Below are 113,006 nucleotides of genomic sequence, written 5' to 3'. Positions count from 1 at the left end.
AAGGATGCTTCCAGTCCTTCAACTTGAAAGTCCTTTTCTATACCTACTCTGTCCTCTTATTTTGAGCCTATGGACTGATATCTGGGAAGATATGCGTTTTCACTCCTTTCTCCTGCAAATCTCTTCTATGACTCGCTTCTTTCAGAAACCTCTCATAGCTCTTACAGTTATCAAGAGTTGTAATTATACATCTATTATTGACCTCCCTCTTTCCTGCTCGGAGGAGACTCCTGTATGTTTTCTTTTCATTTATTTTTCCCATCTAACAAAAGATCTTTTAACATATCAAATGGGAATATAAAAAACAAAATATTTTCACAAGAGCAACTGGATATTATACATCTTGGCCATCTGCCATGTACAATTCTACTGTCTTTAGCTGATTTTCCATTAATTCCATTACTTCTATCCAAATGTTAGATTTCATAGTATCTTTCACATGAGATGCATTCTCTTCTACTTTTGCTCCTGATAATACATATAAATGAGTCATTGATTTGGCAAATTTTAGTATCCACTGTTAGAATATTAGACGAAAATTCTTCTAATTTCCGCTCTAGCTAAGTATTGATATTTTGAAAAGAAGCAATTCTATTGAACAAATGTTTGAAAAATAGTTCATAGTAGTATCTGAAGCTTCTTATTTTCCTTCCCCTCCTCTTCTTGCTTTGAAAAACTACTGAGGTAGAGTTTAGAGGACAGTGGCCTATGAGGTAGATCTCAGAGACCGGGGAACCCTTCTGGGTCAGGAAACTATGTTCCAAGAAAAGGCCTCTGCCAGGAGCCCTTGAATCCACTTCTAGTTCTGCTGATGACCTGAAAAATATTAAGATAATTTATGAAGATATTGAAGATATTGAACAGAACTGGATCTAAGATGGATCCCTGCAGGACCCCACTTGATATGCCCTTCCGGCTTGACTGGGATACTACTCTCTGGGAACAGACTTCCAACCAGTCTTGCACCCATCTTATAATAACTCCATCTAGGTTGTATTTCCCTAGTTTGTTTATGAGAAAGTATCAAAAGCCTTACTAAAGTCAAGATATACCACATTTACTGCTTCCCCTCTATCCACAAGGTTTGTTACCTTGTCAAAGAAAGCTATTAGGTTGGTTTGACATGATTTGTTCTTGACAAATCTATGTTGACTGTTACTTATCACCTTATTATCTTCTAGAGTTCACAAATTGATTGCTTAATTATTTGCTCCATTATCTTTTCGGGTATTGAAGTTATATCGACTGGCCTATAATTCCCTGGGTTGTCCTTATTCCACCTTTTATAGATTGCCATTATATTTGCCCCTTTCTAGTTCTCTGGAATCATTCTCGTCTTCCATGCAATTTTAGAAGATAATTGCTAATGGCTCAGATATCTTCTCAATCAGCTTCTTGAGTATTCTAGGATTTATTCACCAGGCCCTGGAGACTTGAAGGCATCTAACTTATCTAAGTAATTTTTACCTTGTTCTTTTCTTATTTTAGCCTCAGACCCTACCTCATTTTCACTGCTGTTCACTATGTTGGACATACAGTCGCTACAAATTTTTTTTGTGAAAACTGAAACAAAAATGTTTGTCTTCCTCTTGCTTCTAATGTATTTGTAGGATGTTTTCTTGTTACCTTTTATGTCTCTAGCTAATTTGATCTCCTCTTGTGCCTTGGCCTTTCTAATTTTATCCCTACATGCTTGTTCTGTTTGTTTATATTTGTCCTTTGTAAATTGACCTAGTTTCCACTTTTAGTAGGATTCTTTTATGAGTTTCAGATCATTGAAGATCTCCTGGTTAAGCCACAGTAGTCTCTTGCCATACTTCCTATCTTTCCTATGCAGTGGGATAGTTTACTTTTGTGCCCTTAATAATGACTCCTTGAAAAACTGCCAAATCTCTCAAATTGTTTTTCCCCTTACACTTGCTTCCCATGAGATCTTACCTGCCAACTCCCTGAGTTTGCTAAAGTCTGGCTTCTTGAAATCCATTATCTTTATTTTGCTGTATTTCCTCCTTAGAATCATGAACTCTACCATTTCATGATCACTTTCACCCAAGCTGCCTTACACTTTCAAATCGTCAACCAGTACCTCCCTATTTATTAAAATCAAATGTAAAACAGCCTCTTCCCTAATTGCTTTCTCCACCTTCTGAAATAAAAAAAAAATCTCCAATACATTTAAAGAATGTGTTGGATACTCTGTACCCTGCTGTGTTATTTTCCCAACAGATGTCTGGGTAGCTGAAATCCCCTATCACCACCACATCCTGTGCTTTGGAAGATTTTGTTAGTTGTTTAAAAAATGCCTCATCCAGATGACTTCCTGGTTAGGTGATCTGTAGTAGAACTCTATCATGATCTTCCCCTTATTTTTTATCCCTTTTATCTTACCCATGGATTTTCAACAAAGCTGTCTCCTATTTCCATCTCAGCCTCACCCCTATCATATACATATTTGATCTTTTTTCCTTGCCTGCCCTTCCTGAGCAAGTTGTAGCCTTCTATAACAATATTCCAATCATATGTATTATCCCACCAAGCCTCTGTGATGTCAAATATATCATAGTTTATTAACTAGCATTTCTAGTTTCATCATTTAACATTTTCATTTATGATTATGATATGTTAGAAAAAAGGTAATTTTGCAATTTTCCTCATTTGTTCTATCTTCTAGGAGCAACAAAATGCATCAAATATTGGATGATAAGATGGGAGTAAGGGACGAAGTGAAACTAATTTTTGTTATCTAATAAGATTTGGGGACTGATAAAAGGAATAGGGGAACATAGATTAGGAAAACTATTCCCTTTCAAAATGAAGCAGAACAACCAGTAACTGCCAAAACCTGAGAAAAGTTTGCACAAGAGAGTTCATGACAAAAGTCCCAATCCAGCAAAACATCTAGGCACACACATGGATTTGTGTATGTGTAGTCCCACTAATTTCAGTGAGTACAGGTTCATACACATAGTCTGAAGTCTTGACTTCAATGGGGCCATAATGTATTCTTTCTTCAGTGTGGCCTATTTTCTCCATTTTTGTTTGGATCATTATGGAGTACAGTTGCATAACATTGAGGCTGATTAGTTCTTCCTAAATTCAAGTTCCTGAAGCGTAGTTTACCTTGATATTCAGAGGCTTCTAACTGACATTCCCAAATGGACAATAATTCTTTTGCAATAAGTTTTTCTACCTTTGTTCGAGCAGGCCTGAGGTACACAGATCCAAAACAGTGTACCATAGTTGAGCTAGATTTGCTCATGCTTAACTTCAGAACTGACAGTTATACAATGTTTCTTGCTGGAATACTGCTCACTTCAACCATTTTTATGTACCTGATCTTTGACCTGCTTACTATCATAATTATCTCTTGGGATTCGTCTACATTTTGACTGACCTTTTGTACAGAACCTTCTGCATTTCTCTTTAAACATATTCAGCTGAATGTATCTTGTATCAATGTTGGCTATCTTTCATGTGAATACAGGGACATAGTCAAGCTCTGATGTGATGCTTTCACCTAGTCAGGGCTCTATATGGTTGCAAACATCAGGATTAACCTCTGCAGTATTGACCGTGTAATATTCCACAAACACTCAATGGCAACTCCTGTTTTTAATAAATGTATTTCTATTGTTAGACTGTTGCTGAAAGCCTCACTATCCCCATCCTCTTCTAAGAATTTATTTTAAATTTCCACCATTTCTAATGACTAAAATATGTTTACCTATTTTAAAAATATATTAGAACAGAAGAAGCTGACAGCCCTCCCTTGGGCAAAATCTTCCACTGACTCTACACCTGCACAGCTAGTGCAAATTAGTATATGGGAAAATTATCTTTGTGAAAGTTCATGAGCAATGTGTCTCATGTGTACAGTTCTATTTCTTGTTGAACACGAAAACTTAAAGCACTCCAGTTTGGGATTATAATCATCTTTAGGTCTCATTGGAAAAGTCAGCTTTTGCACATAACCTAAAACTGCTCTTGAGCCAGATACTGGCCCTCCCCTGCCTAGGTGCATAAGGAGAGGTGCACAGTCCTAACATGGGGAGGAGTCTTTAAACCATGTTAGCATTAGATGCCACAAAAAGGGCAGGGGGCAGAAAGGAATACGTCTCTGAGTTGGCTAGGCACAGAAAGGGACGTAGACAGGATGCAAACCCAATTGAAGACAATAAATGACTCCTACTGACTTCAGTGGGCATTGAATCAGGTCCTGTGAGTGGCACCTTCTTCAAGGTGTTGCAGGAGATGTACAGGTCTGTGCTGCCTGAAGGAATTCTGCCTACATAGAATCATAGAATATTAGAGTTGGAAGGGACCTCAGGAGGTCATCTAGTCCAACCCCCTGCTCAAAGCAGGACTAACCTCAGCTATATCATCCCAGCCAGGGCTTTGTCAAGCCTCAGCTTAAAAACCTGTAAGGATGGAGATTCCACCACCTCCCTAGGTAACCCATTCCAATGCTTCACCACCCTCCTAGTAAAAAACTTTTTCCTAATGTCCAACCTAGACCTCCCCCTGCAACTTGAGACCGTTGCTCCTTGTTCTGTCATCTGCCACCACCGAGAACAGCCTAGCCCCATCCTCCCTGGAACCCCCTTTCAGGTAGTTAAAAGCCGCTATCAAATCCCCCCTCACTCTTCTCTTTTGCAGACTAAACAAGCCCAGTTCCCTCAGCCTCTCCTCATAAGTCCTGTGCTCCAGCCCCCTAATCATTTTGGTTGCCCTCCGCTGCACTCTCTCCAAATTGTCCACATCTTTTTTGTAGTGGGGGGCCCAAAACTGGACACAGTATTCTAAATGCGGCCTCACCAATGCCGAATAGAGGGGAATAATCACTTCCCGTGACCTGCTGGCAATGCCCCTCCTAATGCAGCCCAATATTCCATTAGCCTTCTTGACAACCAGGGCACACTGCTGACTCATATCCAGCTTTTTATCCACCGTTACCCCCAGGTCCTTTTCTGCAGAGCTGCTGCCCAGCTCGTCGGTCCCCAGTCTATAGCTGTGCATGGGATTCTTCCTTCCTAAGTGGAGGACTCTGCACTTGTCCTTGTTGAACCTCATTAGATTTCTTTTGGCCCAATCCTCCAGTTTACATCAACCAGAATGCCTCCTAGTAACTTCAGGTTCTGCCCAGTCAGTCTTTGCGACCTGCTATGATATTGAGGATGCATCAGTTAGAATCTAGGCACTAATGAGCAAAACTTAGAATCCTGCTCATTATATTTGTCATTATAATAGCCTCATAAATAGCAAAAATATTTATTTGGCGATGCCAGAAATCCTTCACTCTGTCAAGACTCCTATTACATTTCTTTGATATTTTTTCTGATGTGTTTTAGTTAATTTTATGTGGAAAAAAAAATCCATTCATACATTCATTCATTGATATCAAGAGAACTTTGCTGAGTTATACCAGCTGAGGCTCTGGCTCATTATATTGAAAAATAAAAACTATTTACCAACCCTCCCATTTCATGGAGATCTTCTCCTTCTAGTGCAGCTCTATTACTTTAATGAAACTTTTGACTAAGTAAGGGTTGTAGGATTAATGAAGTGGAAACTCTTTCAAAGCAAGTCATCGTAAGTTTAACATAGATATTTAAAGGAAATAATGTTTTTTTAACTTTCTCATTGGATGATAAAAAGACCATTCTTGATTCCTAAGATATATTTAATTTCAACAGACTTTTGTGATTAAACATACAAGTAGGTATTAGTGTGTGCTTTATAAAGAATTGCTTATGAATGACTACTTATAATTCAGGATAATACAAAATCTTACAGCAATCTATTTGAAAGCAGATGAGGATTTTGGTGCATTATAAGACAATATTTGAAGATGTATTTTATTTTTCAACCTGCAAAACTAAATCCCTTCATTACATGTAAAATTATTAAGTGCTGTGGACTTCATCCAAAGTCCATTGATGTCAGTGCAAAGACTCTCACTGACTTCAGCATTCATTGGATCAGGTTCCAAATTACTGTTTTAGATAGAAAACTAAACACTGGCCAAAAGTATAGCACTCTAAACAACCCAAATAGAAAAATATTTTATTTTCAACTTTTATACAAACTTCAGGTAAACTAAGAATAAACCTCAGATTCTTCTCTCAAAAGCCTGCAGATTTACAGCTGCTAATGCAGGACTTTATACTAGTCAGAGCAAACAGAGAAAACAGGATTGTCCTCCATGAAAATTTTGACTTTTCAGTGAGCAATAGGAGATGAAGTCCAGCTACAGGAGACTGGGGAGATGAGGCAACAAAAACTATAACTTGCATGAAACACAGCAGTGGCATCTACAAATTGAAATATTTGTTTTCTGTTGAAATAATTTAATTTTTGCTCTAAACCAGAAAACATTTCAGTTTTAGGGCCTTTGGTTTTTCAACAAAAAAATAAAATTTCCATGAAAAGAAGACACTCTTTTCATTTAAAAATAACACTTAGTCAAAAACCCAATTTTCTAACAAATTATTTCCAATGGGAATCTTTGAACAGGCCTAAGAGTAGTAGCAATGTTGGAAACTAGAATCAGGATTGAAGGGTTAGGATCTGTTATGGTTTACTGAAACCACATATAAAAACCCCAGAGTACAATTCATAGCTAGAACATCTCTTTAGCTTTGATCACAAAAAATAAGATGGCAACAATGGCATTAGAGTAAAAGTGTTGTTGACATTAGATAAGATTTGTATTTCCAAGAGGTGCTTTGTATCTGTGCTGACAAATTTAAAAACTGTTTTTTCTAGATTGTTTTTTCCATTTTACCTGGTAAAATCTTTTTCCATATGAGAATCTCCATTTCCCTTTTACTGTAACTGATCCAAAAAAAATTCTGTATAGTGAGAGGTGAGTGATAATCCTAAATATCAGTAATGCACCTCAACTGGAGCATTGTATCTGAAATACCTCTCCCCCATCCTCAAAGTTTGCAGCTCAGGATTATCTACATCTACATAGCAGGCTGAACCATAACTCAGCAACATGCTAAATGTTTAGAGAAGTTCAAACTGAGATCTTCTTCTCAGTCCAAATACAGCTCCATCTCCATTGTATATAAAATTATGGATTTAGTCTCTAGGGAATCAAATGAGTAGGCTAGTCTTTTGCATGTAGCTTAGAGATAAACCACACCAGTCAGGTGATGACCAGCTCTGCCCCTTCTGGGAAACTGTCAGAACCATTCTGTCAACAGACCCTCCAATCTGAGGAGGAAAATATCCTTTATATTTTGGAAATACTTGCTCCTTTAGGAATCACACTTCCCAACACAATAGCATTGTTAGGAATAGGTTTAATACATTAAGACAACTCTGAGGCACTGCAGAAATCATCCTTTCATCCCTCAGATTTATATGGTGAGTAGGCAGTGAAGCCACTTGGGCATCTTCCTATACCTCTCAAGACACTAAAAGATAGACTTTCATCCACAGAGGCAGGAGTCTTTGGAAAAGGATAATCTTGCTTCTGTATTCCTCCTTGGTTGTATTAAATTCAATAGTTATTTCAATAGTTATGAATAGCTATTGTTTATATTGTATCTTAAGACTGTCAGACATGCAAAGGCAGGAAAAAAAGAAATTTTATCTTAATTGCATTTCTTCTGTTTTGTATGTCTGACAATCCATCCAGTTCCACTCAACATGGCATATATTGAGATCACATTCATCGTTGAGATTTCTTTATCCTTAAATGTTTTGTAGAATGTACTATAAAATGCTTTCCTATAATGTAATATAGAGAGTAATTTTCTCAGTTATGACCAGCTACAGATAGCATATAATGTACAAGCTTCTAAGCTTTGAGTACCGTTACAGCATTGGGAGTGTGCTATTCTGATAGTTTCTTAGCAGGGAGTTAGCTGGTCATTGGCTGAATAGTGGAAGATCTCCAGACAGAAAACTGCACATTGTAGAACTGCCAGACACCCAAAACAAGGGGACAGAAATTAACAGGTAAGCAACACTGTATTTTCCTTTCCCATTTTTATAAAGCACACATAGAATAATATTGTTTAGAGTGGTGTGTTCCTTCTCTTGTCATGGTTAGGAAAATGCACACTTTTTCTAAATGTGATTGATGCTCCAAGTATCCTACAGATATATAATGAGGAATGTACACTTATGCTTGATAGTAGATTACGTCTAACACTAACACTGTTATTATAAAATGGCACCTATGAGTCATTATGGAGGAACACTGAGAATGAATTATATATGTATATATATATAGTGATTAACAGAATGAGTGAATCATAGTTTTATTTTCTCGTTAGTCTGATGAGAAAATCAGGGAAAGAAAAAAATCACTGGTCTACTTTTCAAGTCAGTGGCTACTACAGAGTGTCTAGTAGAAAAGATATCTACAATGAAAGTAGAATTAGAATTAGTAGAATGAAAGGGGATAATTTAGTAGAATTGTATTATCGAGGGGATACTTTCATTCTTGGAACATCATGCCTCTCTAAGATATAAATGTTACACAGACCTTTTGCTGTGTCTTAAGCACTTTGTTCAATTAATATTCAGAATTCAGCCTAAAAGCTGCCAAATTATATACCCTAAAACATCCATAAGTAACATGCATAATTGGTTCACTATTTTCATTCTTGCACAAAAGCTGGTCGAATACTCCCTAGTTGAATTAATAAAAATAATTAACTTTAGGGAGAAAAGGGTTTACAATTTTTAATGCAATTTCATTGTTTTATTTATGTATGTATATTTTTAAATGATTGAAAAATAGGGAAATTATTCATGAAGCTTTTCACAAGAAAACTCCGTTTTTGAAGAAAAAAAATAAAATTTTGATATTTATCTATTAGTCCAATGCCAGTTTGAAAAATGTGATGAATTTTTCATGAAATTCTACACAAAGATTTGTCCCTATTTTTCTTCAAAAATCTATTATTTTTTTAAATGAGCTTTATTTACTTTTCTTCAAACAAATGCAAAGATTTTCTGGCTTCAACCATTCCCCGCCTTTACTCAGGACAGTTAAGCAAAAATAATAATATTGTGGTATGATGATACAATAATGCAGATTTTATTGATTCTTTATTAGATGACCAAGACCAGTACTCAGAGAAAAGCATTGGATTTGCACTTTTATTGCTATTTATCCACTATAGTTCCACTAAGAATACAGAGATTACCATTTAAAGACACAGCATTTATCAGCAAATACCACATCTGGGTATCTGAGATAACATAGTAGTTTGCAATAATTACAGCCTAAATTGGATAATATTTTCCTGCAATTATAATAGGAAATAACTGGGGAATATCAAAACTGTGTGGAGGCAATTGTTGGGAAGTGCTAAACTCAGTAGCACTGTAACAGGTGAAAGATCAAAGACAGAGAACTGCAATTCCAGAGCTTCTCTCCGACCACTCCCTCCCCCCCCACCTTTTTTAAGATGACTTTCCAAAGTAAATAGGAAAACTTTTTACAGAGGAGAAACAGGACTGATTCCATTCTTAAAGGGTGAAAACATCTCTGCTTTGTCAAGCTGCAGAAATAAGGACTGAAATCAGCAGCAATGTGCAAAAGTTCTTTCTCCAGCCAATCAGATTCCAGATTGGGACTCTCACCAGCTGTGTACTAGAACACTGTTATCCCTAGCACAACACCAGAAAGAATATTTAGTCTAAACATAAAGAGGGGCCCTCTTTTGACACCTGCTGCCATTATTGCCAAATCAGGTGGAAAAGTTATTGTATCCCTTATGCGGAATAAAAGATGTAGAGTAGTTTACAAGTGGTAGGAAGATGAATAATCTTGATTGCTTGAACTTTTAATTATCCTAAACACTTTGTTACGTGAAACAATTTTTTACCTGATGTTTATTAATTACCTGAAAATTCAATTCAAATGATGTGAACATTTAACTTCCAATCTTCCAAACAATGCTCATCACTACACTCAGATATTTAAATTTGGGATGGAAATGTGTGCACATTTATATATATAAAGTCATAAAGAAAATCATAGAAAAGCATGTATATCAAGTGGATTAGGACTAGTCCCTGTAGAATTTTAGTGCCCTTAAATTATTTAGTTGTTTGGGAGGATATGTTCCTGTTTCTACATCTTTTGTACAATTTAAATAGAACATGCACTCAACACAAATATTGTTCACACCAATATGCTGAAATTTCAGAGGTTAAAAGCAGATATCGATATGGAAAAATCAGGCATTTATATATAATTAATTGGACATTATTTTTGATATATCAGACTCTTGGAATTATAAAAATGTGTGTGGATTTAGCAGTTTTGAACAGCACATATAAGCAAAACCCACTGCTTGCCCAATTTATGAGAGGGCACAAATTAAGGCATTCCATGCGTGACTTTAAATCCGTTGGATAACATATGCTAGATGCAAGCTACTAAAAGCATGGCATAGCATGAAAGAAAGATTACAGCACTCATTTCTGCTGCCAATTATCAAAATAATTTGAAATATTCTCTTAACCCAGTACTAAAGGAATTGAATGCAAAAGCTCTTTCTACAGTAGGCACATTTTCCAAAACTTTTCCTACCAGCTGCACCCACACTTTTAAGCATCATCATGAAGATTTTAAAAGTTAGGCACCTGGGGCCAGATTATAAAATCCAGTTCCATTCAATATGTGCTACTTGTAGTCTGTCTGCAGTTGGGCAGTTCAGAATTCCCCTGACAGAGTGAAATTTTCAACTGGCAAAAAGCCAGAAGAGCTGGTTCCTAAGACATCATCATTCCCATATGAAGGGCATGTGTGGGACTGGGAATGCATGAGAACTGGGAAGAGTGGAGATCCCTTTGGGACCCTAGCAAGCTTTCATAAATTAGAGCAGCCCACAAACTGTTCTAATTTCCAGCTGAAGTAGAGATCCATAACCAGCTCCCTCCTTTTCAATGAGCATGTCTTGGAACAGGAAATTCTCTGAACCATAGAGTTAGGCACCTAAATTCATAGTTAGATTCTGAAATAAATGACCTGATTTTTCAAAACTTCTGAGCACCTATCAACTCCCAATGGGAGTCTAACTTCAGCTGTTTTATGTAGATTATCTCTGCTATGAGTAGGTTTAGATGGTGGAGCTGAATCAAGGCCAAGTATACAGGATAAAAATGGAAAAATGTCCCTAGTATAAAGAGGACAATGCCAGTTATATTATGGGTTATGTCACTTTGTTTCCCAGTAACAATATCCTATCCATAGTTTATAATGGAAAATGTACCCCCCAAAAAGCACACTTTAAAATCTATTTACTATCCTTTGAAACCTAGTTTGATGATTTTCTCAAGGCATTTATCATTTCTAATTGCATCAAGCTGATTTCACACTGGTTACAATATTTTAATATACACTAGGAAAGTCACAGTCTTTATTAAATTGGTAGCATTGGAGCATTTGCAATTATGAGGAGGTCATTCATCTCATCTAAGTCCAAGTGAATGTTCTTTTCTCTAAATGCATGTCTAATTTCTTTTTGAACACATACACAGTTGGCATCTCTGTGGTGCATCTTGTACATTAATGAAATTCTTTATAAAGAAATATCCCTATAGCTCTAGTTCTAGTCACCATTTCTTAGCTGTATTTCCCACCTTGCTTGTGTTTTCGAGGAAGGGATACATTTTTATGGTTAAACTAGGTAAAATAGTAAAACTGACTTTAAACCTTGAATTCTAATACAAAAATTAGTGTTAAACCTCCTGGAAAAAAGGATTTTTCCCCCTAAAATCAGATCATTTTACTAGAGTTGTCGTTTCCTAACTCAATGAAAACTGAAGCCTAATTTCCCTAACCAATGACTAATAGTGCCCAGCAGACCCTCATTTTGTGTCACAAAACAAATGGCTACATCAAATATAATTCTGCTGAAATTTTGGGCAGAAACAGGGAAGCTTCCTGAAGTTTACAGTAGTCAATTGCCTGGCTGCATGAGTGAAAGCAATGGAAGGCTGAACCGAACAGGAAGCAGAGGTGATTAACAAATCAATTGAAGTGGAAAAGGTAAAATGATGCACTCAGTGGTGTTGTCTACTAATGTAATTAAAGGAAATAAGATTCTGGATAGCTGAGGTACAGACAGAGAATCAGAGATGAGAAAGGAAGAGAGAAACCAACTGTATTTCAAAATTCTGAAATAAGGACAAGATTTTTAACCATTTCTAGGGGAAAATAAGAGAATGATTCTTTGGGGGAAAAAGCTTTGGGTCTAAGTTTTCTTAGGCCCAATATCCTGTGTAAGGCATACCCATTTGTTGCTCAAATTAGCTTTTCAGGAAAAACACTTGAACGTTCAGTTTAGTAACATAGAAAATAAAGGAGAAAATATTAAGCTAATTATTCTCTGGATTTCAAAATCTTCTGAAAAATAACTTCCCTGGATGCTGGGACTTTGAGATTCAAAGGTTAACAAGATACTGATGATGATTTATACTAAATAATATTTAGTGATTGGGACTTACTGAGGTATTGTTTGTTTTTAATCAAATGACTTCACAAATGAACATACATAAATGAGGATAAAAGAATAATTCTAAGCAGAAATTCTAAGGTTTAGAGGAAAAATTGCCTTATGAAAGTAGCAAAGTAATCTCACCTGCCATGATTTCCTTTATGCAGTGTAGTTGTAGCCATGTCGATCCAAGGATATGGGAGAGAGGCAAGATGGATGAGGAAATATCTTTTATTGGACCAACTTCTGTGGGTGAGAGAGACAAACTTTCAAACCATACAGAACTCTCCTTCAGGTCTGGGAAAGGTATTCTGAGCATCACAGCTAAACTATCTGTTCCATCTTGTCACTGGTTCTGTCACAAAAGGTCTCAATACTGCAAAAATACATGTTTAACTTCAGTATGGTGAATAGTTAAGAACATAAGAATGGCCATACTGGGCCAGATCAATGATCCATCTAGCCCAGTATCCTGTCTTGCAACAGTGGCCAATGCCAAGCGTGTCAGGGGGAATGAACAGAACAAGCAATCATTGAGTGATCCATTCCCTGTCATCCACTCCCAGCTTCTGGCAGTCAGACTCTAGGGACACCTAGAGCATGATGTTGCATCCCTGATCATCTTGGTTCATATCCACTGATGGACCTATCCTCAATGAACTTACCTAATTCCTTTTTGAATCCTGATATAATTTTGGCTTTCACAACATTCCTTGGCAATGAGTTCTACGGGGTGACCATGTGTTGTGTGAAGAAGTACCTCCTTTTGTTTGTTTTAAACCTGCTGACCCATTAATTTCATTGGGTGACCCCTCGTTCTTGTGTTATTGGAAGGAGTAAATAACGCTTCCGTATTCACTTTCTCTACACCATTCATGATTTTATAGAGCTCTATTATATCCTCCCTTAGCCATCTATTTTTCAAGCTGAAAAGTCCCAGTCTTTTCAATCTTTCCTGATATGGAAGCTGTTCCATATCCAAAAAAATTATTTTTGTTACCCATCTCTGTACCTTTTCCAATACTAATATCTTTCTGAGACAGGGCGACCAGAACTGCATGCAGTATTTAGTGGGTGGCCATACCATGGATTTATATAGTGACATTATGGTATTTATTGTCATATTATTTATCCCTTTCCTGACATTCTGTTAGCTTTTTTGACTGCCACTTCACATTGGGCAGATGTGTTCAGAGATCTATCCACAAAGACACAAGATCTCTTGCTTGAATGATAATTTTAATTCCATCATTTTGTATGTGTAGCTGGAGTTATGTTTTCCAATGTGCCTTACTTTGCATTTATCAATATTGAATTTCATCTGCCATTTTGTTACCCAGTCACCGTACTTTTAAAAAAAACCTCAGCTGTTAGTTTTTGAGTCCTTGGCTAGCTGTTCTTCAAATTCTTTTTTTGCCTTTTGCCTTTTACACTTTACTTGCCATACTTTATTATCCTGTCTATTTTCCTCGGTAGGATTTACTTTCAATTTTTAAAGGATGATTTTTTGCCTCTAACTGCTTCATTTACTTTGTTGTTTACCACAGTGACATTTTTTTGGTCTCTTCTTGTGATTTTATTTTAAAATATACTTTTAATCCGAGCCTGTGTTCTGGTGTTTTTTAAAAGTTTCCATGCAGCTTGCAGGCATTTCACTTTTGTGACTGTTCCTTTTAATTCCCATTTAACTAGCTTCCTCGTTTTTGTGTAGTTTCCCTTTCTGAAGTTAAATGCTACTGTGGTGGGCTTTTTTGCTGTTTTCTCCTTCCCAAGGATGTTAAATTTAATTATGTTATGGTCACTATTACCAAGTTCTATGATTCCAGTGGAACTACTCATCTTAGTATAGTGAGGCATAAGTTTTTGCAGGATCAGGCCATGGTGCACTGCTTGTGTAACAAATTAAACCACAGAGTAACTAATCAGTCTAACTAACCATTTGAGATATGTAGTTAAGCAGCTTCTTATTCTATAATGATGTCCTGTGTAGCATCTGGCTATTCTGGTTTTGCTGCCAAATTTTCAATCAAAAAGGTTTGTTCTTTTAGAACTGTGGCTTGTGGCATTTCAGTGTAATTAAAAAGTGAGAGACGGGGAGAAATTTATAAAAAGATTAAAATGATTGAAATTTCAACTAAAGGTCATTTTCGTATTGAAAAAATGTGAAAACTCTTCTTATTTTTTGTATGCAAAAGCCATCTTGCTCAAAAAGCAAGCTCTCTTTTAATCAAGAAAAATTCTCTATTTTTGTTCTAAATTTACTGCATACCTTGATCAAATTTTCTGCAAAAACTGGGTCTCTTTTTTAATTCATAATGAAATGCAAAATTCCCTGAATTTTGAATCGTTTAGCATTTCATTTTGAATATTTCACATGTATTTATTTAAGGTTCTTGTGATAAAATGGTCACTATGTAATGTTCCAAGAAAGTTAGATGTTACAAGTTCAATATGTATGACTACAGACAAAAAAAGATAGGACCTGCTAAAGCAAAACTATATTGTAAATAGTAAAACTTTGCACTTACATGGTACTTTCCATCTGTAGCTCACACAAGGCACTTTAAAAAGGGGGATAAACATTATTATCCCAATTTTACAAACAGGGTAACAGGCACGTGTTAAGTGACTTTCCATTGACTCCACATTATTGAACAGTGTTGGGAATGGAAACCAGGTCAACTTCTTTCATGTTATGTTCTGTCCACAGATGCTTATTACAAGTGGCTGTACATAGGCCTTCACTAGCGGGCGGGGGAAAGGCACTATAAACTTGATCAGTTAATCTGCCTCTGAGATGTAGAGTATGAATTCTGAACAGACCAATGTCCCATAAAGCAATCAAGTGGCAAAATACTGTGAGCCAGTTTGGAATCAGGCACTTGGGCACACACCAGGATCCTTAGCTGCATGTGTCGCCAGGGTACAAGAGGCCGCACAGTGAGAGAAGCAGGCAGGACACACACAAATGGAGACGGTGCAGAAGGAAGATTTATAAATGTGGAGGTTTCCGCCTACTACAGCACCCCGGGGTGAACTTTAGAGCTTTTCCTGGCATGTATACACTCAGAGTTGTGGCAAAGAGCTAGAGCATGCTCAGGATAGCTCTCAGAGAAGGTTGATGCTTTGTTTCTTTGTAGATGATAGTGAACCTCACTGCCAATACAAGCACTTCATTGTAGTGTGTGACTGCACCCTGCTTCAATATAGACTAATAAATTCCATCATATGGGAAGTTGTTCCCTGCATTGCACTTGGGGATAATATTCCAGTATCCCTAGTGACTGATCTTTGGCATGCACTGAGGGCCTGAAGGCCAGCACGTGAATGTCCACTAAGCAAGTTTCTACCATTAACTACATTTTTGCAACCTTCACTTTACCCTTCCTTTGTTCACTTTTGATAATGGCATGATCCATTTGTCTCTTCCTCATCTTAATGTTCTGCTGTATAGTCATATGCAGATTTGCTTTCTATTTTCAGCTCAACTTTTTGGAGTATTTCAACTTCTTGTGCACTGGGGAAGAAACCAGTCTAGGCACAGTTGGAGCTTTCTGACTAGCTATTAGTGATACTACACCAGCATCATAGAGCCCAGTGCTAATTGTTTTCCAGTTTTATTTTGACCTGATACCTATAAAAGTATAAGAATCTCTTGGAAATCAGATAGTTTTTGTATTATTGTTTTTACATAATAACATTTAAAAATAAAGACTGAATATTTGTTATGGATATCAGACATACAGTGAGTATTATTAAAATAATGTAAGCTTGGTTGTTTAAAAATGTCTAAGGCAGTGAGATTCCAAATCTGTAACTTCAACTGCAATAGAAACAAGACTGTTCGGAAATGCTGGTAAATCCTACCACAATATGCATAACTTATGATTTCAAGACCAAGGGCATTTAATAGGCTCTCGATTCACCACTTAACTGTAGTAAAATAGAGAGATAGCATCATTGTTCTGTTAAAAACAACAAGTAAAAACCATTGAAAATTAAGTGATTCTTTTGGAAATGAAAAACAAATACTTGTTACACTTGGCACCATAAAAAATTAGCTTTTACAGAGTCAGAGTATGTATTTTTGCCATGGTATGTGCAGTATTCTCTATCTCATATACTGTAGTAAATTTAACCACTGCAGATGGCAGATACCCAGTTTGTAACGGTGCCCACTGCACTACAACTGGGTTTTTACTTCACAAAATGATTGTAAACATTTACAATGTGTCCTAAAATATTTCCTTTCCAATCTGACTGAAATATGTAAATGTCTTGTGTTTTTTTAATCATGCAGTCTTGTTTGCTAAGCAAAAAGCAATTTCCACTTATGGCCAAAATTTGCAAAGCCCCTTGAGAGGAGATGGGATGTAAAGGTTTTTCATGAAACTAATGCTTTTTTGCTTCCATCTATCTGTCTAGGTGGAAAAGTGTCTTTAGTTTTTTAAACTGTTCAGGCAATTTCAATTTGTCCATAAAATATCAGTGCAGGATTTTCAGTAGTAGAAGCTTATCCAGTATAAACAACTAAGGTCATTTTATAAAGAAAAACATAACTGCATGATCTTGAAAGTGAAATATTATTTTACAGAAACTAATTTCCTTATTTTGTAAATTCTTTTCTTACAGAGCACTGCATCATGATTGTTTCTTTCTGTGCTCAAAATATGTTAAAAATATTCAGCAGATCCCTTTAGATCTAAACCTATACCTGTTTAAAATTCTGAACCATCACATTAGGGAAGCTTGAATTCTTTCATTTGGCCATATGTAATTAACTGACTTTTTTTTTAAATGCATTAATTTACTGCAGGTGTTTTGACAATAAAATGGAAGATATAAAAATGTTTCAGGGCCCACTATTAGTTCAACAAAGAGGCACAATAATTAGGGTGATGCATTAACCACACAGTCATCTTACTTTGCTGTAGAGCAATCTATAGGTAATCATTAAACTCATCATTAACTTATCAAATAAAACTAGCAAGAGTTTTTAGGAGTCCGGCAGATTATTCATATGTCACCCCTAAAATGGAAATGGCAATACAATTTTGTTACTATTTTTTTAATGTATTTCTGTTGATGTAAGTGAAAAAGCATATCTGAAAGGCAAAGTGTGTTTTATGTTTATTGCTTTCCATTTTTGGAAATGCAACTTTTAAACATCTGCATGATCATAATATACATGTCAATAAAATAACTACATATGTTTTTCAGTTCAATTCAGATGATGAAAAGGGGATTTAATAAGCTGTACAGGTAAAACCAGTAAGTAATATTAAGGAAGAGTGTATATATTTTGCACTTTTAAACAACCTTTTCTAACAAAAAAACTATTAATGTGCAATATACTGTAGATCCACTTTCCAGTGATACCCTTGCTATTGTCACTATGTTGTCTTTACACATGAAGATGAACCATTTGTACATGTACACATTTTACTTCAAAGGTGATTTCTATAATGCAGTATGTGCTTCCTGTTACTATTGTTAAAATCCACTAGGAAAAATAGTACCCATCATGAATCAATAAGTATGTGCCAATGACTTTTTTTTTTAATTGCTAATTTACACTGTACATTCACAAACCAAATACCATTGCAATGTAAGAGAAGCCTTTGGGAAATGTAAAACTGTTTGTCTCCATGAACGTTACTTTTATATACAGGTTTTTAAATAAATAACTTTCTTTATTGTTTGTGTTTCTTTCTTTCCTTGTAAAATAAACACAAGGTTTCTATTACTACCTGTTTAAATGTCTATATTTTATCACTAGTGATTTAGAATTCTTGACCATCTTTTTATTAAAAAAATTTTTCAGTCGGAGCAGTAAAGCACTCAACTGACAATTAACAGTCTACTACATCCTGCTGAGCCTTTACTATATAAATTCTAAGGGCTTAATCTGATGCCCATTAAGTTCTATGGAAGGAGTCACATTGACTCCAATGGGCATTAGATGAATATTAAACCTTTAATTAATCTTAAGGGACCATGGATGAAATTCAGGACCCACTGAAGTCAATGACAAAACTCCCATTGACATCAGTAAGGATAAGATTTCAACGGTATCTGGTATATTTGCTTTTCTATTTTCCCTCTGATAGGGAGAACTTATATGGGCCACAGATCAAATGAAACCCCAGTATTTGAATCTACAAAGCTTTGAGTCAGATCACTCAGCTGATCATAGAAGGAGCACCCAATTACTTTTAAAACAGGCTCTCTAATCACATATTTTCAACAGATCTTCTAATGGATCTAGTCTCAAAGACAGAAATCTTTAGATTTGCCACAAAAATCATGATAGTTGTTATATGAAAAATACACATCATCAGACTCTGTCATTAATAAAATAATTATTGAGCTATAGGAAGAACTCACTGTGAATGAATGCTTTCTAAACCAGGATGAAGTTTTTGAAAAGAGAATACAGTCTAATTTTTTTTTTAATGTTTATTCATGAACCTTGGTTCTTGCAGTTAGAAAGAGCAGAGTTTTTGATGGTGGCTGATACCAATGTTATGTGATTAAAGATCATTTTCATTACGTTCCATAAATAGTAATAAAGTTTTCACATCACTAGTGCTTCAACTGGTAGAGGAGAGGCTAACTTCTCTATCCTTAAGCATAGAAGAAGCTAGCCACATTATGATAGTCCTACCAAAGAAATACTACCTATCAAATAGCATTTAGCGTGGAGGCTGTATTTTCTAACACAGATGCAGGCTTTTCTCCTGAGCAAAGGAAGTGTAAATGATGCCATTGAAATCAATTTAAACTTTAATCCTGCAATGAGCTGTGTGTGGATGGATCCCTTAGTCCGCCTGGAACTCACTGCAGAATCTCAGCTTTAAACAGCGTATTTGCCCACAGCATCCCTTAGTGACCTTTTCACCCTACATTTTCTTCTGGAGCTACAGCACCCACAGTAAGTATCTGAGCATTTTAGGCTCCACTGTCTTATCCTTATCAGGTCCCTCACATTCCGGTGTAGCATCCTGAGTTTGGCTTTATGACATTGCCAGAGCCCATTCCTTACCTAAGTGTGTAGCTCTAAACATGGCAATCTGGCCTCTGACAATGTTTACTGTGTCCACTAGGGTCCAGGCCCAAAGAGCAACTTTATATGAATCTTCACTGGTCTGTTGGTCACTCTGCGACTCACAGTTCGCCTGCTGAGTTGCAGACATTTAACACATCTGATCATTTCCTCTTGGTTTTTAAATCCATCCAGTAAAACATCTGAGGATTCGATAAGCATTGTTTCACTAATTCACCATCTGAGAATGGCTTTCCACTTTTTCCAAGTAACCAAGCAATACAAAAACTAGTCAAAGTCACTCCGTCGCGTCACTCTCATTTAATGCTCGTCTAAGTACCTGCTTCTGTGTTTTCCTGGCTTCCTTCAGATTTGAAAGTTGTCGAGCACATTGGGGAGAACCTACCAGAAAGTTCGCTCCATGAAAGAAATGGCATGTTTCATAATGTCTCTGAAAATTGTTTTTTTGGGAACTGATATCACCTCATTGCAAATTAAGCAAAATGGCTTCACTTTCTGTTCAATAACAAAATAAACCAGCTCTCCTTTATCTTTCTGCACTCATCACCTATTTTCCTCTTTTCGTCTACAGCCGCTATGGCTACATCTTCCTTTGTTCCTTTTGATCTTGCACTTGATTCGCCTCCATCTCTATGACGCCACTTAAACACAAAGCGATCCATGATAAAATTAAGGGCAGATTATTGGTAAAAGTAATATAGGTAAGCACAACCACACATGACCCCTGGAAGTAGCACACTGCTGTGCTTAGTAGACTGAAGCGGGAATTATTGCTCAGAGTTGCCATGTTAAAAAATAAATATTGTGTCTGTGAATTTCATTAAATTAAGGAATTTATTTAAATTAATTAAAATTATCAGTTGATTATGTAATTAATATTAATTACAAAATTACTTAATATTACAATAATATAACATACAAATTACAAAAAAACTTAATAATTGCCAAAAATAGTGCACTTCTTGTATGATTCTTTCATGCATGTGAGCAACTGGGCCACACTCAGAAGCTTGATGAGCCGCATGCGGCCTTTGGGCCACAGGTTGCCCACCACTGTTTTAGATTCTTTAAAGTTTTAAAAAGAAAGCTTACTCTCTAGCCAGACATTGCTGAGAACAATAAGAGTGATGCAGCATTAAAACAATGTGTCTGTGAAGATGAGCTGGTCTGAAGTGTTGTTAATTCCAATTTTGCATTTGTTAACATGAGCAAAATTTAAGGATTATGAATAGACGAAGGTGCGAGGCCGGGAGGTTATTGATGAGATGCTAGCCAAAAAAGATGAATTTGCAGGAGAAATTTGAAGGAGAGGAATGTGGTTGCTTTATGTAATGAAGGATGGGGGCTGTTCTGAACATAAAAAGGTCCAGAGATGAAAGGTTCTGAGAGGCAGTCTGAACATTCATTGCTCAGAGCACATTTTAATTAAATCAAGAACCACAAGTATAAAAAGGAAGAGGAAGGTGAGAACCAAAATGTAGGCAGGGGTGACACTTAGCATTGAAAGTGAGACTAATGAGTTCAAACTTGCTAAGGAATTAGAGACATGAAGTCCATAGAAGGATTTAAGAATGAGTGACACATTTAGAATCGTAGGGGAACTTTACCTGCACTGTAGTAAATGGACCAGAGCAGAAGAAAGGCAGTAGATGTGGAGTCTGAAAGCAATACATCATTATTTCACTGCAAACACCTCATAAATAACCAGGTCCATCACTGTGGGTGGGAGTAAGGGGAAGGATAGTTCATTTGCCCTGTGAACACTTATCCTTATCTGCCTCTGAGAGTAGCTTCAATATAGAAACCAGTATCTCAGCATCTGGAAAATAGAAAACTTCAGATAAATCATCCAACCCAGGGGCGTATTAACCAATTCTTCAGTCACTGAATTTCAGTTTCTTTAGTCTGAATGGGCCCATAGATACATGGTTTTATCAGTCTGCAATGTTTGCTGCTAAGTCCACTGACCTGCACAGCTCTAACCTTACCAGGTCTTAAGCAGAGGTTCTCTCATTGTACTTACATATAGGCCTGTTTAAACTTCACTGATGGATCGCCAGGGGGCTGTGCAACATGGCAAAGTGAGCTCTTGACTGCTTCGGGTCATTCCACCCTCCTCTGCCTCCAGACTCCCCTTTTTTTCTCCTCCACAAGCAAAAACACATGCCTTTAACTGTGCTGATTGACGACTGAGGTCTCAGCAGCAATGGAGTGCTCCTCTTTGACCTGCAAATCCAGAAGAGAAGAGACGCTCTGCCCCAGCCAAGATGTCTGCTGCTGAGGAAGGTGAGAGTATGCTGACTGGTCACACAGGTGGTTGCAGATACCTTCACAATAGAGCTATGGTCACCACTCTCCAAACTATAGTGTCTGCTACTGAATCCTCCTTGCAGCTTCTCTCAGGTAGGATGTCAGGGGCAGAAGGCTGTAATTTATTCAGTAAAGGATCAAATATAGGACATTGCTGCCTAAGCTGAGAAACACCTCAGGAATATAAAATTAATTACATCTAAATTGGCTGATCAGGAAGGCAAATCACACCAAAACAACCTTAGAATCATTGGATTCCATGAGGTGGCAGGTATGATTGGTGTAAGGAGCGGAAGAATATTGTGGATATAAAAGCATAGTGACAAGACTAGACCTGAGTTAGCATAAGTAATAATAGGTAGGCCCCATGAGCAAAGGTAGGCCTCCCAAGCAAAGCTAGGTGCCTCATGACCAGGGCATAAACTCAGGAAATATGTTAACCGCACTATGACCTAGATATGAGCTTGAAATAGAGCAGCTAGAGACGAACACTAGTAACCACAGCTTATAGTGGATTGGTCCCTAGCTGAGTGCCAATAGCAGAGAGAATAACAAATGTTAGGACTCAATCCCTAAGTGGATTGAGACATAACCAATTAGCTTATTGCTAGAAGTGGGGAGAAGAAGTATATTGGGACCCCCGGGTGCTGCCTGGCCTCGAAGCTCTCTGCAGACCCGTAGAGGATCCAGTGGATGCTGCGTGGCAGGTTTGCTCCCTGGTTGCAATCTGCTTACAGGGGGATGACGGGCTTCCCCTCCCTTATTGTGGTAAGCGCCTAATTTATATCCCCAGCAGCTGAGTGTTGTAATGATAGCCTAAGATCTGTAACTTTCACAGTTTGAGTGCTGCTTAAATAAACTAACAGTGTAAGGTACTTCCTCATCCGGCTGCTCTTTTCTTGCTACCAGGATATCAAACCACGAACCCTCCGCCTCGGTGGACCACAATTGGTTAAAGAATTATTTTGCAATATGTTAGGATTGGTCAAAGAATTAATTTAGTAAAATGACTGGTTAAGGTATAGCTAAGGAGGACTCAAGTTTCACTATAAAAACTGGGGTCCAAGAGGGAAACCAGCTGGAAGAAAAGGGAAACAAGAAAAATAAGAAGGAAAGACCTGAAGGAAGAAGAAGAAGAATCCACCTCCAAGACACAGACCAAGAAGACCAGCGCTGCTAGAATCCTCTGCACGACCATGACATGCAGCAATCAGAATCCAGATGGGACTGACCTTGCCTGGCCAACAGGGAAAGTCCGCTTGCCTGATCAGGATTGGTGAGCATAGCATATTATGATTAGCATGAGTACTATGTTTGGTAATTGTTAATAAATAGAGGATAAGGTTATTATTGTGTAAGACTTTCTCACTGGTAAAAGATCCTGCAAACCCACAGCAATATACACCCAGAGCCCTATGAATTGGGAAAGGGTGTGGGTTACTTATATTAACCAGGTTAGTTTCACCCCAAGACCTACGAATTGGGTATGGGTGACCCTGAGCCCTAGAGTGTGAATTGGGTAAGGATAGGTGCCTTTCCCCGGAGCCCTATGGACTGGGAAAGGGTGGAGGTACCTAAATTAACTATGTTACGCCTGGAGCCCTACAGACTGGAAAAAGCTGGGATGCCCTAGTGTGTGTGGGTAACAGAGGCAAGGAGAAAAGAGAGCTTTGCTTGGGCAGTCCCCCAGCTAAAATAATGCCTTTTCAAGACTTAGCAAGTTGTGGAGCAGGGGCTGATTTTTGGCAGGCCGAGGCTCTGCCAAAGCAAAAGGGACTAAAGTATTACAGGAGTTTTCCTCTACAATCTGGCGAAGTGGGCCATTCCTTCCAGAAGTCTCAGGATGTGCAGAACACTATAAACATCAGCTACTTTTGATATGTTTTATTTCTGATTACTCCATCCTCTGGCACCTTGTTTGCCTTAATAACTGTGTGGATACAGCTATCCCCCATTATGTTTGGCCTCCTTTCTCATGGCCTGACCTCTAGCTAGATATGGTGGAGATAGACCCCGTGCAAAAAATGGGTTCTCTGTATGTGGATTTTGAATGATGGCCACAATGATATAGCCTGGACTTCATGCTGTTCTGTGGAACACATAGGCTCCCTGTGGCTGTGATTGCTTTAGTGAGCTGACTGATGTGAGAGAGAAGCCCAAGGCTCCCCATCCGAACTCTGCACTGGTAGGCAACATCAAATCCAATCGGAAGTGCTTCCTAGCCACCACTAGGTGGCTTTTATGCACAGGAATCTGGTCTTTCTTAAGGCAGCCCTTCTGGAAATGCTTTCCCTGCTGCAGAAGAAAGGAGTTGAGCAATGTGAGGAGGCATATACACATTATGGTGAGCAGCAGTGAGTCAGAACCACCTACACATTACTAGGAACAGAAGAGTAGAGGATTCTCTCTGACTTAAACCATGCTATACCATCACTGGTGGGTACCTACAGTATGGACCTAGAGATGGTAATAACAGGTAGCTACCCATGACCACTTTTGCTTATCTCCTTATGTTGCTGCAGAGATAGCCATGAAACACATTTAACATATAAACTATTTACCTGGAGATAATGGTTTACCTACATGTATTTAAGGCTGGAGTAATAGTTTTTGGATTAGCTGTTTATTGCTTGGAAATGGTTAGAAATAGGGGGATGGAAACTCTGGATTACCCTCACACAGGAACTGTGACATTACAAGGAGCTTCTTATAATCATAAGGCACAGAGAGTCTCAACTCTTAATGAGCCCGTGCATCTAAAGTCACAGAGACTGATATAACCACCTGAAGGACATATGTCACGACATGGAATAGAAACCTTGCACACCCTCTTCGTTGGCGGTGCGTTGCATGAGGGTTGTTATTGATCATGTTTTTTGTACTCATTGTAGGGTTTGGATAACAAGAAACAGAAAGCAGGAAGGCAACACACACACAACAGTCATCACACAGGATTTGCCTAGGCCTGCCTCTCCGGAATTCAAGAGAGTTTTACTTATAGTTAGTTAGAAGTGTTCTTTTCAATGCCTGGTAATGGATGGCATTAGTCTCAGGTGGTCCCAAGCACATGAAGATAATACATTATTATAGGTATAATTTATTTTATTTTTGTTATGTTCTGTTTGGTTCCCTTTCATGTTACCCCACTATTCTTTCTCTCCCCTTCCTTTCGCCTGACCTTCATAACCTGATGACTGTGTTGGTCCTATTGCACTATGTAGTCCTGACAGATGAGGCAGGAATGCATCCCTGTCAGTTCCTCATCTCATCCTTTCTACACCGAGCTCCTTGGATGTCCGGCCGCTGGTGAAATCTCTGCAAGGTAATCAAACAATCTTCATTAGATGTCTAGGACTGCTTGTCCCTTTACTATCCCCTCCCATGGGTTTCTGCAAGGGGAGTGGTGCAAGACAGATAACTTAAACTCTCTTTCCTATCTACGTTAAAAACCCTAAGGTGCCATTGCCTAAGATGTGCTATTATGGCTTTAAACTTTAAACTAATAGCTTGGAAAATCAGGGGATTTAACACCCTCATTAAATGTAAGAAAGTCTCTGTCTTGTTGAAAGAGACCAAGGTCAACATAGCATTTTTACAGAAGACTCATTTAACTGTATCAGAATCTTGTAAATAGAAAGGGGATTGGGTTAATAGAGCTTATGTTCTGCTGCCACACTTCAAAATCCATAGGAGTTTTTGTGCTGTTCCATAGAAACCTAACAGTGAATGTTAGTGATATTGGCTCAGATACTTAGAGTACGTTTCTCATACCCAGAGTGAATGTAAATGGGTCTGAAATGATCCTGGCTAACCAACATGGAAACCTGAGGCTTTTCATAGACAGCTTGCTGAACTTCACAGAGATATGCACATCTCCATCAACTTTAATCAGGTTCTAGAGTCAATAATAGATAGATCCTCTCCTACTAAAGGTAAATCAGCCAGGACCATAAGAGCACTGATGTCCATGCTAAAAATATGGGACAGAGTGATGGGGAGGCAGATTCATACAACAGAAAGATAACATGTATCTGCCCCCAACTCCCTCGTCCATAAGACATAAGGGAGACAAAATAAATTTGACTTTTTTTCTAATCGCAGGGAAGCTAGTCCAAGTCTAGTCCAAGCTAGTCCAAGTCTTCAATTGGGAATCTCTGACCATGCACCCATTTCTTAGATTGTAAAGTCTTTGGGGGGCAAGGACTGTCTTTTGGTTGTATGCCAAGAAGGATAGCAGTCTATTGGGCTGCATTAGTAGGAGCATTGCCAGCAGATCAAGGGAAGTGATTATTCCTCTCTGTTCTGCACTGGTGAGGACATTTGGAATATTGTATCCAGTTTTGGGCCACCCACTACAAAAAGGATATGGACAAATCGGAGACAGTCCAGCGGAGGGCAACAAAAATTATTAAGGGGGCTGGAGCACATGACTTATGAGTTGAGGCTGAGAGAACTAAGCTTGTTTAGTCTGCAGAAGAGAAGAATGAGGGGGGATTTTATAGCAGCCTTTAACCACCTGAAAGGGGGTTTCAGGGAGGATGGAGCTAGGCTGTTCTCAGTAGTAGTAGATGACAGAACTAGGACCAATGGTCTCAAGTTGTAGTGGGAGAGGTCTAGGTTGGATATTAGGAAAAATATTTTCATTAGGAGGGTGGTTAAGCACTGGAAAGGGTTACCTAGAGAGGTGCTAGAATCTCCATCCTTAGAAGTTTTTAAGGCCAGGCTTGACAAAGCCCTGGCTTGGATGATTTAGTTGGGGTTGGTCTTGCTTTGAGCAGGGGATTGTACTAGATGATCTTCTGAGGTCCCTTCCAACCCTAATCTTCTATGATTGTACAGCACCTAGCACAATGGGGTCCTGGTCCGTGACATATATCCAAACCAAGAGGGATTTATTAAAGTCCAGCATGACTCAGATAACTTAACACAGTTAGTAGATAGAGTAGCAGTGCAGGGTGATGGCCTCAACCCCCAAGCTCTGCTAGCCTTGGACACAAGAAAGGTCTTTGATTGTGTGATCTGGGAAAATACTATATACCTTTCAGAGATTTGGGGCCTGTTTTCACAGTATGGGATAAACGTCCATATAAGGGCCCGCATCTCTTTCTGAATCAATGGTGTAATTTTAGACTCAGTTATAACTCCTCAGAGGCACCAGACAGGGTTGCCCACTGTCTTCTATCCTCTTTGATCTGGCCCTAGAACCTGTTACGATCACCATATGGTCTTACTCAAATATTCAGGGTATTAAGGTTAGCACACTGGAGTACTGTTGGTGCTATACACCGGGGGTTCTCAAACTGGGAGCTGGGAACCCTCAAGGGGTCATTAGGTTATTGGGGGGGGCATCATGAGCTGTCAGCCCCTGTGCATGCCATGGCTAGAGCCCTTCAGAGCTGAGTGGCCAGAAAACAGTGGCTGCTGACCAGGTGCTCTAAAAGTAGTGCCACAACCAGCAGTAGTGCAGAAGTAAGGGTGGCAAGACATGAGGGGTGGATGGCATGACATGGGTGGGGGGGGTAGTCACAGCCAGAAATATTTTCAAAGGCGGGTCCCAGAAAAAAAAGTTTGAGAACCCCTGTTATATACCAGTGATGACCTTTCCTTTATAACCAAATCCTCAAAACCACAATCCCAGCCTTCTAGGGTTAATTCAAGGTTTTGGCTCACTTTCAGGCTATAGAATTAACTGGGAATAGTCAGAATTACTTGGAATCATCCACCTTCCTTGTAGTGAGTATGCGGTCAAGAGCAATAAATATTTGGGTATAAAAATACCAAAGAATCTTATAAAACTTGCAAAATGAATTTAGAACCTCCCCTCTATAGCTAGCAGAAGGCACCAGGCAGTGCCTAGGTGTTCCTTTGAGCCTTTGGGGGGAAATTAGCATAGTTAGGATGAATGTCTTACCTAGATCACTGTACAATTTGAGTGGGATACCTGTCCTCATCTCATCCTGTTTTAAAAGATTTAATAAGGATTTTTATAGGGGGCCCATTACCATGCCCCATATTATCTTGCAGGAAGCATCAGCTCCAGATTGATAGAAGTGGTTTCAGATGCCTGGACCCTCAGAACTATTATGTTTCCTCTATCATTTCCCAGGCCTCTTTCTCTAGTTCCAACACATAAACAATAGCACCTCCTTATGGGTGGAGATCAAAAGAGAATTAATGAAACCCATCCCTGTATCAAGGCTCTAGGGATCCTCATCCTACCCCCTACAGCAATGGTTCTCAAACATTTTAAATGGAGCCCCGCCGTGGACTTTTGTCTAACAATTGTGCTCCCTTTTCCCCTGAATTGCACCTACCTTCCTCCCTTCTGAAATGGTGGGGCCTTTCAGAAAAAAACAGGGGGGCATTTCCAGAGCTGTAGGCACTGTTTTTTTCTTGTGACTGTTAGGGGGGTACTTCCCGCACTGTAGGCCCTAACAATCGCACCCTCCCTTCCCTCAAATTCCTCCCATTCAGAAAAAAACAGGGTCTACAGCACAGGATGTGGGGAGCATGGCAACAGCAATGCAGGGTGCAGCGGCGAGCAGCGAGCACTGGCAGCAGTGCAGGAAGCGGGGAGTGGGGGGCAGCAGCTGCAGCAGCAGCGCGGGCAGCGTGCCTGGCAGCTGCAAGGAGGCTGCTGCTGCTGCAGGAGGTGGGTGGCGGCAGCTGCTTCCGTCTCCGGGGAAAGTGGAGCTGGACCAGCTCTGTGCCCTGCTCCATGCCCCCTCCCCCGTCATGATCCATTTCGTGCCTCCCCACAGGGGGCCCTTCCCCCACTTTGAAAACCACTGCTCTAGAAAAAGAGAGGGCACGCTCTGTAGTGGCCACCAGGAGAGAATGGATGTTTTTGGACAATATATTCTATTTTTACCCCAACAGCATACAAAAACCACTATCCAAGGTAATTCTGCTTTTACAGATTGGCAACCAACCAATCATATGGAGAGAATGTATAGAGACCAATATTATATGCCGCTCTCAGTTGGTTCACAATAGTGAGGATACTTCCACTCTAGGTTCTACAACATTAGTATAACTGCCTGTGTATGGCAACATTCACAGGTGAAACATTTACTGACTTATCAGTTTGACACTGGCAAACTGGGACTGCCTGTCACCCTGAAGTACGAAGTATAGTAATGATACTCCAGAAACTCTCAAGACTCATGTCAATCATGACATGTATTCCTTTCTGATGACAAAAGATTCTTTAAGTCTTAGAGATATTGCTAAAACCTTCAATAAAAAGGCTACCCAATGGTCAATTGTATTATACAATGCAAAACATGCTTCTGTAGATTTGTTTACATTTAATTCAACACCAAAAAGTTTATTTAGACTGTATTTGGACACTGCAAAACCTACATAATTTAAAGCTCGTTGGATACAGGCTGACAGTTGGTATTGTGAAGTTTGCATTGAAAAGTAAAAGTTAATAAAAACCTTAATAATAGAATATCTGATTTTTTTTTTCTATCTTAAATAAGACAAGAATAACGAAACATACAAAACTGTGTGATCAATAACAAGAATAATCTTTCCCATCAGGTATTACTATTTAGTATTATACAAATGGCGGCTCAAGTGGAAAATTTAAGACCTTTTTTTTGTTGCAGCCACTTGTATACATTGAAAACATAGAAATCCCTCTGCTGTTTCTTCGATTATTTGATATCCCCAGTTTAAACTTTTACTAAGCGTTGATTCTCATTAATATTCCTTTAAATATGAGTTTGTTATTAATTACTGTTTTTAATATTACTTTATGCAATAGTCTTGTATTTATTTTAATCCTCATATTGGGCATAAAAAGCTATGAAAGCTTTTGTTTGTTGAGATTGAGTGCCTACTAGAAAGCACTTTATACTAGCTAAGGAATACTTCAATTCAGCAGAGCATTAAAAATAACAACTCTGTGTTTGCAGACCTTGATGTGACGTCAAGAGTCTAAGCTGTTTTTATTACACTGTCAAAAAGGCCTCCTGGAATGTTAGATGTTCCAGAGACTGGCTGCTATGTAACCTCTTAATACTCGTGCTTCTGAAGAATGTGGTATTTAACTTCAGCTGCTCATTTACTCTCCTGATTTGTGACAAACTAATGAAAATGTGGCTATTAATTCAAGAACACACACATTTGTGATTATGAACTTGTGTGTCTTTAGATCAACAGTATCTCATTAGTTGTCAAATGTGTTTTTTCAGTTAACAAAATGTGCTTATAATGTAGAACCTCTTAGTGTTTGTCTGAATAGTTTCTCTAATTAATCTCTCAATGTGGCTGCCAGTTTGCATTATTCCACTTACTGATATTCATCTGCTACACTGGCTCCTTATCCTCTATTTCTTTCTCTTGCACTGCTTGAAAACTGCAGCTATTTCTGACTATTACTCACTATACTAATTTCTACTACCATTGCTGTAATGTTTAAATTAACAATACACTTAATTGAACCTGGAAGAACAATTTGTAATACAAACACCACATTTACTAAAATGCTGTTTAGACAACACACAAGCTAATGACCAAGTAATTAAGTCAGAAGAATGGAATACATATAATAAATTATGTAAATATGTGTAAGAAGGCAGTCATTACCACCCAGTGACAAACTTTGAAAAATATACTTTTCATAATTGTATTACGCTGTCATATAGGGATTTTTTTTTTTTCTGTTTTGTTTCTTACCATTTCTAATCGCAAAAGGTCAAATCCTTTGACTTCCCTTATTACCCCTGATAGCTTTTTCTGGCTATGTGAAATATGTTGGTTGTCTATAGTCCTGGTCCCAGCAAAGAAGCAGCTACCATTACACACAGTTGGTACTAATTGGCACAGTTAAAGCCTGTGCAAAGATGCCAAGTACTGAATGGGCAAAGGAGCTGAACTGCCTTCTTATCCCTAAAGATGGCCTGGCTGGAAATGGTTGAGGTATGTTAGTAGAGCTGTGAGGAGAAACTTGCACTGCACTGCTCATGCATAACCTGATCTGGAGTCAGTGTATTAGCAAACTGAAAGAGGAGGGATTTTTTTTCTTCTCCTAATTTTGAGGGTATTTATTATATTTTGTGATTGCTGAAAATCCATAATTCTGTAAACAGAGCCTTTTCATGGATTGGTTTAATCGCTTTACCCCTAAATCTAAGCTGTCATTTAAAAATCTCTAACTTTCAAGAATACAAACAGATGAAATACTGTCCTTCTGAGTCTGCAGCTAGACAGAAAACAAAGAAGGGAACAGCTAGATGGGGTGCTCACTCAGAGGGTTCATTTAATTTACTATTTAAATACTAACATTGTTAACCATTTGGGTTCTTCATACTAGAAACACGTAGCATAATTGGATAGCATGTCTGAAATGTACCTTTGTGTTTGTACTGTTTCAAAGCACTGCGCTGTTAGAGTTGGGTAGATCAGTATATTATTATACCCATTTCACAAATAGGGTGGGAAGGTGACAACAAAGGCAGACCACTGACACACAAAACACTGGAAAAAAGGATACTTTCACCAGGACATCTTATCCAAATGTCAACCCACAGTTGTCTTCTTAAATCCATCTCTTTAGGAAGCTGTATTAACCCTGCCTGGATTTGAACCTGTTGACTCAGGAAGTCTCAGTATGTATTTTACAACTCATTCTCATTTTGTCTTTTTAACTTTTTCCTAGCAGCATCCAATATAGGCATCTTTAAAGGAAATGGTAAAGTAAAACTTCATCTGTGTAAATGGCTCCACTATACTCAGTATTTCCTATGGTTTGTAACAAAAACCTAGCTCTGAGTTTCAATGGGGAGTTAATACTCTTGAATGAGAACCAGGAGAACAACTATGGACCTGTGTTTAAAATTACCAAAGAAAAGCAGCACAATACAAATGTTGTCACATTAAATTCATCAGCATAGATTAATGGTACATTTATGATCTTTTGAGTTAATAAACATACACTTCAGCTTTAAACAGTGAAAAAAAGTTGAGAGTCCTTTCAATGAAAATCTTGACATAGGTACATTTTCCTTGAATTTAATAAGAATGCTTTGATTTTTGCTTATTAGATTACCAATAAATAAATAAATTTAAATCTCAAAAGTAACCTACAATACTTGTGAAGTATATGAAAGGGAAGTCTAAAGCATCTCTTTAATAGATATTTGAAATTAAATTTATTTTCATAATGATATTTCTGTTTACTATAAAGAAAGACCAGAGATTAAGTTAATCTTTGTATGTTTTCTTTTGTGATGAGCTAGGAAATTGCTGAATCTCCCCCTCTTAGATTGCTTCCTCCACCACCCACCTCCAGCTCTTCCTCCACTCACCTCTTGCCCCTTGCTCTTTTGTTTACTTACAAGGAATAGAAGAGTGGATGCCTCCCTTGAACTGAAGTCTCCTGCAATGATAACCTTAAGACTTTACCTAAACAGTTCCATAATTTCCCCACTCCTTCAAGGATCCTGAAGCACACAAACATCCCTCAATCACAAGCCAGGGCACAATCCCTGTTCCCCATGCATCATCCTGTTTGGCTCTGGTGGCAATGGTCCATGGCTGAGATTGAAAATCTGCTCTTGGTTCCACCTCATAATTTCACAACCTATGGGTAGGTTATGAACAGAAGGGGCCTGAAGAAGCCAAACCCTCAATCATCATAATTTTGGATTTGCAAAGATAAAACCAAGCCCACTCCAGATTTTGATTTTGGTTTTGAATTCACTGTATATTGGTGCAGTGAAAGTCCCCTACACCCTTCTTCATTGTGTACTGTAAGATGAAATATTGGATTTAAAGGAAGCAATAGAGAAAGACTATTATTAAAGGAAAAAATGTAGCATCCAAAGTGAATTAGTTGCTGCTAAGAGAAGAGGACAAAAATTAGCTTTCTGGAGGCTGATGGACCCTGGCTGAGAGTGAATGAGAGTGCTTTTCTATAGAGTACAGGTGGTAAAACACACAGTGTAGTATGATGCAGAAGTGCTGTCTCAAATTCAGGTTACTTGAGAACTTTGAAACAAATCTGAATTCAGGAATGGTTCAAGGGAATGGCAACATTATTTTAGCTGAATGGGTTTGCCCAGCCCTAGTTTACATTGTCTGTGACGACTGAAACATAAAAACAACTAGACAGGTAGCACTTGATGTCATTAGCTTGACAGAAAGAAGCATACCAAACATTGATGTGACCTGTTACATTTGTATAAACATGCTTTGGTCAAAAAAACTTCAACACCACTTCAGTTCTTAAAACTTGAGTGAGTAGTAGTGCATAGAACCAGTTTATACTGTCTACAGGATCCTTAGGAAACACTTCACTTTCACATTTCAGAAGAGTTACTGCCACCGATAAAGTACAGAACTGTAGAAAATAATCTCAACAGAAAAAAAGGTCAGATTGTAAAACTATTGCTTTCAATTTTCTAAACAAAATTAATCATTTTATCCTGTGAAATTAACAAGAAGGGCTGTTGTTGGGTTTCTATGAGCAATATTCATTCCTTCAATATTTTCAGAGCTGATTTGTTTATTATTTTTAGATTTGTAAAATATAGAGCTTATGTTTTTAAAATCTTTCAACTGTGGCCATGGAACCAAATTTGAAAAAGGTACTATTAGTGTGGCTTAAGTGAATTTGCATTGCCACAGTACCAGCAGCAAAACCAGTGCATTGAAATAGAAAAGTTTGTTCATGTGGCAAAGGGAACTTACTTCTGATATCTTGATGGCACCTAGATCTACAAAGAGATCAGATAGATTTGGTTTCTGTAAGAACCTGATTTATTACCTAATTTGGATGACAAGCACAGGAAAATTACGTCAGGTTGCATAGAAATCGTGTTATTGGTGTGAAAAGTAGAAAATGGGTGGTAAAATATTAAAATTTTATTCTATTGCCCCAGGGTCATCTGACTTTTGGGTTAAATGGAGATACTGCTGTAAAACCATATTGTGCTATCAAAAAGGGATGGACATTTCACTTTATGAGACATTTACCAGGAGGCTTTCAGTAACACTATGAAATGAAAAGTGAATGAACTAACTATATGAGTATTTTAAAACTTTAAAGTAATATCCAAATGTTTTACAATATATTTAATTAAAAGAGACCACATCTTCCTGGGCTTAGGAAATTATCTAGAGTGAATACCGTACATTTCTTCTAGGAGCTGTGATACCCTTTTTTCACACACTATAATGTTTTCATTCCTTCAGATGAGAGTGTTCATTGTCTTGGGAATTTCAGCAACAATGGCCTGCACAGCTCTTTTCTTTTCTTTTATTCAGGAAGGCAAAGATGTCTTCTTTGGTAAGTAACAAATGAAATGTCCTTTTTCATCCTTTGATTATACTATTGGTGAAACCAAAAACACAGAGGCAGCGCTTGGCATCTTAGCTTATATTAGTTTTTATATCTAGAAAAGAGACGTTTGACTTCAGTGAAAGTTTTTCCACTATTGTTTTCCTTTAAAAAAATAAAATTTGTAGCTTTGCATATTCACCACAAGGAACACATTTTGCACCTGTGATATATCTGATTCATGTACCCTGTGATTAGGAATGAGTGTTTTTACTACAGTGGTTCTATTAAGTTACAGTCCAAAGGAGGTTATAGACTCAAAGAAGAACCCATTAATAACATCATTACTGCTAGCAGCTAGATATGATGATAGTTCCTTTTTGGAAAAGGATCGTTCCCTCAACATTAGCCACATGAGAAAGTATGGGAAATCCTTTCAAAGGACAAAATTACAGACAGCCTTCTATCAATATCAAGTGGATTTTATGAAGGAAAATATCTCAATAAATATTTCAATGATCAATAATCTTTGGTGACTGTTGCCTCTAATTTACCTTTTAATTTTTTAATGTGTAGGAGAAACTGAAGACACCTACATTCCAAATGCTATCCAGGAGGGAACTAATATGGTGGATGATCCTGTATACCATACACTGAAAAGGTATTTTTTCAGTTTTGCCATTAACGTCAATGGCACCTCTGTTTGACCATAAGGATATCTTTTATCAGCATCAAAATGAGATAGAAACAATGGGTGATGTCTTGGCTCCCTCGAAGGTAATGACAAACATCCCTTTGACTTCAGTGAAGTCAGGATTTCACCCAATGAGTCCACGTTAAGCAAGTTTTAGCAGGAGAGGCTCTTACTGTTTACTGAATAAATTTGGAAGATTAGAGGTGAGTTATTAATAGAAATGGGAGATAAAACACAAAAGCAAAACAAGTTGGAGCCTAGATGGTGTCAGGAGAAGACAGTGAAGATAGCAATACAATAACGCTTTGGTCAGGGTGGTCTGCTGAGGGCATTCAGTGTAGAATGTACCGCTATTTGGCATGGGATCAAGTGGTTTTTGTGTACAGGTAGCTTTAAATATCTACATTTCTCTGCTATCCAAATTTTGTTTCTCGGCCTTATTTAAAATTAATGTGAAAAACAAAATTTGTTTTACAGCTCCCCATTTTTTTTACATTTGTAGATGTTCCTGAGGTCATCGTGCAAACAGGGTTTATCTGTATGTGGTGAAAATGACTTGAGATTCTTAGATCCCAGGAAAGCTTCTTGCAGCTCTTTGAGTAGACTGAGTATAATAGGAGGTCACTTTTACTTAGTTGCCTGCCTAAATATAGATTTTGGGGCCTACAGGTATGCAGCCAAATTTGAAAACATTCATCTTAACCTACTAATGTCTCAGTTTCTTCAGTTATAACATGGAGATGATAATATTTACCACCCTCTCTGGGAGGTTGTAAAGGTTATTTGATTAATGTTTGCGTAGTGCCTTACAGTTGATAAACGTCAAGTATTATTAGCACTGCCAGTTGTGCTGCTGATTGTTCCAATCCATTAGGAACTAAACTGAGACCACCAGCTCATTTCAAATAGGGCATCTTACTGCTTAAACGCCTTCAAAATGTATAGATAATAATGTGCTGCAATGTTCAAAGTTCAACGTTCTTCTTAATATAGATTTCCTAGGGAATAACAACAATGAATAAGATAGAAAAGACCAATCAGCAAGTCCTATTTTCTTTACCCATTATGTTAAAATGAATATTTTGTTAACCCTTGGAACCTTATAAGGCAGGGTTTTATTGGTGAAAACAGCTTAGAAAGGTAGTAGGCATTTTACATTATGGGCTTGATTGTGTAAGCCGCTGAGCATTCTGACCTTATCCAGTATAAGTACATGCTTAAGTGCTTTGCTGGATCAGAGCCAGAGTATACATTACCTGCAGGCTTTAGTTCTATATGAATAAGAATAGCATCTGCAGTTACTTTAACTAGTATAAAATAGCAGGGCTGTCAATCTTCACTGTTCAGGGCATAAAATGATCATGAGCTAAGTCCATAAGAAATGTACCCTATTTTATATAATATTACACAATTTGGTACAATATAGGATAATTCATTGGGCCAATGGGTCCCACAGAAGTTAATGGAAGATTTGCTATTGACTTAATTTGGCCCTATGTGTGTGTCTTAGACTTTCCTGTTAAACACCACATCCTGGCCTTTGACAGAGGTAGGATACTGGACTGAAGGCTGTTGGTCTGTTTGATAGTCTGTAAAGCAGCTGTGTTCTTAAGTTCTTAAAATACAGAAGTATTTTCAAGTCACTTCAAAGATATCTGCAGTTTAATAACCTAAACAATTTTCTTTATACATAAAAAATATGTTGCAATTGAATTATGGCTTTAGTCAATACAAAGTGTAAAAACTAAGAAAAACAAATCTTACTGCATATTTTAAATTCTGGAAGTTATGGAGTTCATAGTACTGTGAAAACATAAATCATTTTGCTTTGGCTTATAAATAACTGAAGGAAGCAACAATACAATACAAATGAGTTCAGTGCTTCTCATGAGAATGAAATGCATTCCTAGGTTGAAAAGTTTCCTATTCAGTTTGGAATTGGGAAACTATTAATTATTCCTTGTACAACAGCACAAGATTATGTTTGCTGAATTCATGAACTAGGTTTCCAATCTGCAAGCACACTGATTGAACAAAACTAGATTTCATTTATGACTTCATTTGAACTTGAACTGTGATCATAATGGACAAATGCATTTCCTCAGATAGGTTGTTTAATATCTCTATTTGGACTCTTGAATTACTATAGACCCTTCCCATATACCTATAAATGCTGTAACTATTGAAGAGTAATACATTAAACTCATTGGCTACAGCTATCTTCAATGCTACTAGCTTTTTAAATGTAAACTTGATTAGATCTACCAGATAGCTTCAGAATGAAAGAGGGAGTGTACTCAGGTGTAGTCCCCTCCTTCCCATGGAGCTCCTTGATCCCCTCCATCATTAATTTAAACCCTTGCCTGGGGATTCTGACTCACCTTCCCTCCCCTTAGTTGTAATATAGGAACTGTGTTTTAGGTTGCTTTGGGTCAGAAAGGAATTTATCCAATTGGGGCCAAATTGGCTGACACATTTGTACTTTTGTTTTTGTTTTTCTTTCTTCAAAGCATCCTGTTGTGGGGGGGAGGTCTAGGTTGGACATTAGGAAAAAGTTTTTCACTAGGAGGGTGGTGAAGCACTGGAATGGGTTACCTAGGGAGGTGGTGGAATCTCCATCTTTAGAGGTTTTTAAGATGCAGCTTGACAAAACCCTCGCTGGGATTATTTAACTGAGGTTAGTCCTGCTTTGAGCAGGGGGTTGGACTAGATGACCTCCTGAGGTCCCTTCCAACTCTATGATTCTATGATTAAATAGGAAGAGGACTTTGAAATTTAATACTAGGATTTTGTATGAATGTTTAGTTCATCACAACTTGTGGCCGGTGTTCAAAGCGGATGAAAGGCCAAAAGGGTCAGTTCTCAGAAATAAAGGAGACCTGGGATTTCACTGGTGGAGCTTGGGCCTGTGGAGAAAGGGGAGACTTGAAGTCTTCACAGACCAAGGTCCCTCTCTGATACCTTCTGTCCCCTTCACAGTGGGGAGGGTGAGGTGAGCAGAGTGTGCTGAATCCTAGCAGTAGGCAGTGGAGAGTCTACCCTAAGTTATGGACTATATGTGAGGGACCCTGTAAACCCTGTACTGGCCTACTAAATGCCTAGTAAGGGTAGAGAGGGCATATAACACCAGGGAGGGGAGTTAAATTTAATAAAGTTGTGGCCTGTTGCTTAAGTCTATCCTTGTGTCTATCCTCATTCACTTGCATGTCCTGATTAAGGAATTTCTAGCAAAATGCAATATCTTTGAAATAGCTTCTCCAGATTTTAATATTATTTAGGGCCTGATCCAACTCCCACTGTTTGTTGTGATTTATAATTGTCTCATTATTACTTTGTGCTCCCCAGGACTGCTTATTGTACCCATCTGTTGTCTCTCACCATATGCTTAGATTATCAGTTCTTTAAGGCAGAATCCATTGTTTTCAGTTTGTCATTATCACAATACTGTATTATTATACACAATTATTATACTTATTATAGTGTATTATTTTTATTATAGTAGTTCCTCGGCATCACTATAAGGATTGTAGGCACTCTACTACTCAGAGTAAGAGATAGTCTCTGCCGAGAAGAGCTTACAGTCTAAATAGACAAGACATACAAAGAATGGGAAGGTAAACAGGGGCACAAAGAAGTGAAGTGAATCAACAAGGCCACACAGCAGGTCACTGCCAAGCCAGTAATAGAACACACATCTCCTGATTCACAGCCCAATCTACCAAACCAGGCTGTCTCCTCATTCTCTCCCTAGCTTAGGTCTTGGCCAACCATAGCTCTGTTGGATCCAAGAAACTATCTCAAGGTACAAAGCAGTGGGGAAACAGACTCAGTATATTCCATGAGAAATCTCTCAAATTAATTTGTACCTTACTGTCAGCAATTATTATTTGGTACTTTTGTTCATTTTTTTAAGCATCTGTGACAAACCATTTCCTATCAGTCTTCCTAATTGAAGAATTGATAAATCTATAGCGTAAAAAGAAGATAGTCTGGTTGAAGTTAAGCTGTGGAGGATGTGATGGTTTTAACAGAGAACAATACAGTTAATGACCTAAAGGCTGTCTATGCTTTGACCAAAATGTGGGGTTCTCTAGACAACAAGTAAACCTAACAACAATATAATTCAGCTGTAATATCTGGCTATGTCATAAAGGGTTCCCGGAGTTCCTTATATTTAAGTCATCTGGCTTTGGATGTGCATTTCTAGCAATAATTATATGTTCCACTTGTTTATATAACTCCTTTCATCCAAAAAGCTCAAATATTTCAAATAATCAATTAATCAAGCTACACAAAAATCTGTGTCCTAGGTAAACATTATTGTACTCAATTTACAGATAGGATAAATCAAAACATAGTTAGTTTAAGTGACTTTCCAAAGTAAGACATTGCTAAAACCAAGCATAGCACCCAGGGATCCAGACTCTCAGAGCCAACTATTAACCACTAGATGACACCTACCCAATGAAAATGCAATGGCAGTCACAGAAAATATATTTATTTTAAATTTATTTTTCTAAAAGATACACACATTTTCTTAACATACACTGCAAAATAGATTTTAAAAGTAATTAATATACGTAAATGTCACTGCACTATGGCCCACAAAATAAAATCATACAGTACAAGTGGATCTAATCAAAACATTAGAAATACAAGTTATGGAAAAGACCATATCTGTAAATTAGAGAGTTCCAAACCCAGTTTCAGGGATATTGGTCCTGATTTTCTATTCCCATCCATTTTGTGCAAGTATTTACACCTGTGCAAAGTGGGTATAAAATGCTACTAAACCAGAATGGTAGACTTTTATACCCCTCTGTACAGGTGTAAAGGACAACATAATGTGCAAGGCCATGGAGATTAATGGTCAATTCATTCAGCTTAGGCAGAAACAGAGTTTAATTGTGATGATCTGAAGAATCTGTCTGTAGAATGTATGACTTCTGGTTGATGTTATGAGGTTGTTGTTATAAAATTGTTGTATCAGGGAATGCCTCTGTGTAGATGTGGAATCCACCATTTGCCAACCTAGGCTATAGCATTTACCTATCACACCAGGAACAATGGAGAGTTCACTTTAATGACAGTCCTCTGACCACACAATGGGTATGCTAAGGAGATTGGCTGAAGCTAGCTCCACCAACTTCTCTTCAGGAAGAGGGAAATGGAAAGAGTGGAAAATTCTCAAATAGGACAAAGGAAAAGAGGGGAAAAAGCAGAAGTTTAAAAAGAATTCACAGGAGGAACAAAGGATGAGGCTTTTGGAGGGACAGAAAGCTTTGGGCAGTAGAGAGGACTAGACAGGCATGCTTTCATAGTGCGGGGAAGATGTGCAGTTTAACTGAAGGACCAACCAAAGTCAGCAAAAGCCAGTTGAGCTAAAAAGACTGCATGATTCCGAAGAGAAGTCGTGACCTGCAGGGTAAAGATCCTGGGCACCTCAGAGGGCTCTGCACAGACCCAAAGAACTCTCCAGAGTGGTAAGGCACTGAGGCAGGGAAATGCATATAGATGTGTTCATTATTATGTATATATCTGTGCATGTCTCATGCCGTTAAGTAAAAAACAACAGTGTTTTACAATCTTCGGCCAAGGATGTCTTTGTATCTGTTTGTTTTCATGGTTACCTGCCTCTGAAGAGGTAAACTGTAAACTTGAAGGCTAACACCTTCAGCTGGATTTTGGAAAACATGCAAGAGCTATTGAAGAGGCTTGGGAGGACACAGCACTAGTTTCATGATCTAGCCATTTTGCTGTAGGATCCCCCCTGCCAAGAGGAGTGTCAGACATGAGGTCTTCACCTGGAATATGTGCCCACAGGCCCAAAGCTAGGGACAGTGCTTAAACTCTGCCAACCCCCAGCAAGCTAAGGGCACATGGGGTTCAGAGCCTGTATCCTTTTACAGCAGTCTGGCAAGTGTCCAGCAGGGGGGGACCGTGACCAGATCTCTGACATTAATGTTGACCTGATCCTAAACGAAGTGTTTCATTTAGATTTTCCGGATGAAAAGTTCTACTGAAAAGGATCTTTTCCTGCAGAAAATTTCAGTTATGACAAAAAATCCATTTTTCCTGCAGAAAAATATTTCATTTGAATTTTTTGATCAACCCTACTTATAATATTTGTTTCACTGTGATATCTGTCTGCAAAGAGATGTAGTGTCTTGATTCAAAGAGTAAAGTTAGTGGCATTTGAGAAATGTACAAAGCTTTTAGAACATGTATTTTGGTGTCAACTTTTCCAGGTACAGAAATGGGATTCTCTCCCCTCTCAATACAAATGCTAAATATTCATTTTGATGCACCAAGGTAAACACTGGCTGTGGCTAACACAAGGAGTGAAACTTCTCCCAATGATTTTGCTCTCCTTTGCATTAACAGTCATCTCATCGAGAAATTAGATTTCAAACTCATCAATGAGTTTGCATCAGAATAATCAAAAAAGAAGCATATGTAATTTCCATTTAATCAGTGGATACAAAGTTATGTTCAAACGTTAAGAAAAATAACATGAAGAAAAGTAAAAGGAATGGGTATAGTGTGTAAAATATCCTAAATTTTTGTTGTAAAGAGAAACTGCAGATGAAGCGAAACATCCCAGAAGACCTTAATCTACCCCTGCTAGAAATCTTTTAAGAAAGATTCTTCCCAAGAGATTTCCATCCCCATTTGGTATAAACTCAAGATATTTAGTTTGGTCAAGCTTTAGATGAGCCCTAAACTGAAGGATACTTATCTGAACTGAACCTAAATACTGAATATTTTGAGTTTGGCTTAATTCTAATGAAAATAGATGAGTTTTTTCTGAACTAGGCAAGAGTTAGGAATTATTGAAGTTGGGTCTTTCAATGTGGAAGAACATCGTAAGAAAGCAGAGTACATTTTATCTGGGGGAAAAAAGACAGATGACATTCCTAAAAGTGTTTGAGTTTTAATGACAGATTAAAAACAGCTCAGAGTCTTCAGTCAAAAATAAATACTTTTATCTAGTATGTACTGCACAGGAGCTAGACTAGTTTCTTAGTTCTAACGAAGTGGGAAAATAACCTCATTTGAAAAGCCTGTTCCAGATGCTGCCACTTCAGATGCCTTACAAGCTGCTGTCCGCTGCTTGTGCTTCTGTATACCCAGGTGAGGGGACAAAAGGAACCATCTGTATATTCTGGGAAGTGGAAAATCAATTTATATGCCCCAAATATGAAACTACTGTTGCAGAAGGTCACTAAACATTGCTACTGACACTCAAGTCCTGAAGGGGATGTCCAAAAATTAAATGAGTTTTCCGTAATATTCTGTAAAACTTCACTGATCTGGGATATCTCCTGATGGGTATAAAGTAGCTCAGGCTTAAATGCAGGTTAGGAATTTCCAAACACTGCCTTCAATAAATGTTAGTTCAAGGCAAAAGTAAGCTACCATGTCTGAAACTGAAGAAGTGTGGCAAATACACATCAAAATTGTTTTGAAAATTGCCCATCTATATTTAAATATTGCCTGGTGAGAATGCTAAAGTAATTATGAACTGATATTTGAGAAACTGAAAAATAAGTGTAACTTGTGCAAGTTTCTAGCTTTCCATTTACCTCAGACACTTAGAATTTAGGCAACTTTGCTCACAGCTAAACATCTCATGCCTGAAATTTTCTCTCTCATACACTGGTTTTATGTCTATGTAATCCATTTTACTTAAGTGGAGTTGTTCCTGCATTACACAACAGTAAGTGAAGTTGTGGATTACCCGCTCAGGACTAGAACTCAGCAAATAACTTATTTTTTGGAAAGTTGATAATTTCAAAATATCAGGGAAAAAAATCATTTTGAATCAGACCAAAACCAAACCTTTTGAATGTTTTGGTAAATGAAAAAGTTAGAGAAAAAAATGTTTTGGCTGAATATATTTAATTTTTATTTTGAGCATTCTTATATGTTTTTGACATTTTAAAATAAAATTAAAGGACATTTCAAATAAAAAAAATTATTTTGAACCAGAAACATCAAAACATTTAATTTTGAAAATGTAAATATGAAACATTTTGATTTTTTTCTGGTGGTTTTTTTTTTTTTGGTTGGTTGGTTTTTTGTTTCCTTAAATGAATAATTTGTGAAACCTCTTGGTGTTACCAAACCTACATTTTTCACCAAAAATTTTTGGTCAAAATTTTTTGCCTGTTTCTAATCAGGATCCAGCTGATCCTCTGTCCTTTCACATTCAGGACTCCTCTGCAGTGGAGCTTGGAGAACATAAGTCCTGGAAGATTGGGCATTTATGTCTACGTGAAACACAGTGTGGCACACCGGAGTTCCATCCAGACTATATGTTTTGAGCCTACAGAACCCATCACCAACTTGAGCTTGGCTTGCCTTGCCTTGAGGGGTTTTTCTCACTGTAGGGACCTGATTCAAAACACTTTGAAATCAATGGGAGCCTTTTCATTGACTTTAGGCTGCTATGGAACCAAACCCTAAATGGTTAAATATTTGTGAAAGCTCCTTGTTATAGCATTTGCAGCACTTCATTGATAGAATGTGAGCAGGTGCACAGTGAATTGGAACTCAGAGAGCTACTCATTCTGTGGATATTTTTTTCTTACTATAGTAGACACTTGTCTGAGGTCTCAAGATGATTGAGTGGGCTGTTTCCTGATTGACCACTTTACTGTATATTTTATGTCTTGAGTTGTCTGTGATGTTAAATGCGACATTTAAACCAAACCTACCATTAGGATTCACTGTTCTGTTAATGCTACATCATGATTATTTTATTTGGCATTGATTAGTATTTTGTCCACAAGGTAGCCCTTCTTATCCTTATGAAACACAGATTTTGCTTCAGGGCATCATTAACTCACAATAAACACAAAAGGGAAGTGATTTAGTTCTTCTGGCAAAGTTTATTCCTATATTTCCTTCTATTCTTGATAACTATTTGTCACTTGAGATGCTGAGTGACATTCCTTCTGTCCTCTGTCCTGCAGCATTATTTCTGATGTAGCCATAGAAATTACAGACTATTACTGCAATATTATTTTCCACTGAATATCTTTAGCATTTTCTTCAGTCTAGTTTTAACCATCCCAAGAGATGGTGTTTCCAGCTAAGATGGAAAAATGAGGCACAGATTTCAATGCAATATTCAGAGTGTGGTTTCACCAGAAAGATTACCACTTTCTTGTTACTACGTGATGCCTTAGAAATTTCATGGGCCTGTTTTGTTGTCATATTGCTTTGCAAAGTCATGTCTAATTTGTTGTCCATTAGCATGATAGCATGACAGCTTTTCATGTTTCTCCCGTTTGTGGAGTAACTGAACAACTAAATAGATATTTGGAAAACTTCTGTTACGCTTCAAAAAATCTTAGCTTACATGTTGGATTCTTTCGTAAAATACAATGTTTTAAGTCAGATGATTTACAGTATGTGTACTTTCTTTATAATTTGTTGTATTGTAGTTTCAGACCATGAGTGTTTTCTTCTCTATCTGGACAGAGTTTTGCATATAATTATGAACAAGTTTCATACAAAGGAGATACGGCAGGGAATGCATTGTCCCTTGTTAACATGAATATAAATAAGTTTAACAAATATCGAAAGATGATAAAAAGCTTCCCAGGTTCAGTCTTTTCCATTTAAGTCCTAATTACAAATATCAGTATATTTAAAGGTTACACTTTAAAAATACATATTTTTATCTGTTTTATAGAAATCTCCGAAGTAGGGGAATAATTGCTCCTGCTCTGCTGCTGGCTTTTTCAAAATTTCCTGAACAAAAACGTCAAGATATTTTCCGAGCAGCTGAAAGAATGAAAACTTCAATGCAAGTGTTGAAAGAAAAAATTCACCAGAAGCAAAAACGCTCACTGCATCCAAGTGGTAAATATAACACACAGACAGAAATCCCTGTTGATTGCTTGAGGGTTATCTCCTAGATTGAAGCTGTGTTGACTTCATTTTTATTTTATTCTACTGCAGACAGGAGTACTGTTCATACCCATACCTTAGAGTCATAGTGCATGCTGTTCAGTTCTTAAAAGCATCTTACAAAAGAGTTGCATTCTATTGTGTTTTACTTCTGATTATACTGCTATGCTGCTTGAGGATATAAATAGCAACATTTAGCAATTAGCATTCTATGCAATCATAGACATGCACTTGTACTGTTTAGAAATCATCTTACAAATATACTGAATGTCCTAGGTGTTTTGTTGAGCTTCTTAGGTCAGAAACTTTGGTCCTACTGGAGCCTGCAGTTTGCAGACACACATGAGTACAGTTTGTATCTTTTCCTCTTCGACACTGGGTTCCTGAAATACATTTCCTCCAGACATGGAAGGACTTCTTACTTTCTCCTTTTATTAAAATGCCTTTTCATGTCCAAAAGTCATCTTTATGGTACATCAATTTTATGCATTTTATATGCTATTATCCTTATTGCTATTTTTACTGTGTTTTATGTAATGCACTGGAGAGTTCAAAGTTGGATAGTTGTCTAAATAATACAACATTGTTATTATTATTATTATTATTATTATTTTCAGATGGGCCAAAACCAAATCCTTTGGCACTTGGGATGTTCAAAATTCAGACTATATCCAGAGATCGTGGCTTAATGCCATCTCTATTAACAATCACATTGTAATAATATCTATTTTCTTTCTCAGTATTATGTATGCACCATTTTTTAATCTTCAAGATATTGAAGAATTAGGGTCATATTTGGGTCATGCTAGCTGGAGCCCTGCTAGCTTGAGTCTGTCTACCTGGACTGAGAGGCTCACTCCCAGCTGCAGTGTAGACATATTTACACAGGCCCCAAGAGGAAGGGCTGTGAAGACCCTAGACTTGAAGGAAGAGTTTACAGGCCAGGGAGGCCAAGGCTAAGAAACACACAGCCCCAAGAAGCAGGGCTGTGAAATTGTGAATCTAAAAGGAGGGCTGGTAAACCTGAATAAAGTGTCCCCGAGAGAGGCAGAATATCGTTCTTAAAGACTCTGGATGTAGATGTATTATTCTTGTAACTCAGATGAAAAATTGAGTCAGGGTGCCTGCGGGACCATCCAAGGTCACGAGGCAGCACTCTGGGACAGCACCTATCCACATGATGACTGTTGGTGTTGAGCTCCCTGCTTCTTCCCAGCCCCCAACCTTCTAATTCATTAATTCTGTGTCCCCCACCCTGACATCTGTCCATTCTTCAGCCCATCAATTAATAATGTACTTTCCTAGCCCTTGCATCAATTCTGCCCCTCCAGCCACATTTATGCCCCTTGCCCCCCAGCATCACCATTGCTCCTCCTGCATTTCCCAGGGTTTTTCACCCCTCTTTCCCTGGCCTGGAGGATGGGCAGCTACAGCAGGGTCCTCTTTGCTCCTGTCCCTGTTCCTAGGACTGGTGTGTGGGGAAGAAGAAGAGCAGAGAACAAGTTAACCAGAAGGGAAAGGGGGAGGCAGGATCAGAGTCACCAAGAGATGTTGGACTCTTTCTGCACTCTCCTCCCCAGGGTGTTGGATGCTTCCTTCCTCCCCCCTCGCCCCCCCCCCCAAAAAAAAACCCTTCTTTTGCTCCTGAGGGGAGAGGGGGAGAGGTCTGCTTGCTTCCTGCGGTAGCACTGATTGGCTGCCTTCCCTTTCCCCACCTCTTGCGGAAGAGCAGCCAGTCTCTGGCGGATCTGAAATTCATATAAGGGCTGGAGTTTCTTGCTTTACCCTGAGGCTGGCTCCAGCAGGGGCTTAAATCACAATGAGCATTGCGAGCCACTAGGCTCCATGTGTAGCCTGTAGCTCCATCAGTGTGGAGAAGTGGCTCGTGTTACATAAGAATGTGGGTGTGGCTGCAGAGACCACAGGTCATCCTACACCTCAGAGGGTGGGGCTCTGGGATCAGAGAGTTGCAGGCTGCAGCTAATACCAGGCTGTGGTTGCTTTGTGTTGGAATGATGTTACACTTAAATAAAGGAATGCAGTTGTTAATGAATGCTTTCCATGCCTTCTTAAGAAGAGCATTTGACTCTTAAAGTGCAATATCAGCTTCTTTCTGTATTTAGGTCAGTTCACCCTGCAACTATTTTGGCCCCAGTTTTTCACCAGCTTTTTGGATTCTTTCCTTTTTGTTTATCATATGCCCAATTCAATTTAGATATTGTTGTAAGTTTTATGTGGCTTTTCAGATCCTGGAAACAACAGCCTTTGTTAATTAATTCAATTAATAATTTGATCAGTTCTAATAAATTTGACCAGATCTAGTGCCTAATAAATACCATGTAAATTTTTTCATCCAACTAGGGAGCAGATCTAATACTATGTGTCTGAGATGACAAGGGATGTATCTGTAACAGTGAAGATGAATAGCTAAAGTGATCTTGTTTGCATAAATTACCTGGTAAATACAAGTGAATAACAAATACATTAGCAGAAACTATGTAGTAACAGCTGATTAATTGTTGACTTTTGGAATGGATTCTACTGTAACACATATAACAATATTCTATAGCAAATAGAATAAACTGTTCACGTCGGATTTGCTAGTTTTTTCAGATCTTTTGTCAGCTGATCTGCTCAACATGATTGCCAATATTTCTGGATGCGTGCCTTACATGCTGCCACCAAAATGTCCAAATAATTGCCTAGCCAATAAATACCGACTCATCACTGGTGCCTGTAATAACAGGTATGTAACTTTTTTTTTCTTAGGATACAGTTCTCTTCCTGTTAGGTATGTTTTTGGTACAGAAAAAATCAAAATGTTACTTAATTTCATGTTAGATTAAAGAAAATAATGAACAAAGAAATACCAGTACAATATCTCCATGAGAAAAGAAAGAAAACAGAGCATCTCCACTATTCAATTGTCTCATAGCTGTTCCCTAGCAGATAGACATTCAAAGGTGCAGTACAGATTTCTTACATGCAAACCACAACATGACGTTAAAATCCTTGTGCATTAGAGTCTTGGTTTGCTGAAGGCTTTGGGACACATCTAAAACATTCAGTTGAACACAGTTTTGGATGAGGGGGAGGTGGCTGGTCATCATTGTATAACCTGTGCTTTGAGCCTTAAAGCACATTATAGAGATACCAGCCTGCCCCAGAATGGCTTAGCCACGCTGAAAAGGGTTCCTATGTCTGGAGTTCAGTGAAGGGAATGATACCTGGCTTCCTAGACTGGTCAGAGGCAAGAGCTTCACCGTGTCTGTGGGAATAACCAAAGTTCAGTTAACCAGGCCGTTTGGTGAACTGGATTTCAGTTAAATAGCACTGTATCATCTTTCAGTAGTTTGACAAAAGCATAAATGATATATTGACTAGGCTTCTGAGAATTTCAAGAGCGTAAACTTTTTAACAAGACACAAAATCCCAGGATTCTCATTTGCTAATATCTGGGTCTGCTACAGTGGGACTTCAAAATTGATTTTTCTTCCTGTCAAAGTTTTATTTATAGCTCCTTCCTCCCTAAAGGGCTTATTAACAAGAGCTTGCTTTTTTATTGATGATGCCATTAGAACAATTATGGCTGTGATTAACTTGCAGCTTTCACTGTTCATGTGGCTCAGAAATAAATGTATTAACGTTGCTGCTGGTCCAACTTAGTCTCCACAAACACTGAACTGCTCTCATGTCTTGACATGCTTCCTAACTGCATTTGACTTGTTACTTCGGATGATAAAAAGAACAAAGGTTTTCCAAAGTGCTAACTCAAGCTAGCCAGCCCTAAGCTTTTAAATAGCTAGGGTAATTTTATTCCAGAAGAATCACTCTGATTTGGATTTGCAATGAAAACTGGGGTGGCAGTAGAGAGAGGTTCCTTGGCTGTCACTGGGATTTGGCAGGGTTCATGCCAAACTTTGGTAAAACTTTGGTAAAAACCCCAGGTTTTATTATGAATTCAGTCAGTTTTGCTACATTGCAAATGATCTTAAAGAGAGTTGTGTGGAAAGTTCTCTGATAAGAGAGTTGTGCAAGAGACCATCCTCAAACGCTTCTACAACATAATAGCAAATATGTGTGTCACCTCCCACTAGACACCTTTAGAATTGTTTAACATTCTGATATAGTGAGATAGTGAGACTGAAATAGTGGTTATTATTATAGTTGCAATTGATAACTCATTTAGTCTGGACACAGTGAGCTTGATTCTCCTCTATCTTGAACCTTGTGTAATCAGATGCACATGTACAAAGTGAGTATAAAATGCTACCATTCTTATCTAGTAATGCTTCACAGTCACTTGGAACTAATCAACTTCAGAAGATTCAAGGCAGTGGAGACCTTTAAAATCATTGAGCCTCGTGCAGTGTAAGTCAGGGTGGCTTCACTGAAATACATCAAGCTATGTTCATATATGCGACTGAGGATCAAGCCCATTGAATTAAAGTGTAAACCAGCGTCAATGATCTCAAAACATGAAGGGGGTAGGGAAAAATCCAATGTGAGCCTTATACAGGTATCTGTAATTTTTCTTACCTCTAGAGCTGCCACTTTCAGGTTGTTGATATATCAGAATCTATGTCAGCCATGTCAGTCCAGTAACCCATTATTCGAATGCAATTCAGTCTTAGGTCACTAAGTAAGAGCAATATTGCATGGATGAAATGTAAAGCTAATTTCAGTTTGGAACAGCTGTTTACTTGCAAAAGGAATCTAGCTAAGATGTACTTAAAAAGCAATCAGGACATTTCTTTGATTGTAGCTGAACTTTTGATTAATTTATCTGAAATATATATGCCTATTTGGGACAAATAACTTGGTTTATGGACAATTTGCTGAGCAGCACTGAGACAACTTCATTGTGAAATCCTTCAAGCAAACGCATAATGTAACAGTCTCCAAACAAATCTACATTTAATCCTATCTCTCATACGTTCCTGATCATAGCATTACCTACCTAGATGGATATTAACAAATTTACTATCCTTGGCTTTGCTGTTCAAAAGTATTTGCAGTTTTCTTTTTTAATTGAGGGGGTTGGGATGGAAGGTATGCCTGAGCAATTCTTTAGCTTCATCTCAGCCCTCAGGTAAGTAGCACTGATCTGAGTACTTTGTATTGTTTAGGAAAATAGAAAGGATTTTGAAGATTAATGAGTTTCAAGTATCTTAGGGACAGGGAAGGATGACTTAGTTTTTTATGCTTCATGGGGCAGATCCTCAACTGGTATAAATCAGTTTAGCTCCATTGATTTTAGTGAAGCTACATCATTTTCACTAGCTGAGAATATGATTCTGTTCTGAATCCCCTAGACTCCATGGAGGTATTAATTTAAATTATGTCATATTATGTTTAGCCCTTTCCTTTTCCAAGATAGATAAGTGAATACTGTACCTGGGAATTTACCATACTGAATGAGATCTCATATTCCTTGCTTTCATTGGATACTCAAAGATCCTTTGCACTTTTTATATGAACAGGGTTTTGCCCAAGTGTTGATGGCCAGCACCTCCACTTTTCCCATTGTTCTGCTGTGCACTAGTTGGTAGCAGAGAGTGTTGCATTATGGGATGTTGTTATATCAAGGAAATTATTTTCAAAACAGAGATTAGAATTATCAAAGGTATCTGAGAGTTGTAAACCCCAGCCAAAGTCAACTTTCAATTAGATGAATCATGTAGATAAACTTTTTAGAAAATGGTTCTTTTTGCGAATCATAAACTTCATTATGCTTTTCTTTTTTCCTAGCTGAAAAGTTGTCTTTAACTCTTCTTTATGTGCTGGGGTCTGGGAGAATATCCCAGTCACATTTTTATTCTGCAATAATCTGTTTGAGTAGATTTTGAACTTTTCACTCAATGTAATTCATACAGGAAATTCAGAATTTCTATTTCAGATGTTTAAAAATATCAGCTATGGAATTGTACTGGCAGCTGATGCATAGAGAGTGAAAGGGACTGGCATTTCCAAGTGCATCATGGGTAAATTTGATAAAATAATTTGTTTCCCGTCTCTAAAATCAAGTTATTACAGAAATGAATTGTCCAGCTAGGTTATTCTCTCTAACCAACAAAGGAATTTCATTACATAATTCTAATTCTTGCATCTTTATAGCTATTTGTTCAAGTGCCTTTCATGTCAAAACTCAAGAGTAACAACAAAGGTCTAAGCTTGCAGCTATTTCTTTGTGCATTCTCCCAAGTTGTGTCCCAACATATAAAACGTAGAATCATCCAGTAAATTATTTTATAGTCATACCACATTGATTCAAATATTCCCTTTCTACATCTTGATTCTAAAACAAGGCTGGCACATTAAAAAAAACATTCAAAAGACATAAATCCAGGTAATAAACTGCATCTTACAACTTCAAGTCCCTTCTAAGGCACAACAAAAGAAACTTAGAGCCCAAAATGTGTAATGCCAGTATGAGTGAGTGAAAAATCTCCACTTGACATGGAAGGAATCATATTTGATTACATCATAGGGATCTGTGGAACAATAACCCTCTATTTCAACTGCCTGAGGCTAAATCCTGCTCACTTAATTCATGCAGAATTCCACTGACTTCAGGGAGAGTTTTGCGTGAATGATATAAACGGAATTTGTCTCTGGATCTTTTTCACAGAGTTTTTCCTTTCTACGATTTGACCACAAATTGCCTTTTAGTGAATTTTTCAAAATGCTGAGTTGTGAAACAGCAGATACTATTAAAAATAAGTAGAAGTATAACATGCAAAAGCAGAGAACAGAACAGGGGTCTACAAATATAGAGTCAAATGTATTTGTTAAACTACACAGACCTGATACACTGTTTAAAATGATGACATTAAGCCCACCTTTACATAATAATATAAAACGTCAGAAAGGGATTTTACTGCCGTAACATTCTAGTGAGCTGCTAAAATATGAAAGCAATCAGGAATAAAATCAATGGTTAAGCAGTTAAATTAACATTTCATTATTTTTAATTGTGTGGAATAGCACTACACTATGTGCAGGATTTTATGCCATTTCAATAAAGTCAAATCAACTGTAACTAATTTGAATGCTTTATTAAGGCACATTTCAACCTTCCAGTGTGAATTATTGTGGTTAATTAAGTGTATTACTGTCTCATATAGCTTTGCAAATTGAGCCATTTTGGTATGCTGAAGATCAATGGAGTATTAATAAAATAATTGTTCCCCGTTTAGTGTCTCCATTGACATATAAATATATGTGTAACACCCTGTAGTTCCATTTTCTGTCTCTGAACATTCCTAGTTCTTTGTTGCTCAGCCTTATACTATCAGAGTAAACCTAATATGCTTGTAATATTTTATATCTGTTTTTGAATGTTTTGTATTTAACAAGTTGTGAAATGTACTAGATTAAGCATACGAGAGACTAACTTAAGTGTACTGCCTTTTGGCACAGAACTGCACCAATTTTCTCCCAGTGCCCCAGCAGTGTGCCTCAACCCTGCCCTGAGATTACCACCTCTGAGTTGACAGGGAAGTTCAATTTCAATACCTATTTAGTCTTTGGTTTCTTTACTGAGTTTACCAGGGACGCCAGTTGGGCTGGTGGTTTTATGAGCTGAACTGAGAGCACTAAACTAATTTCACACTGGCCATTACAGCATCAAAAAATGGGCTGAAGTTGCAAAATGTGAATCTGAATTGTAAACATCACAGATTTAGGAAGTTCAAATTAGGTTGTTTTAGTTTGGTTCGTTGTAAAAATAGGGACCATTTAAAAAATTAAGATTCAGATTTCACCAAAACGTCTGAGGATTTGGTTTGGGCCTATCTGCACTTTTGACCTGCTTGTTTTGAGTTCAGTTACCAATTTATTGATCCAACCAGCAGGGCTGGCCCTAGACCAAATGGTGCCCCATGCAAGGAGCATCTTCGGAGCCCCGCCCCCCATTTGTTAAACTTTTTAATACCTTATTTTTTTAGTGCATTTGTAGCACATTTCATGACTTTGATGCACGATTTGCCTGCATGATTTATCCCTGTCATAGATTAGTCATTTAGTTCAAAATGTCCCTTTTCTCATCTTTGCCTCAGAGAACTGAAACACAGCGTCAGAGAGATCCAAAGATTGGCCAGTGCATTTTCAAGCAATAAAATAGCAATGTTAGTCTCTTGTTGGCCATTGTGGATCAAAGATAGATTTTAATGAGCCTGAGCTTCGAAAAGCTGCGCTCACCACTTGCGATTGTGACCTTCAGCGTGAGCAAAATCCTCAAAGCTATCCACACATTAGGAAAAATGAATCCACATATGGAATTCTTGGAAAATTTTACTTCAAACATTTAATTTTCCCTTTTGTCACTAACAACAAAAACAGTACCTTGAGCTCAGTGCCTCTCAAGCCTGGCACACCAGGCAGTCGTCTGAGTCTCCTGCCTATAAATATGGCCCTGTCAACCAGTATCACATCCTTTCTCCAATGTAAAGTATTTTAGAGGTAAGTGATAGGTGCATTGGACATGTTTATGATGGAAGGAGGATTACCTGGGTCTGACCAGGCTTCAAATGCAGTTTTGCCATTGACTTCATTGGAGACAGGGTTCCACCATAGGTTTCTTCACTCCCAGTCATGATCTCTACTCCTTAAATTGTGTTGCCTTCCTACTTCCTCACCAGCACACTGATCATTCCTCTTCCCTCCAGCCTCATTCTTCCCTACCCTAGCGCTAAACAAAAGTACTTGATAAAGGCCAGCAAGAGCCTTAAAGCTTATTTTCCATTTTTTCTAAGGAATGAGGATACAGTCTTGAAATCCTTATGTGGGCAAAGCACCCATAGATTTTAAAAGGGTAGTAGCATGAGTTAGATAGATAATTTCAGGCCCTAAAAATGTTTACTTTAGCAAATAAAGACTTCTTAACCCTTCCTTTGGGTCAAGTTGGCTCAAGTATTCCTTGGTATCTTTTCAGACATCTTTTTAATAAATAGCCCAGTGTCAGGAACTTCACCCATGTCTGATGAATATTTTAAAATCAAAATTGTTGTAAAAAACATTTTCTAGTTTTTTATTTCCACAGGGAACATCCTAGATGGGGAGCCTCCAACACTGCTCTGGCTAGATGGCTCCCTCCAGCTTACGAAGATGGAATCAGCCAGCCCAAAGGATGGAATCCCAGCTTCTTCTTAAATGGATTTCAACTGCCGTTGGTTAGAACACCATGTAATCAGTTGAAACACTTGCATGGGGCTGCATGCACTCCTGGGATTGAACAACCCCTTTTAAATCAGTGAAATCAAACTACAGGCGAATATGATTCATTATGTTTTGGAGTGGTCTGTTTTACTTAAGCATATATTCAGGGGTCCAACGACTGAGGTTCTCATTTTGCACTCAATCCTTACTGAGACATGGAGTTTCTCTGAGTAAGGATTTGGGCTATTATTAGGTATTTAATTAGTACTGAATTATAGGCATGAATTTGACATTTAAGAAAGAAGGCAAAGCCTAGACAGTTAAAACTTTAATACATATTCCAATAACTGCATTTCAACTGAAATTTGCTCTGAGGTTCTAGCAAACCAGCTGTTCATACAGTGCTTGCTTTATAAAAATCTATACTCAAGAGCTATGGAGAGAGTTAGGCCTATAAAATGGCCAATGGAAAATCCTACTCCATGTACGTTTACAGTTGTGTGATCTTTTTAATGAACTTGGTGGCTGAGGTAAACAGAGAGCCATTTACCCTGTAGCTGTGTTAGGAATCTTTGAAAAAGAAATCAGTACTTCACCATAAGGAGAACATTATATGCAGAGTAGTTACATAGGGCAGCTTCTGGGTGGCGACAGAAATGTGAAAGCAGTGTACTTCAGATAAATATATTGTTCATTTATCTGCAGCAGTACAATTTCTTTACACATTAAGAAAACACAATTGCACAAATATCACCAACATATCATAATTTCATCTGTTATGTAATTCAAACTACTTATGGAAGGAGCCACTCCAATATTACTTGATGTATTTTGGCCCAGCAAATTGTTATAACACAGCAGAGATGACAATATATCTAGAACTAGATGTAAACTCCCCTATGTTCAGTGGAGAGGGTTGGATCTAGTGTGTTTGGTTCAGACCCATCTCAAATTGTCAGATTGACAATTTGACTCAGCATTGACTCAGGAACCACAGTTTTTTGTTGTATTCGTACTGCTTGTCACTTTAATCTTCACATACTTACTAATGATGGGAGACACAGAATTTAATGTTAATGTCACTTTCAACTTCTTTTACAAATTAAATGACATCATATCTTTAAGCATTACAGTGTGGAGCTTATAGATGAAAAACTGACATTTGAATGAAAAATTTTACGGTGGAGGTTACCAATTGCACATTTTTCCAGGTTCATTAAGTCTTGTGCTAATGGTGTGAAACACATTAAAACAAAGCTTGTACTGTTGCATAGAATATGATCATACATATATCAACAAGCTTGCCTCCCCCTTATATTAAGCTACAACAATGCTTTTGCTTATACCATACAATATATGAATATATGAAAATGAAATGAATGCCATGTAAAAAAAAAATTATCTATGCTGATTTTTCCCTCAGTTGCAAATTTCAGTAATTTGTGACCTTTTATCTATCATAAGTTTCTCTTTAATAGCAGAATATGCAGAGTCAAGGTAAGGGATAAATATTAGAATTAACATGAGACAGAATATTAGAAGACAGTGTAGCTCAAAGCCATCTCTGTGGTCAGTTACAATGCATAATTACAGCAATATGAAAACCTTTGTCAGTAGTGAAAAATCATGGTCCCTATGCTCCTGTAAGTAAGGTATTCCTATGTGGAAGACTGGAAATGCCACCACTGTGCACTTTCAATGAGTTTTCCCCCATTCCTGTTTTGTGGGATTGGATTTCCCAGCAATTTGCAATCCTGCAAAACAATTGGGGTTTTGGTCCAGAGACTCCCTACCATTTGCCAAAGCATGTGTCTATGTGTATTGTGTCCCATCTTACCATTTCTGTGCAGTTCTCTCAGCAGAATGACTCTCCAGGCAGCAGTCCTTGAGGGGATCTTTCACAGCCCTGATAAGGAACCTGTGAAAGATAATGTTGGCTCAGTCAGTATTAACTTCTGTTGAAGTGCACTGATGGTTTTGGTTGGGTGAGTAGGCAACTACACCACGTCAGGTAGGCATCCCCTCATGTATATCTCACACAAAGGCTTCTGCAGAGTTGAGATAAGGAGCATGTTGGGGCATAAGGATCTGGCTATCCCCAACAGCCAGATTCACTGAGTCCTGACTTCCTTCCACCTGCAGATATGGAGGGGAGCCTTTGGGCCTTTCTTTGGCACCTAAAATGTATTGTATTTCGGTGAATAGCTCATATGGCCTGGAGCAGTGTGAAGCCCCTGCAACTGCAATAATTGGAGGCTGCCCTGTTGATGCTGCACCTGTGTTAAAAGACTAGAAAACAGAACAAATAGAATGAAAACTTTTAGATATTGTAAAAGAAAACAGGTGAGATTCAAAAGACTCAGAAAAGGAGCTGATCAGAGATGTGCTACTCATTTGGCAACTACACAGACAAACAGCTGAAATATCTTTGAACCTGCTTTGTGATTCCGACATCTCAGCTCCTGAACAGAAATACTAGCCTGTCAGAATGCTTTTTTTTAAAACAAGCCATTTGAAGTACTCCACAGCATAAAATATCCTGGCAAAAGTGATAGCTTTTATCACTACTTCCTCTGCTTTTTTTAGTGTTTTATCAGTATGTGAAAGGTAAATAATATTTTGCGTACCAGGTAAATTAGCTCTTTTTTCCCTAGGTTCGTGAAGTGACGAGAAAAATTATTCATGCATCCAATGAGGCTGTTACTGAAGACAACCTATATTCAGATATCATTATGGTATGGGGACAATACATAAGTCATGACATTTCATTCACGCCTCAGAGCACAAGCAGCGCTGCCTTTCTAAGAGGAGTAGAATGCCAGCTGACATGTGAAAAACAAAAGCCATGTTTTCCAATAAAGGTATGATTTTAAATGTATTTGTTCAAGAAAAGCACTAGTTGGCAAACAGATAAAGTAGATTGTGACAGAGCAGCCAAGGGATTTGACAGATCATCTGGGAAAAAATAGAATTTTTTGCAGTCCAACATATTTAATTAATGATACAGAAAGGCAGATGTATAAATAGAATTATAGAGGTAGATCCTATATTCATCTCCACATATACACAGGTAGAAAAAAGCATAATATCAAAGATATTTAGTATAAATACAATGTTTTTTAGCTCTGAGGTTTACACTGCAGAGAACTTATCAGGCAAGGAAAAATGTTGTTGCTGTTTTCATGCATGACTGTCTTATCAGGAAGGAAAAAATATTGTTACTGTTTTCATGCATCAAGGTTTTGAATTCCAGTGAGGACAGTAGGAAAATAGTCATAAATAATTCTGTTTTTAAACTGTCACTCAGCTAAATTGCAGTAACTTTACCTTGTGAAGGAAAAGATATTTCCATTAGCTAATGCAAACTTTTGAAAGAAGATATATTTTCACTGCGTGGCTAAAATGATCTTCAGAGTTTTTCAGAAACTTAATACATTGGGTCATTGCTTTTGAGAAGATGGGAAAAGTTGGACTTCAGGAGCTAGTAATTTCCTGGTAGGGAAACAAATGAGCTGACATAGATATGGGATTCTGTATCATGTCTGATTAATTTATTAGTAAACTCATTCTTTCATGCAGATTATAGGTGGCAAACTCAAAATACAGCTTAAAAGTCACAGATGTACTGTCTTGGAGCCTTACAATTCTACATGCTGTCTTGCAAAGTTGTTCCCACTACTACCCACCCTACATTATGAATGACACTGAACTCCTTTTTAAAAAGATATTCTGTCCCTCCAGCACTCCAGAGCTTCAGTAAAGAATTCCGTTTTCAACACCTAAACCAGACTTCAATCCTGTGACTGATTCTACACCAAAGGCTCTGCTCCACTCCAGTTCAGAGCTTCCCAGTTTTAAATTATGCATTCCCCCAAGACACAAGACTTAATTATGTTTCCCTGAACCTTGAACAATTTTTATGCTATTGCAAAGTGACTGCCCAGTTGATGTAAATTCCTACCAAATCAGAATAGTAGCTCACTTTGCATTCATCTGATACTAGTATTAATACGTGTACAAGGTGCAGGGCAATGGATGATAAGATCCATAGCCGCCTTTCACTGTATAGGACCTGATCCCTTTCCCCTCAAAATTACTGAAAAGACTTCTGACTGTCATGGAAGTTGACTCAATGATTGAACCCTATATACTAAGTGATGGGTCATCTTTCTTTTGCGTAGTTGATCTAAAACACATAGAAAACCCATACAATGAACTACCTCCCTGCTAAATAAAAAGGTATAATGTCTGGCCACAATATCTCTAATGTTCCAGTGTCCTGCACAGTCCTCCAACAGGTCCTGTTGGATCATATCCCCATAGCTTTCAATAGGACTCTTTATGCTTCCCCCTCGCCCGAGTCTACAATCCCCATCTTTTACATACCAAAGGCCTAATGGTCTAGTAGCATCTCTAATGTGTCATGACAGCCATTCAATGAAAATCTCTCATGATGTGTAGCACTCTGGATTGCATAGACATTGCTCAGATTAAGTTTCATTTTAGTGACATCAGAAACCATCCAAAAATGTTCCTGATGTGAGGAAAGGCTGGCACCTAATTCAGATGCCTTTTCCTGAGGCCTCTGTAATAGAGATGTAGAGCAGAAAAAGAAAATATGGCCTCTTCCATACCGGCTTCTTATAAAGCATAATGGAAATTGTGGCTGTGCTCCTGAATGTCCTGCAATTTGAGATTGGAGGAACAACTCTACAACTGAATCAAAGATAAGCAGGGTATGGAAGTGGTCACAAGGACGAAGAGTGTCCGATGGTGGTTATTGCAGACAATCAGAGGCTTCTGTTGGGGAGATTATGGAGGAAGTTTCAGACACTTTCAGATGTTGAAAATAAGTTTTGGATTAATATCTTAACTTTTGGATTCTTTTCTTGAGTAAAATAATGTCATCTGAACCTTTAAATCTGTTGAAGTTTGCCCACCTCTATTCTTCATTGTTTCTTTGATGAATCCAAACCAACGACAGTGACATTTACTGTCACAATATCTGGAAAGAGTTTGAATATTTTATTCATTCTATTGACGTGTTCAACCTCTCAAATGTGATGTGCTTCTTGTCTGGAGGTTCCTCTCCATTAGCATGATGTAGATACAGTAGAACAGCAATCTTCTTGAGCAGAGTCTCCCTCAGTTCTCCCACCTGTTTTCTTTTCTAATTTCTCAGGTAAGAGGCTCCTAAGAGATGTGTCCTTATCCTCTTGAATCTGTTTCTTCTTGTTAATCATACTTCTCAACATTACTTGATATTTTTACCTGACAAGACACATCAAACATGCCATGACATCTCTCCTGGGAAGTTAGAAAACTCTGCATTTTGAGAATATTAAATGAAGATGGTTCATTTTTCTAATAGACCATGTTATGTGCAGAGTTCAGAATGAGTGTTTATAATCTGACTTTTACTTTCTTACAAAGTTTTAGACACTTTGAGGGCAGTACCTGACATTTCATTAGAACAAAAAGACACATAGTTAATAAGCTACATAATTAGGAAATTTGAAGTACATCCCTATTCATTAGATTTCTCAGATCTAATACTAGTTTAAGCAGGGGAAGATGAAGATGGATGTACTTCTACTTCTTCTGAGTTATGTGCCAAGTATGTCACATCCACTTTTGTCAAGGCAATGGAAACATTACACAAAGCAGTTCTTTACTGTGACCAGATGAAGCATTTTTCTAACTTTGAAACTAGAAGCAAAAAATAATTTTCCTCAAGAATCAGTTTCTTCTGAAAACTAAAATAGATTCCCCCCCCCCCCCTTCTTAAAAAACAAAATAAAATCAAAACCAAAAGCCCCCATGTCACATTCTGTCACATTCCATAGGTATATACACATGAAACAAACTATCACATTCTGAGATGCAGCACAGACCAGTGAGGGTAACCTTGGGTGCCACACAACACTTCACTGCTCACAATCAGCCTACCAGCATCCAGGGACACCCTCGGTGTGTGTGTACTGGACAGCCCTGATTCAACAGCTCTGATCCCAGCAAAGTGTCTACAGCTACACAACCCTACTCTGGCTTCCAGCAGCCTTTGTTACCACAGACAGGATGTCCCCCAACACACTCCCAATTGCAAATTTTCCCCAAACTGTGTGCTCTGCAATGTCCAGCCCTCTCCTGGACAGTTCAGAGAAATAACATGGTTCATTTGTTGTTTTAAAGACACAAAAACACATCACAGCTTATTAACTTAATTGGGGGTAAATATAACCTTCTCTTTAAATACAGCAGTGAGTAGGTTTGTGGTAAAATTGAATACATTTAGTATCAAAATATACATAGGATTGAGTTTGAGTATAGGAAGATAGAAAAAGTAAAAAGTAAAACAAAACTAAATTCAGTTCTAAAAGTCTAAAACTTAATCTAGCAAGATCTTTGTTCATGATGTTTCTCTCACCAGTCATTCTTCTTCCCAGCCATGACTGACTTTCCCTCAGTCAGGACGTTCCACAAAAGTACAAGGTTCCCTTGTCTTTCTAGGTGAAAGATCTTTGCCTACACAAAGTTCAGTGAATATGTTTCAAAAGGCAGGATGACCTGATGTTGTTCCTCCCTTTCTGTGGGCTTCCCAACCCCTTGTATGTTTTTTATGTAATTGTGGCTTCCATTGTTTCTGATTCCAAATCCTTAATTGACATAGGATACAGGTAGGTAGCTGTGACAGTCGCTCCTGTCTGAGAAGACTGTAGAATCTAATATGAATGAGTATCCATAATCCTTACATAATGCTAATACATACAGTTCACAGTGATATTAATCTCCAGCGTGTCTTTAGCTTTCAGAAAAGACCTCACTCTATAATACAGTAAATGTTGTATACAATCAATTGATTCATTTGCTTATCACTTGATGTTCGGCCCCCAACTCTCTTTATAGACCAGTAAACCTTTGCAATGGATTCTTCTGACCAAGCTTCTCTGTGCTGCTGGGTGCAGATGTCATGTTGTCCTCTTTCCCACATACTAGTGTGATGGTTGCCTCTATTCTCCATCAGCCCGATGGATCTGTTTACTGCCTACACGTGAACTGAGGTAAACACACATTCTTTTGTTTAGGATAGACCTGTTTAACAACTCCCCCTTACATATCTGGTTTGAACACATTTAAGTTATAATTCCAGTATATATTCATAACTCTCAATACCCATTGTGTACATATATCACATAAGAATATTAATGATTAGTAAGTTATTCATTTTCACATGATACCTCAAAAGGCATATTTTGTAATATAAGTAAAGAATTCATACATTTTAAGGCCAGAAAGAACCATTACAATCATCTAGTATGACCTCTTGAATAACTGAGGCCACAGAATTTAATTTGATCCCTGCATCAAACCCATAACTTGTGGTTGAGCTAGTTCCCATCTTCCAGGATGATTTAAAGGGATCACTTCACCCAGCACTGGGATTGGATACTACAACTGTTTTAAAAGAGCACAGTAACTCTTTGGGACAAGAAGAGGTGGCAAATATTGTCCAAAAGCACAAGATATACACAGTATTATCTCTGAGACTTTATGAAATAGAGAAACCTAGCTGTAAAAAACAGGGGTTTTCATTTGTATCTTTTTCACTGGAGATGTGCCAGAGTCGTTTGGATTTTTTCTGAGCCCAACAGCCCCATGAATAGTTGCTATCTAATTAAAATTTATTCAGCCATGTGTTTTAGAGAGGTACATATTAAAGAGGTTGCAGTCTTAGTCTTCTAAAATGTTCTCCGTCTCTTTGTCATAGCTATCCCAGCCCATCTGAGTCCTACCTGGGCTACCTGTGTCTCATTTTTTTAAAATCAATCTCTCCTGATTAGATATAGGGAATCTCTTTCAAATCAGTAGCGTGTTTCAAAGCAGAAGAAATCTTTTCAGTGTCACCACTACAAAGCCCGAGTGATTCCTGCATGGGGCCCTTTCAACAATCAATGAGAAAAATCGCCAGCATAATTTGTATCTTTACAACAGCCTTAGCTTTAAAATAGACACATAATTAAATGGATGGGAAGACTGAGATGCTTTTTCAGCTTTGCAATGGTTACTTCAGGTCAAAGTTAAGGCACAATGAAGCATTGGAAGGGCTTCCACAGTGTACAGTCCTGTCCTGATACATTATTTATTGTATTACAGTAGTTTCTAGAGACCCCGAGTGACATCAGAGTCCTATTGTGCTTGACACTGTACAGACATATACTAAGAGACAGTCCTGAAAAACTTGCAATCTAAATAGCTAAGACTCAGAAGGTGAGAAAGGAAACTGAGGCACAGAGAGATGACTTGCCCAAGGTCACCCATCAGGCTAGTGTCAGAGCCAGAAATAGAATTCAGGCCTGTCTCCTGATCTCTAGACTGTCCTGCCTCTCAGAATATCCTGTACAGAAACAGATGATTTACATTTTCATTGCTATCAGTATAGCAAATGTATACAATTCCCTTTAAAAATCTGCAACAAAACCTATTATCATGTGGTCATTTTCCACAGAACCTTCAGGAATTCACTTTAGGAATTAGATAATACAGTGCATTGAAATAATTAGTGACTTTCATTCTGCTACACTTCAAAGGAATTTCACCATTAGCAAGTTCCTTTCTGCATTTGTAATATTATTTTAAGTTATGTGCAACTGAACCAGGAAAGGGTCTGTTTGTTTTTTTAATCTCCTAAGTTATTTTAGCAAAGAAATGGATTGATAGGAATATTCTTCATTGATTTTAGAGAGAAGTGAAATTTTTGATATTCATTTCAATAAAAAGGGATCATTTTTCCAGGTCATGTTTGATGTCTTTTGGAAAAATAGCATAGGGAAACCTCATTTGCACATTCAGCAGCTGGCTGCACACTACTTAACCCATGAAAAAGAAAAGGACTTCATTATGCATTTCTGACAGTCCCTTAATGTTCATTATTGCTCTTTCCTCCACTGGGGAACAGAATGATCTGAATTAAAATTACAGATTCAGTTAACCAAAGAATATTCACTGTGAACTCCAGAGACTCTTGGTCTGTTTTGTTGCGGTCCTCTCTGTTTACTAAGTTAAAGGCCAAACATACTTTTCTTTCAATAATAGTCAAACTTTTCCAACACTTTCCTGATAACTAGAAGCAAGAGGTGAGCAAATGTACACATAGAATTATAGGTTTAGAAGGGACCCCAAGGGTCATCTAATCTAACCCCCTAAAAAGCTGCAGGATTTTGTTGTGTCTAAAACATCCAAGACAGATGGCTATCCAGCCGCCTTTTGAAAATCTCCAGTGAAGAAACTTCCACAACCCCACAAGGCATTTTGGTTCCATTGTCCCACTGTTCTTACAGTTAGGAAGTTTTTCCTGAGATTTAATTTAAATCTGATATGCTATAGTTTGAACTTGTTTTGCCCTCTATGGTAAGAGCGAACAATTTTTTTCCATCTTTTTTATGGCAGCCTTTCAAGTATCTGAAGACCAGTATAATACCCCCCTTAATCTCCTCTTTTCCAGATGGAACATACCCATCCCTTTGATCATCTTTGTCACTTGCCTCTGGATCCTTTCTAGTTTCTCTATATCCTTTCTATACACTGGTAACCAAAACTGGACAGAGTATTCCAGCTGAGGCCTAACCCGTGCTGAGTACAATGGTACTGTCACCTCCTATGACTTGCATGCTATGCCTCTGTTAATGCAACCCAAAATTGCATTTGCTTTTTTTGCAACAGCATCATATTGTTGATTTGTGTTGAGCCTGTGATTCACAACTTCCAGATCCTTCTCAGCAGTGATGCTGCCAAGTCAATTTCCCCCCATTCAGTATTTTTGAATTTGGTTTTTCTTCCTTAAGTGTAGCACCTTAAATTTGTCTTTGTTGAAATTCATTTTGTTGTCTATAGCCTACTTTTCCAATTTATCAAGATCCCTCTGAATTTAGCTCTCTGTGTCAAAGTGTTGGCAACCCCTCTTAGCTTTGTGTCGACTGCAAATTTGATCAGTATGCTCTCTTTACCTACATCCAGGACATTAACAAAGATGTTAAACAACACCGAACCCAGAACAGATCTCCATGGAACCCCACTTGAGACCTCCCTCTAATCCGACATCATTTCATTAAAAGTTACTCTTTGTTTGCAGTTGTTTAACCAATCATGTATCCACTTAATGGTAATTCTGTCGAGCCCACATTTCTCCAGCTTACTTCTCAGAATGTCATGTAGGACTGTGTCAAAAGTCTTGCTGAAGTCCAGGTATGTTATGTCCACTGCATTTCCTCTGTTCACCAAATCAGTTACCTTGTTGAAGGAAGTCAAGCTGGTTTGGCATGATTTCTTCTTCGTAAATCCATGCTTACTGCTAGGGATTACTCCTTCATCCTCCAGGTATTCACAAATTGAATGTTTTATATATTGCTCTAGTAGTTTCTCAGGTATTTAATTCAGGCTGACTGGTCTATAGTTCCCCGGCTCCTCCTTTTTCCCTTTTTTAAAGATGGGCACTATGTTAGCCCTTCTCCAGTCTTCCAGGACCTCCCCATCATCCATGAGTTTGTAAATATTATTGCCAACATTCTGTGGCTGTCAGTCTTGGAAGAAACTCTATTTGGAATAGAATCCTAGCTCTTTGCCCACCCTACTAGCTGAAGGGAAGTAGAGACCACCATAGAAGCAAGAGACTTAATAATGGGGACAAATACTAGGCAGGAAACCTAAGGGAAAAGAAATCATTGATTTAACAATGGAAGGAACAAACAGCAAAATAACCAAAATATATGTTTCTTCGCAAAATATAATACCATTGAAATTATCCTACTTAGCAAATGGGGAAAGAAGTGAAAGAATTTCTTAAGCTAAAAAGGTTTTAATAAGCTTAGAAAATAAACAATTATTACTTTAACATGATAATAGCATTCCCTACAGTGATGAGTTTTTAGTAGATAGAAAAAATCTACTCAGCAAATGAGATAAAAATAAGAATAAGTAAAGCTGTTAAGCTCCATTCCAAAGTTCCCTTTAGCCTTCTTTGCCCCCTTTAAATCAGATTCTGCTTCCATGCCCCCCAAAGAGACTTCTAGATTCTATTATCTCCCTCGAGCCTCTCCACACCTCTTTGATCTTTTCACAGGATATTCCAGCTCACTCTATTTTGTTCCCATGTCAACATTGGTTTAGGAGCCTGATGAACTAACTTGTTTAAATAACAAAAACCTAAGCAAAACAATGCAGGAATCGGAAGGATAATTATATCACATTGTAGGATGTTGGCAATATAAATATGTCTATCCATGCTTCTTTGCTGTTATAGTATTTGTTAGAAAATTGAACAGCAAACAAATAGGATGAAAAGAAAAAGCAGATTAGGTCAGGTGTCTCTTCAAAGCAGATGTGTTTTACTTTATCAAACGTCTGCAGATGGTTCCCCTCTGGATATTTCAGCAGTTTCAGTAAGTGGTACCTGTACTTGCTTACTAGTGCAAAAAGATCAATGGGTAAGAAAGTATATATTTTCACTAAAGTTTATAACTGCATATTCTTTGAGTCTCAAAATCATGTTTTTAACAGCAGTTTTCGTTGGAAGTGTTTCTTTTTTAAACTCCTGGGCTTGACACATCATCGTTATGGTTCAGCCTGGTTTATTACACTGGTGTATGGTGATCTATTGTTAGAATCTGAAAATGATGGGATTTTCAGAAACCTGCAGTTCATAAATGCAGCTCTCTATAAATAGGGCAAATAGCTTTAGACATTCTGAAACACAATTGTTTTCATTTTAATGATTAATTTTGTTTTCTTAAATAGAATTGTTGACTCAGAGTTTCTCTCTTGGCGCTTCTAACCTGTAAAGAGATCCTGTCCCCCTCTGCCGGCTGATTTAAGGAGGCTTATAGGAGAGAAGCTCTGTAAATATTCATCTTAAGAGTATCAGGGAAGAGAGGTCTCCATGCTGCACACCTACAAATCAACTCACAAGATTTATGGCATGATCCCAAACTCACTGAAGTAATGGGATGTTGATGTTATTTAACATCACAGCTTCTCTACATATCTCATTGATTTCAATGGACTTTGGATCAGGCTAACATAGTTCCTATTTTTAAGAAAGGGAAAAAATGATCCAGGTAGTTACAGGGCTGTTAGTTAGACTTCAGTAGTATGCAAAGTCTTCAAAAAAAATTGAAAGAGAAACTAGTAAAGGACATTGAGGTTAATAATAATTCGGACAAAACACAATAAGGTTTTACAAAAGGTACATTGTGCCATACTAACATGATCTCCTTCTTTGAGAAAATAACAGATTTCTTAGACAAAGGGAATGCAGTGGATCTAATTTACTTAGATTTCAGTAAGGCATTTGATATGGTTCCACATGAGATTTATTAGTTAAATTGGAAAGGATGAGAATTACTATGAAAATTGAACGGTGGATAAGAAACTGGTTAAAGGGGAGACTAGAATGGGTCATACTGAAAGGTGAACTGTTGGGCTTAAAGGGAGGTTACTAGAGAAGTTCCTTAGGGATCAGTCTTGGGACCAATCTTATTTAACCTTTTTATTACTGACCTTGGCACATGTGCTAATAAATGTGTTAATAAAGTTTGTGGATGACACAAAGTTGGGAGGTATTGCCAATACAGAAAAGTATCGGGATATCATACAGGAAGATCTGGATGAACTTGTAAACTGCAGTAATAGAAACAGGATGAAATTTAATAGTGGAAAATGCATGGTCATGCATCTGGGAGTAATAACAAAAAAATTTGCTATAAACTGGGAATGCATCAGTTGGAAATTACAGAGGAGGAGAAGGACCTTTGCGTATTGGTTGATCACAGGATGACTATGGGCCGCCGATGTGATGTGGTATGAAAAAAGCTAATGTAGTCCTAGGATGCATCAGGTGAGGTATTTCCAGTAGAGATAGGGAGATGTTAGTATGGTTATACAAAGCGCTAGTGAGACCTCGTCTGGAATGCTGTTTGCAGTTCCAGACTCCCATGTTTAAGAAAGATGAATTCAAACTGGAACAACTGGAGAGAAGGGCTACTAGGATGATCCAAGGAATGGAAAACCTGTTTTATGAGAGGAGTCTCAAAGAGCTTAGCTTGTTTAGTCTAACCCAAAGAAGGCTGAGGGGAGATATGATTGCTCTCTATAAATACATGAGAGGGATAAATACCAGGGAGGGAGAAGAATTATTTAAGTTATGCATCAATGTGGACACAAGCACAAATGGATATAAATTGGCCATCAGGAAGTTTAAACTTGAAATTAGATGAAGGTTTCTAACCATGAGAGGACAGAAGTTCTGGACCAGCCTTCCAAGGGGAGCAGTGGGGCAAAAAAACTATCTGGTTTCAAGACTGAGCTTGATAAATTTATGGGAGGATGGTATGATGGGACATCCTAATTTGGCAATTAACTGATCTTTGACTACTAGCAGTAAATATGCCCAATGGGCTGTGATGAGATTTTAGATGGGGTGGGTTCTGAGTTACTACAGAGAATTCTTTCCGGGTGTCTGGCTGATGAGTCTTGCACACATGCTCAGGGTTTAGCTGATTGCTATATCTGGAGTCAGGAAAGAACTTTCCCTCAGGGCAGTTTGGCATAGGCCTGGGGACTTTTTTGCCTTCCTCTGCAGCATGGGGACACAGGTCACTTGCTAGTGGAGTCTCTGTACTTTGAAGTCTTTAAACCATGATGTGAGGACTTCAATAACTCAGTGATAGGTTAGGGGTCTATTACAGGAATGGGTGAGTGAGGTTCTATGGCCTGCGTTGTGCAGGTTAGACTAGATGATCATAATGGTCTCTTCTGACCTTAAAGTCAGTGAGTCTATGAGGCCCTTACTGAGGCAAAGTTTTCCCAGTCTAAGTGCACTGTACAAAGATGAGCGCTCTGAAGCAAGAGCTTTTGCGCAGTGCTACTCCAGATCATGGACACCTTCACTACCTTTGAGTGTAAGCACCTAGGTTAGCTGCACATGCAAAAGCAGTGTGGCTTCTGAAATGAGAAAACTCATTCAAAATCTGTTACATCACACACTATTCAGTGGCTCATAACCTTATCATGTCAAAACCAGTTTGCACCAGAACAGTTTCACCAGATCTCACGGTCAATTCTCTTAAGTGAAACCTGTTTTGTGATGAATTTCATGACTTCAGTTCAGTCATAGAACTGTGCAGAAAATAATAGAGCAAATTGTTTTTTTAATGGAGAAAATATATTTTTCACTCTACCCTTCTCAAAAATGTCTAACCATTTCTGCTTAAACTTCAAAAAACAAGTGAATAGCATTGTAGGCCAATCTATAGATTATATATATATTGATTATATTGGTTACTTAAGAATCGTGTTATCACTTTAAAGATTGACAGATTCTTCTCCCCAGATCAGGCCTAGTATTATTCAAATTATTATATAGTTGGGAACCCCATGTGCACAGTTACAAGACTAACACTATAGGTTGTGGACAAATTGGAAAGAGTCCAGCAAAGGGCAACAAAAATGATTAGGGGGCTGAGCACATGACTTATGAGGGGAGGCTGAGGGAACGAGGTTTCTTTAGTCTGCAGAAGAGAAGAATGAGGGAAAATTTGATAACAGCCTTTAACTACCTGAAACGGGGTTCCAAAGAGGATAGAACTAGGCTGTTTTCAGTGGTAGTAAATGACAGAAATAGGAGCAATGGTCTCAAGTTGCAGTGGGGGAAATCTAGGTTGGATATTAGGAAAAACTTTTTCACTAGAAGGGTGGTGAAGCTCTGGAATGGGTTACCTAGGGATGTGGTGGATTGTCCATCCTTACAGATTTTTAAGGTGTGGCTTGACAAAGCCCTGGCTATGATGATTTAGTTGGGTTGGTCCTGCTTTAAGCAGCGGGATGGTCTAGATGACCTGAGGTCCCTTCCAACCCTAATCTTTTATGACTCTATGATTCGATGAACTCTTCTGTAATTACAAATATTTTATTAATAGATGAATAGATTAGCAGAGTCAGAAACACCCCAACTCAGTAAGGTAGATAGAGATACTATTGAATGTACATCTGCACATCTATGTACTCACAATTCCTTGCAGAACTACCTGAAATGTTAACCATCATCTTCCTCATCATCATCACCTTCCCCTTCATTATCAGTGGCCATCATTTTGGCACCTCCCAAGGACTAATCTCCTTCTCCTACTGCCCGTAGGCTAGGATGTAACTTTTATAATATGATATATTGACACCAATATGTTTGATGCATATTCAGTAGAGGATTTTCCCCTTTTCCTTATTTATTTGTATTTGAGGTGTATTTCCTCACCTTACTAATGTTGGAGTGTCCTTCTCCATAGGTTAGTATAGCAATACTCTCAATTTATTATGGTACACGTCAGTTCGTTACCATAGTCTTCTTGTGGCTAGACATCTGTGGATGTAGCTCATGTATCTGTTATGTACATCAATTCGTTGCCATGACACTCTTCTGGTTGGATCATGTACCTGTGGTTAGAAATTCTCCTTAAACACTCTATTTTCATCTCCCCAGTACTTGGAGTTTTCCATTGGGCCATTTATCTGTTCAAAGTTCATAGGCCTCAAGTCTTATGCTAACTTACTTAAGCATTCAGTATGCAAGACTTACAGTATGCAGGCCTGTAGGTTCCTTGCATTACTGCTGAATATAATGGAAAGCAGTGAATATAATAATAAAGGCAAACTTGGCCTATGGGCTACAAGATAAATAAATAACACAGAGATAAGGCTAGAACATTTCAGTCCAGAAGATAGGTGTTTCAAAAAGATTATGAGTAACTGAAAAATAGGGCTCAGAATGGAAACCTTTATGGAACCTTTAGTGCAGTAGTCAGTTCCAGTCCAGCTATGTTATTTTTAAAATGTTTATTTTATTACACAGGTATTTGCCAATGATACAATATCTACAGGAATAGAATGCATGCCTTTTTACCGTTCATCTCCTGCATGTGGCACTGGTGATCATGGCATTCTCTTTGGAAATCTATCAACATTAAATCCAAGAGAACAGATCAACCTTTTAACCTCTTTCCTTGATGCTTCCACTGTCTATGGCAGCACACCTCCTGTGGAAAACAAACTGAGGAATTTTACTAGCAAAGAAGGACTCCTTAGAGTAAATGTGCAATATTATGACAATGATCAGGAATACCTGCCTTTTGTAGACCAGGTCCCATCTCCCTGTGCACAAGACCCCAACTCTGACGAAGCTGAAAGGATCGAATGCTTTATGGCTGGGGACAGCAGGTCTAGTGAAGTAATCTCATTGACAGCTATGCACACCTTGTGGCTGCGAGAACACAACCGGCTGGCTAAAGCACTGAAAAAACTAAACAGACACTGGAGCTCTGAAACTGTTTACCAAGAAGCTCGCAAAATTGTTGGTGCTCTACATCAGGTTGGCTGACTACTTACTTGTCAATGTATTGCTGTAGTTCTTATGATTGAATTGGGCACAAAACTGAAAATGTGTTTTCATGACCTGAAGACTTTTTTAGGGTCATGTTATCTTCCTTGCTGTCTCTATTTTGCACGTCAGATTTTTGGTATCAGACTTTCATTATTTTCTCAAACTTTTTTATATTTAGAACTCTTTGCTTGTTCAGGTCCCACGCCTCTCTGCTTTCATTTTTTCTGGCACCTTTTACTTCACTTTCTAACTGTATTTCCTCTTTTCTCAAACTTTTTCTTCTATCTATTTATTCTACTGAAATCTCTTCACTCTTTCTGGATCTCTTCTTTATGGTACTTTTGGAAAAAGAAACAAATAAAAAATACATAAGTCTCCCACATTTACACAGTGCACAAAAGTTTGTCTTTTCAATGCAAAATCTAAAAACAAATATTCTCCTGCAGTAAGAAGACCTTATGCTTCACATTGCCAAACTAATGCATAAACCCCCAAAGCATAGGCCCAGGACCCCAAAACTTGGGAAGGAGAAATGAATATGGAAAATAATAAAGACAGAAAAGTAGAGATACAGAGTATCGTATTAAATCAATGAGTAGAAGCCTTCACAATTAAGCCAAAATTCTAACATTGACCAGGGTTTCTCTTTCAACAATTATAATCTGCATTAAAATACCGTTCTGAGATATTTTGTTTTCACTGTACTTTCAAACATAATGTCTCTCTTAACCATTCCAATGTGGTTTGAAAATCTATCCTTAGATTGCAGAGTGTATTTATTGATTCAGAGAGAAGTAGAGCAAATATTGCATCCAGGTATCCAAGTCAAGTAAAAACTCTATGTAACCATTTCACTCTAAACTGCGAATTTGGACTTGAAAGTGATATTTAGGTCATAAAACTAACTTTTCCTTAGTAGTTTTCCAATGGGGAAAATAGTTATTTCTCCTTGTTCTCACTGATCCAGTCTCTATGTTATAATCCATAGCACTGGATTGAAATATCAGGTTTGGAACACTTTGGACACAATAGGCCTGTCACTAGGCCAGTTTCTAATTGCTAGAAGCTGAAAATTTGTTGACATCAGATTGGGGCTTTTCTGAAGAGTAATAGGAAGAGAAACAGACAATGTTCATGAAAAAATATCATTGCTCTCCTTCCACCAGAACTCCCTGTTTGCAGTAATCAAAGAATGAGTCCTCCAGGAAACTGTATGCATCCCATGTGAGACTATTGGTTGCACTCAAAAAGAATACACATGGAAAAATAATGCCTTTCATTAGAAATCAGTATGTAATCAGTCTCTTTTAGATAGTCAGGCCATTAGCCACTCTTCCATTTTCTTTACATTAACCAAGTCAGTTCCTTTGTCTTAAGTGTTTTTTGTTTTAAAATAATTGTATTAACAAGCTCAAATTGGTTGTTGGTATTAGTTAGCAGAAAAGAGCAAATCTGAAATCCAAAAATAGGCTTCTGTGCACTCTGATATTAGTGGGTAGGAAGCCAACATCATGCCCTTAAACAAAATAGTGTGCACAAGGCATTACTCTCTGTACTCTCGGCTACTCATTATCTCTTCCAGTATCACAGACTAATGAGATCAGCCTTTAACATATTAGTAATATAGTTGAGCTGATCTAGCCCACTTAGGGACACTCATTCAGTGGATGTCATTGTAGTATCTTTATTAAAGTGATATTATAACTAAGCACAGGCAACACCTATTATTGAAATTGCTTAAAACTTCCACTCCAGGGTTCTATATTCAGTTGCTATAACTTTCTAAGATTTTCGCCTTTTGGGCTGAATATGTCCAGGTCTAGTCTCTGCCTAAGCATGCATATTTATGGAGAGCTTGAACAAAAGCAGTTCAACCTTTTAATTTTTTTAAATTTAAGAATAAGATTTTTTTTAAAAGCACTTTTCCCTTTTTTTTTCTTTTTTTTTTTTTGGCAATGTTGCTTTTTAAACAACTCTACTGACAAGCATATAGGAGTAGAAACTTGACATTAATACAGCCGTTGGAAGGAAGAAGTGCCTTTCAAGGCTCTGGAGGCTTGATTCTGTGCCAAATTCCTTTGCATTTACAGTTTTGTCAGTCCAGGGTAACACCACTAAAGTCAGTGGAGTTACTCTAAATTAATACCAGTATAAGTGACAGCAACATTTGGTCTTCAGTGGCCATGGCATGGTCAATGCAGCAGAGGTCCCTCGGGAATGAGATTGGAGCCCACAGGCCACCTGCTGTTCAGGACCAGATTCTGCCTGGACCTTACTTGAGTGAGCAGTGAGAGGAATGGAGTTATGAGACTTCTCTTTTACGTGGCCTGCATTAAGGCAAGAGAGAATTGCAGTAACTGTGTTTGGAGGAGCAGAGGGACCGCTCCCTTTCTATTCCCCTGGGGCCTCCTGGGGCCTCAAGAAAGCAGGGGAAGAAAGAGCAGGAGGTAGGGCCATCATGGCTCTCCCCCTTATACAACACTCATCAGTGCTGGCTGGCTGCATGCATAAAGGGATGTTACAGCTGGTGCACAGCCTCAGAGCACCTGGGGACACTGGGAGCCCATGCTGTCTCCTTGAGTCCGATTGCCTTCTAGTGCTTCTCCCAGGGCCAGGCAGCTCTGCACAGCACTTACTATGAGCTGTGCCTACAAGACATAGTTAAGTCATCAGCACACGGGTTGGGTGGCAAGTAGTGAATGCAGCGTGGTTGTACTCTTTGAAAAGTGAGGATAAAAACAACATATTCAGAATAATATATTTACAGATCATTGATCTGATTTATTTTTACATTTGGATTACTATATAGCTACTCTAACATGTGGTTCAGATGTTACCCAGGGTTCCTTAAATCCGTAACTTTACTCTCTGCAAGTTCTTATCAGGAAATAAACCAAGAGAGGTGCAGCACCTCCATCTGCTAGATGGCTAGCACAGACCAGTCAGAATCAAGTGCTTTTACTTCCGAGCCTTTCACTATATTTAGCCTCCAGCACTCTCACCAGAATGCCTTTGCTTAAGGTCTCTGCCTTATTAGTCTCAAGCACATACAAATACAATAAGTTATAGAGCACCCGAAACTGATAGTCGCCCCACAAGTCTGAGGCAGTCTTCAGGTGATTCATTTGCAGATTTCCGGTTGGCCGGTCCTACCATCTTTGCCTGGAGATCTTTCCAATGTGTCCATGAAGTGATCCACTTGACCCAGACCCATTCCTCCCTCTTATACACAAAAGTTACAGAAACAGGTTAATCAAAAAGTGTTACATAGCTGACCAAATAAATAAATCACTGAGCAGAAGCAGGAGTTACAAAAACATGTCACTAAAAAACAAATTATTAAGCAAGCAGTCTCAAGCTGTTAGTCTGGCAAAACGTTTCCCCATAATGACAGTGCCAAAATATATCCAGACTTCCTGTTTTTCCATATACACACAGCCCAGCATATCAGACAGAAAGAACATAGAGTCATGTCCACTTCCTATGATCACTGTCCCACCCCACCTTTCTGGTTTGCCTTTAATTATGCTAAGTTTCCACAAAGGCCTACTAAAAGCAATAAGCAAAAATAATTGATAGTCCATCCCAATAATAAGCAGTGGCTTGGACACCTGACTGATTACTAAAAATGCTGCTTTACACAGGCTTCCTCTGCAGTTTAAAAATAAATAACTCCCTTCTTCATTCATATAGATGTAAAAGCATTTCTTCATGCCAGAGCTCAGGCTATCCTACAGGCCAAGAGAACTTCCTCTGAGGCCTCCTCTGAAGCTGCCAAAGCCTGCCCTAAATTGCTATCTAGGGTGGTAAACTGTTTCATCAATTCTGAGTGCCCACAGCAGAACCCAGCACTAAGCTTGGCAAATAATTAACTATTCTGATGAAAAAATCATGCAATTTCTTGAAGACTTCTCAAACAGTATAGGTCCACTCCTTCCATACCAGCCAACAAACAGCCCACTTGTACTGAAGACTGTACCCAGGCAACCTTAATTTTATCTTTTCCTGAATTGTGAGCCCTTCACTTTGCAACATTAACCGTTTCTTAAGGGATGAGCTGGAGAGTACCAGAATAGGTTTCAAGGAGTAATCAGTGCAGGCATTCGCCAAGACATGGGCTAGCATTTTAGCACTGGGACAGAAAGGAAAGGTTGAGCTTCTTAAAATATTTGGAGAAAGAACAGGCAAGATCTAGTGACAAGTGGTAAGAATTTGTGTGCAAAATTAAAGGCAATTCCTTGTAAGGATCTTGAGCTCTGTGCCTTTATATTCATGTCCAGAAAACAGGCTTTTCTGATTTCGATACAGGACTGAATGTCAGGAGATCTGGAATTTATTTATTTATTTATTGTAGGTTCTTTTGGAGACACACAGTGTATGATTTTGGGCAAATCATTTAATCTGTGCCTCAATGTTTGCACCTTTAAAATGGGAATAATAATACCTTCCTATCTCACAGGTGTGTTGGGAGAATACATTCATGAATCGGTCAAACTTTACATTACAGTTCCATTTATAAATAGTTTGTATAGGGTTAGTAAATATTTAGTAGATGTTATAAATATGTAATAGACATGTGCAGTTTGCATTATAAATGGTTGATCTAGTGATCTATTGTCCTGTTGGACTATATAGCAGTCTATAACAATGGATTAATCATTTATTAAAATATCTCTTAATCTTCTATTAACCCTTTATAAATCAATTGTAAATAGAATGTTAAACTAAATTGTGACCTATATATATTTTCACAGCACTTTGAGAGCCTCAGATTAAAAAAAAAAAGCTATAGAACTTTAGAGTATTATGCATTATAGCTGTTTTTACTATTACTAGTTAATTTCTATTACTTCTAAAAAAGACTTTTCCCAAATTCAGCAGATTCTACTTACTTGGCCCACAGCTATTTCCATAATTTTAAGGAACTCATGCAACCTGTGCAGTGCTTGCAATTAAATTAGTATACCTTACCCCCTATTGGTCTTTGCCCACCAGAGGCCACCCATGCCTACTACAGTATATAAGAAGTTGGTAAGTACCAGTCAGTGTCTGCTCAATGCAATGGCTCTCTGGCTTCTTACCCACTAGGGGCTGTGTTGTGTTCTCGGAGTAAAGTCTTATGCTGCTTCAGCTGGACTGTGAGTGTTAGCTCATTCCATGACAATAATAGGCACTATTCTTTATTGGCAAGTAATTTCTGTTCCAGCCTTATTTTTGTCTTTCTTTGGGATAGTCCAGTTCAATTTATCTCTGCTTTGTAAGGTGATGGTTGTTTATTCTTCCCTAAGTAGACTGAATAGCTCTAAGGCATTGTAACATTCCATTTCTTGCTGCAGTAGCAATTTTAATGGGAGTGCTCTTTTGGTGTTTACACACAGGATACTGCCTGAAGTTCTGTTGCAAGCCAGATTCGAAGGACAATGTATTGAACTACTAGACCCTGGGCACTGTGCACCTGCAGTTAAAATTTTACTGTTTAAACAGAAATTTACAAAAAAATCTTTGTGCTTCACAAATTGAAGAAGTGTATCTCTTTTCCCATATAGAGACCAACTTAAATTTCTAGTAAAGGATCTACATTTTAAACAGAATGACAGATTATTTTATTTGTTCTTGTTAGCCATAAGACTTTCTATTGGAAAAGTGTGACTTCTCCCTCCTCTGGAATTGTATTATTGTAAAATACAGACTATCCTTGCAATGGAAAACCTGTCATAACAAGTATGTACACAAGGGAAGTGCCAAAGAATGGATAGGTATTTAGAACTTTGGTCATCCTTTTTAAGACACTCCAAGGAGGAGACCAGCATATTTAGCTAGGTTCTCTGAATATTAACCTGATCCTGAATAGATAATGGACGATATAGTATGTTGATGTTTTATTGTAATTTTGCCTTAAATAAAAAGCTTCTAAAAAAATCTACTCAAGTCTTAGTGAAAAAGGGCCAAAATTGGGCAAAACTGTAAATTAAATCCTCTGAGCAGTTATGTACTGATGGGTTGTTAGCAACTCTTGGAAGCCTCTTGTTAAAAATCTGTCCTCTGAATTAAAGGAGTTCATGAATTGCCATGGTGGATCACACCAATGGTCCATTTAATCCAATATTTTGTTTTCAATGAGGTTGCTAGCAGATCCTTTTGAGGTTATCTGCAAGCATATGCACCCATGATTCATGTACCTTCTCACTAGGTGTAGTATAAAGTTATATAGGGAGCCTGTTGTGAAAATATTCGCAACATATCATGTCCTGGAGTTTGACCTCGGTAAGAAACTGAGAATTTGGTCAATTGTCAGTAAATCAGAACTCTACTGGGTCCCATTAAAGCTGTGTTAATGAGCATGTTTTAATAACTGTATTTAATTATTGTATTATTTAGTTATACCATTAACAAGTAATTCAGCTACTAAATTTATGGCACCTGCCATAACAGTAATGCCCATATTTTATGAAGCTGTACACTGTTCAAGCAATGTCAGTCTTTAGAATAGGTAGGTATTGATATCACTGATTAAAATATACTTCTTTAGGTGGCTCTTTATGGAGTTGATGGAGTGATACTGTGAGGTGGGATGCTGGGTGCCTCGAGAGAGGAGCTGAGTCGACCTCCAATCCCACTAATGTCTCTGGGATTTCAGTGCACTCAGCACCCTGACCCTTCGTGTGCTACATTCCAGAAACTCTCCATGCAGTTGCAAACACACAAAAGTTAATTTATCATTCATAAACAGTCTCAAAGTAAATGATATATTCTAGTGCAGTGCAATGCAATAACACTGGGTTTCTTTTTCCTGTAAAGCTACAGCTCTTTGGTGTTGATTGTATTGAAGTTGTTTTTAGGCAAAGATGTTCTGTCATTTATGTAGAAGAAGCTGAATATAAAAGGAAAACCATACTAAAACAAACTATGATGATTATTGCATGGCAAATATGAAAAGAAACGTCTTTAAAATCACTCTCTCTGATTAGGATACGCACTTTCCTTCTGTGTCAGATATACTGCTTTGCACATCAAATGCACAGAAAAATCATTTTGAATCTCTGTGGGGTGCTTAGACTTCTTTTTTTAAACTTAGGCAAGAGTGTAAGACTTTACTCTTCCAGTGATAAATTTTATTGTTTCTCAGCCCCTAGACAAGTCCAAATTAATAAAATTATGAACCTGCTCCAAAAGATAAGTGATGGGGGTTCTGATATGCTGTTCTTGTGATTTTATGTAAGGTTCCAGATTTTTTCTCCAGAATCCTCCTCAGTTTCCCCTTTGATTTCCTGTAAAACACTTCTGGCTGGCACAACACCACCACCCCTCAAACCCAAACCCTACCAAACCATGCATCTTCCAGTACAAGACAACATATAAACAAAGCTCCTTTCTATTGTTGGCCTTATAACTTCTAGGACCTTATGCAAAATTGGAGCCCCTGACTTCTGGAGTACATGGAGAAACTGAATGTGGACAGTCGTCCTCCTTCAGTCCTATGGGTGGAGTTTGCTTCTGAGCACTTTGAACCTCTGCTTGCCTCAGAAGGGAAGCAAGTCTGTATTCCAGCCCTTTGTATGATAGCAAAAAGTTCTACTATTAGGACATAAAGCTGATTTAAAACCTAATGTAATAACTGGAGCTAATGATACTTTTGTGTGTGATAAGTGTTGGCAAATGTTACTTTTTTAAATGACAACTACACTACTAATTTCCAGCAATTAAAAAAAAATATTTGACAGACAGCATTCAAGGAAAATCTAATCTAATCAACCAGCTGTGCAAAGTCTTCAAACAGCTTCTTTCTTATATAAATATAACTAATTTAGAAAAGCTGAAAAAGAATGAGCGACAGCTGCCTATACTGCTCTGTTTAGGGTGAATGTTGGCAAATATGTGGCGTCATATCTTGTAGACTTCGTTGGAGCTTGCTTTTCTGTGTGACATGCCCAAGATAATGAAACTCAATATCTGATGAGACTATGTTATCCCTGCTAGATTTTCAATATGAATTATATCAAGCTTCTAATGTATTTGTCTGGTCAGTTTACTGCATATTCTATCAAATTTAAAATGTATTTTATTGAATTCACTATACTTCATATTCTTCCCATTATGCTTTAATAAATTCAATGTAATCTTTAATCTGTAATGCAGTTTCATTTTATTCCGTTCAATATGTCACTTTTTTTTTGTTCAGTATTACTAATAAGCTTTTTCTATATGCTTCAGTAATTCTATTACATTATAAAAGCACTTGATAGGAAATGTTTATCAGCATTTTCCTTATAAAATCTGAATTGTAGAGGTTTAAAAATTGATTGCAGTTTCATATCAAATGTCTATCAAAGGATTAGGCGGGTGAGCATTTAAACATTTGACTGAACACAGAATCTGTTCATGGGTTATGCTAATTTAATGTAAAGGCTCAATAGTTTATGCTCTCCCAATCCAGTTTTTAGGGTTCAGAGCAATGGGGAACAGAGAATTCTCCACTCCCATTGAAGTCAAAGGGAGCTATTATAGAGAGCATCGGTAATCTGTCCATGCCCAGTTTTGGTCTAGTGGCTGCACCAGGGGATTTGGGGGCCTGGATTGCTGAGTCCTATTCTAAGCCCTGCCACTGACTCACTGTATGACCTTGGGCAAGTGATTTAAATTCTTTGTTCCCCATCTGCAAAATGAGGACAATACTACTTACCTACCTGACAATGTTAATTAATTAATACTTGTAAAGTGCTCAGAGATCACTGGATGGAAAGGCACTATACTAGAGGGAGACGTTATTGCATTATGTAAATATTAACTGAGAGGTTTTTTCTTTTCTTTCTTTTCTTCAGATTATTACTCTAAGAGACTATATTCCAAAAATCATTGGCCAAGATGGTTTTAATCAGTACGTTGGTCTGTATAAAGGCTATGATCACACAATAAATCCCACAGTTTCAAATGTATTTTCTACAGCTGCTTTTCGGTTTGGTCATGCAACAATTCACCCTATAATAAAGAGACTTGATGCTCAGTATCAAGATGACCCAGACCTTCCAAATCTTCATATGCATGAAGTTTTCTTTAGCCCTTGGAGGCTCATTAAAGAAGGTACATTTTTATGTGAACTACATCTTTTCACATTACTGCAGCATTTTTCAAACCTCTTCCTAATTGCATTCAGAATCTTATAAAATCCAGAACATTCATTTAATTGCATCATTGGTTCAGGTTGTTGAACAGTGCCCAAAGAATTAATGTCAACTGGGACAATTTATTTTTGTTAACTAGTCTTTTGAAGCACACAAACACCATTCATTAGAAACATCTCATTCATCAGATTAAACCAGTCTGTTAGACTGATTATAAATTGTAAACTCTTTTGTGGATAATTGTACTGTCAATCTGCAAAGTTTCTGCTGTTTTAAGGAACAGACAGAGCCACTTAATTGCATTATTATTTTCTTTTCAAAATGTGGCATGTCATTGTTTTCTATGAATTTAAAGTCATTTAAGGCCAATAATTTAAAAAATGTAGAAGCAAAAGTGCATGCAGAAGTGTTAAGAAAATCTATAATTATTTCGTTTTCACATGTGCTCTGATACTGCATTGTTTTTATGTTTTAAAGGAGGCTTGGACCCTTTATTAAGAGGTATTCTAGCAAGGTCAGCAAAACTACTGATACAGGATCAAATGATGAATGAGGAATTAACAGAGAGGCTCATTGTATTGTCCAATAATGGGTCATTTGACTTAGCCTCATTAAATTTACAGCGTGGACGTGATCATGGACTCCCAGGTCTCTTACTTTTTTTCTAAGTTTTCTATGCTAATGACTGAGACATCACTACTTGCATCTGAAGCATACTGAAAATTTACCAATATTGTTATTAAGTGATAGATATGTCTAGTTAATCAGAGAAGTTACCACAGTGTCTTTTAGGAATACACAACAAGAATAAAAAGTAGCTATAATGAAGACAAAATTCATTAGCATTAGACATGAAAAAAACCTCCTTAGTTTGAAAGAGACAAACTATATGACAGAGAGTTACTGTATGTATCTGGAATGGCTTTTTAGTAACTATGTCTATTACTAGAATTACTTAACTTTTTTCAAATCTCAACATTTTAAATTTTATTTTTTTTAAATCACAAACATTTTAACAATTTCCTCCCATGTTTTTGAACCAACCATACTTATTAGGTTTTTCTAAGCACAAAGAACCGCCTTTTAGACCTTCAGTCTAAAATAATTTTTACTTGAGTTTAAGGAGAACAACATGCAAAAAGAAAAGTAGTCTCTATGGGTTGGTTTACACTGCAAGTGCACAATGTAATTCATCCATCAGGTAGACATTTAAAAAAGGCTTCAGACATGAACCTGTCAATTACAGGTTGGTAAGGCTAATTTCAGTCCCAGGTAAATTATTTGAAACTATAGTAAAGAACAGAATTATTGGACATGAACACAATTTGTTGGGGAAGAATCAACATGGATTTTGTGAAGGGAAATCATGCCTCACCAATCTACTATAATTCTTTGAGGGGGTCAACAAGCATATGGACAAGGGTGATCCAGTGGATATAGTGTATTTAGATTTTCAGAAAGCCTTTGACAAGGTCCCTAACCAAAGGCTCTTAAGCAAAGTGAGCAGTCATGGGATAAGAGGGAAGATCCTCTCCTGGATCAGTAACTGGTTAAAATATAGGAAACGAAGGGTAAGAATAAATGTTCAGTTTTCAGAATGGAGAGAAGTAAATAGTAGTGTCCCCCAGGGGTCTGTATTAGGACCAGTGGTGTTCCAAATATTCATAAATGATCTGAAGAAAGGGGGTAAATAGGCAAGATTGGCAGATAATACAGCATTACTCAAGTCCAAAGCAGACTGTGAAGAGTTACAAAGGGATTTCAAAAAACCAGGTGACTGGGTAAAAAAAAAAAAAAAAAAACACATTAAATTCAGTGTTGATAAATGCAAAGTAATGCACTTTGGAAAACATAATCCCAACTATACGTATAAAATGATGGAGTCTAAATTAGCTGTTACCACTCAAGAAAGCAATTTTGGAGTCATTGTGGATAGTTCTCTGAAAACATCCGCTCAATGTGCCGCAGCAGTCCAAAAAGATCACAGAATGTTGGGAATGATTAGGAAAGGGATAGATAATAAGACAGAAAATATCATAATGCCTCTATATGAATCCATGGTACGTCCACACCTTGAATACTGTGTGCAGATCTGGTCATCCCATCTTTAAAAAGATATGTTAGAACTGGAAAAGGTACAGAGAAGAGCCACAAAAATTATTAGGGTTATGGAATATCTTCCATATGAGGAGAGATTAAAAATACTGGGACTTTTCATCTTGGAAAATAGATGACTAAGAGAGGATATGATAGAGGTCTATAAACTCCTGATTGGTGTGGAGAAACTGAATAAGGAAATATTATTTATTCCATCAAATAACACAAGAACTAATGGTCACCCAATGAAATTAATAGGCAGCAGGTTTAAAACAAACAAAAGGAAATACTTCTTCACACAATGCACAGTCAAGCTGTGGAACTCATTGCCAGGGGATGTTGTGAAGGCCAAAACTATGACAGGGTTCAAAAAAGAACTAGATAAGTTCATGGAGGATAGGTCCATCAATGCACTAGCCAGGATGGGCAGGGATGCAACACCATGTCCTGAGTGTCCCTAGCCTCTGTTTGCCAGAATTTGTGAGTGTACGATGGGACGGATCAGTTTACGATTGCCTGTTCTGTTAATTCCTTCTGAAGCACCTGGCATTGGCCATTGTCTGAAGACAGGATACTGGCTAGATGGACCACTGGTCTGACTCAGTATGGTCATTCTTATGTTCTCACATATAAGTGCTAGCTTTAATTGAGCCAGTACACTAAAAATAGCAGTGTGGCCATGGCAGCATGGACAGCAACCTGAGGTAGCCAATCAAGTACTGTCCCATCCAATATCATATATGTGTACTTGGGTTGCTAGCATGAGCTGCTGCCCATGCTACCATAACTGCTTTGCTATTTTTACCATGCTTGGTCGAACAAAGCAGAGCGTGTATAGCTGTGCTGGGTATTACATCACCCAGGGACAGTGCAGATGTATCCAAAAGGGAGTGCATAGTGTGAGTGTCTCTCCTGTTTCTGCAGACAGGAAGAGTTCTTAGAAATGGAGAAGTGCAGTGCACAGAAAACAAAGGTACCTATGTTTCTGTAATGCTCAGTGGCTGAAGCAGGCTAGGGGCAGACCAGAGCCATGATCAAGTGGTGCATGGGGTGGTCTGGTAGCCTGGAGGTCAATCAGTAATCGAGGCAGTCCCAGGCAACGATCGGCATTCTTGTAGGGGATCGGTAGCCAGGAGATCTAATCCAAAGGGTCAGGTTAGCAAAATAGGTAGGCAAGGTAGGGCGAGGTGGCAAGGCAGGGTCAGGCCAGACAGCAGGGCAATGTGGCAAGGCAGTTTAAGCAACAACCAGAAGACAATGGCCTGTTGCCCATGCCAGGCTCCTCTTCCTGTTGGGGTCTTTATATAGTCCATATCCAATGAGAATGTTGTCTGTCCAGCCAATCAGAGCCTTGGGGTGTGGCTGCTGTGGAGCTGTAGACCCTCAGCACTAAAGCTGTTGATCAGGGATGATGGTTCAGCATTGCCACTGTAGTGTGAAGGTTAGGGATGCCATCTAAGGACCCCCATGGGCCTGGTTTCAATACTAGTTTCCTGACATCTTCACAATTAGATGTGTTAACAGTGCTCTTCCTGAGAAGACTCATTAGATACCATGCATTCATTTCAGTATGAGCTGTTGGAATCCTGTCACCAAAACAGTTTTAACGGTTTAGTTTTTCCAGACAGAGAGAGAAAGAATGTCATTTTTGTATTAAGAATCAATCCTCATCCTTTCTCATTTTCCCTTGTTCTGGTAGCAGCATGACACACTATAACCTATTCTGCTTCCACTGACCCGAGCCTGTGTGTGTCTGAGATTTGTTCTTCACTCACTCACTTCATTATTCTAAAAGGCAACTTGGCAGCTGCAGGCCAAATACAGTAAGACTTTCACAGAGCAGCCAGTTCTGAAGTTATTTTGAGGTCTATTTTTCTTTCTCTTTCTCCTTTTCTTTAATTAAAAATTAGATTCAAGCTACAAATGAATTGGCTAAGACTTTTCATTTTAATTTTGCACTAGCCCCAAACTTTTGAATTTTTCCTTTGCTCTAGCATCACATTTTCAGAATTTTTAGAAATGGAAATGTTATTTTATACCTAGCTCCACCCATAAATATAATGTAGCTTCAATATATATGAAAGGCCAGATCCTGCTACCCTTACTCATACTGAGTAATACCTTACTCTGTGGATGGGCCTATTGATTTCAACCAGTTCTACTAGGTCCATTTGATGTGAGTAACGGTATCTGGTTCCTATAAATGAGTTAATTTTGAGTGCTATGTTAAACAGTTAGATTTCAAGGCTAAACTCTCTATAAACTTAATATGTTTAGGTTACAATGACTGGCGAGAATTCTGCGGTTTATCAAGACTGGAAATTCAAACTGATCTGAACGCAGTAATATCTAATAGGAAGGTAGCTGAAAAAATCATGGAATTGTACAGCAGTCCAAACAATATTGATGTTTGGCTTGGTGGCCTAGCAGAAAACTTCCTTCCAGGTGCTAGAACTGGCCCACTGTTTGCATGTATAATTGGAAAGCAAATGAAATCCCTGAGGGATGGCGACCGGTAAGTGTATTTCTACTGTTTATTTGTACATAGCACTTCAAAGGTTGCTGGGCATTTCACAGATATGAAAAGACAGGTCCCTGTCCCTTATAAAAGTATTAGGACAAAAGAGGGAGGAAAGAGTAAGAAATACATGCATTTTTAACATATTAACCCCTGTCACTTTTTCTTGTTCCTTAATCCCTTGTTTACCCTAGTTTCTCTCTCTTTCCCCCCGAACCTTGTCCCTGTTTTTCCTTTCATTTGTATGTGGGCATGATTCCTACCAGCAAAGAGACCACGCCTGTGGCATATTGTGAATGCACAGCTGTCCTATGCTGCTGTTCAGCAGACAGATGCCTCCAGCACAGTCCCTATATGCGACTTAAGTGGTGCAAGAAATCTTGTGCAAGTGTGAAACGTCATCCTGGAAAAATAGTGGTTTACCTGTATATAAACTGCAGACTCAGGCTCTGAATGAACACAAGATTCAGCCTTAGTAGCTGTGTTCAATATATATAAAAGTCTGTTTCTTATGGACTTTAGCATCTATTGGAATTTTTTATGAATTGATGCAACTTGTAAACATGAGGATTGTGAAAAAGGGTTAAAATGATCTAATACAGTTAGGATTCAGTCCTGCCAGCCCTTAAGGGAGTAATCCTGATTCACCTGAGGAGACCCATTTTATATTATTTACTAGACTTTTAGGGCCAGAGTCTCATTTAGATTGTCCCTGTTCACATTAAAGGCCCTTTACAGTGCCAGAGAAATGTAAAGTCTCTGATGTAAATAAGAATCTAGCCCACAGGGTTTAAATGTGGACTTTTAAAAAATTTAATTAATTCAAAGAATGTAACACAAAGAATTAAACATTCTTGATCATAAAACTGGTACAGCATTTAACACAACAAAACTCCCACAGACTTGTTTTAAACACCATTTCAACTCTTCTGCATCATTTACAATTTTCCTAGCATTAAATAACTATGTGAGCACATTAGACTCGATGTTTTTATTATCCCTTATTTTGAGTATATGAAACATATCTGAGTTTAAATAACAACATATATGCTTAATTCTGCCATCTTTCTGACCTTTCCCTCCTGAAGTTGGCTTCTTTAACGATTTAACCTCTTAAAACATCAGATGAAATACATTGGCTGTTTGGCTGCTAATAATAAAACCATTCACTTTCTTCCATGAAGACTGAAAAACCATTGCACTATAGAGACAATGTATAGTTTTGAGCAGGTGGGACTTAGAGTGAACATTGGTAAGACCGAGGCTATGATAATTGAGCAGGAAGGCTCACCATACAAGAAATTACAGGCAGAGAGCTTAGAGGAGTGAAAGAATTTAAATGCTTAGGATCAGTGGTTGCTGACAAAGGTGCCTTCCTGAGTTTAGTCTGGAGAAAAAAAGAGTGAGAGGGAACATGACCCTCTTCAAGTATATAAAACATTGTAAAGAGAAGAGTGATAAATTGCTCTCCTTAACCACAGGAGCCAGGACAAGAAGCAATGGATTTAAGTTGCAACAAGGGAGATTTAGGCTAGACATTAGGAAAAACTTCCTTATTGGGGAGTTCAGGGTAGTTAAGCACTAGAACAAATTACTTAGGGGGAAGTGGAATCTCCTTCATTTATTTCCGTCTTTAGAGGTTTTTAAGAACCAGTGAGACAAACACCCGTCCGGGATGATCTAGGTAACACTTAGTCCTGCTTTAGTGGAGGGGACTGGACTAGATATCCTATTGAAGTCCTTACCGGTCCTATATTTCTATCATTTCTATGCCTACCATTGTATCAAAACTGCTTGATACAAATGGTGGGAGCTGACCCCAGTTCTCTGTGATAAAAATATGCCAATAAAGTTAAAAGGTAGAGCATAAGGGTACATTTACTCTGCAAAACACTCCCAGCAAAGGGGATTGGTCTCAGAGCCCAAGCTCCAGCCCATGCAGCAACGTCTTCACTGCTACTTGTAGCCCTAGAGAGCAGGCCCCAGGCAGCAGCTGTCTTAGGCTCTGAGTCTCGCTGCCAGGGGGCCCCCTTTTTTTTTTTATGGTAGACAAACCCTAAAACTGTTTGACAATTTGACCTATTCTAATGTCTGTCACAGAAACAGGAAAGAAATCCATATGCTCTACACCATGGAAACAAAGATATTGAGATGGTCAAATGGTTGTACACTCCATGATAGGAAATGAAAAGAGGTTTTGAGGGGCCTAAACTCGATTGATCCAATTGAAGACAAGTTCAGGGAAGCTAGGCTACATTGGTATGGACACATCCAGTGGAGACTTGAAAGTTATAATGGTAGGGTGGCCCTAGCAATAATCATGGACAACCTACAGAAAGGACAAAAACTCATATTGGGACCAAATATCAAAAGACCTTAGTAAGACTATAGCACAACAGCCAGGCATACAATCCTGAGATTTGAACGAAGGCCATAAAAATCTTCGACCCTGAATAGGGAAGTGGCACGAAAGAAGAATACTGTATAGATGGTGATAAAATGTCGATTGAAAAAAATTAAATAAACATAAGTTTTGTTTTGGTTGTCACAACTAGGAGTAAGAAAGAAAGGAAAAGTCTGTTACTTTTTTTTATTTTTAGTGACTGTGGTTTAGCAATACAGTCCTCAGGTAATCTGATGATTCATCTACTAATTGAGATATTGGTTAACGAGGAGTTCAAGATATCAGTTCCCAAATCAGAACTGAGCAAGATTTGACTGGTTGAACTCTATCCTGATAGGATCAAAAACTCTCAGCTACCTGACAAAAATTGAAATTTTTAATTGGCCGAACCAAGTCCTCACTTTAATTCCAATGGATTCATTTGGAATAAATTGTTTCTGTTCCATCTGAAATTATTCCTTTATCCCCTGCATTTTCCTACTCTGATGCTTTATCCTGTGTCAGGACTTAGAAAGAGATAGGCAGAAGTTCTGCGGCTTAACTTTTTTCTCTCTAGCTGTAAACTATACTACTGTATGTCATGTCTGAATTGATGAACAGTTCCCTCCCAAGCTCATTTATAATTTTTTTGGTGGCATGTCCTGTAATGTGTCTTTTAAAAATTCTATATTGTAGAGGCATGTTGTAGAGGCTGTATTATAAATTACAAATGTATAGTCCGACTACTAGCACATGTAACACTGAACATGTCAGCTTCCACCATTTGCATCAAGCAGCTTTGGTTCAATGCTAGGCATAAGCATAATCAACTTTCTGAACTCCTTGTTAACCGATATCTCAATTACAGATGAATAATCAGGTTACCTGAGCATTGTATTGCTAAACCACCGTCACTAAATTAAAAAGTAATAAATTATTCCTTTCTCTCCCCTAGAGGGGTGACAAACAAAACAAGGACTGCATACATGAAAAGTGATCATCACTGGCTGAAAATATCTCCATTCTTTATTGGCTTGGAGGGTATCTGGTTTCCTGGTGGCAGTGGGTTGATAGTGAAGAAGTGAAGAACTCAAAAGGAGTGTCAAATTGTTCTTCCCCCTCAACCTTTCCCTTTGCCCCAAAACACACTCTTTCCCTTTGCCCCAAAACTCCAGTTCATTATTTTAATGGGTGAATAACTTCTGATGTCAGAACCACCTCTTTTAGACTCTCCTCTCCACCCTTTTTAGTAGACAATTCATCCTCTTGATCTTGGTACTTTTAAGGGGTGGTTCTTAACATGCCCCTGTCATGAAAAAAGTTTTAGACCTTTTCCTGCCAAATGCTGAGCATTCCTGTAAGATACTGAGTATGCTCAACTCCCACTGACTTCCATAGGAGCTGGGAGTGTTTAGCTCTTTGCAGGAGAAATCAGCACTTTGCAGGATGGAGTCCATAGCAGATTTTATGTTGGGCACGTAAATCTTCAACCAATGTAGTTAAATGTGTTGTTGTTGTATCACCATTAGTGCATGTTCCTTAAGTGTGTTTTGATGAAATGCTTATTTTTTGTCTCATAATAATAGTGCGCTCTGCAAACAGAAATAATGAACACCTGAAATGTAATCTTTTTAACATGCACTTACCAATCTTTCCAGATTTTGGTGGGAAAACAGGCATGTTTTCACAGAAGCTCAAAGGCAGGAACTAAAAAAACATTCTTTGTCCCGTATAATCTGCGATAACACGGGCATATCAGAAGTGCCACTTGATGCCTTTAAACTTGCAAAATTTCCTCAAGACTTTGAATCATGTGACAATATACCAGGAATAAATTTAGAAGCTTGGCAGGAAACCAATCAGCAAGGTAATCTGAGAATTAAGCATCTTTACTAAATAGATAGGAAGCATGATCCTGTGATTAGAGGGCTTGCCCAGAGCCTGGGAGACCTGAGTTCAAGTCCCTGCTCTACCATAGATTTCCTGTCACCTTGGGAAAGTCACTTAGTCTCTCTGTACCTCAGTTCCCCATTTGTAAAATAATAGTACTTCCCTACTACACACGGATGTTATTTACATAAACATGTTCATGGTTGTGAGGCACTGTGGTAATGGAAGCCACATAAGTACCATAGATAGTTAATATTAAGTAATAATTGCACAGTACTCTATTAAAAAGTCAATATTTAACAAGAATTGCCACATACTGCTATCCAAAATACTGTATTCTGGCCCTTAAAAGCAATTTTAAGCTCCTGCTTATCTTCAGGCACATAAAGTAGTCCCATTGAAATCAACATATGGTAGACATGGAGAGCGATGTGTGACAGATAACATTAGTAAAACTGAAAAGAATCTCTAATTCATAATGTGCCCTTTTTATATTTCTAGATGAAACATGTGGATTCCCAAAGAGAATAGAAAATGGAAACTTTGTATATTGTTCAGAATTTGTAAAATCGATAGTGATTTACTCATGTGAAAAAGGGTACCAACTCCAAGGGGAAGAACAATTAACCTGCACCAGCAGAGGATGGGATTTTCAACCACCTGTTTGTATAGGTATCTGTATTCACACATCCAACTTTATAATGACCAAGACTAAGAATTTTCCAAAAGGAAAATTGCTGCTTGTATGGTTAAAAGATAGCTAGCCTTCTGTGGGGGTATAGATGTGATTCCACAACTACTTAAGACTTCCCTTTTCCAGATTCAGAATCTCAAACTTGTGCTGTCCTGATTGAACAATTGGGCTTATGGAAATAATGCCAAGGGAAACGAACTGGTAAAATACGAACTAGCAAACTAGCATGAATCTCTGTAGCACCCAGTGAGAATCTTATAAGGGAAAATAGTGAAAGGTGTACATTTCCTCTTCCTACAGTCAGAATCATAGAAGCAGTTAGAGATTGTTTCAGGCAGCTTCCTGGTTCTGTTTCAGTGGACTCTCTTGTCTTCATGACTAGCACCAGCAGCCTACTCATCCAGTCAGGAAGTGAGGCAAGAGCTACATAACTAGGAAATTTGATCTTAAAACAAAAAGGCAAAATGGTTTTTATTTTATTAATAATAATCCCCACCTCGTCCCCCTGAAGGTTTACTAAAGCATTATACCTATTGCAACTTGCACATACAGCTGATTGAAAAGATGGACAAGGTTTTTTTCTTGTTCTTTCAACAATTTTAATGCTAATGTTTTTGAACATTTTCAAAGGCTGGTTTTTGTTTTATCTCTCCTCCTCTTTTTATCCCTTTTTTCTCCCTTTTTTTTTTCTTTGCTCTTAAAAGGGGGCAATGGACGAGAAAAGAAGGAGCATTGCAAACATTGCATTAATGGAGTATCACTTATGTATAAGTTCACATTATGCAGGATTCCACACCCTCTGTGTGCTCATCTTTGTGAGTTTATATAGATTCAAACTGTTCAGACTCTATGAGAACACTAGAGAAAATGAACCCTGAAAAGGCCATATTTAGAAATACTTCATGGATGATGGAACATTTATTTGAAAGCTATTTATTTGAGTGCTACAGCTGATCCTCAATAAAGTCTATTTATCAGCATGTCTGTGACAGTGGAATAAAAAGCTTTTTACTTTAATTGTACACCATATATAGAAAAATCGAATGAAATTTTCAGCTTTCTCCTTCAAATCTTATTTATCCACTGAGTTCCACCCACATAAATACCATATAAAGAAATAAAGCTGTTAAATGAATTATAATAATTCTTTTTCAATAGATTAATGGTCTGGCAGCAAACTGAATAAATAAGTTACATGAATGACTCATTTCTTGTCCCAGTTTTTGTTAATATGTTAAGTAATGTCAACAAAAAGCTGTATATCTGCTTTAGGAAAACAAGCAGTATAATAAGCACCGCATTTATTAAAAGAAAGCCATCAAAACCCACGTAATGCAGATGCTACTTGAGTTTTACAATAGGAAGCTCTTATTTTTTTACATGCCCCTTTGTGCAGTGTGTTCCCAGTCTTTAAATATAGTACAGTAAGTTAAGAACACATCACATAATTCAATCAAGAAGGCGAATCTTAGCATTTCTGAAAATGGCTTCAAAATTATATTTTTCTGGGAGGAAAGGAGATCTAATGGCAAGAGCATAGGACAGGGAGCACTGCACAGTAGAGGAAGGTTCACAGGAAAATTAAAAGCATCATGAAGTTTTGTGGTGAATGTGTTTGTGTAAGATGATGATCTAATGTTATGTACAGTGCTATCAGATAACTTGCAGTTTATAACTTCAAAAGGTTCATAGCTTAACTTTTAGTGAACCACCACAAATTATTTGATGACTCTTTTCTCTTCTTTTTTTTTTTTTTTTTTGGGGTGGTCATTTCCAGCAGTAAAAAGTTACACATAAATGCTTTGCAATTTTGCCCATATATAAGAAAGGAGTGTTTTGGGCATTACTGATATATAATTTATTAGTGCACAAATATCTACTCTTTGGAATACTGTCACAGACAGCTGGTGTGTACAAGAATGTACTGAATGAGGCTCTTAGTTTCTGACTCTCTGTTGACATTGTGTATCCCCTTTATAGACATCAATGAATGTGAAAACCAAATTAATCCACCGTGCTACCCATCTGCTAAATGCATTAACACCAGAGGCAGCTACCAGTGTCTCTGCACAGATCCTTATGAACTGGCAGAAGATGGAAGAATGTGCATAGGTAATGTAATGCTCCCACTGTCCATTAAAACTGTTCCAGTGGTCTGGGTGTGCAAATTATAAACCTGAGATAAAAAAATGATTAATTATACAAAATGTATTGTTAGTTTAAAAATACCACACACACTTTAAACAATCGGACTTGTAAAGATAGTCAGATTTTGTCAGACAAAGTTAGAGTATTGAATATATACACACAGCAGTCACTCTTCATATGTACAGTCTTAACCGCAGCATTTGAATATTTCTTCATTATGCCCAAGACAGTATTTGACTCACTACCTACCTGAGTCAGATACTAAACAGGGAATATTGATAATACTGAGGTAACATTAAAATCAAAGCTAAAGTGGAAAGTTTTTAAGAGCAACATGAGTTTTAGAGTATACAAAATTCCCTTTAAGAGAAGAGCTGCAGTAATAATAATAATTATCCATCAGTTGTAGCAAAATACTTGAGCTATATAAGTTGTTAAGCCTATGGATGCTTGAATAAATGCCTCTATATTTTAGATTTCTCCTGGTAAGTGATTAAACAACACACTCGGTATGTCCGATCATTTTCCCTCATAGTTTGAATAAAATTCAGGATGCTAACTCCCTCTTTAACCTGAGATATGGAGACAAATAAGCAAAGAAAGATTAAAGCTTTTCACAAAAGGAATACCTCTTTCATTGATGGGGAGGTTCACTTTTGGAGCTGCAGTGGCTGCCCAAGTGCCCCTCAACCGATGATCTGAACTTCCACAACTGCTCCACCCTTCTAGCAGACTCCACAACTCTGTGGCCTTCTGACCAAGCTTGTAATGGCTGACACAACTTTGGGACAAATTAAGCCTGATAACTACTTTCAATTACTATAGACATGAAGCAGATTTTAACTAATAACCTAAAGGTGACAGGCTTCATATTTCATTGGCAATCTCCTGAATTATCCACTTCTGCAGATTGCTGTATTTAGTTACATTTACTGTGCTAGGGTTTGAAAACAGTGTCAGTTCCATATTTACTACTGATGTCCCTTTCCCTCCCCTTTCTGCCTTCTGATCTTTCCATTCCTTTACCCCCTTCCTTCTCATGCCCCTTGATTTTTCTTTTTTTAGAAATGTCTATTTGTCTAGTTTCATGGCTTGCCCACCTTTAGATCTAGTAGATCACTATAGAAAGTTTATCCTTCTGAGGGTGAAAGGAGAAAGATCAGTTCCCCAAAGCGCCAGCTTAGTTCCAGGTTGGAAGGATAGACAGGTGAGAGGGCTAATTCACATTTACAAAATGAAATTCAGGAGTTTTCCTAATTCATTATTATGAACCACCACCACCACCACCACCAAAAAAAAAAGGACATCAGACTCTTTTGAAGGTGAGTTTAGTGGGATGTATCATCAGAATTCCAATTTATCTTTCTCTATAGCACTCTATCTGCTTCAAAACTCTTTTTCTTTTTTTTAAGCAATGGTATATTTTGTAACATTAATAATGGGCTGTGAATCTCATTAGTCTCCCATTTCACTGCAAACCTCCGTTATGCAACCCTGAAGCCAACTGGACATTACTTTGAACTCCACAATGAGAATGCTTGATGATAATAACGCAGAAGAGCCATACCATATATTGTTTCCTTGTAAATAATGAACTGTTTATTGTTAGATACATCCAATTGCTTGCAAACTGTAGTTCGGGGCCATTAATTGTTCTCAGAGCACTTTGAGGTGGTCCATGGAACTTATTTTCTCATAGTGTTGAAGCGTTTGTCAGTCTGCAAGGAGTGACACTGTTGGTTATGTCCCACACTGAAGCCTGTGGACAATGAATGTACCAATAACCGCTGGAGTCCAGGGATACTGACTCCTGTCATGTGATACACATACTTGATTCCACTGATTCACTAAGGTTCAAGTTTAAAGCTATAGAGGAAAACCTCATTTCATAATAAATTTGCTGGGCCCATGTGCTCACCCCATCTTGCTGAATAATCTGAATTGCTTTATAGTATAACTACAGTAAAGGGTTTTGAGATTAACTAATGCGTTAGCTTCATTTTGGTCAATCAATCAACAGCTGTTTATTTCTGTTTACTACAAATCAACAGAAATTACCCTTTGGATTTAATCTTTATTGATGGACTTTTTAAGGAGGACGTGATCCCTCTTTCTAGATCCAAGGATTAAACTGCATTCCACAACTGGGGCTGTGATCTCATCAGATTTTATTAGCTAATTACCATGTGGTCAGGTCAACATTTGAAGAGGAAACCTCCTAGCAAAATTGTGGCACACTTTCTTATGAATTTGTGTTAAAGCCATCTTCCAGCACTATTTTTGGAGGCACTATGTTCCTGGAAGTGCTACCTTTTGGTGTCCAGGTAAAACTGAGGTCTTGATCACTTGCAGTTATTAAAGGTCCTATGGCAGTTTCCACAAGGATGACAACTGTTATCTATAAGGTCCTGGCCAGACTCCTGTTTGGGTAATTATACTCCGCCTAGCTATCATTGCTCATGCGGATTCAACTGAGCAAGAGGTGTGCAGTCTTCCTGTGTGTTGTTAAAGAGCTCCCTGATCCCAGAGGTGGGTTAAATTGGTAAAGAGCTTTTGGGATCTTTTTGAATAAAAGACAAAATGTACATGTAAACCATTATCATTAATTGAAAATAGATTACTGTCCTCGCAACCATCTGTGATCAGAATAGATCCAGTTTGAATCCAGGATTCAAAAGTAACAGACTTATCCTTTGATTTTTCTTTAATTGCTTTTAAGTATCATCCATATTGTTGGTAGTTTTTTTTCTTCCATAGTGTTAATTTCATAACTCACTTCAGAATAGCATTTTTTTAAGTTTCAAGTGGTTTCTTGGTACATTTGTAAAGAGTTCGTGAATCTCTGTGAAAATGCGAACCATCTCCTCTCTAAACCAACAGGCTGATTATCATAATAAGCAGGTGGAATTTGGAAGTGATTGGTTGGGTTTTGTGCAATTTAGAGTGATTTAAAATCGTTAAAACACTTCCCATTATTATGAGGATTTCACTCTTAAAAATGTGAAGAACTTTAGTAATGTTAACCACTCAATGCTGCATATTCATATAACTTTCACTCTCTTTTTTATGAATAGAATTCATCCATAGCCTCGAGGCTTTCTTTTCCAAAGTATGAAACATTTCTGACTCAGTCACAAACCTGTACCAGGAAACCTGATTGGGGAAGTTAATGTTCAACCTTCACTTCTCCCATTCAGAACAATAAGAAATAATAACACAGATTTATTGCTAACTTTTGGTTTATTAATTCTGCTTTCTCCATTGTCATGACCTCAAATTAATGAAGTGATGCAATGGTATTCGATTATCCTTTACAAAAATGATAACTGAAATAGGAGATAAACTGTACAAAAAGGTAGGAAGAATCCTCTTTGAACCAACAAACCAGGGAATGTTTAGTGGCCCATAAGTAAGTCATTTAGAAGGAGATTTTCAAAGTACTGAAGATACTCCTAAATCTCCTAGGTTCTTTTGAAAGTGTCACACTGCTACTAGTGAATGGTATAATGTGGACTACTTTTTAAAAAAATATAATAATGCCATGAAAATCCTTCTTTCACCGGCTCCCTTTGTAAAAACTCATACAACGGAAAACATGGGGGAGTATTTTAGAAGGCAAAGACTGTAACGGAATGAAGAGAGTGCCATCCACTGGAAGCAGCATATTGGGGTATATAGCTGAACGAGGGGCAAAATCTTGTTTAGCAAAAGATTTTGCCTGTTTTTTCTCTTATCCAAATATTATCTATCTGAAAAAAATCTAAATAAAGATTTCAGGATTTGACTCATCTGTTTCTCCACTTCTCCCTGTCTGCTTTGTGGTGCTAGAATAGAAAGGAAGCAGTCCTTGTGTTCCGCTGAATGCAGGGACTAGCATTGTGACTTGTGTAGATGTCAAAATGATGGAAGAAATGACTTGCCTATTCAAGAAATTATGGAATGCTCCTTATGCCTTTCCTTCCAATTGTGCACCTATGTAAGGGTGGGGTGCAGAATCTGGCACTATATTTGTTATATAAACCTGATTTCTTATAGACTGGATAATTTATGTATTTTAGTATTATTGTTATTTATTTGTATTGCAGTAGTGCCCAGAAGCTCCTGCGTCATTCTGCAGGCAAGAAACACATAACAAAAAGATGGCTCCTGCCCCAAAGAATTTACAATCTAGGTAGAAGATGAGAAATGGCCAGTGGAAACAACACAAAATAACAATGAGACAGTTATGATCTATATGATACACAACAGTCCCATCACACCTGCTGGCTAACATTATTAAGTGTAGAGAAGTGGAAGAAAGTATGACGTTGCTTATTGGAAAACTACTTATGATTGTCATGTTAATACCATTTGCTGTTTTTGCCGGTGCAAATGAAACGTGCTTTTCTCATGTTTCAGATTCTGGAAGGATTCCTAAAGGCTCTTTAGTCTCCATCATTTTAGGTGTTACTATGGCCAGTGGTTTGGCAATATTAAGCTGGATAGTAATTTGTCGGTGGTAAGTTTTATTTTTTTTTTCACCTATTTTAACTAGAAAAGCAGTCATATTTTTCTTCCCCCTTGGAACTTTCCTTACTTCTGTCTTTTTTCTTTCCATATAGCCAACAGATGACATGACGTTTTCTATCTGTGTTCCTTAGTAGTGTGTAATTCTGTCTATTAGATATTCTAGTCTCTTTATTACATTTTTGTAATGAAAATATGAATAGGCATTATCCCACCTTTGGGTGCTCCAAAGAACATCAGATGGAATGTCAGCATTACCTAAGATTTTTCAGTTAACTTAATTTCATTTCATTTCATTTAAATATTATTTCATTAGAGATAAGAGTTCTGAAATCCTGGGGAAAATAAAGGGTGTATTTGCATGTGAAATGTTTTGGGTTTTTTTTTAAAGCAGATTCTATCCACTTGCTGCTGCTGCTTTCACTTCTCTGCCCATGAGAGCAATGACTGAGTTTAAGAGTTTGGTTCTATAGATTAGGCCCTAGAATCAACTTTTTAAGATCCTGGTTTCCTAAATAGAATCCTGCCGTCTGGGGAAAAGAGACTGTTGGAACTTAATGGCAAGGTTAGGAGGAATAATCGTAGCAAACACTCAGCTTTAGGGTCCTGAGCCTGCTGCCACTGAAATAATGGTAAAACTCTCCTTGATGTCACCGGTGCATGGAACAAACATGGTCTGATTAATCTTTCTAACACCCCTGTGAAGTACACATTATTTTCCATATTTTCCCAAGGGGTGGCCAAACCATGGCTCACCATGTGGCTCTTTTACAGTTACAATGAGGCTCATGGAGCTCCCCATACCCCCTCTTCTCTACCTACCAGACTGGCGGGGGGAGGGGGCTTGGGGCTTCTGCCTTGTGGAGGTGTGGTGGGACTAGGGGCTTCTGTCCAGTGGGGGGAGGGGGGGAATCTCAGGGTAAGAAGCCCCAAACCCCACTACCTCACCACAGGGATGAAGCCCTGTGCCCTGGCAAGCATGCCCCAACTCTTGAACTTCTTAAGATTGTTGTATGTGGCTTGGAGAGTCAATAGCTTTGGCCACCCCCTAAGGTTTGATTTTAAAGCGGCCCCCCTTGCACAGATTTTGCCCACATTTAATTGCGGGTTTAAGTGCTAGCATTTAGACATAGTTCAGTTGGGAACCTAATTTAATCCTGCCAAAATCCCTTTTTTCAGTTACCTTTAGAAAAACAGTACTATTTTTGCACACTCACTTGCACACTTAATTGCATTTTACTCTGTGTTTCGTCTGCATTCTTTGAAAGTATTGAATGATACAGTATTGATAGAGACTTGTATTTGTCACAGTATATTTTGCTCAAATTTTGCAGCTCAGGTTTAGGATCCCTTGAAAGCCATTCAATCTGAAATATTATCAATGGCCAATAATGGCTTTAATTGGTTTCATTTTAATCTGGGTTTTAGGGCAAGGACAGACTGCTGCATTTGGTGTAATCTTGTTACCTTTCTCTGTGTCTTTTAATGTTATGTCAAAAGCACCTAGAGCCTTTCATTTCTTTAAATACTGCTATAAATCAAAGGGAAGAAATAGAATGAACTTCCCTCACTGCACTGCAAGAGGTGTAATGCTGAAAGCCCTGACTAGTCGCAGCAGGCTCTGCAGCCAGCCAGCATTCTCACCACTGCACCCGGCAGGGTGGGAAACTCAGCTGACTGCGATGACAAGAAACAAGACATTTCATATATTTGTCAAGCCCATGACAAAAATGTTGCCTTTGTTTAAGTTCGCAGTTTTGTAATAGATGTCATGGAGCCCTAGGTACTCTTATTTTCAGGGTTTTGATGAAAAAGAAATCCATGACTTTTGACATTTGGGGATTTTTTAAATGCCTGGGCCTATGTGCCTGTAAATAAAGAGATGAATTCATTTCACTGAGAAACTTGAGTACGACAAACTAAACTCCGAGCAGCAAAGGAGGCTAAGGAAGATCAGCAAAACATCCTGGGGTGGTACAAAGGACCAGTATAGCATTCTCTCAGAGACACCTGTTATTCTTTTAAGGGGTGGGAAGGTTTCTTTCTGACACAACATAAAATCAAAGCAAAACATATACATTAAAACAAAATTGGAGCATTAGATAGTATTTACAAAAGTTGTCTCTGATATGGTAACCATTCAATTTGTTCATATTTGTCCACTATCATAAAATTGCAATGGAAAAAGAAAATCCACTTGACATTTTTTATTGTGTTTCCATGACAGTTGCCCTTTTCATCATGACTACCCTATGACTTTTCTTTAGAAAAATTCCAAGAGAAAACAAACCTTGTATGCTTCTACATTTAATACTAACCACAATGCAATGAGAATCACACATCAAAATCATCAATAAAACCACTTTAAACATACCTGCTTGACTTCTGGTGGAAAGCTAAAGGGAAACTGAGATCTATTTTTCTTGTAATTTTTTTTCACCCCAATTTACTGAAGATATAAACTCAGCACATTTGGCTTCAGAAGTTTGTAGTTTTTCAAAACTTAATTTGGTTCTGAACTAGATTGGGGGAGCTCAACATAACTCTGGGACATTGAAGCTCACAGTGAACTGTCGTAGCAAGGTTCCCAGATTGGAATTATTTCCCTTACTAAGCATAGGGTCTTGACTGGCAGCAGAAATATCCACATCTGCTAAAAGGATGGCTTTCTGCCCACTCACAGGGTAGCATGCCAATTTTACCAGGGTACAGATGGCATCTGAGAATACTCCACTTATATATTATGCAAGTGAAGAAAGTCTATCCTCTAGGAAAGCATTGTCATGTTATCATCATGTGCCTTTTTACAAATGATCACCTCTATGTGTATCTAAATAGACAACATAGATAGTGGAGGTGAGAAAAGCACAAAATACACTGGCACTTGAAGCAGAAAGTTTGTGTTGCAATGGACTTCTGATAAACCTAACACATGGTGTGACTGAGAATATTTAAATGTAAATGTCAAATCCATGGACTCACAGTACACCAGCAAACTCATTGCAGAGATTGTTACTGTTGGGCTAATTTATGCACAAGCAATTCAAGATAATGGAGTTCAGATCATAAGCACTATGCTCATTCTGAAAAGGCAGAACACCTGCCTGTTCCCCTGCTTCGTGTTTCACCATCTATTACAGGATGCAAAACAAAAATGTGATTTTACACCTTGTGGCTTTGCAAAAGAACTTTATGCTGGTGATCATGAAGTGCAAGAACAAGAGGAGGCACTGAGTGTGCTGAATTTAATCAGGATTATTGTCATTGTCTGCCCACCTATTTCCTCCACCTGTTTTTGTCTACTCATAAGCATAGCCTCTAAGATCTTTGGGGCAGAGACTTTTTTTAATTATATGTGTACAGAGTACCTAGTACAGTGGGGCCCTGATCCCCATTCAAAGTTTCTCAGTGTGACCATATTAAAGTAATAATTAATATGATCATTTTGCTGATTTTGATTGCTGAGTCAGAATTAGGCTGCAAGGAAAAGGGGGGCATTAGCTTTTGGGAGACCCTGGAAATATTAGTATTTGATGGATCCTGTCAAGGTACCAGTGAGGATTGCAGCTGACCTATAACATGAACAGTAATGGATGAGAGCCACTTTCTCCATTATTTCTCCATTATTTCTTACATCCCTCCCTTAGTTTAGGGCAGCATTCTCTCTAATACTCAAAGATCTGGTTTAACCACTGACTTGACTGAAAGCAAATTATTTAATTTATTTTTTCGGTCTTTTCTAGGAGCTCACAGAATAATGTACCCTGCCACTCTTACTGTGTCAGAACATTAGTAAAGGCAAATAAACTGAGGGCACTGTTCTACTGGATGAGATGTAAAACAAAGGTTCTGACCCTTTGTGTTAATTAAACATCCCATGGCTGCCTGTGTAAATGAGAGATTGACTGTTACAGCTCAAAGCGTATGTGCTCCAGGGTGCTTTAGGGAGTTTTTGACATTTCTCATCAAGATGATAACCACCCCTGTCAGCTTGGAAGTATTTAAATTAACCAACTTTTTAAAACAAAAAAAAAAGTATTATCTTATAGGAATTATTAACTTGTTCACCATTTTCCTTTCAGTGATGATAATTTTCAGGGGTTAGCCATCTTGTGTTATTGTCTTTAGACAAAATCCAAAATGCTCAGCTGCTTCAGGAGCATCTTTCGATTCGAGTAGGTCCGAATATGACTTTAATTTTTTTTCTAGCTCAGCTATCTCTGTCATAATTTTTGTATCATTATCATTTTGATCAGCTGCAAATGCAGCAGCTAAATACTGTACTGATACAAATGTCTGAGCTACTGACCCCTTCAAAATTGTGGAAGTCCTTGTTGCCACAGGGTTATTGAGTGCTAAGACATCTCTTAAAACAGCTAAACTGTGCCAAACTATAGATGCTGCTCTGATTAATAATTAAGTCTAGATATCAAATTCTGTGTTTGTCTAAATTCAAATGTAAAAATTTTAAATTGAAACTAAATTATTAAAAATATGTGACAATAATACATTAAGATTTTATCAGATTCATGGTTACATTTTAGAGTTATTCTAGTCACAATGCGCTTTGACCCATTTAAGACCATTTCTGAGAGAACTATCCCACTATATCCTTCTCTAATGTTATTCAAATAAAAGTGGAACTCATTAACATGGAATGAGAATGAGCACTAAAAATTCAGGATGAAATCCTGCCCCATTGAAGTCAATGGCAAAATTCACTTTGAATTCAATGGGGCCAGGATTGTAGTCTCTGTATTGTTGTAGCACTCTTCCCTCTGACACATTTTTGAACCTGTGGTATATGTGGCTATGATTCTTTGTTTTACGGGTGGTGTTATAGTTCTGGGTAATTGCACATTTACCTCCCCCTCTCACCCCTCCTCCCTCCCATGGTGCTCAGCTCCAGGAATGATTACTCAAGTCTCAGGCCTCTAGAGGCATGTCTGTACTGCAATTAAAAACCCATGGTTCACCCATGCCAGCTGATTCTGGCTTGCGGGTCTTGGGTTCGCATGGCTGATTAATTGTGGTGTAGATGTTTGGCCTTGGACTGGTGCACAGGTTCTAGGATCCAGCGATGTGGGAAGGTCCCAGAGCTTGGGCTGTAGCCTGTGCCTGAACAGCTACATTGCAGTTACACAGCCCCTTAGCCCAAGTCCCACGAGCCCAAATCATTTGGCAGGGGCCAGCCATGGGTGTCTAATTGCAGTGTAGACATGCCTTAGTAGTTACCTCTCTCCAGGGAGGGACCTCTCTCCCTTCTGAACAGGGTTCAGGCAACAGCCGCCATGCAATTTGCTGTTTTTACTCCAGCAGGTCTGGCAAATGTCCAGCCCCTGTGCTAGTTTTTTCTGTCCAAGGGCTATGACCAGTAAATGCCAGTGGATATAAGTAATCAAACAGCTCTGTTAAAGAAGAGTACATTTATTTAAGGACAAAAGCATACAGAGAAAACACATAAAACCATGAAAGGATCTAAGTACTTTACCAGTAGCACCCGTCCCCCCCATCTTCCAATCAGTCTTATGGAAACGCTGGCCAGTTTTAGTCTTTCCAATCCTTCTGCAGGATTTACCCCCACTCTCCCCTCAGACAAAAGCTCATGCCAGTTTGTTGAATCAAAACAAAGGCCCCCTATCAGGTTAAAATCAACCTTTTCTTCCAAAAGCCCTTTCTGTGTCTCCTTGGGCCTCTGGTAGTGCTTGGAAACAGAACATGCAAACTACCCCAGTGAGTGGTACTTCCCTGGTGCTGCCTGCAGTCCCAGGGACTGCAGTAATTACCCCCACTGTTTTTAGTTCCTGGAGGAGCTGTGGTAACCCTCCTACAGGGAGTAGAACACAACAATATGCAGAACATTCATAAGGTAAATACAATATTCCCCCAAAGATACTGCATGTGGTTGCAATATCTGTCACATGCTGCACTTTTAAAATTCAGGAGTCCGTATGTCTGTTTATTAGCGGTAAGGGACATGAAAGGATTCAAGATGGTGGATCTTTACAGAGTGAGATCCTTTACTGTGTTTTGTCTCTCATGGAGATTTTATATTTGTTCTTTGCTTTTTTATTATTGCAAATCCCGTAATCAATTTTCTTTGTCTTCCATAAAGCCAAATGGTTACTTTTACTTTAGATTAAGGAAGACAACAATAGATGGAATGAATACAAAAGCTCCATGAGGGAAAGTGTAGCCCTCACTTTGTAAGTCTGTCCATTCTGAAAGCCTCACAATCCTGCCCCCAGCAGACATTCTTACAGTTAAAGACACAGTAAAGTAATAGAAAATAGAATCTTAGCTACATTCACCATAGGATGTGAGGGGATATGGAGGAGATATAAGACCTAGATTCTGGACTTTTGTGGTCATAATAGATCTTATGGTCCTTTTCACAAGAAAATCAGTGCTAAACCAATCCCATGCAACATTTTTGGGAGTACTGGAATTACAACTTGCTTATCTATATTCCATTTGTGAATTTGGTTAATTCCCCTCCTACAAATTCTGCTATGTAAAATTGTTTTAAGGCAGATTGGCTGCCTTATTTCCATCCCAGAGGTGTCTGCATTTTAGTGATATACATATGCAGCCTTCTTATAATCTATTGGGATGAAATGTGCCATATAAACAGAAGGTGTACTGCATATATGGCCAGTGGGAAAACCCAAGTGAAAAAAGAATCAGAAGAATAAAAGGAAAAGTGACAGATTCATCATGAATGAATAAAGATCACAGAGTCATGAAGTATCAAATTAGAAAATATGCTGGAAAGTCCAGTCTGCAATTTTACCTTTCAGATATTGAACTTGGCAGCATAACAGAGATAATCTTCTTCCAAAGACAGGCTTTGCTACAATACAAGCCATTTACAATATGCTAGAGCAGTTTTCTTATTTTCTTCCTTTTTCCAGAACAAATGTATTTCTTGCGGCTATTTCTCAGAATCTTCCACTCTTTTAATGTTTAATGTTCTCTCTCCCTCTTACAATAACAGACTGCATGATATACAAGCATTAGAAGAAACCTTTTCTGAAACTATTTGCCTCTGAAATTAATTCTTGGATACAACTAGGATAGGTGGGAAGTTTTATTTAAGACCATTTATTACTAAATCATCTTCTCTTCTGCAAAACACAATAGATACTGACTGGAAATTTATGTAATAAAATTAAAAATTATATGTTTACAAAGTGCTTTTCCTATTGCAGGATCCCAAAACCTTTAGGGCTTGTCTATGTGGTAGAACAATGAGCACTAGTGGGATGTGCTTTCTAAAGTGCACCAACAGGTTACACACTAACTGCCAGCCGGGTCTACATGGGCCAGTTAGCGTGCAAGACATGGGTGCACTTTAGAAATTACACCCCTTTAATGCACATTGTTGCGCTGTGTAGACAAGTCCTTTGAGACATTGAGCCTGAGTCTCATTTACACCAAGGCCCCTTTACTCTGTTTTAGTAACATGTTTTATATTCACTTAAGTTTTTGGTAGCTTGGAAAGGTTGTTTTCACACTGAGAAATTTCCTTTTTACTGGAATATTGTTGCACCCAGCACGGGATTGAGACCAAGAACTCCTGGGTTAAAATCTCAGCTGCTATGTGACTTCGGTAAGTCACTTACAATGTATCTACACTTGCATGAAATCCATTTGATTTGGATCTCTGTTTATCAAACCTGGAGGAGAGAGTATTTCAGCGGAGCTGAGCTATAGAGGAGCTTCACAGGAATACATTATCAACTCCTTCCCTGATTATTCTCTGGGTCAATGAAGCTCCACATGAACCCCAACACCGAGATCTGCTTAAATCCCAAAATTCATTGCCTAGTATACATGTCTGCTTGGGACTGCACATTGTAAGTAGTGGTTATTAACTTGGTGGATTGAGAATTTTAAAGGGATAATGGTGATGCTTTATAAGATTATCCTCTGTAATGAGGCCAAACCAAGGTCATTGTCACATGGCTAATTCCCACAGCTGGAAGACTGCCAGTTCAATAAATTAAGGCTATCTAGAGCACCAGATTACTCTTTTCCCCCAGTCCTGAATCAACAGTGTTTGTGCTTGTTTCACCTTTTTGACCTCATTCTCCTGCAGATGTTGTCTGAAGCAGCTTTCTCATGTATTGGCTGAATGACTTTAGCACACCAAAGTACTGGTCTGAAAATTGGCTCATATCGTTCCTGGATAGCTAGTAGTGAATAAAGTTTGATCTCCTACTTTAACTTTCATACAAAATGGCTAACATACACAGTCCCTTTGAACAGTCTGTGTTTATATCAATAGAACAACTATATTGATACTTGATCCTTTTGACTGAAGCATTTAAAGTTAGTTTATTTTCTTCTGGCAATCTTTTCAAAAGTACATAAGTGGTTTAGGAACCTAAGTCCAAAAGTGACTTAGATACCGAGGCCCAGATACTCATGGGATTTAGGCACCTAACTCATATTCATTTAAAAGAAAGTTAGGTGTCTAATTACCTTTGATGATTGAGGTGCTAGGAGCCTAATTTGTGCTCCTAAGTGCCTGAATTTTACCCTTCACCTTTTTAGGGGGTGGAGAGAGAGTTACCTTTTTCCCTATACAAGTTGTAATACAGGCATTAGATGTTGTTATGCAAAACATATTTTTAATCAAACATACTTGAAAGAGATGAAATAAAAATATTATTAAATTAACCACAAAGGTATATGCTTTGGTAGTGTTAAATCAGGAGCTGATCAAACAAACTGAATTTCTGAGCCTCAGAAAATTCCAATATTTTGACATTTGTTTTCTTCCTGAATCAAGAAAAAAAATCAAATTTTTTCACAGAACAGAAAGTTGAGGAGAATTTGCAATCAATTTAGAAATCCTAAAATATTTTCTTTTGACATTTTCAATTGACATGGAATGCTTTGACATTGATTAATTGAAGGATTTAATTTCAGTTTGTTGAGCAGAAGTGAAAAATGTTTTGTTTTGGCTCAGTTTGATATTGAAATGAATCTGACTGATCTGTCATGGTGCCTTATATGAGTTGTAGTTTGGGTTTCTCATGTATACATTCTCTCCTATGGGTTGGCTTCCCAGACAGACAATACCTTTGCAGTTATGGGACTCTGTGATGTCCCGTGGAGGTTCAACCACAGGGGGGACCATGATGCATCATAGAAGATGTAGCTGGCTGGGGAGTCCAGCCCAGATTGAAAAATGGGGGCATGAGGTACCTGAACTACAACTCCTGTGTGAGATTACCACAGCTCAGGTGAACACAGAATAATCTCAAAATGATCTCAAACAAAAAATTTTGACTCATTTTGACAAAGCAAAATGTTTCAATTTGGGTGACCCAGCCCAAAATTACATATTTTGTTTAAGGTTTCCCAACATAACATTGAATTTTTTTGTGCAGAAATTTTTAATTTTTGTGGAAACTGTATTTTTCATAGAAAACATTTGATGGAAAATCTCCATCCAACTCTAGTTAAATTATTGCATTATATTCATTCACACTAGGGCAAATCCTTAGCTGGGCAAATGGGTGTGGAACGGAAGTCAAAGAAGTTATGCCAGGTCACACCAGCTCAGGATCTGGCCCATTGTTTGCCTACACTGAATACTGTAATGTTACATGGGGAAGAAGATACCCCTCAGATTTCTCCTATGGAAAAGGCAGTTTTCCATGTACCATTCATTCAACAACAAATGTAAAAATGTTACAGATACAACAGGAAAGTAGTTTGAATTAAATTGTGCATAGATTGGATCAGGTTTTATTTTAAAGAATGCAAAGCATTGACCATTTACAGATATACAAAGAACATGCCACTATAAATATTATAAAGAACATGCTAATTATAGATACATAATATACGGTAGGAGCCGAGTCAGTGAATTTGCAACTAACTGGATTCACTGGCCAACTTCCCCCAAGCTAGAATACAGCAGCTGTGTAGCCTGTTGAAGCCCTGAAGCTGCAGTAGCAGCTGCAAAACAAGTTCTGCTGCAGCTTCATACCTGTAGGAAATGAATTAATTCCATTGACTTCCTGAAGACCTTCCCCAAACACTCACTGCGTACTCAGGCTCTGCGAGCTTTACCACCTTCTATCCCATTTTGTTTGCACTGTTCTCCTTCCATTATAAAGAAAGGGGATGAAAGGAAAAACTCCAAGGAAATATTTGTGCTTAGAAAAGTTTTGGAAGCAAAATTTTGGAAGCAAATTAATGCATTCATCTTCAGGCAAATCAAAGGAAGGGACCACAACAATGTAAATGTCCTAAAGAAACAATTTCATCCAGTCTGTAGGTGATCCAGTCCGTGAATGACCAGTGATGTCTTCATGTTGTCTGTACCAAAGCAGAGACTACCAACTATGAAAATCTCTATGGGGACTGTTTTCCCCTTTGATTAGTGTAAAAGTTATTAAAGTCACTTGGAGTTACACTTCTGGGAAGAGATTCTGATTCAACACCCATTGAATCTGGATCAGGCCCTCCCAGGAGTAGAGACATGTTTATGTTAGCCTTTTAGAGTGTAGACCATTCTTTATGAATAAAAAGTGATATTTCCCAAATACATTTCAGATATACAAAGGATCTTCATCACTTGAGATGTCTAGACCTTTGATACCTTTGCTAGGTGTCATGCTCACACACCAGGTGTTCGGGCCACATAATGCAGTATGTGAGTGAACGCAGGGCTGGGGGAATGCATCTTTAATTCTATTCCTATTAAAATAGGATGTGAATATTTCAAATAGAATGACTGGTAAATGTATCATTCTATTGTTTTCCGATAAGCACCCTTTGTCTTCTTACATTATTCCACCTGTCAAATAATATGCAATGATGATAAGCAGATCCTTCATGGGATTACATTTTTTGACTGGCTTGTGGATCGTATAAAGAATATCTCCATTTGGATGATTCAGAGGAAAGGAACAATGTAACACCTGTACTGAGCTAATTTACATTTGACCCATTTAATAGCCAAAATGCAGCAGGAAGATTGTACAGGGGATGAATTAGCAAAGCTTTGTCAGCATCCTCAAATAGCATTGTGCTAAATCCAGGCCCCAAATTCACATTTCATGCAGCTGAGTACCCTTGTCACCATTTTTTTTCACAACTATCCTAACTTCTCTATAGAGGCAGTTTGTGCACATGCCTTTAACCAACACTTTTGAAAAATATTTACCCAGAAGAAGTGGATTACTTGGCAGGCTGGTAAGAGGCGTCAGCTGCTTTCACTTAAGGTCACTAATTTGAACACCAGCACTATTTTGTAATGAATAGGGCTATATATCTGACACAGCCATAACTTTGGTGACATAATACATGACTTTGAAATGTGGCTTATTTGTGAGACATCAGCAGCAGCTGCTGTGTGCGTGTGTTTGCTGATGGTTATCTAGCTACAGGGAACTGAAAATGGATCAAATCTCTAAAAGGTATTTTTCAGTGTTTTCTCTGCCATAGTTAATAAATGTTTGAGGAAAAATTATTATGCAGAGTTACCCCTTGAAGAGTCAGGGCCCAATCCTGCAAGCTGAGCTGCACAGCTGGCTCCTGCTGCTGGGTAGAAGCCTGTTGAATTCAGTGAGGTGCCACACATAGGCAGGGACCCTCATGTGCAGGTCAGTATGCAGGACTAGGGGCTTAATGGGTAACATTTGGAGGCAAAGTTCAGCTATTGATGTGTGAAATACTGGGATTTTTCCTGCTTAATGTGCAGGAAAAAAATCTCCATTTTTTTCTCTACTGTTGCATCCATTTATGTATTCCAATAGATTAGAATTTAAGAGAAGTGCAAAATATGTTTTTCCAAAAAAAAAAAAAAGAAGGAAAGAAAAGTACTCAGTTGTGGATTCAATCCTGCCTTTGCAAAACAGAACCAAACTGGGAGTGGGAGGGAGGCTGGATGTGAGTAATGATACCTATTTGCCATAGAAACATGTCTGTCAGTCTGTAACATATTTCTCAAGCTTCCTCAGGTTGTTGACCCTTTATTCAAAGTCAGAAAATGTCATGACACCGTCACATTCACAATAAAAATAAGAGCAAAAATCATATTACAACGAGTGCTGCTACATTTGACCTCACAGACTTTGAAGGTTTTGGCCATCCTAAAGTTTTCTGGAAATTTTATTTTCTATGCTTTAGAACTGTAATAAAATTGTCAACAGCTTGCAACCCCAATTGTCTTTTGTGATTGCCTCTTTCCCTCACCAGGGGTTGTAATTCAGTAGTTCACAAACATTGAACTATAATATTCCCTATTCACTATAAACAACAGTGATGACTGAAACTAATCATTCAGGCACTGATTCAGACAAACATCCCTATTCAGGCAATAAATGCTTAAGCATATGCCAAAATATAAGCACATGTTTAAGTGCTTTCCTGAATCAGCATCTTAAAATGGAAATAAAAAGTCCTCTTCTTCTCCTTTTTAAATGTCTTTTATTTTGAAGTTTGAAAGTTATTCTAAATTATTATGTATTTCTTTGGTCTCAGAGTTTTGCTTGAGTAAGACTTCACGTTTGACCTCATAGTTATGTAAATGATACTTCCTAATAACTATTGGTTTAGGAAATACATTTTGATTTCATGCTGAATTGTGTAATTTGTTGGCAGTTTGATGATAACATTTGTTTTAAACAGGACACAGTCAGCTAACAGATCAGCTCAAGCAAACATGTTAAAGGATAGAACAAATCTATCTGCTGAAACAGGGAGCAAAAAGCACCATGAAATGAAGACTTCACAGCCCAGTACAATAGTTGAACCAGCTGATAAGGTATAATGTGTTTCAAAACAGACGTTTGAGTGAAATCCTGCCCCATTGAGTTCAATAGCGTCAGTATTTCATCCCAAAAATGTTAGGCCAGATTTTCAGTGGGGCTCCAAAAATACCTCTGAAAAACTGATGGTATTGTTTGACATTTTTATATGTGATTACCAGCTGCTCAGAGTTAGACTAAAGGGATGCAAAATGGATATGCTAGCAAGTTTTGCAGCACATTTTAGAAGTATGCAGAAAATGTGAGCTCTCATATTTCATTAGTACAGCCCTATTATTCAGTAATTTTAAGCAAATTCTTCTAGTTTAATAGTAAATGTAAATAAAATACTTGACTCCGCAATAGGAATGAATAAGCAGATTCAGATAAAGCAAAATGTATCAAAATCTTTCACCCATCCCTGAAACCAAACATGAACTGAATGAACCCTTTTTCTTATCCATGTGAGGAGCCAGAGGAAGAAAAATTATGCTAGATAAGCAGGAGACCCAGAGATATCAGCAAAAAAGATTGCAATAGGCTGGAGTAAATCCATGGATCCAGAAATAAATGGGGAGCCAGCAGAATTGTTTTCAGACAGGGGATGACGTAATTATGTTTCTTTGCCCATATGCGAAAGTAGGCTGTGATATTGTGCACAAGTTGGATAATAGGGACAAAAGGGAATTATAATAGTCAAGGCAGGAAGAGATAAAGGAACGGATGTGGTTTTCAGCAAAGGTGAAGCAAAAGCATTGCCATACATGAACAATAAATATGCTCTGAACTTGCAGTCAGATCCATATGAGCAGACACCCTGCCCTCAGCAGGATCAGGGCCATCCTCAGAAAAGTATGAGAATCACTTTGTGATTTTTGGATGAAATCAGCAATATACTTGTATGATTATTATCATTAATCAGCCAAGGTCCTCTAAAGATAGCCACTAAAATCCCAGATTAGCAAAGCATTTAAGTATGTGCATAAGTGTTTTGCTGAATCAGGGCCTAGATTTAGATGCAAAATTAATGTTAACTTTTCTCTCTTTCTGCTTAGGATCATGCCAATGGTTCCCAGATGCCACTCTGCATGTAATTATTTTACAACATTTTAGAAGATAATGGACAGCTACAATGTACTTCTTTGTACTTAACAAAAAAAATTAAAAAGAGTTACTTGAGAAGCAAGTAATGGAATGATTCAGATATATCTATGCTGGATTTTTCTGTACTTTTGGTACAAAGATTTTCCTTAACCATTACAATCCCACTTTAAACATTTGTTTAGCCTTGTCAGTACATGTCACCATTTAATATCATGTTTAAAGTGATGTTTCATTTTAGTCTACCCTCAGTTTCATGGTGCACTAACACAATGAAACCTGGAGATCATATCTGTTGTAAAAGTGCATCATGTTTTGCTTCTGAAAGTTCAAAAAACATCCTTTTCATCTTCTAGTAAAGAGAAAACACAGATGAAGTCAGAAACAGTTTTTTTCTTCTTAACTCCAGAGTACTCTTCAGTGAAACAGAAAGAATACAAATACTTCCTACATTTTATTGTCATATTTTATCCAAGCTAAAAAAGTTGCATGTTTAGCTATTAGCATGTTAAAATATGATAGTTTCCTTTCATGATACTCATCTGAATTAATTGTACTTCTTTTACATGTAAACCACTAGATACTTTAAAGTTTATTGATTTGGAAATCTCTGTCCTAGAATTAGGAATAGGTAAATAAAATGGATCTATATGTTAAGAAATAAGGATTCAAACAAAACAATTGCACTTAGACCAAAAAGTTGCAATATTTCAGAAAGTTCTTTCTGCAGATATTCATAATTAGTGGTCCCTGCACAAGCTTCATTTTAAAGACATTGTACCTTAATGCTAGTTATCTATTTATTCATTTTTCAAGGTGACTTTGCAGCTTACTCATGTGTAGAGCACTTTTTAAAATGTCTATGAATATTTTTCATATCAATGATAACTCTAATTGCATTTTCAGAAAAAAAGGTCTCATTTGCAGTGCTGTCAGGTGATCAAATTTTAACTATTTCATTATTGCCCTGTAAATCAGACTATTTCTTCTGCTACTCCTCCTTTCAGATCTTCCTCTCTTTTTTAGACTAATACCAGACACTACCGAGAAGATGGATTTTATATATTCATTTCCCATTTGCAAAGGAACATGAGAGAGAAAATAGTTTATTTGGAATGTTTTTTATACTAAACATCAAAACAAGAAGAAATACTGAACAAACAGGCCAATACAGATCATTAAAAAATCCATAGCTGCTTCTTATGAATACAGCAGTTAAAAAAGGAAACAATTGTCAGGGTTCATGGAAAAATAACTTTCCTAAGGCATAAGAATAAATAGAACCATGAAAGCATGCACACAGCAGAAAACAAATGACTAGATACAACATAGTACAAAGGTTTAGCAAGGATTCAGAATAACAAAGCTATTTCATTGACAAATTATTTGTGTCACTGTCACTGCCAGTGGTTAATGCAAAACTGTTTAAAGGACTAGCAATTAGATTTTCCAGACTAGGTCTTCAGATTTTCTTGCTTGCTTTCTTTTTCTTCAACATCACAACACATTTTTAAAGGGATGGGTGAATAATGTTACTGCAATATAAGGCAGAATAGCAATGTACTATGTAGTAATACAGATTTACTGCAAGGCATTACAAGATAACAGGAAATTTCTAATGATCTCCATTTATCACTTTGAAATGACAAATTCAACTTCATCACAGGGAGAGAAATATTAAATTATTGTTATAACTATTGCTAGTCTTAAACTCTAGCTCCAATAGAAAGGAAACTCAACTGCAAGTTCTTTAAGGATCTGTATGGCTGATTAATTTGCCACAGTTTTGAACTATTGACAGCTAATTCATATTGTCCACTTTAAGAAGATAGTGGAGCTACTATAAATCAAGAAATGCTATCAAACTGTGTAAATTAGGTCGGGCTGGTGACCTGTTATTCCCATTATAAGACCCTGTTTACAGTTCCATTAAATAAATTTGCCAAGCTTTAATCGTTTGGGCTGAAATTTTCTATGCCAGGTGTCTGCTTCAGGCTGATTTTTTTTTTTATTTGGGGAGGGGGAATTTTACCCAAAACAATTCAGACACGTCAAAAAATGAGGGGTGAGCAAAACATACATTGTTTTGCCCATATTAATAAATTCTGGCAACCTTTTCTTTGAAAAGCTTTAGTGCACCCATGTTTGGGAATAAGAACTTGACATTTAGCAGGGGTGACCTCTGTATCGGGGAGCTTCCTTTTCCTGTCCCCTGTGCAAATCCACCCAAATTTGACTAAGTTGAGTCTTTGAAAAATCACAGTTCACACACATAGTAAAGACTTGCTAGACTCCCACAATAATACAACCATACTGTATGTTCAGCTTACAGACTTTAAGACTAGTGTACTAATATACCTCTAAAGGGCGAGTGATATGCATGCAACGGTCATGCCAATTGTCTTGAAATATCTTATTATATTTGTCTGGTTGAACAAAACTGTATTTAACTATTTTTGTTAAAGGTGGAGTTTTTTGGATGATAAAGATAAATCTCACAGAGCCACTAAAAATATCTGAGTGGTAAATAGAAACACTTGAAATTTTTCAAGTTTTTTTGCAAGTTTTGCAAAAGTTAAATTTTTGAAGTTGGTCACTTCTCCTCCTTTCGTGTCGCCCCCCCTCTCCCCCCCTAAAATTGACAATATCAGCACAGCTTTTGATGTTGCATTTTAGTTCTGAACTGAGTTAGTTAGGTTTGTGGTTGAAGTCACATGGCATTTTTTCTATTGCCTTGAATGACTGGGCCTACCCTACGTGTGCAGCATGGCAAGGGCCTCATGTATTCTGTGTACTCTCATCCTTTACTATTAGCTCCTTATATTTCCAACTATTATGACTGTGAAGAAAAATTTGAAAACACGAACCAAGTGTTAAACACCCCTTCTATTTCTACCCATCTGACAAAGTCTCTAGCTTTGCCCGTGCCAATATCTACAACCTAGTTAGGTATTGGAAATACGCAAATCTTTCGCTCACTGAAAAGTGAAAATATGAGGACCCTGAAAAATCAAGTGAATTTTTAATATCTAAGAGAATGAAATCCTGGTGCCATTGACATCAATGGGGCCAAAATTTCACCCTACATAAGTAACACAGGATGCTGTATTGATTTTATTTTATATTTAATTCATTAAACACCTACATTTTAAAAATGTGCAAAGGAAGTTGTCAGAGAATTTCCCAGACTGCTGCACCAGATTGCCACTAAATTCAGGAACATTGCTGCAGAAGTTAGGGCCATCTTGCTACAGGGCATGGCTATAGCATGTACCCCAGAACCCAACCCTTTTTATCTGCTATAGCCCTTTGCTACTGATGATTGTTCTATGTGGCACACAGGGTGTTGGGGAGCAGGACTGTGCATTTGTGACTAGATGGTTCTACTAGCTACTTTTTGACAGTCCATGCCCTGGATTGGTGAGTTCACTGACTTAAG

General features: G+C 37.9%; 1 protein-coding gene across 1 annotated transcript; it reads left to right on the top strand.

Moving 5' to 3' along the window:
* Positions 1 to 34,056: 34,056 nt before the first annotated feature.
* On the top strand, positions 34,057 to 110,397 carry TPO (thyroid peroxidase). The gene is made up of 19 exons (XM_067544885.1): positions 34,057 to 34,150; positions 34,718 to 34,802; positions 38,609 to 38,637; positions 39,123 to 39,136; positions 41,899 to 41,969; positions 44,539 to 44,708; positions 47,370 to 47,502; positions 53,800 to 53,929; positions 56,570 to 56,776; positions 69,811 to 70,326; positions 79,158 to 79,416; positions 79,935 to 80,105; positions 83,832 to 84,069; positions 88,114 to 88,322; positions 88,847 to 89,017; positions 91,020 to 91,151; positions 95,586 to 95,685; positions 108,348 to 108,483; positions 109,522 to 110,397. Exons 1-19 carry the CDS (start codon positions 34,057 to 34,059, stop codon positions 109,558 to 109,560), a joined length of 2,904 nt encoding a protein of 967 aa, XP_067400986.1. The 3' UTR covers positions 109,561 to 110,397.
* Positions 110,398 to 113,006: the final 2,609 nt, after the last annotated feature.

The sequence above is a fragment of the Emydura macquarii genome, unplaced genomic scaffold (genome assembly GCF_026122565.2).
Source record: "Emydura macquarii macquarii isolate MOO-44397 ecotype Brisbane River unplaced genomic scaffold, CSIRO-AGI_Emac_v2 contig_1027, whole genome shotgun sequence".
Taxonomy (NCBI): Eukaryota; Metazoa; Chordata; order Testudines; family Chelidae; genus Emydura; species Emydura macquarii.
The sequence above is the reverse complement of the archived record's forward strand: the minus strand, read 5'-3'. Positions and strand labels throughout refer to the sequence as shown.

Bases quoted from the DNA above. Each gene is read 5' to 3' on its own strand.
- TPO (XM_067544885.1), top strand. From the start codon at position 34,057: ATGAGAGTGTTCATTGTCTTGGGAATTTCAGCAACAATGGCCTGCACA. The intron at 53,930-56,569 runs GTTAGAACACCA...TTTTTTCCCTAG, and splicing joins ATGGATTTCAACTGCCGTTG to GTTCGTGAAGTGACGAGAAA. The intron at 84,070-88,113 runs GTAAGTGTATTT...CAATCTTTCCAG, and splicing joins TCCCTGAGGGATGGCGACCG to ATTTTGGTGGGAAAACAGGC.